General features: G+C 43.9%; 3 protein-coding genes across 7 annotated transcripts; 2 read left to right on the top strand and 1 right to left on the bottom strand.

Moving 5' to 3' along the window:
* Positions 1-8,636: 8,636 nt before the first annotated feature.
* RPS14 (ribosomal protein S14) lies at positions 8,637-17,318 on the top strand. Its single transcript, XM_063120859.1, has 5 exons — positions 8,637-8,741; positions 12,442-12,592; positions 13,706-13,867; positions 16,486-16,562; positions 17,210-17,318. Exons 2-5 carry the CDS (start codon positions 12,444-12,446, stop codon positions 17,275-17,277), a joined length of 456 nt encoding a protein of 151 aa, XP_062976929.1. The 5' UTR covers positions 8,637-8,741; positions 12,442-12,443; the 3' UTR covers positions 17,278-17,318.
* A 13,497-nt stretch (positions 17,319-30,815) lies between these two features.
* CD74 (CD74 molecule) lies at positions 30,816-48,355 on the top strand. 2 transcript variants are annotated; one of them, XM_063120880.1, is made up of 9 exons: positions 30,816-31,008; positions 34,521-34,696; positions 35,308-35,378; positions 37,810-37,872; positions 39,065-39,160; positions 40,403-40,472; positions 43,071-43,148; positions 44,038-44,109; positions 47,085-48,355. In XM_063120880.1, the coding sequence occupies exons 1-8, from the start codon at positions 30,962-30,964 to the stop codon at positions 44,094-44,096; spliced, it is 660 nt and encodes a 219-aa protein (XP_062976950.1). In that variant the 5' UTR covers positions 30,816-30,961; the 3' UTR covers positions 44,097-44,109; positions 47,085-48,355. The 2 variants fall into 2 exon arrangements, with proteins under 2 accessions (XP_062976950.1, XP_062976949.1); XM_063120879.1 differs by having other exon boundaries at positions 30,817-31,008; positions 43,071-43,259.
* A 1,630-nt stretch (positions 48,356-49,985) lies between these two features.
* TCOF1 (treacle ribosome biogenesis factor 1) lies at positions 49,986-122,105 on the bottom strand. 4 transcript variants are annotated; one of them, XM_063120866.1, is made up of 18 exons: positions 121,887-122,105; positions 113,923-113,978; positions 104,378-104,508; positions 100,870-100,967; positions 99,161-99,512; positions 98,099-98,181; positions 96,480-96,710; positions 96,085-96,327; positions 87,111-87,291; positions 84,219-84,364; positions 79,899-80,126; positions 77,584-77,872; positions 76,352-76,437; positions 66,467-66,686; positions 62,530-63,051; positions 55,733-55,800; positions 52,566-52,599; positions 49,986-50,582 (listed from the first exon to the last, which is right to left on the bottom strand). In XM_063120866.1, exons 1-17 carry the CDS (start codon positions 121,995-121,997, stop codon positions 52,570-52,572), a joined length of 3,075 nt encoding a protein of 1,024 aa, XP_062976936.1. In that variant the 5' UTR covers positions 121,998-122,105; the 3' UTR covers positions 49,986-50,582; positions 52,566-52,569. The 4 variants fall into 4 exon arrangements, with proteins under 4 accessions (XP_062976936.1, XP_062976932.1, XP_062976931.1 ...); XM_063120862.1 differs by lacking the exons at positions 49,986-50,582; positions 52,566-52,599 and adding an exon at positions 52,700-52,836 and having other exon boundaries at positions 76,352-76,434; XM_063120861.1 differs by lacking the exons at positions 49,986-50,582; positions 52,566-52,599 and adding an exon at positions 52,701-52,836.
* Positions 122,106-144,179: the final 22,074 nt, after the last annotated feature.

Below are 144,179 nucleotides of genomic sequence, written 5' to 3'. Positions count from 1 at the left end.
GGGCAAGGTCCTTGAGCGAGTGGTTGAGGGCCAGCTCCAGACACTCTTGGATGAGACTGATTATCTGGATCTATTCCAATCGGGTTTCAGACCTGGTTTTGGCACAGAAACAGCCTTGGTCGTCCTGCATGATGACTTATATTGGTTGATTCTCCTTGATATCTCAGTGGCTTTTGATACCATCGACCATGGTATCCTTCTGGGACAACTGGCTGATTTGGGAGTGGGAGGTACTGCATTGCAGTGGTTCCGCTCCTACTTGGTGGGTTGGCTCCAGAAAGTGGTGCTCGTCTCTGTGGATTCTCCAGTATGGGGTTCCGCAGGAGTCAGTCTTGTCTCCCATGCTGTTCAAATCTACCTGAAACCATTGGGTGCGGTCATCCAGAGTTTTGGAGTGAGTTGTCATCAGTATGCTGATGACACGCAGCCCTACTCCTTCATCAGATGAGGCTGTGGATGTGCTGAACTAATGCTTGGCTGCAACAATGGACTGGATGAGGGCTAATAAACTGAAGCTCAATCCAGACAAGACTGAGATGCATTAGTGGGTGGTTCTTTTGACCTGATAGAGGGTGTTCAACCTGTTCTGGATGGGGTTGCACTCCCCCTGAAGGAGCAAGTTCATAGCTTGGGGTTCTCGTTGAACCATCTCTGTCACTTGAGGCTCAGGTGGCCTTGGTGGCATGGAGAGCCTTCTACCAACTTTGGTTGGTGGCCCAGCTATGTCCCTATCTGGACAGGGATAACCTGGCTTCAGTTGTCTATGCTCTGGTAACCTCTAAGTTAGATTACTGCAATGCGCTCTACGTGGGGCTGCCTTTGAAGATGGTTCAGAAGCTGCAGTCTGTGCTGCAGCCAGATTGATAACAGGAACCAGAAGGTTCGAACATATAAGACTGATTCTGGCCCACTTGTATTGGCTGCCTGTATGTTTTCGAGCACGATTCAAGGTGCTGGTTTTAAACCATAAAGCGTTACATGGCTTGGGACCACAATACCTGACAGAACGCCTCTCCCGACGTGAACCTACCCGTACACAATGCTCAACTTCTAAGGTCCTCCTTCAGGTGCCTACTTCAAGGGAAGCTTGGATGTTGTCAACAAGGGAGAGGGCCTTTTCAGTGGTGCCGCCCCCAAATTATGGAACAATCTCCCTGATGAGGCTTGCCTGGTGCCAATATTGTTATCTTTTCGGTGCCAGGTCAATATTTTTCTCTTCTCCCAGGCATTTAACAGCATATGTTGAACTTTCTAACTGATCCCAGATTAATATCCATTTAAACAGATATTGTCTTTGTATATTATCTGTTTTATGTTTTTATGCTATTGAAATTTTGCATGTTTGTTTTCTTAAATGCTCTATGTCTTAATTTTTGTAAACCTCCCAGAGAGCTTTGGCTATGGGGCGGTATATAAATGCAATAAATAAGAATATGCAAATACACACCCCATCCTACCCCACCCTCATACACAAACACAGAGGCTGCCACACTAAATCAAACCATTAAAACAAGATTCCTGGCCGCATGTGGAAAAGACAGTTAACGTCTTGTGCCTCAAATTGCTTGCAAGGTTTTTTAAGTTTCTCATTTCTGTGGCACCTTTCTCTTGGGTGCTTTATTATCTTTATTTCCTTTATGATCCTTATCACATCCAAACATCCTGTACAGCAGCCACCTGCCCAAGGCCATCTCTTGAGATCATCACGTTGATCTGATGTTTGAATCCACATGTCCTCGGCCAAGCTCTATCTAACACACTTTAAGCTGCTAGATCAATCTCTTCTAGTTCTTACACTGCTGGCTGAAGATCTCACAGTATGAGACACATTCCTCCCTTAACTCATCATCTTAATTTTTGTCTGTTCCATGTGCCAGCAATATGAATAAAGAGTCAACCTTCCCAAACCTAGAGCTGTCCAGATGAATTGGACTACAACTCCCATAAACCCCCAGCCAGCATGGCCAACGACCAAACTGTTTGGCTGAAGTATGGGAACCATTTATTTTCATTTAATCCCAGTGAACTGAAATGGGGAGGGAGGGAGAAAGAAATAAAAACCAGCCTCTTTGCAGAGATTGTTCATAGTTGAGCAATAGAGCATGCTTTGCATGTATAAGATCCCACGTTAAATTCCTGGCATTTCCTGTTAAAAAGTCTTAAATTTCCTCTGGGACCTTAAAATATTCTATGAGCTGATAACGGCTATGCTTTTTCTTTCAGTCTTATGGTTGTTTACCAACATGACAAGAGGTACAGTTAAGGAGAAACCAAGCCATTAGAGTGAGAACTAAAGAATACACTCAAACAGCTGGGATGGGAAACGTGACCGTAGTACAAAACATGAAAATGAAACCATTGCCGCAATACTAAATGGAATGCAATTACTTTTTATAGCTGGAAAAACCACCCGCGAGCCCCGAGACACAGGGTCAAATTTGTTAACAAATTCCAGTTCTGTAGCTTCTCACTGCAACTGTCCCTTGATTATATTGTTACCATTAAGGAGATTTGTTGTTGTTGCTGCTGTTGTTGTCTTGTTTTCATCCAGCAATGTCTCACACTCCCTCTAGTGGGAGTAATGGGAACAGCACCATCCACCTACTGGTTTCTGATGCTGGGTTTTTAATTAATCGCTTAACCAGACAAAGTCAAAACATAGAGACGGAAGCCAACCATCTTAAGCATTGTCTTTGGCCCACTAAAGTCAATGGAATTACATGAAAATAGAATCTGTTCTATTCTTTGCCGAAGGATTCCAGAAAGTCCTAATCTCCCTCAGCTGCCACCAAAGCTCATCTTCTTCAGCACCGTCAAATGCTGGCCTTCCATCAACCCTCAACATCAGTCATCGGATTCATTAAAACCCAAAGGTTTTTCAGGCATGCAGTCTCCATATCCATACTTCCTTTTCCCAGAGACACCCAAGGGAATAGTCCTCCAGTTGTCTTAGTATAAAACCTGAAAAATCTAAGCTCTGTTGCATTAGAAGGAACCAAGAAATTTCCCTGTGGTGACTTGCTTAAGGAAGAAATAAAATGGCAGTCCCAGTTCTGTCATTCCTTCCACGAAGTCTACACCATTCACAGCCACAGCCTTATGTCTCTACAGAGAGTGATGTGGATTAAAATTGCCACCAATTAGATCCTTAAGAAAATGTTTCAGAGAATTATGACGTACATTAAAATCCCCACATACAGTTTCATTATTCTTGAAGACCCCTCTTATACGCAAGCATAGATAAATTTTCACAAAAAGGCTATAGCTGTGTTATGGGGTTGTCTCACAGGGCCTTCATTTGATATTAATTGCATTACATTCCTATCTTGTTTTTAATAGAAATCTCTTTAACACAAAGAGACATGCACCATTGGGAAAGGTTAACAGCAAAGACTGCTGCCTAGGAGACTTTTAACTGTGATAAGAACAGTACATGTTCTGCTAGGATTTAGTTTTAAAAGTATGACTTTCAGCACATGGCAAATGACATGTGCAGCTTTATGACAAAGCTGCCCACATCAAGGAATGCAGTGAAGCATCCATGTGCCAACTTCGATTGCCCACTGCACCAGGTCCCAAACATTTTTACTGGGGTCAAGGGCTTGACGTGGGGTGGGGTTGAGTGGGATGAAATCTCACTTCTCTTCAGTTGGACCTAAAATCATATCACTCCTTTTCAATGGATATAAAACCATCCTGGGATACTACTTGGAGCAAGATTACACCAATATTGTTTAGAATATTGGGTTTCACCTATTGTGAGACTTCAGGGGGAGCTATAGCCTGTGGCACCGACATTGACAGGGATGCTATAGAGTTAGCCTAGCCATGGGATGCCAGGCGCCTGAAAAGTCAGTTCTATCAGGCTTCCCACTAGTCTACAAGCCTGAGTGTGATGCAGGATACTAATACAGCCTATCTTCTATAGACAGGAGACCTGACCTTGACAGAGGTGTCTGCTTGTCAACCAGGGATGCCTTCCATGGGAACAAGGCAGCAGCAGGAGATCTCTGCAGGAGAGGGAATTTCAGGGGTGTCTCTTTCAGTGCATCATTAACAGGGCATTTCAGAGGCGTCTGGTGAGGCACAGCAACAGCCTGAGAGCCAGGTTTCCCTGCCAGGATCAAATGTCTGATACTGATCTTTAGTGGCCGCTCCCCTGCATTTAAACCAGAGCAACCAACAGTAATTTCTGCTGGGAGCAACACTTTGATAAACTAGAAAGCTCCCCTGTTTTCACAAGTACTCTGGACTATTTAGATTGATTCTGCATGCTGAGACCAGGGCTCTTTGGGTCTTCTGTTACGATGCTCATGAACTGATTTTGGTCAAAGACTTACACTGTGACCTGTTAACTGTAGATCTTTATTGGGACTGTAAAGGATTAAGCTAATTACTGAAATTACTACAATAAAACATTTTACTGTGAATTGTGCCTCGCCTCTAGGAAGTCAGATTCTGATTCTGCAGCACGGTTACACCAGTATTGTGACCCAGGCCAGAGCTGTTTGTGGATCTGGCAGCTTCCTTTTCTTCCAACCTCTGAAGCAATTCCAGCAAAGCTTATGACAGGCTTAGGCTTTGTACGAAGATGAAACCATCTATCCAAGTCCTTGACTGCATCTGCACTACCTGCCCGCTGCATTTTCCAGCTCCACAAACAGTTCTGGCTTGGGGAAGGATAAGATGGAAATATCACAGGCATAACTGAGTCTGACTTAAATTGAAATGAAACCATCCCGTTTCCTTTCCAACAGGTCAAGCACTGGGCTAGTCCCAAAAAAGGTACTGTTTGATTCTGGATTCTGAACAATTTCAGATGAACCAACATGGCTTAATTGTGTATCCTCAAGGTTTTGCGACTGAGGTTACTTATCTGTATAGGTCTCATTGAACACAATAAGAATTGCTGTTGTGTAAACATAAATATGATTGCCTACACACAAGCCAGTTAAAACACTTATTGCAAATACCAGTAACATCAATATTAGAACTAGCCTTGAACCAAGGGGAATATTCTATTGAAGAATGGTATAAAGAAGTATGGGATATAGCTATTAATGATAAATTGACAAGTAATATTAAATGGAGAAGAGGTATAGCTAAATCAAATGATTTTGAAGGAATTTGGAAACAGTTCCTAATATTTGTGTTTTCTAAAGGAAGTGGGAAACCACCAGCAGAAGAAAGTATGAGATTCTGGAATCAGGAATGAGATCCCGAGGTGGGGGGGTGCACTTCTATGTTAATTTTGATTATGTATTTAGATAAGATATTATGTATTCAACGTTTCAATATTATGTAGTATGTTGTTGTTTTTTCTTTATGAGAGGATGTAATGTGTATGTTTAAGTATTGTAGAAAAATAAAATTATTTTAAAAAAAGAACTAGCCTTGAACCACCTCAATGGGATCTAGCAATCCTCAGATGTTAAAGGTATCTGTTCCAATCCTTTGCAACGTTACAGCTGGAATTGGGATTAAACCTATCCAATAAAGAATCTTTTAGCTTGTCTTTATATTATTTAAATAAATAGGGGCTGGGGAGAATGATCCAATTCAACCAGGAACAAATCTGTAGCTACTCTTACTTTCCAAGAAGATCCAGCCCTATAAATGTACTAATATAGTTGTTGTTGTTGTTGTTATCCTGGCAGGTTTTGTCACACTGGGTTGGTTTTTCCCCCCAGCTCCCGAGTGCCAAATGAAATGATAATCAGGGTTTTAAAATTATTGCTTCTTAATCAACAGAGAAATAGGGGATGGAAGAGTGTCCATTCAATGATTCCTTATCGCAACATGGCTTCCCACTACCCTGCGTAAATCCAACCAGGATTGCCAAAGTGTGACAACCTGAACGAAGAAAATATCAGCCTCTCCCATGATATTTGAAAGGTCCGTTGAAACATTTGGCAAAACTCTTACAATTGATGAAAGCAAATTAAAATTTGTTCTAGAAGAATGAGAGATGGCAGAGCCATCCTGTTGAAATATCATCCAGCAAACCACCTTGAAAGATAAATGAGATGTAAAATGTTGCATGAGTTACTTTAAATGGAAAAAAAGTAATAATGGGATTGGAACTGATTGTAGATTTCTGCTGTGGCATGGTTACTTCTTGGCTAAGAGTCCTGGCTGTTTTGTTTCTTGTCCTTGGAGGATCTGAAACACCGTCAGATTCCATGAGAATATGAGGGATATGATTTTGAGGGGTAGTAGTGATGGATAGATTTCCCTGCTTGTCATCATGGTGCTGCTAAAGTGCATAATAAATTTTCCATTGACTTCAGTGGAATCGCAGATGACCTATACTTTCAACAAGGAATACTCAGGCTGCTCAGCGGTGATGCCTCATTCCTAGGTGTGGTGGAAGAGTGGGGCAGAGGCTTTATTTATTTATTTATTTATTTATTTATTTATTTATTTATTTATTTATTACATTTCTATACTGCCCAATAGCCGGAGCTCTCTGAGCAGTTCACAATATAATGCAATAAGGCTGCAATAAGGGTTATAAACACTTACTTGGGAGCAAATACCACTGAATTCAATAGGATTTTCTTCTGAGTAGAGATGACTAGGATTGCACTGTTAGTGCTCTGGTCTGCAAAATAGAGTCAGAATTAAATTAAATTCAAGCTTTCTCAAAGCCGACTTCTTAGAGTAGGGGTGCAGAATCTCAGATCTGGGGAGCAAATCTGGCCCTCAGGGTTCCCCACAGGCCATGCCCACTTCTGCTGGCCCCACTCCCTTCCCCCAACAACTGATTGTTTGATGGTTTCCCGGCTTTTGTGCAGTTTGGAGGTTGAAATGCCTCTCCTAAGGCTTAGTTACTGGCAGTAAGTTCTTTAAACAAAAATATGTCAGTTTTTTGGCTCTGCCCATTTTGTAGCCCCCAAGAGCTTCTCCGAAATGGAATTCAGCCTTTGGACAGAAAGAGGTTCCACAACTGTTTTAGAGAATATATTTTAAAATATTTATTGTGAATAATCAACTTAGCTGATGTCCTGAAGATCCTATGGCACCCCATGAAAAAAGATCAAATGTGCAGCAAGTCCAGAAAACTATCCAGGGCCCATCTAGAGGCATCCTCATGCTAAAATTATGGATTTCCTTTCTCCTGGTTCTTCATAAGTCTGAACATTTTTTGAAGTACCCCAAGCCCTTTATTTTGACTTGGTCAGGTTAACTTAAGCTGCTAGGTTAAGTGTTCAGTTTCTATATTAATCTGTTGCTATTATTTCCCTAAGCCTTTGCAAAAGAGTGGGACAAAATGTCAATTACTACAACTCTTCAGCTCTTTTGGGGAGACATATCAGTGACTTACAGCCTATATGTGGCATGTACTGATCTGAAACCCCCTAAACCTAGTACGTGTTGTTGCTGATGGTCAGCCCACATAGCAAACTAAGCTGTAACAGCCTCTCCAAGCCACTGGCACATAAATGTATCAAGATGCATGAAGAGGTGTAATGAGATAACTGCACCTCAAAGCAGAAGGAAAGGTGTTCCTTCTTTGGTGCTTGTTCCCTTTTATTTCATCATATTATTTAAACTGTAAGCCTGCAGAAATATACCTATGCAATTATATTTATGCCCAGCGCCTAGACAATTTTAGGGCACAATCCTAAACTGACTGGAGAATTGTAGGACTTTTTTCTGTCTAAGCATGCATAGGATTGCACTTTTAGGAACTTTTAAATGATGGCAGGATGGGGACACAGCACAGAGATGGTTTTCCCACTATCCTGGAAATCTATACTCTGGCTATTGTAGAAATGGATGTCCATGATCACTCTAATTAATGCAACTTTTAAAACATAATACATGCAACTGATCACGCAGACCAAACCTCGTTATATTACTGCAAAGTGAAAGTACTTCATTCACTGGACAGAAAACTGGCTTTTGCCATGGACACACATTTCAAGTTGCTTAGCCAGCAGGTTTTTCGGACTCAGAAAATAAGGCTGCCAAATCAAAAATGTCAAAAGCAAGACATACTTCTTTTTAAAATGAGGCAACCCCGTCAAGGTCTCCTCAAGATGGAGACATACAGACACTGAAGAGGTTTTCTGGCACCACCCCAGCAGACCCATTAGCTGGATATTTGCAAAACGAAAAACTAATTAACGATAATTCTGCCACACTCTCTGAAAACGTGCTTTTTTCAACTGCATTCACGTTTAAAAATTAACGTTTACGTCACGGACATCTTTAACTAGGGCAATGCACTAGTCGTTGTATCTCAGTCTCCATTTTTGTGACGGGCACTTGTACAAAGCTTGGATAGCGCCAACTTCGGTGAGCGCGTATGAGCGCGCTGACGTCCGAGCAGACGTCCGCCATCTTGATGAAAAGCTCTCGCTGAGCAAAACGAGAAGAGCAGACAAGTTTTCCCCTCACTTTGGCGAGCCCCCGCCATCTTTAGTAAGGGTTTCCCCGCTCCCTGCCGCCATCTTTCGATAGGATATATTCCTAGCTCTACATTTAAATATATATATTTATATTGCCCGCTCTCATTTATATCCAGCACCGCCTTCCCCTCAGCCGCATCAAACTCGGGTAAAATTTCAAATTATTTAAAACAGGCGAACGATAAAAGACAAGATGACCTTTTTCTGAGGAAGTGACCCTCCTTTCTCGGAGGTATCGTTTCCGGGTGATACGAAGTGACCTCTGTCCCCGTGACGTTGGCCTCTTCCTTTCCGGTGCTGGCTGCCGCCTGTTGAGACGCTCGAGTAAGTGGTCGGGGGGCATGTTGTATCCATCCCCATCCTCGCGAGTCCGGCTCTCCCCGGTTCTCTCTACTGTTTCGGTGGGCTCCCGTGCCCCGACTCTATGGAGGAGTCGAGGGAGGGGCGATGTGGAGCCCGGGTCTCTGCCGAAGGATCGGTGGGGAAGAGAGGGTCCTGTCCGCGCAGGGATGAGTCGCCCTTAGGGCTCGCCTCGTAGCGCCCTTTTTCGTCCTCGGTCTCTGAGAAGGCTTGCCTGTTGGTTTGCACCGTTTTCAGTGATGCAGGCCGCTGTAGCCTCGTTAAAAATAGAGGACTCGAGGTGGAAAGGTTTTCCCAAGGCCTCCTCGTAGACCTGTGGCTGAGTTTGCTGTCTAGTGGACAAGCTGGTCCTCAACTTTGTGAATAGGGGAGAGTTTGGAAAAGTTACAGTGATTCGGGTTTGTTTACTAGTTCGAAATTGTTTTGACTCTGTGGCTTCAGATACCGCATTTCTAATCCCTACAAGTTTTTTTTTCTACCCTCTGATTGGAGGTGGTCCGGTAAGTTTCTAGATTTCAGGCCACCCCTCTTGTATTTAAAAATCATCCACGTGTCTTAAAGCCTATGTTTGTAAAGCTGCAGTCCTGCACGGATTTGGACTGCTTAAATCTTTTAGAAGGCAAGGGGTTTAAGTAATATAATTCCACAGTTTTGTAGCTCTTATCTACCCACTTAAATTTACATCTCCTAAGTTCTTCACATTCTGCATCTGGAAATGCATTGTACTGTAGAGGCAAAACATGCATTTTCTCTCTCTCGATTGAAATAATTCAAAAATTGGCAAAATGTAGAGGTTGAAGTTATTCAGTATTTGTTGTATTTACTTAAAATTAATTGCAATGTATTCTTTGGAGAGTGGATTTTTTTTCAGTGTTAAGAGTAGAAAAAAGGGACAGTAAAGATGGAAAAGGTTCGAGCCAGGTACAGGCCTTTGATGGCAGAGAGGCATAAATGTATATCCTACTCTCCAGTCATGTGAATTTGTATTCAGACATGACTGCAACCATATGGACTAGGAATGTTGTTCAAAAATAATAATGCTGAAATTGTTGCATTTTACATGAGATGCCATATTCCAAGCTCTTTGCTCAACCACTTTCCATCGAGGGTTCCATACATTTGCAACAGGAGCATCCTTGTAAGTTCTTCATGCACACATAGCCTTAGTTTAGAAGTACTTATGTGGAGCGCCACCATCTCTGTGCCCATGCTCCATGTTTTTGGTGACTGCTAGCAGGGGTATGAACATTTGGCATTTGATGGCATGGCCCATATAAGTAATACTAAATGTAACACCAGAAGCTGTAAACTCACCCACTGGTGTGATGCTTTTAGTGGCATCCTCATCGCAAATGTAATGTGATGCAGCCCTAAGATTACTTATTGGGAAGTAGAGCGTTTCACCCTAAGAATGTGATTGTAAAAATGGTTCAGGCATAATGAGAAGCCATGATGTGTGAATTTTCCAGCAGGGCTTTTTGTTGTGTCCGTGGCCACTGTTTTGAATATTCAGCGGGTGCGCCATAGCTTGTTACGTGTGAAACCGGTGAGGGTGGGTTGTTGGGATGTTTAAAAAGCCATCCACAACCCTGAAACAGCCCATGATTTCTGTGTGGCTTGTCAGTCACCCAAATAACTCGCCCTTGCCAGGTTTGCACATAACAAGCTAAGCCCCCACGACCCTGCCATAGCTCAAATATTATAATGGAAGCCGCACTGAGAACCCCCCACGGAGAAATTTGCCCTGGGGCAGTTTCTTGTTATGTGAAAGTCAATGTGTGCTTAAATAGCATTCTTTTCTGTGCAACTGTGTGCCAACTCCATACAAGTGTATAGCATCATGTTAATATATGTGGTTTCCATATCCTATGCTTCATTAAGATAGGTCTCAAAATATTTTGAAGAAGGGTCAGTGCAATTTATCATAAACTATTGTGCTTGTTTGTTGGGTAGTCTGTTCCTGTTTGTATTAGCTAAATATATTGCATGTGTCTTAATCAAGATTAGGTCCTTACTAACACCGATTCTGGACCGCTTGCATTGGCTGCCTATACATTTCCAAGCCCCATTCAAGGTGCTGGTTTTAACCTATAAAGCCCTACATGGCTTGGGACCACAATACCTGATAGAACACCTCTCCTGACATGAACTTACCCGTACACTGTGCTCAGTGTCAAAGGTCCTCCTCCAAGCCTCCAAGGGAAGCTCAGAGGATGGCAACAAGGGAAGGGGGACTTTTCGGTGGTGGCCCCCCAACTGTGGAATGATCTCCCCGATGAGGCTCGCCTGGCGCCAACACTGTTATCTTTCAGGCGCCAGGTCAAGACTTTTCTCTTCTCCCAGGCATTTAACAACGCTAAGTTTGTTTTTTAACGGACCCCAGAACTGTTGTTTTTTGAAATGGATACTGTTGTTTTTATGTTTTTGATGGTTTTAAATTTTGTATACTTTTTTACTGTTTTTAACTTTTGTAAACAGCCCAGAGAGCTTCGGCTATGGGGCAGTATATAAGTGTAATAAATAAATAAATAAATGCTGGAAGTAAATGTCAGTCAGTATTTTTCCTCAGATGTATAAGAATGTATGTTATTCTATCTCTAGCAGTGGATGCTTCAGAGGAAGGACGAGGGAGTCTATTTGCACCCTTAGATTTCAGCCTTAAGGCAGCCTTAATTAAGTTCTGATCATGAGTTGTCATCCCATGACTGACGTGACAAATGTTTGTAGATTTTTATTGATCTGTGATCCATAAACGTTTCTTAGTCGTAAAATAGGGGACACAGCTCAGTGTGATAGAGCACATGCTTTTCATGCAGGAAGTCCCAGGTTCAATCCCTGGCTTTGCTAGGTAGGGTGAGGAAAGATTCCTGTCTGAAACCTTTGAGAGCTGCTGCCAGTCAGTGTTGACAGTACTGGGCTAAGATGGACCAGTTGTCTGACTTATTATAAGGCAGCTTCCTATGTTACTAATCCTTCTTTTTGAGTAGACATACAATGAAGAAGCAGAGCAAAAGCAAGCAACTTGCAGAGAATACAGCAGAATCGGTGGTGTTCAGTTATCAGAATCATGTGACTGCAGCTGGACAAAATCTTTCTAACTTGTGTACAGGCACCTCTCTGGCACTTCTAACAGCCAGTACAGGTGTCCTCAGTGTATGCCTTGCCTCATGCTCCTGATAAGCTGAAAGCCTCCATCATCAGTCATTCACCTTTTAAAGCATCCCCAGCTTGTCTCTGCCAGAGGAGCAAGAAAGTTTTCCTCTCTTCTTTCCATGTGAGGAAAAAGCAACTCTAACAAGAAAGGGATATAAAACAGCCAATGCAATGATTCCCTGGCAAGGAAAAGCTGGGTTGCTACAAGGGTGAATAAATGGGCTGCTGGGAATGTGAAGCAATGTAGGTGCTGGTTCGAAGAGGGCTCTCCAGCCATGAGTGCCTATATTGACTGTCAGAACTGGAAGTGAACCCCGGAGCACTAAATAGCTATGAACCAGCCTAATGTGGCAGTTTTTGACAGTGGCTTCCGTTTAGGAATTGGGCCTTGGGTGTTTACTTTCTTAGCCTGGTATCTTAATTTAATAGAAGATTATAAGTAGATCTGCTCCTACACAAAGTACTTTATGGTCTTCTGTTTCCTCCATAATTTGTTGTTTTTCTTATACAGAAATGGCACCTCGTAAGGGTAAGGAAAAGAAGGAAGAACAGGTTATCAGTTTGGGACCACAGGTTGCTGAAGGCGAGAATGTGTTTGGGGTCTGCCACATCTTTGCTTCCTTCAATGACACTTTTGTCCATGTAACCGACCTGTCCGGCAAGTGAGTAGCACATATTTGCAATTGGGTTGCTTGCATGTTTTAAAGACACGGAAACGGCATGTAGGAGGGGTTGGAATGCTCAAATGTAAGCATATCTAGATATCAGCATTCATTTCTGTGCTTATTCGACACATTGTAGATTTTCGTTCAGTTGTCCCAGGCTAATAAAATAAATATATTGGGGTTTCTGAGATTGTGTGCACAACAGATTTTCATGGCCTCCTCCCTTTGCCCACTAAGCAGAATGCATTCCACCAGCCATGCACAGCTCTCCCACAGGAGCTCATTAAATCTCCAGTTCCTGTTGCCTGTTTGAGTCTCCAAAAATGAAAATCATCTATCACCCAACAGACTGCAGTACAGGGCTGGTGATCTGCATTTTGTTTGGTGGATCACAGGTTGTGCTGTCCTGCACCACAGAGTTTCATAGAATCATAGAATAGTAAGAGTTGGAAGGGGCCTATAATGCCATCGAGTCCAACCCCCCGGTCAATGCAGGGATCCACCCTAAAGCATACCTGACAGATGGTTGTCCAGTTTGGTGAACATTGGCTCCTCAGACCGAAATCATGGATAGCTGGCCTGGTGCCCTCCATATGTTTTGGACTACCACTCTCAAAAGTCCCAGCCAGCATGGCCAGTGGTTATGGAGTTGTAGTCCAAAACATCTAGAGGTCACCAGTTTGCCTACCCCTATTCTAAACACACTGACGTGTGTGTGTAACGTTGCAATTGCCACATTGCTTATCATTGCATTGTTATTGCAGGCAGATTCTAGATCAAGAACAGGAGCCACAAACCTTGAAGTGGCATAGGAGGTTTTTCCTTGTTTAGAATCTTCTAAGTTGTTCAGCCACACTGGAGTGATCGAGAACTTACAGGACAGCTGAACTTTGTGTATGACTGTATCTTTTCTGCTAGGAATTGTAATGGTAGCTCCAATGGAGCAGGCAACAACATTTGGAATTTCTTTTATATTTTAGAAGCAATTTTGCAAAGAAGCTAAATGCACTTTCTGTTTTTAACCAATAACTTTTTGTGCTTTATGTCCTATGAAAGTAAGACTGGACACCCGTTCCTCCACTAATGTATTGGTTCCTTTTATTTCCTCAGGGAAACAATCTGCCGGGTAACTGGTGGCATGAAAGTAAAGGCCGACAGAGACGAGTCTTCTCCTTATGCTGCTATGCTGGCTGCCCAGGATGTCGCCCAGAGATGCAAGGAGCTGGGAATCACTGCCCTTCACATCAAGCTGCGGGCTACTGGTGGAAATAGGTATGTGCGGCAGTGAACTTCATTTCTTTCTCACGCTTACATTCATGCAACCTGGCAAGGAGCTGATCCGTAGCCTTAGAGGCACTTAAACATTTATCTTTTTGTAGACTGGAACTAAATTAAAAGCACTCAGAATCTACCTTTTTAACTCTCCACATCTTGTAGCAAACCATGTTGTACTGCTGTGAGAGACCTGAAATGGTGAATGTTCTAATAGCATTGCTCTATAGTACAAAGTTTGGGGATTTGTATGCAGGAGCAGAGAGAATGTTCTGTTACCACTAAATTATATATTTATAATGTGGTATTAATCTTTTTGATATTTCATAGTTTTCTCTCATACCTGAAGGAATTGAACTTTCAGACAGGCCATGATGTGATTTGGATTAATATGAGTTAATGAAAGATACCACCCTTACTACATTATAGTGGCCTGTTCAGACAACACGCTAAGCCATGGTTAGGCTGCTAACCCTTTTGCAGCAAATGGTTAGTGAGCATGTTTAAACCGTGGCTATGTAGCCACCATGGTTAGGAATGGTTCACACAACATGCTAAGCTATAACATTTAGCTCAAAATGTTTAACCACCATGATTTAGTGTGTCATCCGAACAAGGTCATTGAGTAGAAGCCAGTACAGATGCTACTAGTAGTGCTGCTTTTGAGTGGTTGCTTAGCAACAATTGCATGTATTTCACTCAGATGAAAATGGTCCATATGCCAAAGGGCTTGGAGCCAGAGACCGTAAAGAGGAAATCCTTCTGAGTAGCACAGTCTATAGAAGGGAAGATGACCAATGAGGAGGTCTAAAGCATTTGCATAGATGATCACTAGTATATGTTAGGGGTGACTCTTAAGGAATTGCAAACCCCCTTGACAAGAAAATCTAGCATAGCTTCATGAATCACAGCTACTGATCTGTCAAACAGATTACAGCAATTTCTTAGATAAAAGTTGAATGAAAAACCTGCGAGTAGTTAGCAGAAGATGCCTCCCCAAATTTCAAGCCCAGCAAGGAGAAGCTTGTGACGTTTGCTGGGAATGAGCATTTAAGAAGAGCCCTACTGCATCAGGCCAAAGGTGTATCTAGTCCAGGACCCCTGGCCAGTGGGCAAGATTGAAGCCAAGCTGTTCTTTCATCTTCTCCCCCAATCCTTCTGCACGCTACTCCCAGGCAGAACTCCTTGCTCTGACACAGAAGTAAAACAAACAAACCCCATCCTTATTTCCCCCAGTAGAGTAGGGGTGAGTGAGAAATTTGCAGGATTCACATTTGAATGAAGTCTAAACAAATTTGTGCTTCCTGAACCTGAATATGAACTGGAAGTCATATGTCAAAATCCATACTTTTCTGAAGTTTGTGTTCCAGTTTCCGCACAAAAATGCTTACTGAAAGGCATATGCCAAAAGGGTGCACAAAAATTTGAAATGGTGCATACAAAAATGCATATATTTGGGAAATGCGCAAAAAATCTTCCTTCCATAAAAAAAATTCCTTCCAAAAATGCATATAATTGAAAACATGCACATGCAAAAACATACATTTGTGTGTATGAACATTTGTGTGGTCTAAAACATAAGTACAGTCCAATGCGGAAACAGGACAGAGTGAACTTGGTAGTGGAAAAAATGGGCCTGGTCAGACAACACACTAAGCTATAATTAGGCTGTTACCATTTTGCAGCAAGTGGTTAGTGAATGTGTTTAAATTGTGATTTTTTAGCCACCATGGTTAGGAATACGAAGCCATAATGTTTAGCTCAAAACACTTAACCATCATGGTTTAGTGTGTTGTCCAGGGTGGATTTCATTTAAATCAATTTGATTTAAATCACTACTCAGAAAGTCTCAATTTAATCATGTGACTTCCCCCCCCCCTCAAAAAAAGTGCACTCCTCCTCAAGAGTTACCAAAAACTCATTCTTGCTGGTATAATCTTAATATTTACAACCAGTTGAAGGTTTCATTTTTAGAATAACAACTTTTCAGATCAGTTTTAATCTTAGCTTCTTGTGCAGATCTATTCCACTCCCAACAATCTATTCATTGAATTTTTTGAAACTTAGCACTTAAGAGATAAGGGGTTGATTCTGTGTACATAGATTTGCAAAGGAACAATGGAATTGTGATCTCTGCAGACACAAATTCACAGTTTTGAGAACCGTAAAACCAAGCATCTGTGATAATATCTTCTAAGAAAAATTGCCCAATAATCTTACAGAAACCTCTGGAAGAGCATGACATTATGAATGGATTAATGGACTTCATTTACCAAAAAAATTAAACATTACATAAATATACAGCCTCATGCTACATAATTAAAAACTAATCCTTATTTCATGATGAATAACCTTTGGACTACAATGTATCTTAAATAGAAAACTATCTTTAGATAGATTTTTCCTCAAAAAGCATTTTATTTTTTAAAAAAATCTGATTTTTTTTTTAATCGATTTTTATCCACCCTGGTTTGTCTGAAGAGGGCCAATGAGAACCTGAGCAAAATTGAACTTTTCTAGATGGCGTAGCACTTGCTCATAAAAAAGTAGGGTTGGTTTCTGAGATAATTAATAAATACATATCTGATCCATAGTTTTCTCTTTTTTTCTCTTTACAGAACAAAGACACCTGGACCTGGAGCCCAGTCAGCGCTACGGGCTCTGGCTCGATCTGGTATGAAGATTGGGCGCATTGGTGAGTTGTCTGTTGAAAATACGTTCTTCAAATGTATCTCCTATAAACCATGGGTGTTCCTTAGAATGTTTTGCAAGACTCCTCTTGTGGGGCATATATAAGGGTGTTAAGTATAAGACTAAGTATAGGAATATTACAAACTAGACAAGATGACTACGTAACATCAAGTAGCCATGGCCTTTAGGGAAAAAGAATTGACTCCTGTGTTAAGCTACATTTGGTGACACTGGTGATCTTCCTCTCCTTGAGAGCTGCATTACAAATTGTTTAGGTTTTCCTAGTAGTTGGGTCTTCTATTTCGATGAAGTGGAGAGAAAGTCCTAAAGTTTCTGCAGACTTGTCTTGTCTTTAACTTTCACATCCTCAATTTTAGAAGCCATAAAGGGGAAGTATATCATAGCATAGTAGAGAGGGTTCTACCCTTAAAGGCGATCTAAAAATCATTTTAAATAAATAGCAATCTGTCTCATGAACCTACGCTAAATCAGGTTCTTAATATTATATTCTGAACTTCTGTATTTAAAGTATTTTTTGTTTGGTAAAAGTTCAGTGGCTTCTGAGATCTTGTGGTTTATTTTGGGGGCTTGTATATGCATGAAACTGGAAACCATTTCACATTCAGAAATGGCATATTTCTGTCTCCACAGAGGATGTCACCCCCATTCCTTCAGACAGCACCCGCAGAAAGGGCGGTCGCCGTGGTCGTCGTCTGTAAACAATGGCTGTTATCTTTCATCATTAAAGCTTTCCAATAAACCTCTGTTCTCGTTTGTTCTGTTATATAATTTTATACACTGCTGGTGTCCTATGAAGTGTAACCTTCAGTCGCTGTTGGGCCTTTTTCCAATAATTAGTTATATGAAAAGCATTCTCTGCGGGGAATTTTTCTCTCTGTGTTAATAGCTCCCAGAGGCATTTCTGCTGTGTCATTTTTCCACTTTCAGTTACTTTTCTATGAAGCTACTCTATGCTACTTAGTCCAGCATAAAAAGATCTTGTTAGAAAATAAGAACAGTATCTCCTATATTGTGGCTTTGAAGGTAGAGAATAATGGTAGTAGCTAAAAGTAGAGATGGAAAACACTTACATTCCTTATGTGGATTAGACTGGATTCCATGGAGAGTTCCATCTCCCAAAGAGTTTTACAAAAGGATGTAATGGGCTGATATACAAAGCTGGCACTGTGCTCTTCTTGCCTAACAATTCTGGACTAGTCTTATTTGCCACTCACAAACTTGCAAACATCTAGTTAGCAAAGCTTTGAAATCCTGTACCCGAGGGATCCCAATTTAAAGCATGTCTGCTTTTTTCTTCTAATCTGCCCTTCTAAGACATGCTTGCCTTTTTTATCAGTTATAATGACAACCATTTACTATCACTTGAGGATGGTTGATACCTTTTGAGATATCTAATTTTGAAGAATACGCACTTACTGAAGTAAGTTTGGAGGATAGCTGTGGATTTGGATGGGGATATTAAGTAGTTGCCTCTACAGCAAAATCATCAGCATGTTTACTCATTGTTCAGTGAAATTTATTCCCATGTAAGTATGCATATTTAGATGTGGCACTGTTGTGCAAGAAGTGTTTACCCATGTAAGTGCTTCACACAGGGTTTGAAAGGTACTGGAATATACACCAGCTTGTATAAGGCCATAGCCACAGTTTGCTTGCTTGTTAGGGCTGTGCACTCCGCACCAAAAATCTGAGGGTCCAACAGAGCTCTGAACTTTCAATATGGTTAGGGGACGGTTTTAAAATTATCAGATACCCACGGTGCATAGTGAAGGTTGTTCCATTTTTGGATAACCGCTCCATTGTAGTCTGGCAATTAACAAAACACATCTGTCATTTTTAAAGATAAAGAGATGAAACTTGGCACCATGATAGCTCTTAAGTAGGGCTTTAGGCAAGTTTGAAACAGTTCCCTTCATCCCTTGATTTTTTTTTATAATCCCTCCCCCCCAAAACCATTCCCTCCTATCTATACACACATACACACCTGATCCTGCGTTAATTCACTCCTGTGCATTTATGGAGGGAGCTTTTATCCTTTGCTGATGCACAGTTGTGCATCTTCAGTTTATAAAAATAGAGATCGGCTGCGTTCCCTGACAGTTTGCTCTAACGGGGCAAAGTTGGGGTGAATTTTCTAACTTCTGAATGTGGAAGTTCCAGGAGCTCCAGAGATGATCTTAACAGGTGGGCATGTTTTTGTTGGAGTAGGCACTCTTTAAGATACTGTCATCCCAAGCCATCAGAAGGCTTTAAACTTAGAGAACCTTCAACCTTGTGTACTAAACTCAGTTTTGGAGAAGCTCTTAGATAGCTGCATTCCAGTGGTGAGTGGGGCTGAAGGCAAAGCTGGTGGAACAAAAATCCTACCATAGTGGAGTTTAAAGTTCTTTCTGCCTCTTAGGAGAGGCCTTTCAGTCTTTTGGGATGGTGAAAAACACATAAAAGCCAGGAAACCACCAATGATCAGTGGATGGAAGGGGGTTGGGCCAGGGAAAGGGGATGTGGCTCTTCAGGGACCCCAGGCCTGAGGTTTCCCATCCCTGCTTACTTCGGCATGTATCTGGTAACAAGCTATAAAAACGACTTGTATTTTTAAGTACTTCGGATTGTATCGAAACAGAAAACTACTGAGGACATCTTAAAATGGATAAGGGGTGTTCAATCTGTCAATGACAGTTGCTGCATTTTGGACTGTGTGAATTTTCTGAGAAGTCTTCAAAAACAGCTCCATAAGTTATAGAAGCTTCCTCTGGAAGTTAAAGCAGTGAATGGATGAGTGTCCAGATCTAGGAGTAGTTGCTGCTGGCTCACGAAGCTATGTTAGCACAAGACCCTTTGTGCTACAGATGCCACCTGGACCATCTAAAGCAAGAGCCTGAATTAACCAACCAACAGCCATGAACCTGTTCTGAAGGGGAAAGACATCCCCATCAATTAACACTTCCCATGTCAAACAAAATCACATTATCTGAATAGGATTGAGATTCGCTTTTTTCACTTTAACAGGCAGCCCATGAGGCTGCTTGAGCATTTGATAAGCCCATTTTAAGTTAAACATGAGTGGCTGTATGGAAACTGACCACATATATCTGAATATTAGTTCTTTGCATGCAGCAGTGTTCACATTGAGTTTTGATTCAAATCTAATTCTATCTCGGACATGTCAAAAAACATGAGCCCTCCTTGATTATCTCTTGTCTCCAACCAGTAACAAAGTAACCTTTTCTCCATAGCTGAAGCGAGTTGGTTTGTAAGAAGTGAAACAAATGGGTATTTTTGGATTGTACTTCAGACAATGGTTTTCATTTTAAATTATGGATTCTGCAATTCTGAATCTAGAGATATTCTCCTTTAAAAGAGTTTGTTGTTGCTATACTTCTGCAGTGCTGCTTTGGTTGTCTGCTAGTTTGTGGCTACATATTTGCCTTTATAAGTAGGATCTCCTTAACTTTTACAGAAATTATATATAAAATGTCACAAGAGCTTAACTGTAGCTTGCTTCTGTTTTTGTGTCTGGGTTTGATGAGAATATATAAGACGAGAAAGTTGTCCATAGGGGTGTTCTTCTTGTCTCTGGACTTGATGCTAGCTAGATTGGCTTTGAAATGTCTTCTGCTTTCATGATCCTCTTCTACTTTCCTTTCATGAATCATTTCGTGGAAAAGGCATTTTAAAATAAAAGGTTTCTTCCTCATTTTCTTCTGCGTTTTTATGTGGAAGTGAGTGGAGAACAAAGTCACGAAATTGCTGTGGTAGCAAGATGGGAAATGTTGGCCAGGTTCCAGCCAATGATAAGACCGCCGTATCATGATGTACATTGTTGCTAAGTAGAAAATCCTTTGTAAAAGGCCGAAGCTGTACTTCTCTCAGCATTTTTGAGAACATAGCAGGTTGTATTGCAGATACAGTGTAACAGTTGGATTCCAGCCTTTCCTATGGGTCCTTTTTGAGGACTTATTCCCTTATCATCTCCATTCCCATCAGAAGTAGCTGATTTAAGAGCATTTGCTAAGAAAAAGGTGTTGTATTTTTAAAAAGGAAAGTGTGTTGAGATTGATCTCATTAGGAGGGTGTTCCTTGTGCAATTACTGCTTTATTATAGGACAGCTCTTATATTTTCCTTTGATGTTAGAGCTTAATAAAATCACAATCTGAGGATCTGCTACCTGAATATTAACCTACACTCTATTTAGAGGTGTGTAATGAATGAGTGTGCACACTCTTACCTTCCTTCAAAGTAGAACAGGCTGCAACATTCTCGTCACGTTCTTTATTCTTGGGTAACTGCTACCACTTTCTCTTCAAAAACCCCTTAGGTCTGAGTGGGAGAACGATTCAGACTTGTGTTGCAGTCTTGTAGTATGGGAGCAGAGTGGGGAACTCTTAGTAACTCCCACCTTGCTTACAGGCAGCCACAGGAGTGTTTCTCTGTGTTATAGGCGATCAGTGAAAAGAGCATTCCACCATGTTAAGGCCGAAATTGGGGGTGGGTCATTCTGACATTCATAAAATGGAAAATGTTTCACCAATCTTTCTGAAATGGAGACCTGCCAGAAAGAAATGCTGGTTTTACATACCCTGCACATTTCAAGAAGATTGGTGAAATATTAAGGGCAGTATGGCAGTTCAAAGTACCAAAGTGGGAAAAACCTCTCTGGCTCAAAATGGCTCTTTTGTACTTCCTGGTGGCGGCAATTTTTTTGCACACTAAAAGCTCTGAATTGGGACCCTTACCCTTCAAACCAGTGGTGGGATCTTGTCCCCCTTTCCTTCTAGTTGGTGGAATGGCTTTTCTTTTTTCAAAATTCGCTTCCATTGATTTTTAATGAATATTTTTTTGCCCCATTAAAGTGAATACAGACTCATAACTCCTAAATGGAGCATGCTCACAAACGTTGCTCACTCCCCTCCCTCCTGTCTTAAATAGATTGGAATGTTGGAAATAAGATGGCTGCCTGGCTCATTTAGGAGCCATTTCCTTCTGCAGATAAGTCAAGGCCCTGTCTGGGCCCTCTCCTTCCCCACAGTGCTGTAGAGGCCAGGGAGGGAGAGAGAAACTATCTGCCTTGCTTGGAGGGAGGCCCTTCCCTGGCCTCCAAGGAAAAAGAAAACCTGGCTGGCTCAGGTAGGGGTTTGATGATAGAGGGACTGACTTTGTTGTGTGTCTGTGATTGTGAAGAGGGAGGTGTGTGTGTGTGTGTGTGTTTGAAGTGCTGGTGCATCCTTCCTAATTCAAAGTAAAGAATATGTGGCAAACTTTCCTTTGGGGTGGCAGTTCCTCGCCCAAGCCTCTTAAAGATTAAACTTTATGGAAAGAAATGTTTTGAGACTAGGAATGAGAGGAGGTTAACCCTGGCCTATCTGCCATGAGTTTAAACTTCTTCAGGTAGTGTGTGTTTCTTTAAAAGGTGCTGAACTACATTTTAAGCTTTCTTTCATAGATTTGTGTGTGTGTGTGTATTTTGAATTTGAACACAGATATAGGTCTCTTAAAAAAAATCTCTGGTGTGAAGGAAGGTTTTGGTGTGAAGGAAGGTGAATAGTTTTGTGAGGGAACTGGCTGTCATTTCCGGTTATGACCTTAATGAAGGCCGTGCTCTTTGCGCATGCCTGAAGTCCGAGGCAGACATTCCTACCGAACAGGTTTGAACAGGTTGTGCTATGCTGCCAAGTTGCGCACGCAATTCCTTTGTGTAAAAGTGTGTGCGTTGCCTTTGCATGAGGGGCGTGTATAAAAAGCCCCTCCTCCCAGTCCCCAGGGCAGCCGCCCGTGGACTCATCCTGTGCTGCTGTTTCGCTAGCGAATAAAGCTATCTGTTTGGACAAGAACTTTGGTGTGGACTCCAGTTTCTCCGTGTGGGCTCCAGTTTTTCCGTAACATTCCTGGCGCCCAACGTGGGGCCGCTTCCTTCAACAAGGAAACCTCAAGGAGTACTGGACAGCCTGCCAGGGAGATTTCCCCCACTCCAGCTTGCCTCCTCGCAGCTCCCCCCCAGGCGTCCGCCGACACTCATCGGGAGCGCGCCGTCAGCTTGCCTTCGGCTTCGCTGATGCCTGGTGATCTGGGGACGGACCGAACTGAGGGGGCAGCGTGGACGCAGCTGAACCTCTGTGGAAGTTTTGCTACAGATACCTTTCTAACCGGCGGCGGAGCTTCAGACAGGCGAGTAACAATGGGCTCTCTGTAATCTGTTTCTGTTCTGTTCAGCCAGCTCCCAGGAGCTGAAGGAGGGGCTGGATCAACCCCTCAGAAGCCGGAAGGTTTCTGTTTTCTGTTTCTCTGCTGGGCTGGATTTGGGGAGGAAGGGTGTTGTCTGTGTAATTGGTGTGTGAATGGCACCCTGATTCCCATTGTTGACCGTTGGATCCATCAGTCCTCTGGCGCCATTTTGTGCCTGGAAATTCCGGCAACGTGGGCTGGCAGCGTGTGATTGTGAACCTATTGTTTCACCAACTGACTCCCCCACTACCGATAGCCAGTTGGTTCCCCGTCTACCCACCTGATTTGTCTGTCTGTCTGGTGAGTTTAGAAAGTTAGGATGGGGGGAGGTTCTTCCACTCCATTAGATTCATGGTAGAGCTTTTTTGCAGAAGTTTTTTTTTTTACACTACCCAGTGTAATGTACAAAGGCGAAGAAAGATAAAAGAATCCAGCCCCACCGCCTGAGGCAGCTCACTTACAGTGCTTCAAAGGACAAACCAATCATACCTTGTCCTCAGGAAGAACTGCCGCCGCCTTATGTTTCGCCTACGGCGCCCCAGATGAGGCCCCCACCAACGGTGCCCACTGTTCAGTTCCGCTACTACAGAAAAGTTGGTGTTGTGTTAAAGTGAAAGAAAAAAAAATTGTCAGTTTATGTTTTCCACCCGGCCCAAGTGAAAAGAGAATGTTTTTTGTTTCCCTCCTACGCATCCCCCTTGCAGCCTCCTCCTCCCTAGTGTTTTTTTTGCTTCTCCTATGCTTAGCAGCTAGAGATAAGCAGTTTTGTTTCAGTGAAAGTTTTGTTCTCAGTGGAAGTAGTCCAAAGATTTTGAAGACTTTGTGTATTTTTTCTTTCACAAACCTCAGATAATTAGAAAATGTAGAACCCCATTTTCACGGAAGAAATGTCTTCCATAGCTTTGAAGATTCACTGCCTGAGTTAAAAAGCTCCTTGTAAGCACAAATAGTTTTGCCAACTGTTGTGCCAAGATGGGAGAAAGGAAAAGTATGTTGCTGAATGTCAGAAGTACGTAAAGTATGTGAATAGAAGAGGTGAAGAAGATAAGAAGTTGAAACATAGGGGAGGAAGAAAAAGAGAAGGAAAAAAAAAGAGGAAAGTGTTTGAAGGTTAGTGTACGTGGCATGGTTTTTGACCAGAAGGAGAAGGGGGGTAAAAGACCCCTGCCTTGAAAAAGTTAGTGAATGGACAATCTTGCGTCCTCTGCTGAAGAAGATTGGAAATACTGAATTGCTATATTTTTGTGTGTGTTTTGAACGTTGTGTTCTGAAAATTGCCCAGCCCTAAATGCAACTACAATTGAAGCCTAAAGCACCCCTGTGTTCTTGCATCAGTATCCTTTGAAATTAGAAGCCAGAAGAAGAATACAGCTATTGCTTTTTAAAAATGGACTTGTGAAATGATTAAAGCAATTAAAAACTCCAGCTTGCATTACTGTGTTTGCACTACCAGCCTCAAGTGTGCTGTGCCAAAAACGTGGCACAGACCAGTGGAGTACAGTAGAAGAAGCTGACACCTGAACCCTGCCTGCCAATCCAGATATGAGATCAACCTCCTTGTGGACCCAAGGCTTGCCTCATTGAATCCTGCCACGTTGATACCTGAACTACATAGAAGAAGTTCCAGAGCATGAATGCCTTGATGTCTTGCAACTTGACACCAAACCTCGTCCAGACCTATATGATGACCTCGAGTTGTTTACTGATGGATCCAGCTGCAATTGTACAACAAGCAGCTGAACTCGTAGTATGCACAGAAGCCCTGATGCTTGTTTCAGGCAAAAGACTATATTTACTGATTCAAAATATCACATGGACGGATTTGGAAAGAAAGAAGATTTGTGACTGCCCATGGAGCAGTGACCCATGGAGAATTAACAGTTGATCTGTTAGAAGCCCTAATGTTGCCAAAAGAATTGGCTAATTTGTCTACAAACAGCTGCCATAATTGGAGCTAGCCCATTTCTCAGTATTTGAATCCACCTTATGAAAAAGAAGACTTGGAATTAGCACAATAACTCAAAGTTTTCAAGAACCCAGAAAGATGGGATTTGTTACCCCTGATGTGCCAAGAATCATCATGACATCCCTGTTTAAAGATCAGGTGTTTAATGACTGAAAGACTTTTTGAGAACCATGATCAATAAATGCTCAGTGAATTGTTTTTACTGGCTTCATTTGTAAATGCATCAAAAGAAAAGCCCCTGCAGACATGGACTTGTTATCTTTTTTTTAAGAATCCAGAACACCATCGCCCTGCTCAGACATCTGGAGACTGCAGGTTACCGTGCTAATCAAGCCAAAGCCCAAATCTGCAAACAAGAAGTGACATATCTGGGCTTTATCATCAAGAAGAACACTCGACTTTTAGCTGCCAGCAGGGCCCAGGCAATCAATTGTATACCCCAGCCCCAGAACAAAAAGAATTACGAGTTTTCCTGGGCATGGCAGGGTACTGCCGGATCTGGATCCTGATCTACGCCGCCCTGACACAGTCCCTCTATGAACTCTTGAAACAGAAAGTCCCTGAATCCGGGACCCTAGACTGGACATCTGAAGCAAAAGAGAGCCTCCGGAATCTTAAATCAGCCCTTACCAGTCCACCCGCTCTAGGACTACCTGATATCAGCAAGCCCTTCCACCTCTATGTAGATGAAAGGAAGGGCACAGCCGTGGGCGTTCTGACCCAGAGAGTGGGTTCGTGGAATCGGCCTGTAGCATACCTAAGCAAGAATACTGATCCTGTGAGCAGAGGTTGGCCAGGATGTCTCCGATGTATCGCCGCCGCATGCCTGCTCTTAACTGAAGCCATTAAACTTACCTATGGGCAGCACATAGAAATCATTGCCTCGCACTCCATGAAAGCTCTGTTAGAAACCCACGGACCAAAGTGGATGACCAACTCCCGACTTGTCAAATACCGAGTGCTGCTGTGTGAGAACCCTAACGTGCAAGTGAATGACTGCGTAGCCCTGAACCCTGCGACTCTGATGCCCTTGCCTGAGCCAGTTATACATGATTGCCAAGAAATAATGGACACCGTCCATTCTAGCAGACCCGACCTAAAAGACAGTCCTGTGCCTGGCAGCATCGTCCTTTTCACTGATGGAAGCAGTTTTGTCCAGCACGGTGTCAGAAAGGCGGGTTTTGCCGTAGTGACAGAAGATGATGTCCTAATTGCTGAAGCTCTTCCACCTGGCACATCCGCTCAGAAAGCTGAACTCTTAGCTTTAATCGCTGCACTAGAATGGGGAAGAGAAAAGAAGATCACGGTCTATGCAGAGTTACAAAGAAAGCCTGTTAGGGAAGACGTGGGACGGGCCATACACCATTATACTGACTACGCCTACTGCTTTAAAGGTCCAAGGGAATTCCAGTTGGATTCATTGGAGCCGAGCAAAATTAGCCGCACCCGAGAGATGGCAGGCCACGAAAGCCACGGGCCTAAAGCTCACCCTGAGGAAACAGCCCTCACCGCTGGACGCGACGGGAGAAGACTCCTCAGGACCGGCAACCGAGGGAGCGAAATAACTGGGGGCGCTGCATCCCCTCTCAACCTGGAAAGAAGAGGTGGACACCGCCCGAAGCATGTTTTGCCTATTTTGCTCTTCCTGCTGACCCTGAGCATATCATCCCAGAAGTCAAAACTTGATCTCTGCTCCTCTTGTATACAAACAGTGAAACTGCATAACCAAATCAAACAGACTATTATATATCAGAGTAAATTGCAGTGTACTGAGACCAAAACGTCTTGCACTTTCCGTAATGTTTCTTTCTCAGCATGTTCTCTGAATGACAAAGTCACATGTTTTGATCCCAGAGAAAATCCTGTTAAATGGCACCTAGAGGTCAGAGATGCTAACCAGCAAGGTACACTATTGCAGAAAATACCCCTTAGAACCCCAAATTCTCCAGCTTCTGTGATCATAGACCCTTGTAAGATCTCCCACTGGCCAGATCAGTGTGGGGATCTCAGCTGGGAGAAGACATACATGCACGAAGACAAATATATATGCCCCTCCACAGACCCGATGCAGACTACCATCCCCAAACAAGCCAATTGCGATAACAGCTGTCCTTATTAGAACTGTGTATGGTGGGCCACTTATCCAACAACACCCCCCCTTTAGTAAAATCCACGCCTCTTTAACCAAAGTGCCAGTCCTCAGTAACTGCAAAGCACAACAGTGCAACTTAGTGAATTTTACCGTTTTTAACCCACAACAGTTCGTGACCACTTTTGGGAACCAATTTGGGCTCCGCATTCATGGACAGGGAGCAGATCCCCTGGGGCGGATTTATCTGAAGCTCACTCAGCTTGTAGAAACAGGCCACACCATACAAGAGCACTTCTTCCAAGACTTTTGGAAAGAAGTCGAACAGCCTTTTGAAGTGCCAGAGATAGCGCGCAACCTTTTTGTCACTTTTGCAGAAACTGTCGCTGCGACTCTGAATGTATCTAATTGTTATGTATGCGGAGGAACCAACCTAGGAGACCAATGGCCTTGGGAAGCCCAAGAATACAATGTCAGCCAGCCGTATAATGAGACCACTGACCCCAATCCCCATAGTCAGTGGATGCTGACAAACACCCTAATTGGAAGGTGGTGCATCCAAAGAATATCTTCCGGGGCCCCCAAGATCGGAGAAACCCCGTGTCAGACCATTACCACTCTGAACCAAACTATCTTGTCCTATTGACCAAATCAAACTGTCATACCTCCTAATCGCCCATGGCCAAGCTCACTTCAGGCCAGGGCTTAGGCTCATGGTTCAATTAGTTTGGTGGGCTAAAAGAGATGATCAGTATTGTTGTTATAAGAATTATGTTATGCTTGCTGTTACCCTGTCTTATGCCAATGATTATACAAAGTTTGAAGGACATGATAGAGCAAATTGCAGATAAACGTACTGCAGTGCATCTAATGGCCTTGCAGGATTACAGGCCAGTCCCTGTCAATGATGACAATCTGGGATAATGATAGCACTCTGTGTCTTCGCTAAGAGTGTATCAAAGGGGGGAATGTGAGGGAACTGGCTGTCATTTCCGGTTATGACCTTAATGAAGGCCGTGCTCTTTGCGCATGCCTGAAGTCCGAGGCAGACATTCCTACCGAACAGGTTTGAACAGGTTGTGCTATGCTGCCAAGATGTGCACGCAATTCCTTTGTGTAAAAGTGTGTGCGTTGCCTTTGCATGAGGGGCGTGTATAAAAAGCCCCTCCTCCCAGTCCCCAGGGCAGCCGCCCGTGGACTCATCCCATGCTGCTGTTTCGCTAGCGAATAAAGCTATCTGTTTGGACAAGAACTTTGGTGTGGACTCCAGTTTCTCCGTGTGGGCTCCAGTTTTTCCGTAACAGTTTTGCTTGTACATAGAAAATATTTTCCTTTGTGTACTTGCTTCTTATAACCTAAATCTGCTGCTTTATGCTTGTATGAAAGGAAAACATTTTCTAAAATGTACATCCATGACTCTTATACCCAAAACATTACTTCACACCAGAGAAATGGTTAAGGGACCTAGTTTTTGCTACAACCTGGCACCCTCCAGTTGCTGTAGACTTAGATTCACAGAATCATAGAATCCAATGCCCCTCAGTAGTTGCAGTAGTCCAAGGCTCTACAGTTTTCAACCAAACTCCAAAAAGGAGGGAAATTGGGAGTTCAAGGCTCACAGGCCTACAACGCCACATCCTCCCTAAGGAGGCAGAAAGTGCCAGTGAAATTCTCATTCTCCCAAAGCAGATATAAACCATGAGGATAGGATGGAGAATAGGATATGCAGAGGTAACTGTGGGGTTGTGGAAAACTGATGACGAACAACTTAGGGCAACCTACTTATCTTTTTTTGGTTATTTATTTATTCATTAATTACATTTCTGTACCGCCCAATAGTCGGAGCTCTCTGGGTGGTTTAGAGCAGCCCTTCCCCAACCTGGTGCCCTCCAAAGGTGTTGGACTACGACTCCTATCATTGCAAGTCAGTATGTCCCATGGAGAGGAATGCTGCGACTTGTACTCTCAAACATGTAGAGAGGTGACTGTGGGGTTCTGGAAAACTGATTGGGGAATGCTGTTCTAGAGCAAGGGCAGGCAAAATGTAGCTCTCTAGATGTTTTGGCATTCAACTCATAAAAGTCTCTGTCAGCATGGACAGTGATCAAGAATGCTGCGAATGCTGTGACCGCAGAGGATTTTTCTTATGTGTTCAGCAGTGTGAGATCAAAGGCAGAGCTACCACCTAATAGATTCATGTGTAAGGAAGGATTAGTTTAAAAACTATTGATGAAAATGATTTTTGTCCTCACCATAACATGGGAGTTGCAGCGCAGCACATCTGGAGAGCACCAGGCTGGAGAAGGATGGTTTATACTTGGATCCTATACATGTCTTCTCAGAAGCCAGTGCCACTGAGTTTACTAGGGCTTCCCCCCAAGTGGTATAGGATTGCAAACTAATCTCATCTGAAAGGAGTTCAAGACACCCAAACTAATTCTTCTCTGTTCCTCTGTCACTCTGATGAGATGATGTATTGTGGAGGGATTGTGGGGAGTGAACAGTATATATTGTATGAACACATTTTAAGAAAAAACATTGGTTCTTTGAAGGGCAGGGTATTTACCAAAAGCTGGAAGTGCCAGCTCTTGCTCTGGTTCTACATCTCCAACAAATAGTGCCCCTTCTGTTATCAGTCGTGCTGCTCTATGCGAGATGTGTGTGAGAAAAAAATATTGCGCAGCCCCTGTATTTGGGAAGGATATAGAACAGCGTTCCCTATCCTGCTGTCCCAGCTTTCCTGACCATGGGACATACTGACTTGCAATGATGGGAGTTGTAGTCCAACACCTTTGGAGGGCACCAGGTTGGGGAAGGTCTGCTCTAAACAAAAAAAGAGAAGTAGGTGGTCCTAAGTTGTTCGTCATCAGTTTTCCACAACCCCACAGTCACCTCTGCATATCCTATTCTCCATCCTGTCCTCATGGTTTATATCTGCTTTGGGAGAATGAGAATTTCACTGGCACTTTCTGCCTCCTTAGGGAAGATGTGGCATTATAGGCCTTTGAGCCTTAACTCCCAATTCCCTGCTTTTTGGAGTTTGGTTGAAAACTGTAGAGCCTTTAACGTTTTGTAAACCGTAGGTTTTTTGTTTATTGAATATATATATAAACTGATAACCAGACTGTTGTGTCTTCTTGCACAGGCAATAATTAGCTGAAGACAAGGCACCCCAATTTGAGAGCTCCTACATTCCGACCCAGGCCGCATTACTGGGGCTGGGTCCCATAAGGACTTCACCTTTAAGATTTATTCCCTTTGAGGGGATGGATTGTGAACAAGATACTGTATTACTGACAGTCACTGCTCTTGAGATCATCCTGGAACAATTCACAATTCCAATGTAACATTTTAAAACAACAACAATATTCCTCCACAGGAATCATATTGGAAAAGCACTTCCAGAAAGAGTAACAATGTTGGGGTAATGGTAGAGACAAAATGGCTCAACTAGAGAAGGCCACATCTAATGGAGCAAAGCTGTACACATTTTGCAGTGATTCTGAGCCCCAGTTCCCTATAACTGAGCACTGAAATCTATCCCATAGGTATTATTTGCTGAACAATAGGTTAAGAGGAATTGACATGCATCTGCTTAAGAAAAATATAGCAGTTTAGAATTCTCTCCAAACTGATTGAAATATCTGTTTCCTCTCCCCCCCCCCAAAAAAAAAAAAAAAGAAAGAAAGGAAAAGCAGACTTGGGGGAGAAACTTTGTTTGACTAACATACCAGTGCAATAAATCTCTGGGCTAGCTGCTGCTCTTTCAACACATCTATGTGCTGAAACAGAAACAGGCAGAGCTCTGCCTGCCAACTAGTGATGTAATTTGAGTACCCTATGAGATTTCTTCAAAAAACCAACCTGAAATAAAATAGCCCACTCCGACCTGTTTATGGTACTGGAGGGGGCGGAGGGAGGACGGGAGAGTTGGAAGGGGGTTTCCAATAAGTCTTGCAACTTTCACTTCCCACTTCTGTGTTTCAAGAAGCTTCTGAAGACCAGAACAGAGTCCATTGCATCAGCGCTGTTCCCAGGTAGAACACCACCACTTCCAGTCACCAACCACAGCAGCAGGGAGATAGGCTCCTGAGAAGACCCAACACCATGGAAGATGAGAGGAACAACCTTCTCCAGCCAGGACAGCAAGCACGGTATTTCTAAGTATTTTTCAGTGTTTTTACTCCCCTCTTTTTTTATCTTGCACTTTCAAATATTTGCATGGTGTAGCGCAAGGTGTAACCTATCTGCACCATAGAAAGGTACATGAGTTTGGAAACGGGCAGAGAGAAACACTGCAATTGCCTGGTCTTTCTGCACAGCATCCATCCTGACAGAAAAACCTGTGAATGGGACAGGCAGCACTGACACAGAGGGAGAGAAGCAGCAGGGATTAAAATCGACCCCAGCTAGGTGTGCAGAAGCATTTTAGGATGTGTTGCTTGGCTTCTAATCCCTCTGTAGGAAAGAAGTCTTATGGGATAGTTTTGCCTCTGAAATGGGAACTGAGGTAGCATGGCAAAAGATTTGGTGAAGTGAGAAAAATACTAAAGCTGTATACAACCTTGGAGGAAGTCCTTTTGTACGCAGCAGGACGTACATCCGAGTCAACACAGATAGAACTGTGCTGCGCAATTGATTCTTATCTTGCCTGCAGCTTGTCATGTCCATTGAAAACTAAGGGTGAGTCTGTCTGGGTTTTTTTTTGCCCCTTAATGTTTTCTTGCCCTAACAGCCTGGTTTTCACAGATCTTTTGGCTTCAGTTGTGTGATCATTCCATGGTGTGTGTCTCTATCTAGCTAGAAAAAATAAATAAATCATGCCATGGCGTTTGATGCTTTTTAAGCCAGTCAAGTTGGGCAAAGCTACTTTCTAGTTCTCTTCATGCTGAGTTTCAGATTTTGCATGCTCGGGCCCAAAAGCTATTGGCACATTTAGTTACGTACTAGAACTGGTTGAATATTTGGGTTGTCTTTCATCCCTGAAGGGCAAAATACTGTAAAAGTATTGGGTGCTTGTATGAAATTTATCTGGCAATATCCCTGTACGGTAGTTTAGGCTGAAAGCAACTTGTTCCAGACCACCTGGTAAGATTAATAGATGAACAGGGGTTTGAAACTGAGCTTCAAAACTCTCTAGCCTCTACACCGCAACCATATTTCTTACTGTGCCTCAGTTTTGTATTGTATGTTTTCAGGTTCTTGGGTTTCTAATTTTATATGGTGAATAATAATTTCTTCTTATCATTAGTGGTCATTTCGGGGAATCACGCGCCAGTGATGCTGGCGACTGGCCAAGCCAAACAGCCAGAGCCAATCAGAAAATAGAGACATGATGACATTGATGTTACCAGGGAGAAGGGTGCTCCAGCAGTTCACATCTATACTTCAGCATTATTTTCAAATTGTTTGCCTGCTGCTAAAGTACTAACATATACTGGAAATGGTGTTTTCAAAGCAACAAGCATTATGTTCGGCTTATGGACCAGATCCAGAACATTTTTAAAGATAATACCTTCAGCTTTTGAATTGAAGTCTTGAATTAATGTGAGAGTTGTTGGGGGATCAATAGTAAGACTTCAGTGTTTGTAGAATGAAAAACCCTTTGATATAATAAAAAGGTGGCCTGAAGAATTGGGGACTTGTTTTTAAGAGCTAATTATTTTTAATACAATTAGTTTTAAAACAATTATTATTATTTATTTATATAGCACCATCAATGTACATGGTGCTGTACAATGTGGTTCATAGGCACTAGATTTCCAGAGACATTTCTTGAAGTCTCTGATTGATTGATTGATTGATTGACGTATTTTTTAGCTACTTTTCAGGCTGTGCCTTCACAAAATAAAACACAGACAAGAACACTGTCAGGTACAAATATAATAGGTGCAATAGCAAGCAGACAGAATACTTTGCAAAGCTGCTTTGAACACACAAGCCAATTACAAATTCAGTTGAAGCAGATGAAAGGTTTAAAATGAAAAGTTTTTAGTGTTCTCCTGAATGCTCAGAAGAAGCTAGGTGCAAATCATGTGTCACACCTCAAATGGAGCCTGCTGCTGTGTAGCACATGCATGCATCATCTAAACAATGTTTCTTTATTTCAAAATGGTTGCTTTATTCATGTGCAAATTACTGCAGTTTTAATCAGTCAATTGAATAAAACTCATATGGTGGAACAACTAAGTTGTCTTAATCAGGTGACAGACCTAATAATTACACACAACAATTACTGATGTAACAGTGCTTCAGTTAGGCAATTTTAGGGCTAAACTACACAATACATTAAACACATAGCGTGTACCTGATCCTAGCATTTCTCACTTTAGGGTAAGCATGTGGGATCCTGATTGGGACCACCACAGACAGGTAGGGTGCGTGTGTTAAGCCTTCTCAATTAGCCAATTCACCGAGTAAATTCGCCCACCCACCCTGGCGCAGGGACTAAAGAAAGAAAGAAAACCTCTATTGGTGCCAATGTTTTCTTTCTTTAGACCCTATGCCAAGGCTGTGTGGGGTGGTGGGGTGGGAAACCGGGTGGGTGGGAAGATGTAATCCTCAGTCCCACATGTGGCGAATCCAATCTGCATTGAAGCCTCATGCGCTAACACTAAAGTTAAGGAAGAAGAAGTTAGGATCGGCTACAAGCTACACATTTATTGTGGACTTGTCATATGGGAAGGACCCCCTATTTCGACAGTAACTTCACTGGCTTCAGATTGTGGCCAGGCAGCCCGGCTGCATTTGGGGCCCTTCTGCTCATTCTGCCTAATGGTGTCCTGGACCTCTGCCCTGCGTCCTGTCCTGTCAGCACCACTGACTGCGCCAAACTACATGTTACAACAGACGTAGTAATGCATGGATGCTTCTCGGCCTCTTTTACATTTTTGTAAAAAGTAGCTGCGGTGTGGGGTGGGGTGGGGGCAGGCGGTAGGAACTGGATTTGGACAAGGGCACAAAGAGGGGGGGGTAACTCTTTCCCATTCCACCATTTTGTTCCAAATAAATCTTCCCCAGCTTTTATATTTACATTATTAGATGATGATGATGATGATGATGATGATGATGATGATGATGATAACAATGTGTTTTTATTAATAGGGCAAATAGCAGATTTTATTGGGGAACTGATGTGAGGGAAAAGTGTAAATGACCCACCTGCCTGGCTACAGAGATGGAGATACATTTGCCTACTTTTGTCTGATGTTCTCAGGGCTAAACCACACAGCATGCAAACTGAGAAAAGGTTGTTTATAGAATCATTATTGCAACCATACAGCTTTAACTGTTGGTTCTGGCTCTATAAGAAAAACAGGGAAGCCTGCATTTTTAAAAACCTATCAAGCAAACATTTCTTTGTGTCTCCTCTCACGTTCTCTCTACCTAGCAACATGTGACATTACCAGTAAAACATAATGGTTGGCTACACTTTGGGAATTTCCCCAAGGGCCTTTTCATTTGTTTGGTGTACATAACTCTGTCCTCCAACAGAGAGGAATGGCTGGGGAGTGGTTGCTGCTGACACCCCCCCCCCCCCCACACACACACATCTGCTGCCTGAGGTGGTTGCTTCACTCTCTTTAATGGTAGGGCCAGTCCTGGATGCAGAGAAGATGCTTGGATTGTGGGGTGAGCTCTGATATGCTTCTCTTGTATTTTGCAGGAGTTCTTGTGGGCGTGGAACTGTCTACAGTGCCTTTTCGGTCCTGATGGCTTTGCTGATTGCTGGCCAGGCAGTTACTGTCTACTTTGTATATCAGCACAACAACCAGATTACGAAGCTGACCATGAATACCAATGAACTGAAACTGGACTCGCTGGCCAAGAATCTCCCTCACAGTTAGTAGCTCTTTTTTCACTCCCATCTGAGGTTTTGCACAGGTTTTTGCAGGGGGATTTGTTGGTGGTTTGTAAGAGCAGTTTGTAATAGGGGATGGGGGAAAGTCTCCTATTCAAAGGAAACAAGCCCAAAGATCTACTGAACACATGTGCCCTGTGGGTGGGGTATTTCTCTAGACCACATCTAAATGTAAAATAATTTGTTTTCTTTTTTGTGTTCTCATGATCAGTGGGGGAAACAATTCAGCATAGGTTGTTTCCTCCCCCTGAGCTGTTCACCTGACTGGCATTACATAATTCCCCATACTGCATCGCATGATGTCCGAACAAAGCTTAGCAGGGGTACCTTCTCATCCAACCCACAATCCATCTAACAAGCCATGGGTTGTGGGATGGGTTAGAAGCCCTCCCCCCCTGCCGCACCACAGGTAATTAGGTAAATGCCGGACATGAGAATGGCACATGCGGGAGCAAGGGAAACAACCCATACTGTGTTTACTTGGCTGATCATGTGAACCCAGCCATTGACTCATCTGTGTAAGGGGAATGTCCCTGTGGAGATGATGTTTCGAACGTCCCTACGTGTTTTACACCACTTTTACCTTTCACAGAGTCCAAGTCGACTAACAACATGAAGATGGCCATGATGAATATGATGCCCCTTGCCCTGAGAGACTCTGAGGTAAATATGACAGGACGTGGAGACAGGAGGTGTCTTAATCTGTAGACAGGTGGTGTCATGTTTGAATACTGCCTTGTTGTAACCTCACTTCTTGATCCAAAAAACTTGCCTGCTACAACCCCAAGGTGGTACCAGACAAGTATGTATGAAGGGAAAGCATTCACTGTGTCTCCTGGATCTCCTTTCCCACCAGGTTGCTGGTACAAAAATAAGCTGTCCTGACACAGGCATGAGGTATCTGGCTCTAAGATCTTGTACTAGCCTTGGAAAGACATGTTAGGCCTTTGAGCAGCCTTCCAGATGTGTTGGACAGCAACTCCCATTAATATCCAAGCTGGCTGAGGATGATAGGAATTGCAGTCCAATGCATCTGCAGGGCACCAGGTTAGGGAAGGCTGCTCTTGAGGCTGACGAGTCTAGCCTCAAATTAAGCTCAGAGGACAGCTTGTTCCTGAAACAAAGGTTTCACAGGTACAAAGGAGTGAGTCGGCCCATGTAGGTCAACTGACATGAATGAAGCAGACAGCCCACTAGGCTTACTCTTCTCTTGGCATTTCTTTGGTCACTTTGCAAGCGCACAGGGAATTGTTTGCCAATACTTCTTGCAATTCTGGTCAAAGGATGATGGCAAAGTTCAGCAGATGGTTTATGGACATATGGGTGGAAGCCCTTAGGTAGAAGTTCTAATCAATGGTCTAGATCTAACTTAAGTTAGCTAAAATCAACAGAATTTAACTTAAATAATCATAAGAGCCAGTGTGGTGTAATGGTTAGAGTTTGGACTGGGAGTCAGGAGATCTGGGTTCTAGTCCCAGTCAGCCATAAAACTCACTGGCTGACTGTGGGCTAGTCACTAACTCTCAGCTTAACCTACCTCACAGGGTTGTTGGGAGGATAAAATGGAGAGGAGGAGGATCATATAAGCCACTTTGGGTTCCTCAGAGGAAAAAGAAGTGGGATATAAATGTTGCTGTTGTTGTTGTTGTTGTTGTTGTTATTAATAATAATAATAATAATAATAATAATAATAATAATAAAATCTTCAGAAACTTGGCCTACCAAAATACATCCACACCAAATACATCCACGCTCAATTGTCAGGGAATTCCTGAATCCGTAAAAGGCAGCATGACCTGGCAAAGCCCATCATGTCTGCCTAGAAAAATATATTATATAATAATATAATATATTTATATATTAATAATATATTGTATAATAATTATTATATAGAATATAACTGTTATTATGTTATATAGAATAATAATAATAATTCTATATGAAAATGCAGTAGCATAAGACTTATTACTTAAGATCTACCAGACTGATTTTGCTCGTTTTTGTTTTAAACTAAAGCTTGAGCACTGTACACTTGCAGCAATTTTTGAAAGTTTGAAGCAGTTCAAAGCTCAAGCTTTAGTAGTATGTGGAAGATAGGAGGAAACCATCTATAGACTGGGATTGGGCAAAAGATCCAAGGAAGAGGAGGGTCAGTGCCATCTTGGGGAGCCCATGAGCAAGGGAGCTTTACTGAGATCTCTTAGAGGGGCAGAGTGTGCAAACCGAGACTTCTCTAGCACTGCCTTCATCTTTCCTGGCGCTCTTCTGAAGTGGGAACGGTGCTGATGCTGAGCTCAGGGGCCCTTGTGTTGCCAGACATAGGGACCAAGAAAGTGCTCCGTGCCCAATCACACCTCCTCCTGGAGTTGTCCTTGAAAAGGTTTGGGATTTGGAAATTCAGTCAGAGGAGTTTATAGTTTTTGTGAACCGCCCAGAGAGCTTCGGCTATTGGGCGGTATAAAAATGTAATAAAATAAATACATAAATAATAAAATAGTGGAGTGGACTTTCAAAAGTGGGCAGCTTTTCATCAGCCTGTGACCACAAATGCTCTATTTGCTTTGGGCATTAGAGTGATCTTGCTTTAATACTGATTATCATAGCTAAGATGCAAAATAAAGGTGGTTTTTTTTTTTTTTAAAAAAAATACTTGTTCAATCTAAATGCAATCATTGGAGCTCTTGTCCTGAAGTGTACATGCTGGTATCTACTTTATACCCACCTATCATGGCTTCCTCTAAAGGATTTTAGGCTGCTGGCAATACTTAACTGGAGGTTGCTAGACCACGCTTTGCAAAACTACCTTTCCCAGGACTAATGGGGGAGAGAATTAATTTATGTTATGCTCTTAGGGCGCAGTCCTATGCACATTTAGACAACAAAGTAGTCCTACAACTCCCAGCATGCCCCAGCTATGTTTAGACGGAAAACATCCTATGCATGTTTTCTGTCTAAACATGCATAGGATTGTGCCCTTAACATCACTTTCCCCCCAAACTAGATGTATCTCTTCCAGACCATACTATAATAACTCAATGGAAATTGAAGCTCTCACCTTTCGATTTTAACTTCCTCATTTTTATCCCTTCTGCAGTCTTTGGAGGAGGAAGCCAAGCTGACCAACAGCACTGAAGACCAAGTCAAACGCGTGCTCATGGTAAGAGTCTCAACGTTTTTCTTTTCTTTTCGCCTGCATGACAATGTATCATATATAATGGTACTCAGTTTGAAGCCATGTATTCAAACTTCTGGAGGCAGGTCGAACTAGTTAGACCTGAGATTGGATACATCCAGGCAACTCTTCATTTTCATAAGAATTGCTAAGCAGCCCTTGCTTTCCAGCCATAAAATTGGATTGGTCAATGGGCATCATGACCCTTGGTTGTAGATGTAGCATATATGAAGGGGGCATCCAGAGTGGAGAAGCTTGAAGAAGGTGCCTGTGCACTGTTGCTTTTGGTGCACCGGTTTACACTGCAAAATTGAACACCGGCTTGATTCTTCAGCGTTGGGAATCTGCCACATCAGAAGCAACAGAACACCCTTGCAGCTGCGTGTCCACTTCCTCCACAGATGTGCATACAACTTCCTTGGATCCTGGCCAGAGGCTATAGTCTAAGTGCCATTGCAACAATCATTTAAATAAACTGGGCTGCTCTTTATGTGGGGCAACATTGAGCAAGATGGATTGAGATAATAAGGAATTTTAGATGACGAATGCTCAGACTCTGGGAGTTTTTTGGGCATGCTGTAAATGATTATTCTGAATAATTATTTCTGATCTTAGGGTCATGCTTTAAATGGAGGTTGTGACACTACAACCCTTGCAGTAGAATGTGGCTTGTGCCAAATCACTATAAAGTGGGGTGGGGTGTTGAACCCTTCCGCCTGTTCACGTCTTCTGTTCACTGCCAATATAACATGAGGTTTTTACCAATTAAAGCATTTTGGTCCAGCTGGTTTTCTCCTGTGAGGAGTTACCTCCAGACTTGGAATCCCACCGAGGCAGGGGAGCAGCAGGGGAGGTGGTTTTGTGGTAGGTAGAAAGCATGGGTGGAGCGCTGAATATTCAGCAATCCCTCCCACCTGTACCATTTGCATGTTAAATCAGCACCCTGTCTTAAAGAGTGTGATAGAAACCCAATTGTAAGGTATGATTCTGCCACTGTTGCATCTAGTGACTCTCATTGTTACTCCGCCTGATTGAATCGGTGAGACCAAACAGTCCTTTCTGTCCCATCCTTTGAACGCAGTCTTAGCTTTGCTTCAGTAATATCGGTCTACGCTAAGTGATCTCTTTTTAGGCTTCCTGCAATATTCATTCTTTGTTGATATATTTCTCCCTGAAGCGCGGAAACCCTACCCGAAAGTTTCCTGAATTGAAAAACAGCTTCCTAGAAAACATGAGTCAGCTGAGGAGACACCTGGGTTATGAGGACTGGATGGTAAGTGCTGCCATTGTTCCAGTGGCCTGTTGTGAAGCCTCCTCTTCCTCTCCTGTCTTAAAAAGTGTGGGGTATCGCAATGGAGAGCCCTTGTGTGGCAGAAGTTCTTAACGTTTCACAGCAACGTTTGCTCTCTGTCATCACATTGACTATTTCTGTAGGAGTTCTTCCCCTGGGAACCTTAGACTTCATAAAGGATCTCAGCCTCATTCTTCTCAAGCTTCGGAGGTGATGATACACTGTGAAGGCAATTAGGATGGCAATTAGACTGTCGCATGAGTGAAAAATGATAAGAACCCAGTAATTACGGGGGGTGGGGAACAAATAAGATGCCTTAGAGCATTTTAAAACAATTGGTTTCCCCCCTTCAGGCTTGTCACCCATGTGTTTTTTAAGCTCAATAGTATAAATGTAGAATATTACATTTCACAACATTAACAAGTGAGCAGTATCTATTTTCTTCTCTGAGTAGTAAATACGCAATACAACGTCAAAAGAGTTTAGGAGGTATTATGTGTATATCCATTGCAATATGCAATGCCTTCTAATTTATTTTTGGGTTGGATTGTCCATGTGTAGGATTTGAAGAGGCTAAACATCTGGGAATCTTAGAGCTGTGTTTGAAAACTGGCAGCAAAATCTTAGGTTTACTAGTGTAATTAAAACTGGCTGAACCATGTGGGATCCCTTCATACTTGCTATGCTGAGTGGTGTCTACACTGCCAATATAACATGAGGTTTTTACCAATTAAATAGTTGTAACTTTATGCTAGGCAGAGCAACCCTACTTACCTGGGGAGAGAATTCCATGGTTCAATGTCCACCACTTCCAAAGCCCTGCTGGCTCACAGCATCTTGGTTGGGCAGTAGAAACCAGTAAGAGGGAATTACCAGTGGCAGCTATGGGGCTGATGTCATTTCAGGGTCTTTTAGGGTAAGTGTTGGGGGAATAAGGGAGCCTGCAGATCCACATTCTTCCCCCAGAAGCGTTCAGTCGCTTTCATTCTGGTCCCCACTGCCCTCAGAATACTGGGAGTGGGTCAACCAGGGCAGTAGAGGTCTCTACCACTGCCCCAAGGAAGCCTCCCTCTCCCCTGACAGAAAGAGACCTCTGCAGTTCCTCACTGGGAGCCTAAGATTGCTCCCCTGGTATTTAAATGTTATAATGATTGAGACCTTAATTCCCCCCCTTAAAATAACATCTAGAGATGCCTTTTATTAACAATATCTGATGTCCTGCAGGCTTTTGAAAACTGGATGCACAAGTGGCTCCTCTTCCAGTTGGCCCAAAATGAGAAAGCTGAAGAAACTGGTATGTTAGAAGTGCATCACAAATTCTCTAAATCTAATGTTTTATTCCAGCCAGATCGTGACAAGGAGTTCTGTTTGTCGCAGTTTTATGCCATTCCTAAAGAGATGAAGGCTAGGTTCAGACAGTATGATAACCCACTCTCAACGATTGAGTCAGCATGGGTTGTCATTGAGCCATGGGTTATCATGTTGTCTCAACCCAGGCATGCTAACAGACCATGGTTTGTTAACCACAAACAACACATGAAGAGAATCCATGTGTTGGGTTCAGAAGATCACTGGAGGAAAAGAAGCCATGGTGGCTTCTTTTCCCTGTCCTGTGCATGCTGATCACATGCCCACCACTTCCCTAATTCCAAACCATCTTGCACCATATTCCAGGAAGCAAGAGCTCCAGGTGACTACTGAAGGTTGGTAGCAGAATGCGTGGCCTGTTCGGGTGCAATTAATTCATCAGCACAATTTTATTTTAAATACACAGGACAATGATCCCGCCACTTGAAAAGTCCTTTTGGTGTAAATGCAAACAAGACTTCATAATATGGGAACAACGTATTAGGGTTCTTTCGGGTCATCTCATCTGCCTTAGCTGCCCCGATTCTTCTGAGCCCTGTTCCCAATGTAGGTGACAATCATAGGTGGCCCTATGTTTGGGCAAAATGGGGCAGTGGCTGCCCTCCCCCCCCCCACTTCTGGCAGAGAGATCCCCCAGTGAACAGCTCCGACGTGCAGCTGATCCCCCATAATCTTCTGCTGTCCTCCACTGGCTCCACCAGCCTCAGTGGGCACCAGCTGCCACCAGTGATGACTTTTATATGGCCTTGGTACAGGGTGTAGCCACAGTAACATTTCCTCTCACGTTGGCATCTATGTCCTTTGGGATCTGCTGTGTGGAGTCCTTGCTCTGGGATTCTTTTCCCACCTAAACAGAGAATGTATGGGGTGAAGAATAAGATGCCCCAGTGGTGGCCCTGCAGCTGTAGTATTCATTACTCAAGAGAGGCCTCACGGTAACCTTTGCATCTTGAGTCTAAATACAGAATGTTTTTATATTTCTTTATTTCATTTCATTTTTATACCTCCTAATAGCTGAAGCTTTCTGGGCGGTTCACAAAAATAAGGTGATGTACAATTTTAAACAAATTGTACACCAACTTGGATGTCCTTTGGGGTCAAAAGGCTATTAATATGGAATTAAAATGAATGCCTTTTGTGGCAGAGAGTGCGGTGGGGGCGAGGGGAATCTGCTCATTATACGTGTTGCAATGTTGGTAATTCTGCTACTGTGCTGCTCTTGATGTTGGCAACAGCTTGAGCCCAAAGCACCTTGCTGTCTCTTCAAAGGAGGCACGGCTGCACAGGGTCACTTTGCCGATTTGAAAGTCAGCATTGGTAGGCTGATGAGCTCTTTGTGCTCCATGGAACCACTGACTTTTGAGTCTGTCTCCACTCATCACAACACAACAGAAGAGGAACATGGCCAGGGAAATCACCGGCCTGAACAGTGCACTCAAACTGATTGGTAGAGGGCAACGCCCTGGAAACTGCCATTATCTCAGCCAAAGGATGCCCCCACAAGGCGTCGTTGTTGTTTGAATTAAGGCCCACTTCCTAGATAGATAAATAGATACCCAATGAAACATCTTAAGACTTTCAACAGCTCCCCTGCACACAAGGACTTATTAAAGATCCTGAACTTGGACACCAACATGGCCAACAACTTCTCTGTACCAAATTTGGGCACAAACATAACATTTCAAAAGAATGATTCCTCCATCTGTGATTTCAATGGCTTCTGAAATAAAAGCCTGAAGCTGAAATTTTCATACCAATTAGCCACTCAGCAGTGGTCGGACACATCCCCATTAGCAGAATTTATATTAATACTGCCTCCATTAAGCAGTACTCATTAGCATTTGCTCTCATTAGGCTAAATGGGTTCCCTGGGAGCCATCCCAATAAAATAGCTGCCCTAATTAAACTGGCATATTGTTACAAAAAGCATTCTTTCCTTACCCCTCTCCTCTCCCACGGTGCAGCCACAATGGAACAGCCCATTTTTATATTATCTGTTCAGCCAAACCAGAAGGTAAAGCTTTCCCTGGACCCATCCATTTCAAACTGTTCAGGTGGGGAGCATGGGGGAGAAGACTGTGTGCTTGAATGCACCGTACCTCGTCTGAAATACTCTCTGCATGCAGAAAAATAGTCAGGGAGAATACTCTGTTGCCTGACATGCTAGTTGTCTATGTGCAAGGGAATATATTAGACACCATCTTGCTGCCTGAAGTCCTGCAGGGCAGGAAGAGTTTCCCCTATGGTTCTTAGTAGGACCATCTGTTTCATTCTAAGTCAGGTTTGGGGAATGTGAAGATGGAGCATCCTTGAAAATTGTCCATGTTGGCTGGGGCTGACGGGAGCTCAAATCCAAGAGCCCATGGATGGGCACAGGTTCCCCATGCCTGCACTACATGTACCCTCGTCCTACATTGCATTTGGGTAAGGGAGCTGTTGGTAGTTATTTACAAGTGTACTAAAGGACGCTGACAGTGACCAGCCATCAATTGTACACACTCAATTTCCTCATTCTTTTTTTAAGCAAAAACCAAGTGCCAGCAAGAAGAGTGTGCTCAGGGGGTCCACCCAGGAAGATTCTGTGCCCAGTGCGATGAAAATGGTGACTATCTGCCTAAGCAATGCCATACCAGCACTGGGTATTGCTGGTGTGTCTACCAAAATGGCACAGTGATTGAGGGCACTAAAAGCCGAGGACATCTGGAGTGCACTGGTAAAGAGCTTGTTTGTGCTGTCAAGGGGAAAGGGGTGAAGAGGCACGGAGATGTTCTTCACATTCATGGGCAAGCTGGTTGATCACTACTTAAGGAGCACTGGGTTGGATCCAACCAACACAAGAATGGAAGTCCATCGGTGTACTGGGACTTCCCTGTCCTCTCCTCTCCCTTGCAGCCCCCCTTATAGGTACTCCAAATCTGCTCCAGAGAGTCCCCCAACCCTCTGGTGCAGATTTGGGGGGCATGCAAGGGAAGGGGCTGCAAAGGTGAATGGGAAATCCACCCCACCAGCAGTTTCCTCCTGCTTGATGGAACAACGCAATTGGATACAACCCAATGTCTTCATGTCCTGCCCCATCATCGTCAGTTGTGTCGTTCTCATTATGCCAGTTACTATGTTGTCATCTCAAAAACAAAACAAGAAGTGGGTGCAATTAGCCGCTAAGTGCACACTTTTCAGCTGAATGGACCACAGATGTGACTCAGCAAGTGCCTGCTTGGCAGATTCCAAACGACTTTTCCATCTTCTAGTTTTGGAAAACATACCCCAATATTCATAAATTTGTGGATGACTGAAGGCTGCTGCATAGATTACCAATTAAAGTACAGCAAAAACAAGCAATTGCTGCTGAATATGAAACAGCACAAATGATAAGAGGAAATGTTCTAGAGGTGGTGAAAAGAGAGATAAGAGGAAATGTCCTAGAGTTGGTGAGAAGATCTCCTAGGACCTTGGAAAGCACTGACTCTCTCTCTCGCTCGCTCTCTGTGCAGGGAAGGGGGGAAATTTGGATCCTGAGAATGTGACTTCTTCAGGGCTGGAGCTCATCTAGCGGAATGCTCAAGGTAATGTATGAGACTTGCTGGATCAGACCAAAGGCCTATCTCAGGGGTAGGCAGTGCGATTCCTGTGGGTGCCACTGGCCCTGGAGACAGCTCACCTGTGCCTGCAAAGTGCCCGGCTCATGCCTGAGATTTATTTATTTTATGCAAGGCACTAGCCTCAAGTTGCCTGGCATCTTTATTCCCAGAATGCCTCTGGGCCTCACATGGTACAAGAGACATTCTTAGGAAATAAAGATGGCAGGAAGTAAAACGGCCAGTGCTTTGCTTTGAGGTGCCATCAGCCACCTGGAGAAAAATAAATGGACTGGCTCCATTGCCACTATCTGGTGGGGGGCAGGAAACGTGGGGACGGCAGCGGGAGCAGGAAGCAAGGAGACCAGCACTGGTGGGGGAAGGCTGTAGAGGACAATGGGGCAGGTTACAGAGATCTGTGCGGTGACCTGATGAGGGGAGAAAGTGTGTGTGTGTGTGTGTGTGTGTGTGTGTGTGTGTGTACAGGACTGTGTGTGTGAGAGAGTGTGATTGAACCTGAAAAAAGAGTAATGAGTGACTGGGATGAATGGATCTTGTGTGCTGGGAATGTGGTGTTTTGGGGAGTGGGGGTTGATACTGAATGAGAGAGAGAACTGTGGGTTCAAAGGAATGGATTTATTTTGGGACTGTCTCTACTTCTGCCACACATTCAGGATCTTGGGCATGTTTATAGTCTTTTAAATAGGGTGACCATATGGAAAGGAGAGCAGGGCTCCTGTATCATTAACAGTTGTATTGAAAAGGGAATTTCAGCAGGTGACATTCATATGCATGCGGCTTCGGCTATTGGGCGGTATAAAAATGTAATAAAATAAATAAATAAATTCTTTCTGCATCACAACAATAAAAAATGCAGGAGCTATGCTAGAGTGATCAGATACAAAAGAGAGCAGGGCTCCTGCAGCTTTAACTGCTGTGTAGATGAAGAGGGAATTATTTATTTACTTATTTATTACATTTCTATACCTCCCAATAGCTGGAGCTCTCTGGGCGGTTCACAAAAATTAAAACCATTCAAAATATAAAACAACAGTATAAAACCATAATATAAAATACAATATAAAAGCTCAACCAGATAAAAACAGCAGCAATGCAAAATTACAAATTTAAAACCATGTTATTTAAAATTTATAGATTGTTAAAATGTTGGGAGAATAAAAAGGTCTTCACCTGGCGTCTAAAAGCATATAATGTAGGTACCAAGCGAACCTCCTTAGGGAATTCACCAGGTGCTATATGCATACAAATGACACCTGCTGAAATTCCCTTTTCAATACAACTGTTAAAGTTACAGGAGCCCTGCCCTCCCTTCCATATGATCACCCTAGACATCACTAGTTTGCCTTTCTGTAAAATAGGAGTTTATAACTGGCAGTAGCCATCATGGCAGCCATTTTATGAATGGGCCCTCCACCCATTGGCAGCCGTTTTGCAATGGCTGCCATGTACACTTTTTCCAAATGTGTCCACTGGCCCAAAAGTTTTAGAGGCCTATCTAGACCAATATCCTATTTCCCACCGTTGTCAAGCAGTTGTGTGTAGAAAATCCACACACAGGACAAAAAAGCTCTTTCCTGCTGCTGTTTCCTAGCAACCGGTATTCAGTGTCCGGCTGTTTCTCATCTTGGAGGTAGCATATGCGCATCATGACCCATAGCCATTGATTGGCTTACCATCCATGAAAGGAGCTGGGTTAGGTCAGTATGGCCTAGGAATGCATCTTGAAGGCACCTTTTAGTTCAGTGCTGGTGCTGTCAGCTAAATATACAAAGACAAGTAATATATCTTGTGAAATTCAGCTGGCCGTTTCCAGTTTCAGAAATGTAATTCATCTACATAGATAGCATGGAACTCATGGATCCTGTACTTAGTTAGCAGGCAAGCACTGGCTGAGGCATGAAATTATAGGTGCAGGTGGACTCTAGGCTGTATGTGCCCAGGAGGGGACACCCATATTCTTTCAAAGCTGGCATGCAGAAGTTCTTTGGGTATCAAAGGTGCAGTGTGCAGGGAACAGAAGGACGAAGGCTATAAAAGCTGAACGGGATACATCCCCACCATGACTTGTGCTTATTTTATCACACCTGCTAAAACTGCTCTATGTATTCTCAATCTGAATATTATAGTTTTTGCATATATCTGCAAAGACTGTAATATTCAGATTTAGAATAAATAGTGCAATTTTATGGTTAGAAAAGCACCATTAGCTGGCAGGGGAAAGGTAAGGCGATGTTTTAGTTATATGGATGGGTGAACTTTACCAGAGTAATCCATAGGGCAAGTGTGCAGAACTGTTTGGGGTGCACCACTCATGGGCCATATCATGTCGGGCACAACACCCCCTTTTTTCCCTTGGGTGATGAAAGACCACCTCCGTGTGGCGAAAAAGAGGCCAGGCCACCCTGCAGCAGGGATGTGGGCCAGCCTGACCATAGGACTCATCCACTTGAGGAAAGGCCACCACCGTCCCAGGCAAGTCCTGCTGCCCTTGCTCCCACTGCTATCTCTGACTCACCCACGCCAGGCTGAGTGACCGCTGTTCCCTGTGTGGGCGAGTCCTGCTATCTCTCATCCCCGCTGCCATCCCCAATCTGAGATCGAGATCTCTCATCCTTGCTGAGATTGGAGACGGCAGCATGGATGCCCTCCAAGGGGATTCCTCCAGGGAGTGGGGCTAAAGTCTAAGCCCTGCCCCATGGAGGAACAACAAGAGCTGCACAAGCCAAATTGGAATGCTGCCCTCCCAAGTTTTGCACCCCCGCCATAGGATATTACTCTGGCATATAAAATCAGTTTGTGATGGTTCCCATCTTTTTAAAAAAGGGACATTGCTAACCTTGTATGGCACTGTGAAAAATGAAGTGTTTTGTTTAACTTTCCCTTGACAGGAAACATTTCTGGGTCAACTCTGGCTATCATTCACCTTTCTTTCCTCTCTTTAGGAAATGTCCAACCCAGAAGGTTGCACAGCCACAGCAGCCCAAGAAGCTCAGCTGATCTTCTTCTGCTTGCATTAGTTTCTGCCATACTTCTGTATTGATTTCTTGAATTAGGTTAGCAGCAACCACTTCTAAATTCCTAGGCTTAAGCATTATCTGTAATGGAAGGGTTGATTAAATATCATTGCCTGCTGAGCTCAGTCCTGAATTACCTTTTCAAAGGAGCAGCCCTTGTCTGACCAAGGTTTGACAGCAAAAGGTTCTGAGCCGGAAAAGTTGATGTTTTCTTTAATATTCCGCTCATGGAGAGAGGATCGTTTTGGCCGACTAAAGCCCGCAATAGCATTTGTAACACACAGCTTTCATGAGTAGTAAAGCATTCACTGCTGCCTTTCCACAACAATGGCATTGCTAGTACAACATCTTCTGTAATGCAAGTTGTTTCCCTTCCAACAGAGCATGAAGAAATATATACTCTCACTTTTAAACCAGCCCTACAAGACACAGGAGGGGCCCCAATTCTTATCAAATGTTTCATTAAGGTTGCAATCCTATTTGTGTTTAAACAGAAAAGGCCTACAATTCCCAGCATTCCTCAGCCATGCTGGGTGAGGAAAGCTGGGAGGTGTAGGACTTTTGTGTATTACTTATTGACCCTGTTTAGATAACATGCTAAGCCACACTGGTTAAGCATATTGAGCTAAACATTATGGCTTAGCGTGTCGTGTGAACCATTCCCAAATATGGTTGTTACATAACCAGTTTTTAAACACGCTCACTAACCATTTACTGCAAGAATTAATGCCTAACCATGGCTCAGTATGTCATCTGAACAGGCCCTATGTAAGATTTAAATATGGTACTGAAAGATTCTATATTTATGTGAATCTAGAACACCCAGTTCTGTATCCTGTGGAGTTGGTCGTGTACCCATGACAGTTCCCGCTTAGCCTAGGACCTACTTTAAAGACATTTCTTATATAAGAATAGTAAGGCTATAGGTAAGGCTATCACCATTACAGGCTTCTTCTTTCTCACACAAAGCAATAATATGTTTCTTCAGTTATGTAAGCATGCAGTGTGCTTGTTTTTTTATATACTACTAGAAAAAGATAGGGAATTTGATGTTCTTATACCAAATTGTAGCTGGTGACATGCTAATTATGTATTTTCTAGGTATGTATGTTGAATATATATAAGGATTGTTAACAAACTCACCAAGATGATGATTTTAATTAGAAGCTTTTGAAAAATAAAAATAACCCACTAATGAAGTGCACTTCTCCATTGAGATGGGTTGATTGACCCTTTATCACTCCAGCGGCATCCCAGAACATACTTTGCAAAATTACCAGTTGCTTAAAGCAAATGTTCCCATAAGTTCATTCATTTGTTCCACTCAATGACACAGGAGTACAACTATTAATCACTACCATAAGCACAATGGTACTATTAAAAAAATAATTTGTCCCAAGGGGAAGAAACTTAATTTTTAAAATGTAAAAGTGTTTTTAGGGCACCTTTAAAGGTACAATCCTCTAGCCCACTGTGATCAATTTGTGTGACACTTTGCAGATAAAAACGATTATATCCAGGACAGTTTGGATGCCAAAATTGACACAAGTCTGGTGGATGTAACTTTGGTCCCTGATTGTCCAGTTACAATGGATACTTTTCAATTTGTACAGCCCAAGGATGTGGAAAGGCATACACCTGTGCTGGACCCTTGCCTTTCCTGCCTTATAAAAGCAGCCGTGGGGGGGGGGGGAGGGGGAAGCAATGGTGAACACATGGCAAAGTGTGATTCCATCTTGCGTAAAAGAAGTGGTGGTAAGACCTTTGTTAAAGGAAACCTCTCTGAATCCCACTGTATTGGATAATTTCCAGCCAGTTTCTAATATTCCATTCTTGCGCAAGGGGCTGGAGTGTGTGGTGGCTTTTGAGCTCCAGGGATTTCTGGATGAGGCAGATTATCTAGATCCATTTCAATGTGTCTTCATGCCTGGTGATAGGGTTTAATGGCACCAGCATGCTGACAACATCCAACTCTATCTTTCCTTTCCATCCAAATCCAAGCAAACTGTTCTAGTTCTAAACTAGTATCTGATGTCAGTAACAGAATGGGTGAGGGAAAACAAATTGAAGGTTAATCCGGACAAGACAGAAGTGCTGTTGGTTAGTCAAAAGGCTGTTCAGGGAATAGGGACTCAGGCTCACGGTTTGGATGTACTCCTGGACTGCATACCCAGATCTCTTAAGGTGGCCAGAAATGAGTTTGTATAGCTGAGGCTAGCATGCCAACTACCCCCTTCCTAGAGATGTCTGATCACGCATGTGTTTGTTACATCCTGTTTGGACTACGGCAACGTGCTCTATATGAGGCTGCCCCCGAAAACATCAGCTGGTCTAGAATGTTGGGGCCAGCAGTGTCACTGGCTACTTGTCTGTTTCCAGGCAAAATTCAACGTGCTGGTTATGATCTATGAAGCCCGTTACGGGTTGGGACCAAGCTCCTTGAAAGACCACCTTCTCCCATACTTTGGGGGAGAGTGTGGGTGGCGAGGAATTCTGGAGCTGTTGCTTGCCCAGTGGCACATGGCGGGTGCTCCAGAGAGCCCCACTGGCTCTGCTTTCCAGCAACAGCAAATCCTGCAGCAGCCGCCCGTCCTCTGGCCTGCCCTGAGACATGTCTCCATAAACTTCTCCTTCAAATCACAAGGCCTGGAAACTTGCTTCTCTTTAAAAATGAAAAACAACAACAACCAAGAACACACACACACAATAAAAACCACAACCAGGTTCAATACAAAATCACAGGTGTGTGTAGTTAGCCAAATTCCTCAGGTACATTCAGCTATAGCAGAGAGATCTGTTCATTTTTCGTTTCCAAAGATATGCACACTCTTTTTCCCCCCAGTCAATCTTTTATTGTGTTCTATTTTTTAAAAAAGAGAGAGACAAAAGATAAGACAAAAAGCCAACCTTGGGACAACAAAGCTTTGTACATACTGAGCAGAGATATTGGAAAGAACATGGGTTCACATTGAAAGAGGAGGTCCATGGGTTCAAAATTCAAAATAGAAATTAACTGGAAATTCAGTAGGGTGAAGAGAAGGAGGGTGATGTTTTCCTTTCAAAAATATAACTCCTAAGGGTTGAGGGGTCAGTAAAATGGAAAGGTCAATAAAAGAAAATGCTGCATTAAGAACTGAGCAATGAAAGTCAGCTTCATGCTCTTTCATATTACATTTCCATAGTGACAGGATCGACATCATCTCTCTTGGCAATGCAATCAGTGCGCCTCCCTTTCCCAACCCCTGATCCAGGTCAATTGCAAGCAACGCTTAGCTCTAAAGTCACTGTTAAAAAATAGTTATAAATTAAGATTTTAATTGAAATCTTTCACATTCAGGTCCTCTTTTATTTAAAAAAGTTAAAACGGTTCCTTTCTGTTGAATGCTCCCAGGATATTTCCATTCTTCACATCATGCTATGAAGCCACTGCAAGAAAAACAGTTGGGAAGAAAAATATATTAAAAAAGTTCTATGCTACAAGGAGAGAGATCCTGTCAGTAAGTGGTGGGCCTAGCAATGAGTAGGGAAAACACAGTCTGCAACTGTATTATTTTATTTTATTACTAGCTGATATGCCCAGTGTTGCTCAAGTCTGTTAATAATGTTTTAAACATTTATTTGATAAATAAGAAATTTCTCTGAGACTTACTCATCTTTAGGGTGGTTGTTGTTGTTTTTTAATTTGGTTGAGTTAATAAATTGTCTTCTTAGAATAAATGGAAAATTGTGTTAGTAAGAACTGTATTTTAAATTAGAGCTTTGTGATAAACCACATTTTTTTGTTTTACCTGAAATGCCTTGGCCAGAGCAGCAGTCTAAACTTAAAAATAATAATAATAACACCTTTTCTACTAGCCAAAAATGATACAAACCTAAAAAATATGTTTTCAAAATATACCTGGCATTGCCCAGATATCTGAATAGCATATAGTAGCGAAGCGGATCTTAGTGGACATGGGGAACTGTTGTATGCATGTGCTCCAAAGCTATTATTATGAAAAAAGGAAAGCAGCCAGAACACAGAATACTTTATTGGCATAATTTACTGTATAAAATCTACATTTAACAGGTTTTGGCAGAGAGCCAGGATGGTCAAGGCCACTGGTGACTTGGGCCTTTTTTCTGACATACCTGTGCTCTGAAGACACACCATGACACTTTTTATTTTTATTTTTTTTAGTTAAATGAACTCGTGTATAAATTAACCATCTGTACTACAGTACAGCATATCCAAGGCATGCTGGGAGTTGTAGGCATAAGTCTCTGTTTTTTATTAAATTCTTTAAAAATACTTTAAATCGAAAATTTCATGTTTTTAGATTTTTCTGGTACATTGTACAGCCATACCTATCAGTGTGCCAAATTTCAAGTTTCTACCCAGCATTGCTCAGGCCCCCTAAGATATACGTCTGCCAGTGCTAGGCCTGTGAGTTAACCTTTAAACAAATTAAATTCATTTCTTTTTTTCCTCTCTCACCCTCATGACGACTCTGCAAAGTAGGCCAGTCCTAGGCCTTTGAGGTAACTTTAAAACAAATTAAATTATTTCTTCACTCTCTCTCACCACCCTTAACGCATGGCCAGGGCCGCCTTGAAGCTGTCGTCATGATTTTCCTTGTCCCCACAGAAAAGAAAAACTACAACTCCCGGTATGCCTTTTCCTGCAGTGCCTGACTTGGCCAATGGGAGTCCTGCTGCTGAAGCTCACGCGAAGTGAAGTCTGGCTGAGCCAGTCCACACTGCACTGTGCAATCAGTGCCCATAGGTAGGCCCTGAGGATGTTGTGGAAAAGATACGTGTTTGCCTATCTTCTAACCAGTGAAAGTAGACAAGCAGAAACCTCAGTCAGATTCTAGCACTAGAAGGGAAAAACTTTCCCCATTCACCCCCAATATCCTTTTCCACCTCTAAGTTTAGATATTTATTTTTTATTAAAGGAATGAGACTGAAAACATTGGCTGGATCTTTCTGAAAACACAAGCATATTATTTATTTTTATATTGTTTACACTGTTGCACTCTTATTTCTTTACTTGTATCTTGTTCACTGCCATGGATGGATGTGGTCCAGAAAGGCAGCTTATTAATGTTTAAAAATAAAATATAAATATGCATTGCCCTCTACCAGCCTGAGTCCCTCCAGATGTTGAACTGCAGCGCACATCAGCTTCAGACAGCATTGGCCAATGATCAGGGATTATGGGAGATGTAATCCAGCAACATCTGGAGGGACCCAGATGGGTCAGGCTGCTTTAAAATTAAGTGTTCATAGAAGGAAAGGAAAGCCCAACTTCCTTGAATGGGTGTGTTTCCTAAGCAAAGGATTCTAGCCAGAAAATGAGAGAGACATAAATTTAAAATCTGACATGTTAACACAAAGTAAATCAGTAGAGCACTTAATGTTACTTACATGCTCACGCCGTTCCCTCAAGGACACCGGTTTTCTGAAAGAAATCCAAAATAAGATATTTAGATTTGTGTGGGGTTTTGTTTTTAAAAACACACACGCGCAGAGCAAGAACGGGTGCTGCCTTGGAAGTCCTTGGCTCATTTCACGGCACAGCGAACACAGACCCAGATTCAGGTGTTGAAATAGGACCTTCCAGTTTTTCCTAGGCTCAGCCACCCATGCATGCACCTACCCTCTCTCCTGCCTCCATCTCACATACTGGCCAAGTGCCCTGTTGAAGAAATACCACGAACATTAGGAAAGGGCACACACAATGACATTTCATGCTCCAGTGCAAAATGTAGTTCTGGAAAAGGTCACTGTTTGGTCTTTCATTTGGGCTGAAGGACGTCAAACTCCCCAGGGGTGGGGATCATGTCAGGTTCGGGCAAGTGTATCAGCTCATGGCTGCATTTTGGAGATTCTGGAAGACCTCAAAAGCAAAAGAACACCCCTGTTATCCTAGTGAAGAATACAAGAAGAGCTAGGTGCCGAACAAGGAGCTGTACATGGACAGTCTTCCCAAACCAGTTTATCCTTCAGGCCACCTTCTAGTACATCCATGTTCAGGAAAACTATCACTACCACTCTTTCTGTTTTTTAAAAGATTGCCTTCTAGGCTAAATACATATCTCAAACCCATGCGGCCTAAAAGTGATGAAGTTTAGGAGGGTCAGATGTTCCCTGTATTAAAAGGATTATACCAGTTTTATCATGCACCATCACAGTATTCAGACTAAAAAGAGTCCCACAGTTTATTATTATTATTATTATTATTTATTTATATAGCACCATCAATGTACATGGTGCTGTACAGAGTAAAACAGTAAATAGCAAGACCCTGCCGCATAGGCTTACATTCTAATAAAGTCATAGTAAAGCAATAAGGAGGGGGAGAGAATGCAAATAGGCACTGGGTAGGGTAAACAGGCACAGGGTAGGGAAAAACTAACAGTATAACTAACAGTCTAAAGTCCGAGTAACATCAAGTTTTAAAAGCTTTAGGGAAAAGAAAAGTTTTTAGATGAGCTTTAAAAGCTGAGATTGAACTTGTAGATCTCAGATGTTCTGGGAGAGCGTTCCAGGCGTAAGGGGCAGCAGAAGAGAATGGACGAAGCCGAGCAAGGGAAGTAGAGACCCTTGGGCAGGTGAGAAACATGGCACCAGAGGAGTGAAGAGCACAAGTGGGGCAATAGTGTGAGATGAGAGAGGAGAGATAGGGCGGAGCTAGACCATGAAAAGCTTTGAAGGTCAACAGGAGAAGTTTATATTGGATTCTGAAGTGAATAGGAAGCCAATGGAGAGATTTCAGAAGTGGAGTAACATGGTCAGAGCGGCGAGCCAAGAAGATGATCTTAGCGGCAGCGTGGCGGACAGAAACCAACGGACTGATGTGAGAAGAAGGAAGGCCAGAGAGAAGAAGGTTGCAGTAGTCCAACCGAGAAATAATCAGTGCATGAACAAGCGTCTTGGCAGAAGAGACAGACAGAAATGGTCGAATCCTGGCAATATTATACAGGAAAAAGCGACAGGATTTAGCTACTGCCTCAACATGAGGACTAAAGGAGAGCGAGGAATCAAATATAAAGCCAAGACTACGAGCTTCCTTGACCGGAGTAAGCGTAACATCATTGACAGTAAGAGAGAATGAGAGGTGAGGAGAAGGTTTAGGAGGAAAAACAAGCAATTCAGTCTTAGCCATATTAAGTTTCAAACGACGATGAAGCAGCCAGGCTGAGATATCTGAAAGACATGCCGAGATACGATCGTGAACATCAGGAGAAAGTTCCGGAGATGAGAGAGATAATTGTGTATCATCGGCATACAGATGATATTGGAGGCCATGAGATTGAATAAGCTTACCCAAGCTTATTGAGAGTTTAGTATGACTCAGCGAAGTTAAACATCTCATGGGTTTATTCAGTAGCAGTTTTCCATTGCACTGCACATACAAATAGACTGAAATGAGTTGAGCAGTTCTGAAAGTGGTGTCAGTCCAGGTGCTGACGTGCAGGTGGTGCCTATGCTAACTCTACTCTGTTGAAAATTCCCAGGTGGCCAGAGTTAAAGCTCATCCAGGGAACAGGATGCAGTTCTTCTGGCATTGTACTGCCTCAGATCTGTGAGGGGTGAGGGGAAACATACAGTACATATGTCTGAATGTGACATTCACTACACGTGCAAAGCTAGCATGGCGGGGTGGGTAGGGTGGAAGTGAGCTGGAAGCCTCACCTCTCCTTCCACCTGACATGGTGCCTCTTAGTAGACAGTTCTCACACTGGACGCTGCATCTGAGCAAGTCTTCCCACCCAACATGGGTACAAGAGAATGGGTGGCCTTTTTTCATGGTAAAGAAAACCCATCCCCTAAAAATATAGCTTAAGAAGGAAAGAAAACCCGCACCCCTCTTCATAGGCTATGTTTTCAAAGAAGTGACAAACTGAGGAGGAGTGGAACCATGGGCCTTAGGATTGGGAGCCCACTGGGACAGAATTATTAACATCAGGCTGTGCAAGAGACCATTTTCTGGTCTTGATGAGGTCAGGTCCTTGCGTAGGCCCCAGGAAAGACCCTGGTGGGTACATGTTCACCCACATATGTCATGTTGGAACCCCCCTGCTCTAAATTCTACCAGATTGCACTACACCTCATTTTGGAAGAAAAAAAAGAGTGTCCTAGAGCACCTTAAAGGCAAACCACATTATTCTGAAAGTGCAACACTATACACACTTACCTAGGAATGTGTCCCATTGAACTCAATGGTGTTTGTTTAAGCATGTATAGGATTGCACTGCTAGAGAGCACACTCAAAGGCCCGTCCAACTGACTCCCCTGGGTCTTGTTCCCTGGCACATCTGTTTAGGACTGCAGCCTAAGATTGTGCCTTCAGCTTTTGCAGAGCAAGATCCCACTTTGTAAGACCTGGGTTTTGGCTCACTGTTAAGTGCCACCAAGTTACCTTCAGCTAAGCTTTGCTTGGAGTCAAGACACATTCAAGGTGTTATTGCCTTCACACAAACAGAAGGATTGGTCCCACCCAACACCTTTCTAAGAAATTTGACTATTTTTGCATATGCAAGACAGGTTTACATTAGAGGATCAAGTAAGCTGCTGTAATGGCCTCTTACCTTCTTTTTCTTCTTTTTCTTCTGTGATTCATCTTCAGTAAGGGATGCCAGCTTTTTGCTCTTTTTCTCTACAAAACATTTAGGTGGGGAGGGGGGAGTCACATTACGGTTTTTCAAAAAGCAATGCTATAGTCAGTCACAAAACACACACCCAACCTTTAAGGATTTTAAACGCAGGAACTTTTACACCTGATTTCCCAATTGCTCCAGAACCCATTTTCTGATGTGAAGATACAGTTGCAGTATCTTCGCATCAGAAAATGGGTCTTCTGGAGCAATTGAACAAGGTAATTACTAGTATTACTACCACTATAAGTCATCCTGATAAAGAACCAAACTTTATGGGCGTCTTTTCTGGAAAAATCCAACACTGAGTCAGCTGCTTCCCCACTAACATTCAGTTTCGCATCAAAGGGATGTGTATTGCAGAAAGAAGTCCTGGAATATTAATATTGGTGTAAATGAATGAAAACTGTCTAGCCGTTTTGTGTTTGTGTTTAGTTATTAAATGATTGTTTTCTTGCCAAGGGGGTTCAAAGGATGCAAGAGATCAGTCAGAAAAAAGAAACCTAATTACTATTGGAACCAGAAACTTACCAAATTTCTACAGTCTTTCTTTCTCATTGGCCAAGAGGTTGAGTAGGGGGAGTTATAAGAGTGTATTTAAATAAAGATGGCGAGCAGAAGGCAAGAAAAGAGCCAGAAAGCAGAAGAAGCCAAGACAGAAAATCTTGCAGAGGATCTAGCCTCCAGGGAAGGCTGAGTTGAAAGCAAAGTTTAGATCGGGGTGGGCAACATGCATGCAGCTTCCTCCGGGCTGTTTGCCGTCAAAACTTTTGAGGCATGGTGGCAAAAGAGGGACAATTTTGCTTGAAAACAAGGCATGTGGGGAGCATGCGCCTTCTTTCAAGCATAGTTGGACTCCTGGGCAGATTCTGGGAGCGTGATTTACTTGAAAGCAATGTGCAGGCTAACCACATGTCTGGAAGGACAGTGTGCCCTCCAACCACCAGATAGATGCATTATTTTATATTACTTTCATATCCTAATTGCTCTTATGGATAACTGTTAAAACACTGTTTAGTGATATCTTGGGCAGGGAACAGACATTTGTGTTTAACCTTAGTTCGATGCCTTGATTCTCACTCCATGTTTTATTGCCTCATGAGGAAAAATGCAGGAGATAAAAGAGTTGTTTTAATGAAGGCAGTCAGGAAAACTAAAGACAATCATATGGTGACAAGAGACAAGGACCAGCACAGGGGCGAAGTTAGCTGGCTTGCTCCTGTGCCCTCCCTCTCAAAATGCAGGCTAAAACCCATACAAACAAGATTGTACAAGTCTGAATGTGGAAAGGGACTTGTTGAAACTTGGAAACAGAATCCTGAGGTCACGGATTATTAACTAGAGTAATTGACGTCTGCTTGGCTGCCTATAAAAAGTAAAGGGAGGCTAAGGCAGAACAAGCTATTCAGTCACCTGCAGGGCTCTTTTCCTAGATTAAGGAAATATCTACATTTAGATCACTCAACAAAGGAGGTGGTGTTTCCTCTGAGTACCTAGGGCTAGTATTATCAGACTACAATTTATCTTGGGCTTTATTTTCATTTATCTGAGCTTACTGTGGATTGCTCTCATTCATGTTTGTGTTTTATTAAACCTTATTGATGTCGAAGTTGTTGGTCTGAAGTCCCCGTGTGGTGACAGGGACCCCAGCTTGGTACAGTTTACCATGAATAAAAGTCATAATCTCTTCACCCCCCTTCCAGGCAGGCTGCTAAGCGAGGTGCTGCAGATAATGTCTGGATATATGCACTCCCCACTGGAGCACAAGAGAGAGATTTCATTGAAATCTCCAAGAGAGATTTCACCAAGAGAGGCAGCAAATGAAAATGGGAAAAGGCACAGATATATAAGCAAGAAGTCTCTTTCCAAGGGGTGCACATGGGAGGGAAGGTGACCTGGAGAGGCAGAGATAGTCATTCCTCCCTAGGTTTCCACCTCCTAAAGATTGTGGAGATGTTTATGCCTGGTCAGCTTCTTTGGAGAATTCATTCTTGAGATCACCAGGACTGCTGCTGCTTTCCCTGCAAAGGCTCTTGAAAGAGGAGTAGTTTGGGTTTGGATAGAGGAGCACAAAAGGGCAAGAGGAAAACTCAAAAGCAGCCCCGGTGTCAGCTCCTGATCTTAAGATGCCGGCTACTAAGAAGTGCCATAGACAAGCAGGGGAGCGCTGATGCTGTCTGAGTGGATAACCAAGAGGGAACCACAAGCTTAATGCTTAAATATCCTAGCTGCTCAACATGGTGTAGCAAGAGAGTGTGAGAAGCAAGTCCTGAGCTGGACTGACCTGACAAGCTTTAAACAGAATCATGTTAAGAACCAACAGGACCCCACGAGGCTTCTTTTACCCTTGCCAGGGGATCCAACATTTACAGGGTAAAATCAAAGATGGGAAGGTTCGGTTGCTCTGATGGATGTTGCTGATGGAAACATGGGACCTTGTAGCCAAAAGAGACATCCCTCTCTCCCTTAGAAGGTTAAGAAATACGTGTCCATAAATGCAATGTTTGGAGGGCCCATGCTCAGTGGTGGGGCACCTGCTTGGCATGCAGAAAGTCCAATGTTCAATCCCTGGCATCTCCAGGTAGGACTGGGAAAGAATCCTGCCTGAAAACCTTACTGAGCTGCTGCTGCCAGTCAGTGTCAATGATACTGGGTTAGATGGACCAAAGGTCTGATTCAATATAAGGTTCTTCCTGTGTTCTTAATGCAGGAGCCAAGAGGGAGCTGTGGATGGCCTAGATCTAGACCAGCTTTCCCCCTCCAGGTGTACTGCGTTGGCACCCTCTCTGTTGTCCTTCCTCCCACAGGCAAAGGCCTGTTTATTCAAGCAGGCCTTTGGCATATAAGCAGGTGTTGTGCTTTAACGTATTTGTCTTATTACTCTTTTAATCAAGTTTTTATCTATGGTTTTAAGCTAACTTGATGCCATTTTCTTGATAGAAAGCTGGGGATACAAAGCAAAGAAATACTATCCATCATCTCCAGCCAGGGGGTTGATGTCTAATACATCTGAAGGGCACCATGTGGCTAAAGGCTAGTCTAGGGGGGAATAGCTAGAAACACATCCCCACAGTTTTGAGAGGCAATTATCTCCAGCAGAGAAAGGCCACCCTTTACCAATGGATCCTCTTTTGTAAGGGAAGGTCCAGAGATAGGGGATGCTCCGGAAGCAGGTTCTGTCCTGCTGGGACATAGGCTGAATGGATGCAGTATGGTGTTTGAGATCACTCAAATATGGCAGGGAGCACATCATCTCCAATTATCCAGGCTAGCAAAACAGGGTTCTCAGAACTTGTGGCTCAGTGGGGCCTTAATCACTAACATCTCACCAAGCCAGGTTGGTCAAGGGGCTCCTGAAGTGGTCTTCTATTACTCCAGTACTTTGAGAGCTCCACTGGCTGCAAGTAGCTGCTAGGGTGCACTTACTGTCTATAAAGCTCTGCACCGCTTAAGCCTTGGTTATTTGAGTGCCCGCCTCACCCCAGTGTCCCACTACCGGCAGACACATTCACAGGAACAGGGTGCCCTGATGGTCCCCTGCTACAAATTAGAATGTGCAGGGGGGGGGGCAGGACTTTTTCGGTTGCTGCCCCCCGGCTACAGAATGATCTGCCAGTGAAGTTAGACAGGCCCCCACCGTGCACCGTTTTAAATGTCTAGTCTATGTAAAGCGTTTTTATTTACACAAGAGTTTGGGGGAGTGGCGGCTTGAGTTTTAATGTGGCTTCCGAGTGCTCTAAATGGCAAGCTGCCTTGTGTTTAAACTGCAAAACTGTTTAAACTGTTTCATGTGTTTTTATTGTAAAGCGCCACGATGCCGGAAATGGTGAGGTGCCGCTATAAAAATGTTTTAAATAAATGTATAAATAAGAGAGAAATGGGGGGAAAGGCGGTGGTTGCAGCGGTTGGGGAGGAAGGTGGAATGCAGAATATAGTGGACACCCGAAAATTAAAGAGAAAGCACTTGCAGGGTCTTCGTATGTGACAACCTACAGGTTGTTTCTTAGACCAGTGCACGTGTGTGAAGCAGACCTAAGAAAAGCAGTGAAGGGAAGGACCATGGATGCAGACTGTTCCTTACAGCAAAGCCACTGAAACGGTGTTAATGTGAGAAATTTTCAGAAGAGTTGGAGAATGGGGTTTTTTGAGGCTCAGAATTTTGCTGCCCTCACTAATTAGGGGGTCTGTAAATGTCAGCCTTGAGGAATGCACAGCAGAATCCAAAGTAGGCCAGGGAACATTCCAGTCATTCCATGCAAGAGGCATTCAAACAGCTCAGGTCCATCGAGGGACCAGCCTGAAGGCTTGCCTTGCCTGGCTGATTACGAACAGGCTTCAGCGCAGACACAGGACACCCCAATTCCGTTTTACATTCATGATTTGCTCCCCCAGTTTGTGGATCAATGTCACCCCCATCTACGCAGACACCAATCAAGGGAAGCAAATCAAGAAAGCTGTGTGCAAATAACTTTTTCAAAAGGGCGGGGAGGTGTTACGTTACACCTGCCAGAATCTCTACCCCACAAATGTGCCCTGCAAGGGTTAGTCAGCTCCATCAGAAACCCTCCCGTGGCTCTCTTTTCCACCCATTCCATTTCCCTTTCACATCCTTTGCTAGAGGAGGGCTGCAACTGCCTCTCCTGTAGGAGCCAGCAGAGCGAACGAAAAATACAAGGAAGAGCAACATACAGAAACTACCCATAGGCCTGAGCTGCCCTTTCAACAGAATGATGAAGAGCAAATCAGTAACTCCCTCTTTCTCTGTGAGAACAGCAGAAGCTCTCAGCGTTTAAATGCAGGCTTAATGTTGTTGAGTCATCTGCACAGATATTCATGACTTACCCAATTACTGTTTTGTGCAACAAAAGGACCCCAGCCGCCCTTGGAGCTGAAGCATGCGTTTTTGCGCTGTCTGTGAAGACCACAAGCATATATGCCTGGAGCTGGGAAAGCAGCCTCCATTTCAGCTTTAAAGGCAGAACTCTTTCCCCCATAATAGCGAAGGATGCCATTTCCTGCCTCTCCGGCTATGCAAATGCCCTGCCACTTAAAGTAGTCCAGCGGTCTCCTCCTCCCTGCTGTGTCTCCCTGCTGTGTCTGCCTTGCTATGTGGAGCGGGTGGGCGTGCGTTCAGAGAAGCAGGTCAGTGCTGAGAGTGCATGCAGACATCCCACATGTGCAGATGCACCCTGGACGTGAGGGTGGTGCTTCTTATGGGGCACGATGCCCATATGTGGCATTTGTCCCCAGATACTCAGAGGTACAGTAGAGAATGAGGTTTTGTGCAGTGGCACAGTTTTAACAGGAAAGATTTTGCTGCTCAAAACACTGGCAGTGAACCAACCCCAAACCTGCATCCTGGGGAAGGCAACAGGTAACAAGAGGAGGCCAATATGATGGGGATAAAGTGTTAGAGTGGATTAGGCTTGTTTGTTTTTGCTTTTGAGTTGTATTTCTATGCTGCTTTCCCATTAAAACCCCACAGCCAAAGCAGCGCGCAATAAAAAGAAATGCGGCACCACCAAAACACAAACAATGTAACTTGGACAGTATGTAGCATAGTCCCATGAGTTAAAGGGACATACTAAACAGGAGTAGCCAAAGCAATACTGGGTCTACAGTGTTCTCGGTGGCTGCTCCAAGGCTCTGGAACTCCCTTCCCAGGGAGGCTGGGCTGGCTCCCTCTGTGCTACACTTTCGGAGGCAGGCAAAAACTTTTTTGTTCCAGCAGGCTTTTGGAACTATACCGGACCTGCGGTAATGTATTGGATCCCCCTCTTTTAACCTGCTACAGTTTTTAAATTTTTTAACATGTTTTAATTTTACTGTAGGTTTACTTCTATTTTAACTTTTGTAATTTATATTTATACGTTTTAATTGTACATGTTTTAATCTTGTACACCGCCTTGAGTCCCAGTACTGGGAAAAAGGCGGGATACTAGTTCTACTACTACTACTACTACTACTAATCATCATAATCATAATCCAGCTTGGGAGGAAGAGAAAGGAAGGAGTCCCTGATGCCTGGGTTTGGACCATGTTACTGGAGACAGCCTGACCACAGCTCAGCCTGGGATTAGGGCAGAGAAGGGCAGGTAGTCACAGCAGAGTAAGTCCGGCCGTGAGGGAAGGGAAGAGAAGGAAGAGGCTGAGAAGAACTGGAGGCACAAGACTGGTTAGAATGGAGTCAGGCCTTTGAGTCGGGAAAAAGGACTGCAGGAGGAGCAGAAGAAAGGAGAGTAGGCTCCTGCTGAGCACAAGTGGAGGAGACCACCGCCTGGCCTCTTCCCCTTAACTCTCTTTGGGGTCTAAAGCTGGAAGCAGAAGTGGAACCAAGGGGTACATATGGATGGACTCTGAAGCCCAAGGGGAATGGGGTGGGCTTCATTTGCTGCACGGTTCCTCTTACTGCCAGCTGTTTCAAGCGCCAAATACTGTTCCCAGCACCACCGTTAAGTCCTGGGAAGCCCAAAGCCACCTTTGGGCTTGGGTGAGGCTGCCAAGGCGGCACCTGCTTAATAGACCCTCCTCTATAGAGTCGTCTGCCTGAAATGCTGAGGACTCCCCTCCGGTGACTAGCTCAAGGGCAGATTAAGCTTTGTTGCTGGCAAGCAATACCCCATGAGCCCACCTGGGGGCAGCAGAGTGTGCTGAGCAGAGGAAACCCAAGAAAGACTGGGAACATCAATGAGCCCGGAGTTCAGATACGCGCACGCAGGAGGTGCTCTTACTCTTTTTGGATTTCTTTTCTTTCCCATCCTTCTCCTTGGGCGTTTTGGCGCTGCTCGGGGACTTGGATTTCTTCTTCGACTTCTTCTTCTTCTTCGCCAGCTTCTGTGGGTCACTCTGGAGTTTAAGTTTCTTCGTTTTGGTTTCCCCAGCGCCAGCCTCCCCAGTTGCGGGTTTTCGTTTCTTGGACGGCTTCTCTTTCGCTCCAGCCTTAGTAGGCTTTGCTGTTTTTGGTGTCTTCGGCGCTACAACAGGGGTGACTTCTGGGGCTCCTGCCCCAGGAACGTGGGGGGCAGCCTCTTGTTCGCTGTCGGAGCTGCTATCCGCAGGGCCAGCTTTGGCCGACGGGGGCAGCGTCAATTGCATTGCAGCCGTTCCTTTAGCTTTCCCGTTGCTCTGAGCCTTTGCTTTCTTGATTGCAGGGGCTTTGGCCTTTACGCCTGGTCCTCTTTTCCCTGCCACGGCCCCCTTACTCGTCTTGGCCGCAGCCACTTCCTTTCCAGAGGAGGGCAAGGAGCTCATCCCTGTGGAAACAAATGGAAACAAACGGTGACAAGTGCTCTTTACCGTCTGTCTCAGTAGCCACAGAGAAGCTGACGCCGGCTGAATGCCTCCCAACTCATCAACAGTGCAGCTCCACAGGTAAATTGTGCCGTGCCCCAAATTAGTAACTAAGCTTAGGATGAAATGTTACAAGGAGAAAAGGAAAAGGCTAGACTTATGCATACACAACCTGCAAGAGAGATCTGTCCACTACGATGAAGGGAGTGGTCCTGGGTGCATACTTCCCATGCTGAAGCCCATGGTCACATATAGAGTCAGGAGCATGGCTATTTGTGAGTTGCTCCAGGAAACCACCAATGGCCGGACTGCTTTTTGGTGGCATAATAGCTTTAAAGCAAGTCACCCAAACAGGTATTTCAGTTGTACACTTCTATGGATGGCATAGAAGATCATTGGAATTTAGCATGTCCAAAATGGACCTGAAGCTTTCCCCAAAGAGTTTATTTTTTATTTATTTATTGCATTTTTATACTGCCCGATAGCTGAAGCTCTCTGGGCGGTTCACACAAATTATGATGGGGGTGCTGCTCCACACATCCCATCATGCACTCTGCTCTTCTGCCCCTGATTTCCCAAAGGCATCGGCCTGCCAGGTGTCTGAAAACTGATGAGCCACTCTGCCCTTTACAGAATCACTGGTCTGGAGGCACATGATACAGCCGCTTTTCTGAAGTGAAGTGGGGCTGGATCTGGTGGGACAACACCTGGGATACCCATGTAGGTGACCTTGAGCTTCATAATGGAAAGGAGGCACGATATAGGTGTACAAGGATCTATGCCAGCCTTCTCCAACCTGGTGCCTTCCAGACGTTTTGGATTTCCAACTCCCATCAGTCCCAGCCAGCATGGCCAATGTGCAGGAATGCTGGGAATTGTGCTCCAAAACACCTGGAGGGCGCTGGGTTAGAGAAATCTGGTCTATGTGGTAAAACATCCTATGTTATTCAGTTATTACTAACATTTCAAAGAGGTGGGATTCATTAACTTTTCAGTTTATTAGTAAAATGAATGGCACCAGAACCAAGGTAGAGCCTCTGAAACTTCATGTTGCCTCAGCATTAACAGGGCAGCCATGCAGCCAACAGGGGACCCAACCCAAAGGCCATTTTCTGCAGCCCATTTTTCTCCAGCTCTTAGCAAGACATAAAGTTCCCCTTTGCTATTTTCTTCGCCGAGGCTTCCTAGTTTGTTCCTTTAGCGAGCTGTAGAACAATTTCAGCAGGCGGCAGGAAAAGGGAGGGATGTTCGACACAAAGCTATGCCAAACCCTCCCTTGGCTGGTACACTCGGGACAAATCTGCAAAGCCAACACCGATCAGTTATTCCCTTCAGGCAACCTGCCCAAGGGGGGCATCAGAGCAGCACTCGAGGTAAAAATAGACAACCGTGTTTCTGGAATTGTCCAACAGGTGGCAGCAGAAGACTGACTGGTGGGCCTGTCAAAATGAGGCGGCCCTTATTTTAAGCATTCGTCTTGATCACAGAAGCTGAAGATATAATCCTAGGACATAAATGGGTGGGTAAGGACAGCCTTGTATTCCAGACACCCAAGCTCCAAAGTGCTAACCTTTGTATAGTTTTCTTCAGGCAACCATAATCTGGAAAAGCTGAGCTAAGTGCACGGGACTACCTGCTTTTAAAAGCAGCTTGTTGGTGAAAAATCGAGACGATGCATTAAATCAGGGATAAGGAACCTGCAGCCCTCCAAATGCTGTTGGATTGCAACGCTTAAAGTCTTTGACCATTTGCCATGCTGGCTTTCAGACTCACAGTGGCTTGAAATCTCCCCTGAGATCTGACACATGGAGAGGGAGGGAGGGGTGTGTGTGTGTGTGTGTGTGTGTGTGTGTGTGTGTGTGAGAGAGAGAGAGAGAGAGAGAGAGAGAGAGAGAGAGAGAGAGAGAGAGAGAGAGAGAGAGAGAGAGAGATTGACTAATTGATTTCTGGATCCCTGATAGGAGTTGGAGGACAACATCAGAACGGATACAAGTTTGCCCACTACTGCATTCAAACATCTAAGTCCTGTATGAGACGGCTAGCAACAGGAAACCAGATTCTGGCTGGATATCAGGAAACACTTCCTGACTGTTAGAGCAGTACGACAATGGAGCCAATGACCTAGGGAGGTTGTGGGCTCTCCGACACTAGAGGCCTTCAAGAAGCAGCTGGACAGCCATCTGTCAGGGATGCTTTAATGCATGGATTCCTGCATTGAGCAGGGGATTGGACTCAATGGCCTATAGGCCCCTTCCAACTCTATTGTATGATCTATGATTCTATGATACTATGTCCCATGCAATGCTGATCCCTGTTTTAAAAAAACAAGCATCACTTTTCCATACTTTCAAATGAAAAGCTGAATAACTGCTGTATTAGCAGAAGGGAGCCAGCTAATTTCCTACGACTTCAGCTGCTTCTCTGAAGAAAAAACAACTACTAGGCCGCAATATGGCATCAGAACGTAAAGTGCTATCTTAAAAGCGAAGAGGCAGCTCTGGTGCTATAAGGCAAGAGAAGAAGTATGCGGCGGCATTCAGTGGTTTGGTCCAAGCTGAGGACCTGGACCTAAAAGTACCCAACACATGAAAATCAGTAATTCTCCTCTAGATCAACCCTATTTATACGCAGGGAACCATGGCTGCGTAAATCAGCTTGTGGCATAGGGCCAAACCCAGCAAGGCAGTCTGTCTGCATGGTACTCAAGGTGGACAATTTCACTAGACAGAAGGTCTAATACCAGTGACTCAGAGCTGATCTACGTACACCAGTTCCTTTTGTGATGGTAGACCCTTTTTGAAACTGAGAGCACAGTAAGAATTTTATAAGGGAAAAACTACAACCCCCCCCTTTTGTAAAAATGTTACCTCAAGATTTCATTAAGAATGCAAAACAGGCATAACACGCTAATTTGAAAAATGGAAAAGCCCATTGACCTGTATACATCATGATAGCTGTTCTGCTCTAGTCTCAAAATTTCTTAACATTGTCCAAGAAGGCAGCCTTACTTTGGAAAACACTCACCATCCATAGATTCATTTGTAGTGAGTCACTGAGCCCATTACAGGACATGCCCATACAAGGGTCCACAAATCTGTGGCTCTCTCTGTCCCTCACACTCACGTGTACGTTCTCTCCATGTGACAGCTCTCAGGGGAGTTTTCAAGCCATTGTGAACTTTGGAGCAGGCAAAAGCAGCAGGAGATGCTTGTTGTGTTGAGAGCCCCGCTCCCCAGAGTCGAAAAGGGGTGAGAACAGGAGCTCTCAGAAGGCATTTGCTTCTGGCAAGTGCTTTGCGGAGGCTTATGCCCACATCATATAGTTACAGAAATATTTGAGTGTTCCTCTGTCTGCAAGGATTCCTCTTCCAAGACTAACCTGCCTTCGTGCCGACTGTTTCCTCAGCATCTGTGTCTGAACCACTGCTATCACTTGATGAGCTGTCAGCAGGGGACGCTTTCCCAGAAAGCTTTGCCAGGGCACTGATGACAGGAATACCAGCTTTTCCAGAGCCCTGTTTGGATAGCACAGGGGCGGCACCCTTCGCCACAGTGGATGTTGGGACCTTCAAATGACCTGAGAAACCTTTTAAGAGGGACTGCAGAGAGAAAGAGTGCACAGACAAGGGTTAGGAAGGGTAGCGGCTCAGCACACTTCAAAGTAGCCTTTCCAAAGGAATCCATCAGGTGGCCAAGGAACCCAACATCTATCGTCAGCAGTGCTAAGACACAAAGCCCAGGGATAGGGTTTTCCAACCTGCTACGCTGAACTTTAACGAGATATGGAGTATTGGTGGAAAACGGGAGGGGCACGAGCAAGGAGTGGACAGGTTGCTAATTCCTACAAGATAAAGGAAGCCAACTGTGGTGTGAATGGGCAAGAACGTGTGGATGACGCGTGTGCACACACACACGGTGCTAGTGGAGGGGAAACCCCTTAGAGGAAGTTACAACCAGCCTTCATTCCATTGTGATTCAAATTCTCTTGCATCTTTACAGCAAAATGTGCCTCCAAAAAGTTAACTGTCTCCTGCCCCCTTCTCCAAGCATCCTGGATACCGAATCAGTTTCACTGTCATGACTTATTAGTTCCATGATGTGTTTCAATGACCTATATGTATTCTCCAACATACTTAATACAGGTAATCACCTGAAAAACATGAATTACGACTTTGAAACTGCCAAGCTGGCCCATTGTTGCATTTGCGATTGGCACTCATTGATTGCTACTAATGAACGTATGAAATTGAAAATTTTCTGTAGAAAAATAAAGCACTGGGGAGGAAAAATCAATTTTGGAATTTTTTCTGCCCCACATCACTGCCATCATTACAGCAATGGGGCTGGTCCCAACATGTCATTGCTCAACGAATGTAGCAGGACATTTGGGTTTCTCAACTGGGCAGGAGGAGGATCTGAAAGTGGGAGATGTAACATCTAGCTCCTTGTCATGGTCAGATCACTTCCTACTGAGATTTAGAAGCGAGTTGTGGTTGAAAAGCTGACATACAGCTTTATGACTAAGCTGCGCCTTCCATCAATTAAGCCCATGTAAGCTCCTCTACAGCTCTGCTTTCTGCCTCCTTGAAGGCAACCCCATGGCTTTCCATTGTGTGGGCTGAAGGATGGAAGCAGCCTGTAGGCTGGGATTAGAGTCGCTGGGGAAAGGCACAACGAAAGAAGAAGAAGAAAAATGCTCTCAAACACTTCCATTTTTCATTTGGGGAGGGGAGGGAGTGTTTAGGCGAGTGTTTTATGGGTTTATGACATATACAGTAAATTTGCTTCTCTGTTCTCTCCCTGTTAAGCATGCATAGGGGAGGTGGCTGCCCATTAGCACACTCCCAAGCTTGCATGCAAGCCTAATGCGTCACAGATGTACGGCACATACTATATATTGCTCATAAAAGCACATTTTATAGCTTAGACATGGGTTAAATTACGAATAAAAATTGCTGCTGTATGCATAACACGGCGCCCCTTGTTCAACCATTTCGTTGCCCTGCAGTTTTCAGCCTGGACCTGCCCTTTCAGTCATGCCCAGCCGATTATCAGAAGGTCAGAAAAGCGCCATTGGCAAGCTTGCGATGGGGAGGTTCTCCCATCCTGTGGCCCCGCAATTCAGCAGGTGCATTTAGGCGGATAAGAACGTAAGTACGGCCAGGCTGGATCAGACCAAGGGTCCATCTAGTCCAGGACTCTGTTCACACAGTGGCCAACCAGCCATCGGCCAGGGATGAACAAGCAGGTCATGGTGCAACAGCACCCTCCCACCCATGTTTCCCAGCAACTGGTGCACACAGGCTTACTGCCTCAAATACTGGAGATAGCACACAACCATCAGGGCTAGTAGCCCTTGATAGCCTTTGCCTCCAGGAATTTATCCAATCCCCTTTTAAAGCCATCCAAATTGGTGGCCATCACTACATCCTGTGGTAGTGAGTTCCATAATTTAACTACGGATATCCTCTGTGAATAGATTTCTATACTTAATCCGACTATTAATGCGTATATCCAGTTTAAATATAAAATGTGCATTAAAGACCCAATCTGTTTTATTCTTAACTCATTTAGTCTTGCTACACATTTTGTATTTTGGTTTCCCCCTAACCCTTGCCATTTCTTACTCCATTTATTCTCTTACAATGAAGAGCCAGGTGTGTGTGTGTGTGTGTGTGTGTGTTTTTAAAAAAGACACTGGCCATGTTCTCACATAAAAGTAAGCCAGGATTCCTGCCTTATCCTGGTGTACTGTGAAAAAGTGGTGTGGTTGTGCATGCAACCTGTTTACTCTTGCTTTGCTTCTCCCTTCACATGAGCAGGTAAAACTAACCAGAAATGGATGTCTGAACCCAGGATCCCAATTTGTTTCTCACAAACCTATTAGAAGCAAGCAACAAGCCAGGATCCCAAGTCACAATAAGCCATCTGTTTCTGGTTAGCTTTACTAGCTCATGCAAAAAGAGGTAGGGAAGGGCCTGCATGAACTAGCTTGATGCTCATTCTCAGGGATAAACCTGGAACCCTGCCTTATTGTTATGTGCAAATAAGGCCAAACCTGGTCAGTTAGAATGAGGGAGAGAAACAAATACAGCAACTCCAAAGTTTTAGGGGTCCAGATGTCCCCATCAATAGCCTTAAAGAAATGTTAAACATTCAGCTGTGTGCATGTGAGTTTTAATTCAAACTTCCACATGCTTTTAAATTTAAAAAGCAGCAAACCATTAAGATATCATGGTCTGCGACATCCCATAGGGATTCATAGTGGGAGTCACCACAGACCCCAAATTCTACTCCGGAATCGCTTTCCCTGCATACAAGGAATAATCAATGCAATTTTTATATTTTTACATTAAACTGGAGTAACTGACAATCATAGAATCATAGAATAGTAGAGTTGGAAGGGGCCTGTAAGGCCATCAAGTCCAACTCCCTGCTCAATGCAGGAATCCACCTCAAAGCATCCCTGACAGATGGTTGTCAATGTTTAATTATCACTTCATTGGTCATGTGACTTCAAAAACAGATCAATAAAAGTATCTTGAGTGGCGAACATACGACATGCCCAAGGCAATGCAGTCAACTTTACCGACTGACCCTGCGTTCCCACTGCCTGAATCCAGCACTTCACATCATGCTGCCCCACCCCTTCCCCAAGCCGCCGCCTTTAGATTCTAGCCCGAAGGGAAGCAGGGCCACATCTTGTATTACAATTGGTAAGTGAACGGGCGGCACTCACTTTCAAAAGCAACCACAGACTCGTTAGTCTGACAGTTTGAAAAAAGGATTAAATGAGACCCTCCTTCCCCAAGTCTCAGTGGGCAGCCGTAAGCACTCTTTATTGACAAGAACAGGTTGCTTACCTGTAACCATGGTTCTTCGAGTGGTCATCTGTGCAGTCACACTATGGGCTCTGCGCTTGCGCCGAGCCTGTACCTCGGAAAGGTTTGTAGCTGAGAAAAAACGTTATTTAGGCGGGAACCCCTCCCCCACCATCCATTGCGCATGTCCCGCGCGTTCCCGCCTTACCCTCAGTTCCTTTGCGACATGTTATGAACCGAGAGAAAGGCAGGCCTCTTCTGCATCAGAGACACCGAAGAGGGGATGGTGGGTGGGTTGTGTGACTGCACAGATGACCACTCGAAGAACCATGGTTACAGGTAAGCAACCTGTTCTTCTTCTTCGTGGTCTCTGTGCATCACACTATGGGCGAGTACCAAGCTATGACTTACCGGTGGAGGGTCGGTGTCATTGTAGAACTGCTGAGAGGACTGCTCTGCCGAAAGAAGAGTCATTGCGAGACCTGGTATCAACGTTGTAGTGTCTGGCAAAAGTCAGTGGTCGTGACCACGTAGCAGCCTTGCAGATGTCGATTAGAGGGATTCCCTTGGCGAATGCTGTGGATGTGGCTAGGCTTCGAGTGGAATGAGCTTTGACCCCATGTGGGAGCTCGAGCTTAGATAATTGGTATGCAAGTTTGATGGTATGTGTTATCCAAGCTGAGAAGCGTTGTATGGAGACATTTTGACCTTTCTCTTTTCCACCATAACAAATAAAGAGTCTCTGTGATTTTCTAAATTGTTGTGTCCTTTCTTTGTAAAATGCTAGGGCGCGACGTACGTCTAGACAGTGAAGTCTCCTTTCTAAATCCGAAGATGGAGAAGGAAAAAAGGTGGGTAACACTATAGGCTGATTAATGTGGAAATCAGTAACCACCTTGGGAAGGAAGGTTAGATCTGGTCGGAGAACCACTTTATCTTTGTGAAAGATAGTGAAGGGAGGGTCGATGCGCAAAGCACAGAGTTCGCTAGCCCTTCTTCCAGATGATATTGCTGTTAGAAAGGCTGTTTTCCATGTTAAGAGATGTAAAGGAGCTGTTGCAAGAGGTTCGAAAGGTTTTGCAGTGAGTATGTTGAGGACTACAGAGAGGCTCCAACTTGGAGTTATTGGTTTGATGGGCGGAATGAGGTTCTTTAGCCCCTTCATGAACCGTTTTATTATGGGTGTAGAGAAAAGAGTCCTGTTGTTAATTTCTCCTCTGAATGTGGAGAGAGCCGCTAGGTATACTCTGATAGAAGTATATTTTAGACCTTTGTCATATAGGTGATGTAAGAAGCCTAGGATGTGTTGAATAGAGCAGGTGTTTGGTTGAAAAGAGTTGCGTTGTGCGAATTGGGTAAAGTAGTCCCATTTTCTTTGGTATGACTTTGTGGTTGATGGCTTTATGGCTGCAGATAGGATGGTCCTTATTTGTGGTGAAAAATTTGTTGAGGATATAGTAGTCTCTAAGGGTGGATTCTCCATGCTGTTAGATGGAGGGTCTGTATATCCGGGTGATGGATGAGGCCTCTGTTGCATGACAGCAGGTCTGTTGTTGGTGGTAGAGGGTAGAATATTCCCCTCGCTGCTTTGAGGAGAGGAGAGAACCAGGCTTGTCTGGGCCAACGAGGGGCGATGAGGATGCAGTCTGTGTTGTCTAGGATGATCTTGGTGACTACTTTGTGGAGTAGTGGAAATGGCGGAAATATATAGAAGAGGGTGCCTTGCCAGGTGTGGAGAAAGGCGTCTCCCATAGAATTGGTACCTATTCCTGCTCTGGAGCAGTATGCAGGGCATACGCTGTTTTCCTCTGAGGCAAAGAGGTCGATGGAAGGTTGGCCCCAGGTGCGAAAGAGGGTGTTTAATACAGGTTGTGCGAGATTCCATTCGTGTTGGAGATGGAACTGACGGCTTAATGTGTCTGCCAGGTCGTTGTTTGATCCTGCGATATGAAGAGCGGTAAGGCGAATACCTCGAGGGATCGTCCATTCGAGGAGGCGGAGAGTGAGGTTGACGAGGTTGGGAGAGCGAGTGCCTCCTTCCTTGTTGATATGCCAGAGAACTGTAGTGTTGTCTGTAACAATCTGAACATGTTGGTGAGATAGATGGTTCTCGAAGGCCAGTAAGGCCTTTTTTGACGGCTTGAAGTTCGAGGAAATTGATGTGTTGTTTTGAGTCTTGTGAGGACCAGCGGCCTTGGATTTGAAGATTGCCGCAGTGGGCTCCCCAACCTATGGTGGAGGCATCGGTTGTGAGGACTCTCGAAGGCGGTGGCTGCTGGAAAGGAATGCCCTTTAGGAGGTGGTTTATGATGGTCCACCAGCGTAGGGAGCGAACGATGTCGTGAGGGACAGTGAGAAATACACGTCTTGCATCGCAGTCTTTGTTGTAGTGAAGAATGAACCATAGTTGTAGTGGTCTCATATGGAATCTGGCCCATTCGACTACGGCTACAGTGGAAGCCATGTGGCCTAAAAGTTGTTGAATGGCATGGGCAGAGGAGCGTGGAGCGGACATCACGTGAAGTGCTTTGTGCGTGAGGAGGCGCGCTCGGTCTCGAGGGAGATATGCTCTGGCCGTAGGTGCGTGGAGATAGGCTCCTATGAACTGTACCGATTGGGTTGGTTGTAGAACCGACTTTTCTTGGTTGATACAGAGACCCAGGTTGTTGAGGAGGGTGAGAGTGTATGATATGCTGTTGTGGAGGTCGGTTTTGGAGTCCGATACGATCAACCAATCGTCGAGGTAAGGGTATACCTCGATGCCTTGTAGACGGAGGTGTGCACATACTACGGCCATGCATTTGGTAAAAACTCTCGGGGCTGTCGATAGGCCGAACGGGAGCACCCGAAATTGGTAGACGTTGTCTCCTATGCTGAAACGTAGAAAGTGGCGGAAGGATTTGTTGATGGCAATATGAAAGTATGCATCTTTGAGGTCTATTACTGCAAACCAAGCGGTTTTTCTTAGAAGTGGGAGGATGGATTGCAGGGTGATCATTTTGAATTTCTTGGGACGAATGAATTTGTTGATGCCTCTTAAATCCAAAATGGGTCGAAGACCCCCATCCCTTTTGGGTACTGTGAAGTACCGAGAGAAGAATCCGTTTGCGCGAAGGTGGTGAGGGACTTTTTCGATTGCACCTTTGTGTAGTAGAGTGCGGGTCTCTTCTAACAGTGGTTGTGATGGAGTGGTGCGTTTTACGATGCCGATTGGTGGGATGGAGTCGAATTCTATGCGGTATCCTGTAAGGATGATGTTTAAGACCCATGAATCTGAAGTAATGTTTTCCCATGTATGGAAGTAAGAGGCAAGGCGATCTTGGAAGTTGTGAGATTGGGGAGGCATGGCGTCAAAGGCGACGTTTGGTGAAGGTATCCGTTTTCTTTTGGGTACGGAATTTGGATGATGAGTTGGCTGGTTTCTTTTGAAACTGTTGAGAAGGTTGAGACCTTGGTAGTCTGTCAAAGGTAGGTCTTTGGGTGTATTGTTGTTGAGGTCGAAGCCAGCGTCTTGGTCTTTGAGGCTGGTGTTGCTGTTGAGAAGGGGTTAAGCCCATTCTTTTTGCGGTGTTACGTGCTTTTTGAACAGTATCGAGTTGTTCATCGGTTTTGGAGTTGAAGAGTCCCTCGGCATCGAAGGGGAGATCTTCGATGCGGGAGCGAGTCTCTGGAGTAAGAGTGGCTGAACGAAGCCATGCGTGGCGGCGTAAAGCAATAGAGCCAGTCATTAGTTTAGAGTAACAGTCTGCCTGGTGTCGAGTGGAGTTGGTCTGGAGTTTAGATAATCGGGACGCTTGGGCATGGAATGCGCGGGCGAGTTCTCGTTGGTCTTCAGGTAAGTAATCGCAAAGCGATCCGATTTTATCCCACAAGAATAGTTGATAGCGGGACATCAATGCTTGGTAGTTGGTAACTCTGAGACCAAGAGCTGCTGCTGAGTAAGCGCGACGTCCCATGAAGTCTAAGCGTCGTCCCTCCTTGTCTACTGGGGCAGTATGTGTCTTTTGGGATCTAGAGTGGGAGGATTCCACAATGATAGAGTTTGGTTTTGGATGGGAGAATAAAAATTCCACATCTTTGGTTTGGACTTTATACATAGACTCTAACTTACGTGATGTAGGAGTCATTGTTGAAGGCGAGGTCCAGGTTTGCTTTATTGTTTGAAGTAAGATGGGTGAGAAAGGAATCTCCACTGGGGTTGCTGATTCCGGGTATATTGCATCGAAAAATGGGTCCTGAATTTGTTCTTGCTGCTGTTGAGCGTCGACTCCTAATGCTGTAGCCATGTGGAGGATTTGTTCAGCGAAAGACCCCATTTCTTCTGATGGAGATGGGTGGTCTTTGGTTCCCACTGCGTCGTCTGGTGATGGCATCGACGGGGGGGAAGTGGATGCTGAGGAGGCATCGGAGTCATAGTCCTCAATAGGAGGTTGAAGTATGGGTCTTGGTGTTGTAGTCGCCGGAAGCAGAGGAAGCCGTTGGGAGGAAACCAATAGCGAGGTTGAGCGTGGCGGAACAGGGGGAAGTTGTGCCTCCTGTTCTACTTCTTGAACGTAGCGTTGTTGATGGTGTGTATCCGGGTATGGATCACGGTATCTTTCTCTCCTATAGTGGGGAGAGTAGTCCCGGTGTGTGTAGTAGTAATCGGAGTATCTATCCCAATCGTGAGGGGATCTGGATCGGCTGCGGTGCGATGCACGGTAGTACCGGTTGTAATGCTCCCTGTAATGTGGCGGGGAGTGTTGGTGAGATGTCGATCTAGGAGAGTATCGATCATGATAGTACCAGTCATGGTTCCGCTGTACGGGTACGAGGTCATCTGAGCGAGGTGGTTCTCTGTTAGAGGGATGTCGAGTTGGTGAACGTTGGTGCCCATGGTGTCGAGAAGGCGGTATTGCCTCTGCTCGAGTGTCCTGTTGAAAGACAGGAGATGGCGGAGAGGGTTCTGCCGGGGACAGAGGTTCCCTTATCTCGCCTTCAGACGTGGTAGAGAGAAGTTCAATGGTCGGGCGTTTGGCCAGGTTTGAACTCTCTGCCGTTGGTGGTAATTGAGACACGGCTACCAGTCTGCGTGATTGTGATGATTTCTTTTGTTTCTTTGGGTGAGGCTCTGGCGGGGATTTGGCTTTCTTTGCTTTCTTGGAGAGTTTCTTTGCTGTCGATACCGTAAGAGTTCGCGAAGTCGAAGGTGGCGGTGGAATTGTTGTCGGTATCGATGTGACGGTCGATGTCGAAGCTTTCGGTATCGAGGTCGTAGGGGACGCCATGTTTACGGGTTGGAGAGTTTGTTTCCAAAGTTGTGCTTTTAAGCGGTCTGAGCGGTGGCGTCTAGTTTGCTTAGAAAAAGCCTGGCAGTGGTGGCAAGTTTCTACTATGTGCGTTTCTCCAAGACAAAGGAGACAAAGAGAGTGCCCGTCTGCTGCTGGTAGCTTACTGCTACAACGGACGCATTTTCGAAAAGGGGCCTTAAGGGCCATACAAAGTAGAAGTTAGTAGTAGGATAGAAAAGAGAATAACTTTTTTTTTTTTTTTTTTTTTTTTTAGGAGGAAAAAAGGGTGCGAGGAGATTGGAGAAGAATTAAGTAAGAAAGAAAAGAGAATGGAAGAAAAAAACTCAGCTACTGCAAGAAGAAGCGAGGAGGAACCTTTCGACGAGGCGCTAGGTAAGGCGGTCGCAAAGGAACTGAGGGTAAGGCGGGAACGCGCGGGACATGCGCAATGGATGGTGGGGGAGGGGTTCCCGCCTAAATAACGTTTTTTCTCAGCTACAAACCTTTCCGAGGTACAGGCTCGGCGCAAGCGCAGAGCCCATAGTGTGATGCACAGAGACCACGAAGAAGAATCACCTTTACTAGAGCCCAAACACTTCATGACGAACTCCATAGCAGCCTCCTCTTAGGGAGCTCAGACAGAGCTATGGCGCCTCCAGTCAGGATTCACGGTTGACCTGTGAACTGACCCCCAGCTCCAAGTCTAACATACTAACCAGGCAAAAGACCCAGGCTCTATGTAGGAACCCTGTGGCTCTTGGACTAATTAAAAAAGCCATTTGCGAGCAATCACTTCACTTCGCTGGCAATAGTGATCTGTCCTTCCACAAGCAACCTGCTGGGTGGGGAGGAGGAGGAGAGAGTAGAGCTGGCCCTGCCCACTCCTGGCAAGTGGCCCCTGACAGAAGCCTTCTGAGGGAACGTGGTCCTCAACAGAAATAAGAGGTTCCCCACCCCTGTTCTATGCTGTTAACAGCAGGCCAAATAAGTAGCCAGCATTATTTCTGTAGAGACAGCATTGTGCTACTACCATCCACCTTAAAAAGAATCTTGGTGCAAACAAATAGTATTGAGGAAAGGACAAACAGCCAAGGCAGGGTAAAGGAACCCGTGCCAACGCTTTGCAGCTCTCTTCTCTTCTCAGCACCTGGAATGTAAATAAGGAAGCCGTACCTGAGAGGTCTCCTGGTCTTCATCACTGGACTCTTCAGATGAGCTCTCTGGTTCTTTTATCACTCCTGATTTCTGTGTTGTGCCTGCTAAGAGAGAGAAAAGACGTCCCCTGGGATCCTTTTTATCTATTGCAAAGCTGCTATGGCATAAAGAGAAAGCGAACTGGGAAAATCGAGTAAAACCAAGGGCCACGGTGAACTCTTCATACACCATGCCCCCCTCCCCTTGTCAAACCTTGCCAAGTTACTAGTCAAGAAGGGCTCGCGGCTTTCTAATTTGATGGCAACTGCAAAGGTTGCGATTGCTGTGTTATATAATTCTATCACTTTCTTTTTTTTGCAAAGCAGGGAAGGACAAGGAGGGAACCCTTGGGGCAACAGCTGTTGTCCCAAGGAGTAATGAAGAAGCAGACTACAGTCAAGACCTCCTGAAATCACCACAGGCAGCCACATGGCCCCAGAAGTGTTCTGATTGTCCCAATCAGTGGTTATAGCTAAATTCTAGTGCCCACAGCCATAGGAATGATGCCAAATTCTGCAGATCTTACAAGTCTAGATCTAGCCCCTAAATAAGTTTTAGCACATTGAAGTTTCCTCTGAAGGCAACATTGCACCCATTTTAAAAACAAGAAAACCTTGTTGTGAGACGTGGGGGAAGAAGAGTGAGTTAGTCATGAAGTTCTTCTCTGGTGCCCTCATAACACCTCCCTCACAAGGCAAAACGAAGGTACAACCAAGGAATTTCTTTCACTGAGATGCTGTATATCAAGAGTGCATTTAACAAGCAACAGCCACCAGGGGCAGTGCGGAATTAAAGAGGTTAACCTGAGCCAAGTTTCTACCCTATCACCTGTTTTCAATGCCAGTGCTCCCGACTTAGGAATCATGAAGTGTGCACCTACGCATGTACAGAATGCCTATCCCTCCCTGCCTACACCTAAATATCCAAGACTGGGAGCGGGGTGGGGTGGGGAGAGGCACTTTCAGGGAACACCATCTGGCTCTGAGAAGACTTGAGCCTCAGCAACCTGCTTTTGAGAAGGTAAATAGCTTCTGCAACATGCCGTGAGCGAGCCACAGCCCTTCTCCACTTCAGAAAGCAGCTCTGGTTGTGCGGGTAGCGTCACCTTGTGAACACATCAAGCTGCAGTTTTAATACACGCTTTGCACTGGGCTTGCCAGGTTGCAAATATTACTGAAAAGTTCCCCAAGGCCAACCCTCGTCTCTCTTACCAGGCTGTGGAATCTGTTTGGCTACTGTCAACGCTGCTGCCTTCTCCTCCTCGCTGTCTGATGAACTGCTGCTTCCCGAATCCTCCTTCTGTGTGAAAATCCCAGTGGGTTTAGCCGGCAGGGCGTGGGCCTGGCTTAGCCTGGCCTTTTTGGAGGGGCTCGGCTCCACTTTCCCTGCAGCAGGACCTTGGCACTTGTTGGAAATGGAGTCTGCCGAACCAGAGCTGGCCTTTCCGGAAGAAATGGCTCCTTTACCTGCCATCTGCTTAAAAAAGGGGTGAATAGGGGGCTGTGGGAGAAGAGTAAGAAAGTAGAGGGGCACATTAAAGCAGCGGAGGAAAGTCTCACAGCCAACCATTCTTAGAAATAACAGATGTTCTTCTGGCTAAGGAAACAGTATCAAAAGTGCACGTATACACAACGCGAATCCTCAATGCGCCTCAGTTCCCCATCGCCACCTGTTTCCCAGGAACTCAATAAAGAAACTCAGCTGGTTTAAATAATTATTAAATAATAATTATATAATCCAGCTGAGTTTCCTACAGAGTTCCTGTCCTCATTAGGAGGTATATAACATCTTTACTAAGGGCCTGTTGCAGCAAATGGTTAGTGAGTGTGTTTAAACCGTGGTTATGTAGTCGCCATGGTTAGGAATGGTTCATACTGGTGCTTACTGTCAAAGCCCCCAACCTGGGTTTGGAGGTGGGTCAACCAGTTCTGGATGGGGTTACACTCCCCCTGTGTTCGCAGCTTGGGGGTGCTCCTGGATCCGTTGCTCCAAATGACAGCTCAGATAGATGCGACGGCCAGGAGTGCCTACTATCAGCTTCGGCTGATACGCCAGCTGAGCCCCTTCCTAAAGTCGGAAGACCTAAAAACTTCGAGGCTCGACTTCTTCAATGCGCTCTACATAAGGCTACCTCTGTGCCTAGTCCAGAAACTTCAACTAGTGCAAAATATGGCAGCCAGGTTGGTCACCAGTACATCTAGGGGTGACCATATTACACCAGCTTTAAAACCACTACACTGGCTGCCATTAGTTTCTAGGCGAAGTATAAAGTGTTGGTTATTACCTTTAAAGCCCTACATGGTTTGGGTCCAGGTTACATACAGGATCGCCTTCTCCTGTACAATCGGCCCTGCACACTCAGAAGAACTTACTTCAGTCAGCAAAAACTAGATTAACAACTGTTACCCAGAGGACCTTTTCTTCTGCTACTCCCAGATTGTGGAATAGCCTGCCGGGAGAGATTCGTCAACTTAAGAGTCTTCTGGAATTTAAGAAAGCCATAAAGACTGATCTCTTCTGGCAGGCCTACCCAGTTGAATTTTAAGATGCCTTTTAATAATGTGCTGCTTTTAAATAATTTTATATGTTTTTAATTAATTATATGTATTTTATGGTGTTTTGGATTTGTGTTGTACCCCACCTCGATCCAGAGGGAAAGGTGGGTAAGAAAACAACAACAACCATTATAATAATTCGACACGTCAAGTCAGGTTGGTTTTTTAACTGTTTGCAATCTGCTCAGAGAACATTTGTTATTGGGTGGATTAAAAGTAAATAAATAAAGGAGCAATCCTATGGTCAGACAGTTCTTAGGGCTCCATAGGATACTTCAGATTCCTGGATCCGAGGTTGGAGGCAGCACCTTGACTCTGGATCCAGGCATCTGCACTCTGACCCCTTTCAGCTGGCGCAGGAAGAACTGTGCTGGCTGCCTCTCCGAAGCTGGGAACTCGGCCTTGGAGAGGGGGTAAAAGGGATGTTCCAGTGGGAGGGGAGGGAACTGGGGAGGCCAGGATGCGGACTATTCCCAGGCCTCTCCAGCTTCCTTCTCTTCCCCCTCTGGAACGCTCCATCCAGTTGGGGGGGGGGAAACCCCATCTAACGCTCCATCCAGTTTGGGGGAAAAAAACCCCATCTAGCAAAAACGCAGAGCGGGAGGAACGGTGGAGATGGAGATCCCCTCTGCCGCTCTTCCCGCTCTACACGGGATGCCCATTAGCTTCCATGTTTGGAGGCTTACGAGCATTGAGGGTGAAAGATACAGGATTGCGCCCTAAGTTTGGGAAATCAAGGGGGCAGGGAATGAGTATATATGACACCTGTACTGTCTGCGCCAGGCAAGACTACAGCTGCTAAGCACCATGTAGACTGGTGGGGCCATGTCAATATCGTCACTCCTCCAAGACTCGAAAAAGAAGCCGCTGGCCCAGATGGCTCCACATTTTGAAATTTAAGCCACTGTTAGAATGGCCTGGCAATGATCTTGCCCTCTGCTTCTGTGCTACTGAACCGGCCCTCCTTGTACCTGCTTCGCTGTCTTCCCAGGACCCTCTCCCTCCGAAGAATCAGAGCTGTCCGTCTCCGAGCTCTCCGAGGCCTTCCGAACAGAAGCAGCGGCTGACTTTGCCGGGCTCACTGTCCCTTTTCCTGCCGACGGAGTGCTGCCTGCTCTGCCTGACGTGGCACCGGTACTCTTTGCCATCGGGGTTTTCACGGGGGCGGGCGCAGGTTTCTGTGTCACCTGAGCTGGTTTCTAGGAAAGGAAGATTATTACATCGTGATAAGAATAGAGGCTCTAATGCATAGAAAAACACAAGAGGAGAAGAAGACAACAAGCACTCTTCTGATTCAAGGAAATTAAATCAGCAATGCAAATTGAAGGAATCTTTACTACCACATCCATCGCTAGTTGCATATTCACAACTAGTTCTAATACTAGCATACAAAGCCCTAAACAACTTGGGACCAGGATACCCGAGAGAGCACCTTCTCCCCTATCAACCTGCCTGGCCACTAAGGTCATCTGAGGGCATGTTCCTTGTGGTTCCACATGGACCTACAGTCTGAATGGAGCCCCTTAGGAGAAGAGCCTTCAGTGTGGTGGCCCCCTTCCTTAGGCGGTCAGGCAGGCGCCAATGTTGTATCGTTTACGGTGCCTCCTGAAAGCATTATTAGTCCAAGAAGCTTTCCCTGAATGATGGCTGTGGTTTTATCTGAGCCTTTTTCCTTAAAATGTACTTTGTTTCTTAAAAGGGGCTCTTCCCATCTTAGCTCACCTAGTGACAGCCAGGAGGGGAGTTGCTATGGGGGATGAAGGTGGCCTTTCTTGGCTTATGGCCCTGTCTTGGCCTCTGTCTGTGGAGCTGTTTAAGGTGACATGGGGCTAGGGTTGGGATCCCACTAAGAGAAAGTGGAGTCTCATCCAGTACAAGAGTGGGGTTTTTAATTGGGCAGTTTGAGTTTTGTGTAAAGGCAAGGCTGGTAGTGACCAGAAAGGAAGAACCTCAGTGGTGGTACCCCATGTTGGGAATTCTGTCCTCAAGAAAGTCTACCTGGCAACAACATTTTCGGTGCCAGGCAAATATATTCTTTTTCTTCCATCTTTAGCCATGTTTGGCTGGAGGCAGCTGCCGGTCAGGGTGGTTCAGTTTTGAAAGCTTTTTCCCTTTGTCTTTTGCTGCTAGTTTGATTTGGATTGCACCACATGAGAGCAAAAAACTGGTACTGAGAACAGAATACAGTACTCGGAGGAATTCTCAGCTGTCACTTTTTCCCCTTTAAAAAAAGCAAGTTTCACTCCCCTATGACTGTAAAGATAGGCTTCTAAGAGAGAGAGAGAGAGAGTGGGGGGGGGGGGAGAAAAAATGAGGACATGCACAAAGAAATATACGATGTGTCTGGAGGAATCTCAGCATCTGCGCAGAGCTGCTCCGCTCCAAGATCAATTGAGGAAAGAGAAGAACCCAAACAGGATTTCCAGGTAACCAAAAGGTGGGAGTTGAGTGCCTAAATCTATGCATGCTAGATTCAGCTGTTTCTGGAACCAGAGCAGACACAGCCCCACACAAATGTTTCTGGCTCTCCACATCTCTTCTTCCTTGCTGAAGCATTCCAAATTCAGAGATTAAAATCCTCCAATCAGAATTATGGAAGCTAAAATTTAGCTAAATTTATGTAGCTAAAAGTGGGCTAGATGGAACAACTATTAGGTGGATTCACAGTTGGCTACAGAATCAGACTCAAAGAGTACTTATCAATGGAACCTTCTCAATCTGGGGAGAGGCAACGAGTGGGGTACCGCAGGGCTCAGTCCTGGGCCCAGTGCTCTTCAAGATTTTTATTAATGAATTGGACGAGGAGGTGCAGGGAACGCTTATCAAATTTGCAGATGACACAAAATTGGGTGGGATAGCTAATACCCTGGAAGACAGAAACAAACTTCAAAGTGATCTTGATAGGCTGGAGTGCTGGGCTGAAAACAACAGAATGAAATTTAATAGGGATAAATGCCAAGTTCTACATTTAGGAAATAGAAACCAAAGGCACAGTTACAAGATGGGGGATACTTGGCTCAGCAATACTACAAACAAGAAGGATCTTGGAATTGTTGTAGATCGCAAGCTGAATATGAGCCAACAGTGTGATATGGCTGCAAGAAAGGCAAATGTTATTTTGGGCTGCATTAATAGAAGTATAGCTTCCAAATCACGTGAGGTACTGGTTCCTCTCTATTCGGCCCTGGTTAGGCCTCATCTAGAGTATTGCATCCAGTTCTGGGCTCCACAATTCAAGAAGGATGCAGACAAGCTGGAGCGTGTTCAGAGGAGGGCAACCAGGATGATCAGGGGTCTGGAAACAAAGCCCTATGAAGAGAGACTGAAAGAACTGGGCATGTTTAGCCTGGAGAAGAGAAAATTGAGGGGAGACATGGTAGCACTCTTCAAATACTTAAAAGGTTGTCACTCAGAGGGCCAGGATCTCTTCTCGATCCTCCCAGAGTGCAGGACAAGGAATAATGGGCTCAAGTTAAAGGAAGCCAGATTCCAGCTGGACATCAGGAAAAACTTCCTGACAGAGCAGTATGGCAATGGAATCAGTTGCCTGGTGAGGTTGTGGGCTCTCCCACAATAGAGGCCTTCAAGAGGCAGCTGGACAACCATCTGTCAGGGATACTTTAGGGTGGATTCCAGCATTGAGCAGGGGGTTGGACTCGATGGCCTTGTAGGCCCCTTCCAACTCTGCTATTCTATGATTCTATGAAGTAAATTTATGTGGAGGGACATGATTCACATAATATGTTTCAGGCAGATAATTTTCTGCTCTGAGAGAGAGAGAGAGAGCGAGAGCGAGAGCGAGGAGTCTCTCAAGCTTCAATTGTGTACCTACTTACCTGGGGGTAAGTCCCACTGAACCCAGTGGCACTTACTTCTGAGTAGGTATGTATAGGGTTGCATCATCACTCATACATCTCACCCTTTAAAGAGTGTTCAGAATCAGTAACATTTAATCAGTACCTCCACTGACAAGACCAACTGACCAACTACTTCCCCCAAATGGCAGAATGGTGTGTGTGTGAGGGGGGGGGGGAGGGGGAGGAAAGTGGAGGCACTTTCACTTGAAGTCCAATACCCACTTACCTGTGGATAAGTCCCACTGAACTCAGTGGGGCTTACTTCAGAGAAGGCATGCAGAGGATTGCACTGTAAAAAGAATACTGTCTTGAACAGATGCTATGGAGGAAAAGGGTTTTCTGGTAATCCTGCATGTAAGATTCAAGCCCTCCTATTTTTTTAGTTTTAGACAAGCTATCTGCTTCTCCTGCCCTGCACCACAGCCTGGAGGAGTTTTTTTGGTGGTCTCTCATATGTTTTTCATATACTTACATCTGGCAAAATAATATAAAGTACATTTTATGTATGCACACATACATATGTGTATGTATAATTCAGCTGTAGTTTATAAGCTGTGTTTATATTAACAAAAACGATCTTTTCTAAAAAGATTTCTAATGAAGTCTGAGTTTCAAATTTGACAGCTACACAAAACAAAAAGTACTGAGTTATCCACCATACGGAACTGTCCGGGCAACTCCAGCATTGGTTCTATCGGATCTCTTTCTCTTTGAGACTTGCGAGGAGCAGCATGTCTGAGCAAGGATGCAGCTGAAAAACCATGCTGGGAAGCACATCCGTCAATTCTAGAATCTCAGCTGTGGACTAGGGATGGCAGGCAGGGAGGAAGAGAAGGGAGAATGAGGCTACTCAACGAAGCCGTCCAACCACCTGTGAGCACTAGGTAGAGGTCCTTGTGATTTCAATGCCACACAGGTATTTGTGACCCATCACAGCCTCCACTGACATACTCATTATTCATCTGGGCTGATCAGCACAGCAATTAATTTTGTCAACGCCACAAATTCTCCAATGGGCCTGTTGAGAAGACACATTAAACCCTGCTGGTTAAGGCTTTTTGTTAAGCGCCAGGGTTTAAGGTGTCTTGTGCAATGCATTTTGCTAAACCCTGCTCATTCATTAACCACAGCTGGACCATCTGCAGCAGGGTTAGAGGCTCTAACCATGGCTTAAAGTGTTGTGTGTGACAGCACGTTTTGAGGTTAGTGCTAACCCCGGAGAACCACAGTTTCACTAACCACAGAGCCTGAAGTGTCGTCTGAACAGGCCCAATATGTAAAAAAAAAAAAAAAAAAAGGTTCAGCATGCATGTTCTCAACCACATGCTTTGAGCTTTGTAAAAGTGGGTTACTGTGGACTTAGGATCAACGTGCTGAGCACATCTACAGTTGTACGGATACATCTTCCCACCCTGTGGTTCTCTCCTCAGTTACCTGAGTGAACACCTTGTCTTCCTCCGAGTCAGACTCTTCGCTAGAATCCTGGCTGCTGTCTTCGCTTGCCTGGGCCTTTGGAAGTGATCCTGCTGGGGGCTGGAGCTTTGTGGCATGTGCTGGCTGAGCTACAACATTTGCCTTGGCTGCAGAAGGAAATTGTGAGAGGCAAGACAACAAGTCAATAGACTAAAACTACTCATATGCTCAGCACCCATGGCCCTAGCCATGTCTTCCTATCTTTGCAGTCCTTCAGAAGAGCCCCAGAGACACATTTATCCTCAGTGGTCTTCTCCTAGTTTTATAGGACTGCTTAATGGAAATTGTTTTAGAGCATTATTGGTTTTAATGTTCACATTTGACTTGTTTTAGACCCACTGTTTGTTTTTTATTAGCTATTAAGTTGCTGATTGGAAGTGTGTGTGAGGGTGGGCGGGCGCATGTGCTTATTGATATTTTGTAAGCTGGCTGGTGTGGGTTATTTTTTTCATCCTATAGGTGGCCTATACTATAAATAAGAGTAAGTATCTCAAAAAGGAAAACGGGTGGGCTGTGTGTGTCTGCACAGGCAGGCAAGACCCCCCACATGTCTCAGGAGCAGCCACTGTTCTCTTCAAGGATGGTCTGGTCAATACTTGCCTGCAATTTCCTGGTACTGGTTGAAGAAAAACAGGAAGGAAGGAAGCCATAATTAGCGGTTCCTCAGTCATGCTAGAATAACTGGACCCTGAACTGAGGAACAACTTTCCCTCAAACTTCAGAATGAATAAGCAAGACGTCAGTTGGAATCCAGTTTACAGCAGTGAAGTCTAGACCTTATTAGCAACTACCTGCTGATGACAGACAAACTGATGGCTGATATTTTCCTCACAATGAAGTCTGCCAAACCTACAACAGGGAAGACCTTGTGAGTTGCAAGCCTTTAAATAAGCGAATCCACTACACTGGGGTTATGAAGAGAATTCACTGCAGGAAGATTCCTCTTGGTTTAGCACTAGCCTAACCTATGGATAAAATGGAGAGGAGGAGGAAGGATCATGTATGCTGCCTTGGGCTCCTTGGAGGAAAGGCGGAAATAAACATAATGAATAAATAGTCATACATCTCTCTCTCCACTCTCCCCACATTCTAACCTCACTCTCTCTGCCTCTGTAAAGAAAATTGGGTTACCCTCAAAGTATACCACCCTGAGCTCTGTGGCACAATTTTATTTTATTAATTTATTAAATTTGTATCCTGCCTTTCCATCAAATATTGGTATAAGGCCAACCAGTAAGCAGGCCCTAATCATGGTCATTTATCACAATTCAGAGTCTATAGGAACACAAGAAGCTCCCTTATACCGAGTCAGACCTTTGGTCCAGCTGGCCCACTATTGTTGACAGTGACTGGCAGCAGCTTTCCAGGTTTTAGGAAGGAATTTTTTCAGCCTTATCTGAAGATGCCAGGGATTGAATCTGGGACCGGTTGATGTGACATGACTATAATACCAACAGTAGTATTATAAGATGCAACAAAAACAGCAGAAGGAAATTCCACCACAGAATAGCTGGAACAAAAGACCTACATTTACTATGTTAGCAGAAGTTCAATGGCTCGTCTAGATACTGGATTTAAAATGGGGGCGCGGTCACTTAGCCTTGCCCCCAAAATGTAGGACAGGGAATCAGAGCAGAGTGAGCCCTGACAGGAGCAAGGCAAGCCAGTTTTGCTGGTGGTCAGCACCTTACAGCCCTCAGCTGGGATAATGATAAGGACATTCAAAACACAGGAAGTATGGAAGATTCCAGTTAAAAATTGGAATCTGCCATTCTTGAAGAGCCAGTGGGTGTAGTGGTTAGAATGTTGGACTAGGAGTTGGGAGATCCGGCTTCTAATCCCCACTCGGCCATGGAAGCTCCCTGAGTAACTCTGGGGCAATCAAAGACTCACAGCCCAATCCACCTCACAGGGTTGTTGTTGCTGTGAGGATAAAATGGAGAGGAGGAGGAGGATTATGTACGCTGCCTTGGGCTCCTTGGAGGAAAAAAAGGCAGGATGTAAATGCAATAAATTAATATATAAAAACTAAAAGCCTTAACCTAACAACAGCAAAATGCAAGTCCTTTGGAGAGGGCACAGTATTTGTCAGTTAACATACTGACAAATGAAGAGGCAGCCCAACTTGGCTGGGACTTGCAGGAGCCAACACCTACAAGCCCCAGCTGAGTCCCTTTCTCTTCACAGCGAAAGGCATGGAGCTCCGTGCCTCCCTCTGCATGGAGATTAAAAAGTCAGCAGGGCAGATGACAACATGTGAAGGAGGGCTTTGGGGGTGAGGCCCCTCCCTTTGACGTCATCCAGGTCAGTCTGCCCGGCTAATCTGGCCCCTGGACCAAAAATAGTTATCCTCCCTTGAATCAGAGGGATTCATATAAAATCCGCCCATTTCACAGAACACGGCACAGCACATTCCAGACCACGTTTAACCCTGTTAACAATGAGTTAACAGGTTCAGTAAGTAGAAAGCAGTTTGTTATGTTTGTTTTCCTCAGCCTCCAAAAGAGCTCATTGCTTAGAAGCGGGCCTGGGCTCAGCAATACTACAAGGAATTGGAAACAGAGAGCACCCCGTTCCCCCCTTGAAAGAACAGTTCCGTAGCCAATTTGGAAGGATGTTCTGACACAAAACAGAATACAGAATCACAAACACTGACAAGTCTCTCACGTCGGTTGTGGAGTAATTGGCATCCGCCTCCATGTTTTGGCATTTGAGTGCGCTTTGTGGGCATCCTCGGGGAGTTTGTTTGTAAGTCATGGGTCCCTGCCGCTGCAGGCTGCTCAAGCGAAGACACTCACAGGGAAGCTGAAAACAAAAGGCCTGAGCACCAATGAAACCCCGGAGGCGTCTTACCGGATGGAGGGGGCAGTTTGGGTGCTGCTGGAACAGGTTCATCCTCACTGTCAGATGAGCTGCTGCTCTCGCTCGCTGCTTCCTTCCCTTTCAAAGCACTTGACGCAGCTTTCACGACGGCTCCTGGTTTGTCAGCCCAATTCTGTTTAGCTCCAGGGGGAGGCTGAGGGCTTTGCAAGTTCTGCGCCACAGGAAAAAACAACAACGCACCACCAGTCAATGATCTGTTGTCATCGTTGAAGGCTCCAGTTGAGCCTCCCCGGTTCCTTATGCACTTCCCACCCCACACCTGTCATTCCTGACAGGATTTTTTTTTTAAAAAAAAAAAAGCACATTCCCAGCACAAGAAAGAATGTCAAGACTGAGCACCATGGCGTTTAAGTGGGATTGACATGAGGTGGCCATTTGCATTCCTTGAAACTAAGAATTTAGGATGGGATGTGAAGAAATATTCTTTTAGGCCAACACTTTGTATGAGGATGGCTGGGTGGGGGGGAAGCAGGCAGAGAAGAAGACTTTTTTTTTTAATGTAGTTTTTAAAAGACATTTACAGCAGTTGTCTCAAGAAATCATTGTTTTAAACCTCTGGTTTATGTTCCATTCACCTCCCACTTTAACATGTTCTATTTCTTCTCCTGCCATTTCCCCATTCTATCCTCACAAAAAGCATGTATTTGGGCTGAGAGTACAGGACTAAGCCATGGTCACCTATGGAGCTTCACGGAAGCAGCTCACGAAGGTCTTAGACTGGAACCTTCCCCACTCCTGTCTGGAGATGCCAGGGATTGAACCTGGAACCTTCTGCATGCAGAACATGGGCTCTAAGAACACTGTTGTAACCAGGATAAATTTAACAGCAAGTGCTTGGGCACCGCCCCCACCCCAGGAAGCAGCCTTCTTCTCACACCAAAAAGTAAACTGTGATTTGCCATAAGAACCAGGTTGAGTTATGACTGGGTTACTGTTCAGTTATCAGCACACAACTATGAAATTAGTTGGCCAAGCTATTTATATGAACCCCGCAGAACAGCCTTTCCTAGCCTGGAGCTCTCAAGATGTACTGGACTTCAGCTCCCATAATTCCAAACCCCCAAGCTAGAAGATGGCTGGTTGGGGACATCTGCCTTAGAACATGGCTTTGAGTAGTCACTCTGCATCCCAGAATGCTGTGCATTTGCTGATAAGCACAAGACATTTTCACTAATTTTTTTTATTTAGTTGTAGGTTTCATTGGTTTGAAACAGGATTCTGGCCAGCCCTCTTCTACACCTTCATTCTTCTGGAGTTTTTGAGTCTGGCAAGGGGAGAGAGAGGAGTATTTTCTCATATACTTTGGCTAGCCGCAAAACAGGAGAGATGGGAGACATGTGATACTACAGAAGACTCCCAGGTTTCCATCTCCTGGTATTCTGAAATGGTCATGACACCAACAGTTGTTTAGGTAGAGCAGCTAAGAACATAAGAAGAGTCATGCTAGATCAGACCAAGGGTCCATCTCATCCAGCATTCCACACTAAACAACCTGACCTTCCCTCAAAGGGAATTGTTAAAGCCTCTTGATAATATAGAGCCTATATACACCAGTTGCTGGTGAACATGGGTGGGTTCCTGGTTGACAGCTGGCTGGCCACTGTGTGAACACAGTGCTGGACTAGATGGACCCTTGGTCTGATCCAGCAGGGCTGTTATGTTCTTACCTTTCTGCACTTTTCCCAGCTTTTTTTTTTTTAGGTGTCGTGACCAGAACTGTACACAGTATTCGAAGTATGGCCACACCATAGGTCTGTATAAAGGCAGTATGATACTGGCATTTTTATTCTCTGTTCCTTTTCTAAAGATGCCTAATATGGAGCCACACACTAGGTTGACATTTTCATTGAGTTGTCCACCACAACCCCAAGATCTTTTTCTTGGTTGGACACCAGGTTACACTTGAAGTTGGGATTTTTTTGCCTCAACGTGCATCACTTACACTTGTTTACACTGAACTGCATTTGCTCTGTGGTAATACTGCATGGTACTGGACATCATGGCCTATCTTTATTCTGCTTAAACTAACTGACCGTGGATTAGGCCATAATCCTTCCTGCTCCATAATCCTTCCTATTACCTGTTTATTGAAGGTGAGCTCCTGGACCTTTCAGCACTCCTCTTACCTTACACTACAAGCTTTCTAACCTTGACATGCCCCTGAATGGAGTTAGCTTGCAGGTTTCTAGCCTCCCTTCATTGCAGAGCTTTCTACAGCTGCTGCACCCCCAGGATGAAAGGGTTCCATCAAACCAGACACCAGAGCATCCTACTATGTGAACAGCCATTGCTGCAGATAAGTCAAACAACAGTGCCAAAGTGTGTATCCATTCTAAAACTGCCGTTACAGACAATCCGTCACTTGTATTAAAGGATATTAAGGCTTAAACCCCATATAGTAGAACTATCTATGAAAATGAAACCCCCATGAACTTTTTTAAAAATTTAAATTCAAGAGAGAGATTCACAAGAGCGCAATTCTTTGGCAAACTGAAGCATGATTTGAAGCAGATGCATAGGCTTCATCTGAACTGAAGAGGCACCAGGCTCCCCGCCTTTAAGAGTTTGAACGCCAACTCTTCCGTAATGTTCAAGTTAATCTCTCCCACTAATTCAATTGCTTCTCGAATGGCACAAGACAAATATCTGCAGATTCAAAATGTTTTTTCTTTGACAGCACTTAGAAGGAGGGGCTGTGCAGCTATGCAAAATCCAGCCATGTGTGGAGGTACAGAGAAAAGAGCTCATTTTGGAAAGGGGAGGTGGTAGAAAAGGGAAGGAGCAGTATTTAAAAAAAAAAAAAATACAGCCAGCCATTCAATTGCCCTAGAAGGAAGCCACGCAGTGAGCAATACAAGACATAGTTGGCTGAATTACACCATAGTTCAAAGGCCCCCAAAGGAAGGAAAATCAAAGCAGCCTTTTCAGAAAGCCTAGCATCTGGTCTGCTGCATTTTTAAGAGCTCTGGGGAGCAGAACAAGGCGGGGAGGGGGAACAAAAAAAATGACAGTAGTTTTGGGAGCAGCTTTTATCTATTAACCAAGCCAATACCTGGGCTGGTGGGCCTGCAGCAGCAGGACTTCTTTCTTAAAGGTCTCCTCCCGCCCCGTGTAGCAAGAATGGAGTACAATAACATGGAGTAGAAATCCGTGCAACATAGCTCTGACCGTTAGTTGCCAGAAGAGGCACATTCTGTGATCAGAATTATTCAAATAAAAGAAAAGTGGGAGGAAGGGAGGCAGTGCACTTTTGAGAGAGCTGGAAGGAGAAACACGGGGTTCTGGAATACCGGACCAGGGCTAACAAAGAGCACAGAATTGTACCATATCACAAAATCTAAGTCCTTTAACCACGATCTGAAAAGTACCAACCAGATTCTGCTGTCTTTTGGGGGTGGGGGTGGGGAGGAAGACTTTTTTTAACAGTTACCGCCTGCATATTTTAAAGCTTTCTCCTAAGTCCCTAGAGATTAGATTTAATTATTTATTATTATTTATTACATTTATATACTGCCCATAGCCGAAGCTCTGTGGGTGGTTTACAAAGATTAAAAGCAGAGTAGACAGTGGGGTGGGGGAGGTTGAAGGGCTAAAAAAAGGACATCTAGCCCATTCCCTTGCAGTGGGAGTACAATATTCTATGCCTAAAACATACACATAAGAATAGGTCCCACCAGCTAGATTACAGTCTCCTCTGTGCCTATGGCATGAGCACAAATGCATGCCAAATTTCCAGATCTGCCTGTAGGACATGGAATAAAGTTTGCTCGTAAAACTAATCCAGATGGTTCATGCAAACAGTCTGTGGCACAGGCTGCATTTGGAAGGGAAGGTGGGGGGAAGAGGGGGAAATTTTAGTGTTGCTAGCCAAAATCAGTCGTGATGCGGAATCTTTTGTTCATCCTAAAACGGAGAATTAGGTGGAAACCTCAACATGAAAAACCAAGCTAAGTCTGCCAAACCATCCTAGAAAGAGTTCCATTTAGTCTTCTTGTGGAAATCAGGTTTTAAGATGCAATCCTATGCAGGCTTAGACAGATAAATGTCCTACAATGTCCAGCATTCCCCAGCCAGCATGTAGGACTTTTTTTTCTGATTAAACATGCATAGGATTGTGCCTTTATTCAGTTTTCCCTATTTCCAGCTGAGGACATCACCAATTCTTCAGAGGAAGTTAGTAAAACCCTCAGAGATTTGAGGCTGAAGGGCTTAATCCAACCCTATTTGGCCATAAATGAAGCATTCCATTCAAAGTAAAAGCCAAAGAGGCCTAAATGTTCCATGTTCGGAAACATTTGCATTTACCCTCCAAGATCACCGGAGCAGCCATTTGGGATTGGGGTGGAGGATAGAATCCAAGTGATCCTTAAACAAACGAACAATGCAGCCAATTATTTAGCATGAATTGCTTATTCACTGAAGGGTGATTGCCATTAAATGAATTGTTCCTCATAATTGCCTGGATCGGAAGTGTAGGTTAGATGCATTCAATTGCTAAAATGGCGACCGAAATTTAACACTGCAGTGTTAAGTGTAATGTAACACTCTTTCAAGCAGTATGTTGCTAATACCGTATTTCTTCGATTGTAAGACGCCATCAATTGTAAGATGCACACTAATTTCAGTACCACCAACAGAAAAAAAACACCTAAGACACACCTGCGATTCTAAGACGCACCCCCATTTTTAGAGTTTATATGGGGAAAAAAGTGCCTCTTAGAATCGAAAAATAGGGTATTTCAACCCTGAAAAAAATATAGCTGGAAAAGCATTTTATAGCTAATTAAAAAACATTTTCTAAATCAATGGGATTATAAAACCAGGGTGATAGTAAATGTGTGCTGAGTTGTGATGGTTTTGCTTGCCTGATATGCCACTGCCTAAGTAAAAACTATCCTTTTACAAAGGGACAGAAGAAGAGTGCCAAAGGAGCTTGCGGAGGTCAGTTTTTTTGCAGTAATTCAAAAAGACAGAAGAAATGGATAATGACATCTAGTGGTAAAAAGCGAGTCAACGAGGCATGGCAACTCTACACTGAACACCAACAGAAAGCAAGGCCATTATCAATAGCATGATCAGAGCTATTTAACTTTTTAGATCCTGAAACAGGACACAATTTTGTGCGGAAGTGAAAAAGTCGAGGAAAGGACCAAAGGCAAAGTTTTATACCTCTACACTGAAAGCCTGTTGGCCTCTCTGCTGTCCTAGACGGGTCAAAGAAAAATGAACCAAATCTCATTGCGAGAAGAAGATCCTTCGGTTAGGTCCTGAACGACGAAGCCTCAGTTTCTCTGAAGTTTTAACCATTGGGATTTAACGCACCCCCTCTTCCCCTGCACCCACCACGGTCCATATAAAATGTAACCATCTTCAAAAGTTTAGATTATTTTGGATGCCCCACTCAAAACTACCAGGTCTGCGCTGTTTTGTGGCTTAGGCAGGGTAACGGTTTTGAGCTGTGTTCTGAAGTCAGTGGCTCTCTGATTCCCATCACATAAAGCAGCAGTGTCTGCTAGAAGCAGCCGCATGCAAAGATGTAGTCCAGGGTAGTGCCGGGAATGTCTGATGAGAAGTACAAGCCGAAAGCGCGTTCAAGGTCATGCTTGTTTGCTTCCCTATCTCAGAGGAAATATGCAAACACCTTGCCAGCTGAATAAATATTCAAAATCTTAAAAATTCAATAAAGACATGATGCTCATTTTAATTGTGCCTATTCACTTCCCCCACCCCCAACCCCGCCCGGAATGAAACCATTGCCAGTTTTCTGTGTTTGTTTGGATCTTGTTTACAGAAGTAGAGAGTTAACCACTGATCCCAGAAGTACATCCTCACCTTCACCTGCCCATAAATTAAAAAAATCCACGAAGGAAGAGTGGGTTGTGGATTCAAACAAACATTGCAATGTGAACAGAAGCATTATTTCTTTTGCATTTCAATTAATGGACTACGAATATCATTTTTTAACGAACCAATAAAAACCGATGTAAGCAGCAGGAACAGGACGATATAACAAACTGTTTTAGTGCCTAAAGATCTCGGTCTGAACCTCTGAGAAGGCAGAGCAAACCAAAACAAACTGAAGAACAAGAATGGGATGGTGTCTGGCTTTTCAATGGCAATTGATCTCAATCTTGCCTTCTTGCTGTTTGATTTACCAAGTCATTGAACTCTGATCTATTAGCACAGAAAGCTTCTGTTGCTGCCAAAATCTCAATAACTCAGCTACCAAAAGATTCCCAAACGGAATTACAAGGAAGCTGTAGTTCTTAAGAAGTAATGTGGGAGGTTTGTAGAAACTGACATTTCGAATGAAGTTGTCTAGACAAGCAAGTATGAAGAATAACGGTTTTAAAAGTCCATTAAAACTTGATTTGGAAAAACCTGTTAGGCCTTAATTTAACTCTGTCCAAATTTTGGACAGAACCCAACAGGGCGCTCACGCCTCCACCGATTCTCTTATGTCCCATCAATTCCATTACACTGCTTGCACCATGGCAATTTAGTGCTTCCAGGGCAATCCAAAACAAGCAGGAACACTTGTTTCTGGAAGGACTCGGGTAGACAGAGCTCATATACGGGAGGTCTACCAACCTGCCACCTTCCAGAAACCAGTATTTCCGATGGTTGCCAGGCTTCCCTTAGGAAGCACTACATCTCTTTTGCATGAGGGGTGAGTCCTGGATCCCCCCAGTTCCATTAAGCAATCAGGACCCACCACTTCTGGAAGGGAATCATTAGGACAGAAAGGAACTGGCTGGGGCATAAGTGTCCCACTGGATTCTGCCCATAAGTGTGTATATAATACCTGCATATATTTTTCAGTACCTGCATTTATTACTTTACAGCCAATTAATACTTTGTTTGGCTTTGAAATTGGTGGAGGTTTGAAGCAAAACAATAATCTAACAAAGTATTCATTGGCCATGAAATCATAAATGTTATACATGTTTTGTAATGCACCCAGAGAACATTGCTTGCGGGGTAGTTTAAATATATATATTGAAAGAGAGCAATCCTATGCCCCCTGGGAGAATGTCCCAGGGACCATAGGATTGCTAGGAAAAATTCTTCCAAGGTCGGAGACAGCACTACGACCTCCGAGGGGGGAAATTGGAGATCTGGTTCCCTGATCTCTGGCAGCTGGAAAAGAACACACCGGCTGCCCTCTGAGGAGGAGGAGGAAAGGAGGTGTTCTGGTCGGCAGGGAAGGGAGGAGACCGGAGAGGCCAGGAAGCAAGATACCATGAGCCTTCTCCTACTATTGCGAAGCGCCCTTGGCTAGACGGGCTCAAAAACCCATCTAGCGAAAATCACCAAAGACAGAGGACAGGGAGGTGAAAATCACTTTCCCCACACCTCTTGCCCTGCTGGCTTCTGAGCAACGAGGGTGCAATCAATTAGACTGAACAATACAATATAACCTACGGTCCAAAATCTTGACATCTAAAAAAAAGTAAGATGACAATATGAAATTTGATTGACCTCTAGTAGAATTACTAGCACAAATCTCCTCCTGGTCAAATATTTGAGTGTGACCAATATCTGGCTCCAAAAAGACATTACCATAATGCTGAGACAAACAGTTATAACAGAAATAACAAATGTATCAGCCCTCCCCACCTGTATGTGTGACAGAGTCGTTTGCAAAGATATTTGCCCAGAACAGCACGTTGACTTCTTTTGCTTTACAGCACAACCCACAATTGGCTCCTTAGATTGTGCAACGTAACATTCAAAACTGGACTGCTGAGTTGGTTTAGGTGATCAACAACTCAGCAATTAACCCATGGTTTATTGCTGGGTTAACTGCTGAGTTGTTTAGACCCTTAACAACCTAATGGTCAGGTTTGCACATCACACTGTACAACCTACTGAAGAGCCAATTGAGGATTATACTGTAACGTGGAAGAGACAGGCACGGTGCAGGCAGGGTGCCTACGTGTCCTTCAAAACCTATCAGTTTTTAAACCAATGGGTTGTCATTACGTGTAAATAGTCCCTGTAGGGACTAAGGAAAATGACTAAGATCAATATATCAACAGAGACCAATATTGATAAGCAAGTGCCATGGAAGATGCTAGATTTAACCCAAGGAAGAAATAGGTGGGTCAGGGAACTGAGGTGTAAGACAAAACAGGAAGACATGATCATAAAGGAATGACAGGGCACTTTCAAGGGGACAGATGTATTACTTTGTTTCTGAGACACAAACAGCAAGGGTTACAAATGTATTTCAAGTTTTGTAAGGGAAAAACAAAAGCTCTAACATGAGGCCAGCATCTGGGAAGGACTTATAACATTGAATGACCCAGTTCACACAATTAAACACCTGTTCCCACTTTACTAAACAGCCCAGGAACTCCTGTTTCTGTGTTGTTCATTGTAATTTCCAAACCTGGAACCCTGGGTTGTTGAGTGAGAAACAACCCAGAGTTTTAACCCAATAACAAACCATGGGTAAAAACTCTGGGTTGATTTTCACTCAATAACCCAAAGTTCTGGGTTTAGACGTCAGTGAAAACAACCATTCCTGAGTTGTTTAGCAAAATGGAAGCAGACAAGCAGTCGGGAAACTGGTGCATTTCATGCTCCGAAACAACCACGGGTTAATTGTCCGAATCGTGTCAATGTCTGCATTTCTAATTTTAAGCAAAACTGTTTTCCTTTATCAACTACTGTCTTTTCTTGGTGTTAAAATACAAGCTTTAGAAAAGCAAGCTAATATAATAATAACATAACTTTATATGGTTGATCTGGTCATCCACTGATTGGCCACATGCTGAAGGAGATTCTAAATAGGCGAGATAAAGGATAAGGGATAGGGAGAAGTAACCATGTTCTGCAAAGGTGGGATTTTACACACAAAAGATCCTGAAAATTTTAGCCTACATGGAAAGCAGGACAGCCAGTCCCATTATACCACAGAAGGGCAATAATGTCTAACCTTCTGGCTCACCGGAATCGGGGGAGCCTCATCCTCACTCTCAGACGATGACTCGCTGCTCTCTGAGCTCTCAGCTGCCTTTGCACTCCCAACAGCCTTTGCTGGTTTTGCCAAAGTTGTCACAGATGGCTTTGGTGTTTGTTTCAATGGAGTTGGAGGCAAGACTGCCTTGTTTGATGGTAGCCTTGATGGGGCATTTTTCACCGATGCTATGATGGCCTGAGATTTTCCAGTTGGCTGTGTCTGTTGTTAAGATCCAAAGAATGGTGTTGATAAAAACTAATTCAAGTACTCAAGAGTTTCAAATGTTAAACCTTTTAATAAATTCCACAACTAGGATCCCTTGTACCTCGTGACTCTAGACCTTAGGCACAACTGTCCCCAGCGCATCTCACCTGTGCTACTGAGAGGGGTCCCTCATCCTCGCTGTCAGATGAGTCACTCGTCTCCGAGCCGTCTGTTGGCTTTGTGCTTCTAGCTGCATCTCCAGATGCTGCCCTGGTTTGTTTTGCAGTTGCTTTTGCTGGAGACACTTTTGCTGCATTTCCTTTAGAAGGTACAGGAGTGGCTGGTAAACTTTTGGCCAACGTCGTATTGACCTGTGCACTTTGAACAGCAGGTTTTACCTAGAAGGGAGGGTACAGAATAGGCAGCATCAGCACATGGTAGCTAGGAGAGCTGGGAAGTCCTCAAGCTGAAGGTGCCTTTCATTAGAAAGCCTTACAGGATTGAGGTCCTCTAAGAAACTAAACTGCAAGCTGGGTCCAATTCCTGAGCAGCTTTGGAGACTTGCAGTTATTCTGCCAAACTTGAAAATGGGTGTTTGGCCATTCAGAAGTTTGCCTTGCCATGAAGATCCCTTCTTTTTGGTTGGCAGAAGAACAGGAAGGATAGCATTAACTGCTCCTCTGATCCAGAAGGCAGGGCCAACCAAATTTTAACATCCCATTCCAGAGAGGAGTGCCACCCCATTTTTTAACATAAGAACCATGATGAAGAGTCAATTTAGTCCAGCATTCTATTTACATAGCGGCCAACTAGATGTTGATCAGAAGCCTGCAAGCAGGACACGAGTGTAATAGCACCCTCCTACCCATGTTCCCCAGCAACTGGTGCACACAGGCTTACTGTCTCTACTACTGGAAGTACCTCATAGCCATCAGGACCAGTAGCCATTGATAGTCTTCTCCTCCAGGAATTTATCTAACCCCATTTTAAAGCCATCCAAGTTGGTGACCATCACTACACCTTGTGGTAGCAAGTTCCATAGTTTAACTGTATATAATAACTTAAATTAAAGAAGACAAATTGAACAAAAAAATCCTAACATATCCCTGTTGGCTCTCCCACCAACTGAACATAAAGGACTGTCACAATGTCCAAAGCTTTCTCATTCTCACCCAGTGGCAGGAGAGAACAGGCGAAATATGGGTGCTCCAATGCAATTCCACATCCTTGAGCGTAAGACAGGCCCTCAGACAGATCTACAGAGAACCTGATGAAGCACCCATCTCCCGAAGGAAGCTGCAGCCCGCAGCATCCAGAACATGCTCCTGCCATCTGAGAACGGCCAGGTGGAGCGGAAGCACGAGATGCTGCTGCACAAAGGTGCTCCTCATGCCTTTGGATAGTGTGCACTTTTGACATTTCCCTCAGGAAAGGCAGATGAGGATAAGCATTGGATGCTACTTCCTCAAGGTGCTTTCTCTGCCTCCATGCCTGCCAGTTATTTGGATCTCCAGCCAACCTGGCTGGTGCAGACACAAGCCTTAACCATCCCCCTATAGCTGAGAGCTGACTCTGAGCTGCAGGTGTATGGTGGAGGCAAGATACAGAAGGGGAGGGCACAGAGAGAGAGAGAGGGGGGGAGGCATTTTTGGTTCTTGCCCTGCCCCCCATCAGGTGCCGCCCCCCCAATTGATTTCTCTCATTGGGCAATGGCCTTCCATACTAAAAAAAATATCTAAAAGAAGTTACCCACCCCTGCATTAAAGGAGCCTTTAGAAACCGTTACCTGGACTGTTGCTGCATTTGTTTCTTCTTCAGAGTCAGAATCATCACTTGAGTCCTCACTGCTACTCTCTGCTTTCTGTGGAGCTAAAATATGGAGTAACGCCATTCACACTGAATTCGTTTAACATAAGAGACCATTAAATGCAGCATTAAGGTTACCACGGTCAAAAAGTTGGAAGCCCTATGATTATTTTTGTTAGAGCTCCCATAACTCCACCTATCACATTTCAAGGTACTGACTCCTCCCCACAATCGACTAATCTGAGTTATCTAAAGTATTTGCAGTTTAACAGGTATGGCCTGGCCGCATGTTACTCACTCCTAGAGATGAGAGAGAAGCTCATACCACAAATCCATGATTCCATTTACATGTCTTTTGCCACTGATTCCATTTACATGTCTTTAGGCCACAGTTAGCATGTCGAAAACATGTGAGTCACATGCTTGAGATTATACGTGCTTGAGATTATACTCACGGCATTCAAAATATTAGGATATTTTTCCTCTGTGAAAGATATCCTAAGATGCATGTCATAAGAATGTTTATAATTCAGAGAATAATCAGGTCATAACTTTTCAGTTTTGTGTTCTGAGTTGATAGTAGCAACTGGAACCAAACTGTCAAACCCTTTACATGTTCCAGTCCGAATATTGAAAAACGATTTTTTTAAAGCACTACCTTTAGAAAGAAAGACTAAGGGACACAACATCTGGATTGCCATCAAAATGGAAACTGAAAGCCTGAGAAATGCACATTTCAGACAGCTCAGTAGAATGGGTATGACCGAAGCTACTGAGCTGCCTGCTCACGCATATATATTTAACTACGGTTTGTGGCCTTCAGACCCTTTAGGGATTTTTAAAAATCTGTTTGGAAGTGATGTGTTTCACAGTGGTGGAAGTTTAATGTCCTCCTCTATTATACATGCACAAAAAGAGCTGAAACTAGCCAGTTTACAGACAGATCTCACTGCAAGCCAAGGGCAAAGATGCAAGTCTGAGAGCCAGAACAGTTTGGGTGCAGTGCCTTGCAACAGACACCTCAAACCAACTAGCTTCTTACCTAGCTTTGGAAGTGGAGTTTTCACCACTGTCGGTGTTTCTTCTTCCTCGCTCTCAGATGAGCTGCTGCTACTTTCAGAGTTCACTGCCTTCTTTGGAGTAGGTGCCTGGGTTGTGTTCCGTCCTGCTACAGCAGGAGGCTGTGAAGCCGGGCGTTGTTTACCTGAAAGGGCTTTATTTTGCCCTGCTTTTGCCACAGTTTGAGGAGGAGGAGGCTTACTTGGAGTTGCTTTATTCTGTTGCCCTTTTGCCTGGACAGCAGCTGTAGCCACCCCTTTACCTGGGAAGGAATTTGTTTTTTGAGCAGCAAGTTGTAGAAAGTCAGCTTTGTTTATTGTCACAGGATTTTTCACCTAAGAAAGGGGGGATTTGGGAGTGGGGGAGAACAAATGAAGAAATTACATTAGATTTCCCAAATCATTTTTATGAAATACTGCTGAGTGTATCTTATACATGGCCTGTATCTCCCTGACCTGAGTTCTGCTCCAGAGACCGCAGGTACATGCAAAAGCTTCAGTAAGCCCATGACAACTGGCACCTCTGGATTGGCTGCCCGTTCAAAATAGGTTAATAGATGATGTTCAGGACCGGCCCTACCATTAGACAGCATGAGATGGACATCTCAAGCATCAAGTGCTGCTGGGTGAGGAGTAGCAGTAAATTGTTTGGAGGACAGAGCCCGCCTTGAGTTCCCTAAACTACCCGACTGCCCTCAGGGGGATTGGAGGATGCTTTCTTGTTAGAACTGCCAGTCCAGTTGGCTTCTGTACATGGAATTGGGGAACCAGGACACCATCTTGTCCTTCGCCACAGGCAGAAAAATGTCTTGGGTCAGCCCTGGATATAAAGAACTCTGAACCAGCACTTTACTGAACTGCTGAGTAAGATTTTAATTTAAAGATATGCTCTTTAGAAACCCTTAGAAATTTTTTGAAATTTTTTAGTCTTCTCACCATTAAGTTTTTTTTAGAATTGTGAGTTATGTGTTTCTACGTTCTTGTACCAAGAAAATATTGTTTAAAAAATTCTAAGTTATAGGAATTTTATAGAATCCTTTTCTCAAGGTATTTTTAAAAATTGAAAATATTTAATGTCAGTACAAAACGTGTATTTTTTTAAAATGAGGAAGTCTCATCTTGGTTAACACAAGCAACACAGTTTGCATAGCAAATGGAGTGCAAGAACTTATCGATTAGAACCATCTGTAGCAGTAAAGCATATGGACTCTGTCTTCCTAGAAATTCAAATTCTCTCTTATCCCCTACCTGAGAAAGTATTTTTTTTCAAATAGCATCAAAAGCATGATGACCTGATTTGCATATAACCACAACCCAGAGTATGAGTTATCAGTGAACTGTGGGTTGCTGCTGAATCAAGAATTGTCATTATATGCAACTCTTGTGCTATGGTTTAATTATGGACTGTTAAACCACAAATAACCCAAAAAGAGAACCCATGGCTGTTGTGGTGTTGTGAACTCTCGATTGTTTGTGGTTAACAAGCCATATTTAAACTATAGTGCAGGGCTCGCATGTAACAACCCATGATTCAACAATAACCTGTACTCTGGTTGTTGTTACATATGAATCAGATCACTAAATGTATGAAAAAAGTGTGAAGCCAGTTTTCGTACCCATAATCAACTTTTCTAGTTACACATACATAAACACATCCTTCCAGCACAAGTAAAAACAATCAATGCTTCCTTACTGTCTTTCCAGCAACTGCTTCCTCTTCAGAAGATGAATCTTCATCCTCACTGCTACTCTCTGCTTTAGCCATCGAGCTGTTATTCACAGGCAGGTTAGCTGCAACAAAGGTGAGGGGGGAGGCATAATGTGTAGAAATTTGCAGACTTTAGTTTCCCTCTACCTGGAGACATTGAAGTTGCATAAAACGTCTCTCTCTTCAAAGACAGAGGCTGTGTTCGGATAACACAATAGTCAACAGTGGAGTAATAATCAACTCGACAGTTGTTTATCTAGGGGGTACTCCTCACACAACATGATAACAATCAACTGTGGTGTGGATTAGGATCAGCACTGAGTTGACTATTAGTCCATGCTGAGTTGACTCACTCATCCACCCTCGTCCTCCTGCTAGTATCCCATCAGCCATTGCTGCCCAAAAACTATCCTGATGGCTGGACTACAGCAGCAGCAGCCACCGCTTTCACCACTCTTGCCTTGCAGATCTGTGGCTGATGAAAAAACCAACAGTGGCAGAGGAAACAACCAACAGTGCTCTCCATACAACATGATAACCGACGGCGATTCAAATACTCTGCACAGCGTTGGTTATTTTGGCCAATAACCAACCGTTGATTAAAAAACTCCCTCCATACAACACGATAACCCACAGTGGGTTGAATAACTAACCATCGACTAACACCATTGGTTATCGTGTTGTCTGAACCCAGTCAGAGTGTGACAGAAGTCTAAGAAGTATCAAATATAGTCTCCCAGTGCCCTATGGAGCAAACACCCTCCATAAGCATCCGCCCACTCCAAGAACAGCGACAACGCGCTCCCTAGTTTGCATTAGCTCTTTTCAAACAGCATCTAAGGCTCAAAAAATACATTAAAAAACAGTGTTGCAGTGAGGTGCTTGAGAATGGAACTATATACGTGTCATTCATACTCTTCAGTTGGAAAGGTTCCCAGACTTACATATCTATAAAAACAAGACAGCCCTTGAACTCTGGATTGCAATCTAAAAAGGGATGACACAAATGGAAAAATGGAAATGAAAATAAGAAAATGAAAATAAGGCACCGATGCTTAAGGCTATAAGGTTCTTATAATAACCAGATGAAATACATCTAGTTGGTCTTTGTATCATGACGAGCTGCAATGGAGATAGCTCAAGGAGAGAAGGAGCCCAAAATGGCTGCTATCTCAGCTGAGCTGATGTTAGCCCTTCTTCCTATTTCTCCCTCCTCTACAGCTGGATAGAGCAACTGCTGAAATGGATGACAGTTGGGGGAAGAGCAAAGTCCGAAGAAACTGGCTGGTGGTAGCCCTGCTTCCTACATGGGAAAGCAATTTGTGTAGTGGCTCCCTACATGACTGAAGTTATTTCAACCACACCAGCACAACTTATTTTGGTGGTATGCAAGCGCAGATGAACTCCCTTATGGCTGAGGATCTCAACACAAATTGTTTTACTCATGAGCTGCGCCCAATGATTTAGTTTTCAGGTGGATTACTACTCCCTACTAGGTAATGTATAAAACCGGCTTTAGAGTTGTCTTGCCAGCTGTTGGACTCAGCCCGAGGTACTCATGTTAAATTCCTGCAGGCAGGAGAGGTAAGATAGGACATGCACCAAAAAAGAAAGGGGAAAAACCCCATGCACTTGGCAAATGACTTTCCACTCCCGAATTCTCAGGTTTTCTGCTTCTGATACAGGCAGTTGTGGGTGATCTAGGATATCAATAAAGGTTGCAGGAATCCAGAAATCATGTCCAGGCTCAGTAGGCAATTTTTTTTAATAGCCAGCAAGAATAGAGTAAAAGTGCCTCTGAACACATGCAGAGTGCCTTTCCCTTTCTACCCAGCAAGTGGCAGCCTGGCCCTCCTACAGAATTAAGGGCTAAGTGCTCAGATGACCCCTTCAGGCGTCATTATGAAAATTAAACACTGTCCCTACTTCCCTTGTAAGCCTAGCAAGCATCTGTTTTCAAAGCAAGGGTCAAAAACGGCTAGGATGCACTGGCTTTCTCTCCCACCCAAGAAGTCCACTCCAGAGTTTTCTTCCTTCCCTGCAGTATCTCCCTTTCACAACCCAGTCTTTTGTTGTTTTTGTGTCCTATTGCAATCAGGCCCCAGAGAACAACACAAAGGAAGTTGTTAATGTTTTCTTCTCATTCTGGTGTGGAAACAGGGAGAGTAGCAGGTTGCAGTTGAGGAAAGGCTGCAGAGGCAGGTATACAGAACAAAGCAATCACTAACAACTGAAGGAAATAAAAGAGAAATTTTAAATTGTCCACTGCCATCTCTTATCCAGTCAGTCAATCAATTTACAAAGCAAACCTTCCCATTTTTCATTAAAACAAAAATCTACATGTAATTGGAATGAAGCGGCAGGAGCTTGTTGGGAGGTATTTGGAAGAAATAAAATACCGAGGCTGAGGGATGGAGGCTGGGACTACAAAGGTGCTTTAGCAGCAGCAGCAGTAGCAGCAGCGTTCCAGGAGGAGGATAGTGCTGGGAGAGGGAACCAAAAGAGACCAGATGGGGAAAGCAGCTTTGCACATGGACAGGAAGAGAAACTAAAATACAATACCAAGCAGCAGCACAGAGAGAATTGAGGTGACACTGCCAGCACACACACATGCTTCAGACCGCCGGTCAGGTCTACAATACTCCCTTGCCAATGCCATTCAGAACAGACTCTCTCCCCAAAAGCTATTCCAGAATTGCAACCGCCCTCGCTGAGCATTCACATTACTCAAGTTAGAAGACTTTCTCAAACTAGACTGCTGGTGATTGGGTTTCTTGAAAGCTGCAAGTTTGAAAGTCGGCGTCTGCAAAAGCCTCAAGGAAGAAAAGAGGAACTCTGGACAAGCACTACAGGAGTAGGATTAGGGGAATATAGTACTTCAATTGCTGAACTTTGTAACTAAGAATCTAGTGCCAGAGTTTGCAATTTTTCATCTGCCCTCACAATTCCATTTCTGTTGTGCCTTTCAGACTGTAAGCCTGCAGGCACGGACTGTTTTATTTCAGATCTTTTTAAGCCACTCTGGGAGACTTTCTGGCTAAAACGCGGGGTAAAAATGCTTATGATATCCAGCCCCTGTGCCCAGCCCTTAAGAACGTAAGAACATACGAAGTGCCCTGCTGGATCAGACTGAGAGTCCATCTAGTCCAGCACTCTGTTCACACAGTGGCCAAGACAAGGGACCAACAAAGCAGGACATGGTGCAACAGCACCCTCCCACCTATGTTCCCCAGCAACTGGTGCACACAGGCTTACTGCCTGGGATACTGGAGGCAGCCCTTCCTACTTTCTTTTCTCTCTGCCCCCTGCTAAAGTATTGCACTGTGAAAAAATGACAACCAGCAGTTTTTACCATGTAGACGTTTCAAACCCGGTTTCTTGCAGCAACACTGGTGCCGCTGCTATCACTGCCCATTCGACACAAGCAGCTTTCCTCTCAAAAGTGCATTGGCGGCATGCCTCATTCAACCGCTCGAGCAAGACTGGCTCTTACTTTTTATGACGTTCACCTCTTCCTCCTCCTCCGAGCTCTCCGAGCTGCTCTTGGGGTCAGGAACTCTGATCTTTGCCGGAACGCCCCTGCTGATATCCTCTGCCTTTCGTTTCGGTGCTTGTGAGGAAGCTCTGTTGGACAGATTGTACAAATGTGTTGAGCTGGTGTGAATAAGGGCAGCCATCTTAAAAAGGGAAAAAAAGTGTTTAACGGTATTGAGCCTCATGCCTGTTTTGGATAGGAACCACAGCTGCCCTTTGTTTGCCACGATAAGGAAGAAAAAGGTTAGTACTTCTTTGTCGTACACAAAAAGTGGGACTCAAGTTGTTCTTGTTTAGGCAAACTCCCACACAAGATGTTAGGGCTAATAAAACTTCAAAATTAACTTACTAGTGATAGGAATAAAGCTGCACTGATCATAGTCAACACCGTGAAATTGGGATGCAGAACTTAATTAAGCCTAGTAATAGTTTCATCCTATGTGCATGGCTAATTTGAACCTGGAGTTTTTCCAAGACTGTAATACCGATTCTCTACCAGTCCAGTAAAAGTATTTGAGTCTCAAACAATATCCAGGAGTAAAAAAATAAAATAAAAAAAAGACAAAAGGGCTCAACTAAATGGACCGCTCACCCTCACAATAGGGTAGACAGGTCAAAGTAAAAAGAGGAGTGTAAAAGGAGAAACAACCTGACATGCAAGGGTGGTTACCATATTCATGGTTCTCAGGGCTAAATCGAGGAGGGTAGTGCGAGGGACAGAATATGCAGGGGACCCCCTCCCCTCCAAAAAAACACCTGACTCAGCAGTCACCATCATACAACAGCACAGTTAGTTCTGCCTAGCAGTTTCCTGCAGGAAGACTCACACAGCAACTGCGGAGGCAGTGAATTTAACCAGGGTACACTGCTCAGGGAGACAGGATCACAGAAGAAAGCACTTCATTTTAGAAAATGTTCTCTATTATAGAGTACAACCTTCCCGAACCTGACTGTTCAGGCTGCTGGGGGTGATGTCCACTGTAGTCCAAAATATCTGGAAGGCACCAGGTTCGGAAAGGCTGATATACTACTCCTTCATTAAGCAGATTCTCTTTTATCTTCATAGATAGAATAAAAGTATGAGAGACTTAAGGAGCGCACAGGAAGCTGCTTTGGGCTCTTTTGAATGGAAAACCAGAGGACAGATGTTAAAATTAAATGAGAAATGAAATGAAAAACTGAAAAAGTCAAAGTTGTGACCATCAGAACCAAGTACCTTATGCACAAAGTTTCTTTTATATGAGCCTGATAATTTATAGACAAAACCATACTGCTTCCCACCCCGCAGCCGGTCCACTTCATAATCTCAATTAGACATCACAAAGAACACACCAAGAGGCCAAGAAGAGGACAAGGATCAATGAGGGAGAGGGAATGAGTGCGGCAGGGTCTTGCTATTTACTGTTTTACTCTGTACAGCACCATGTACATTGATGGTGCTATATAAATAATAATAATAATAATAATAATAATAATAATAATAATAATAATAATAATGTATTCATCTAGTTGTTTCCCTCATATGGTTTTTGTTTCAGTAAAAGAAATAGGGGTATAATATAGCACATTTTGGGCGTGTTCAGATGACACAGTAGCCAACCCTGCCCTTATAGTCCACTCCACGGATCAGTAGTAGCGTGTCGTGCTTGGGCGATATGCTAATAATATGCGCTTTTTATACTGTATTTCGTAATTGTGTTTTAACCTGTTGGGTGTTTTACTGTGGTTTTAATTTTTGTGAACCGCCCAGAGAGCTTCGGCTATTGGGCGGTATAAAAATGTAATAAATAAATAAAAATAAATAAATAAACTCATCCGTAAAGTAGGCTATAAGGACAGGGTTGGCTATTGCTCTCTCCCCCGCTCCGCCCTCTGGGGCTGGTTCCCCTTTACCTTATCAACGCGCCACCATTCCATGGGGGGGGGGGAGGAGAGACACTGCCCGCCTCCTTCCTGCTGTCAAAGCAGCCGATTCATCTGCCAATTCCTGCGGCGGTAGCCACAGCATGGAGGGACGTGCTGTGGCTACCACAAGAACCTCACTTATCAGGGGAGATCCGTATGTCAGGGCCATAGAAACAAGCAAGGGAGTGGCTCTAGCAATGGTTGCTAGAACCCCCCTTGTTTCTGTGGCCCCGGCAGCAACCTAGAGCGATGTCATCTCGCTCTGTGCCACCTCCGCCTTCCCCATCAGTTTCGAGGCTGAGGGCGGGGAGAGCTGCCTCTACCCTCAGTCTCAAAACTAATGGACGCAGGAGGACAGGGGACGCTACAAACTCCTGCTGGTCTCAAGTAGAGACAGGAGTTGCTAGCATCCCCTGCCCGCAATTGCCAGTACTTTCCCTGTGTGGCAGGTGCCGGTGGACGTCTCTGGGAACATGTGGGGTGCTGCGATTTGCCTGCCCAGGAAGCGCATGGGGGCTGTGGATCGTGGCGCCCCACCAAGGAACAGCACGATAGGCTGCTTTCCAAGCACTTCCTGAATGAGATTCTTTTCCCTGCCTTTAGAGCCCTGCTGGGTAAGAGCAGCAAGGGTTTCTGTCGCTCTTGCCTCACGACTCTGCAGGCAGGGGAAATAATCCACGGAGCCCACCACACCACACAATAAATAACGGTTGTGCAGATAATCAATTCTGTACACCATTGGTTATTTGCACTGGTTATTTCAAGAAATAACCTACCGTGGTATGGTGTTCCCCCGCTAGACGACACAATAGTCAACAGAGGACTATTTAACCAACCGTTGACTATTTTGTCGTTCGAACCCAGTCTCTAAGTCCTGAGCAAAAGAGTTTTCCCCACTTTTTTCTTGTCCCAGAGGTGCTATGTAACCTTTGTACAAAGTAGGGGTGTGATCCGCTCCGTTACGGATCCCCGGATCTGGAGCAGGCCGATCCAGACCTCCAAAGCCTGGTTCCGGAGCGGATCGGGGGAGGTCTGGATTGGCCCGAAGCGGTTCAGACCAGTCCGTGCAGTGACAGCAGCAGAGCCAGGTAAGTGGGGAAGGGGGCTTACCTGGCTCTGCCACTGCAGTCCTTGCGGCGACAGCAGTGGAGCCAGGTAAGGGGGGAGGAGGGCTTATTCAGCCTCCATTTTGTCCCCACTTACCTGCCTCTGCCGCGGAGGCAAGTAAGTGGGGAAGAGGGGGCAAAATGGGGGCCGAATATTGATTCGGACCTCCGGATCTCGCTCTGGTTCCAGAGTGGATCGGGGGAGGTCCGGATCAGGATCTGAAGCAGTTCGGGGAGGGGGTGCACAGCCCTAGTACAAAGGAAGCTCAAGGAGAAGGAAAAGGAGAGCCATTAAGTGTTTTGGGTTCGTTATCCACTATCAGTCTATCCATCATGCTGTATCTGAATGTACGAAGAGGGCATGGGACCAGGCGGGCTAGCCCTGCTCCTGCATATTTGAGAAAGACCGTGCAGAGCTCCTCCGCACAAGGAAGGCTCCCGATCCATCCAGGATCCTGCCCCCTTTGCGGGGAGGAGCTCTACAGGCACATGTTGGTATGTGTGTAGAGCCCCTTCTTATGCATGCCGAATGCACAGCCCTCAGTTCAAGCAAGCACAGCCACACACATTCAAAGAACGCCCGAGAGAGATTGACCCAATGGCCCAAACGAGAAATGCCCAATGGGGGTGTGCAACAGGAAAAGAGGTGTTTCATTTTTGTTTTTTATTTACTCCAGTGAAAGCCAGTCTGTTTGCTGCCTGTGACTTAGCCATTTCCCAGGCAAATGGCATGAAATTGGCCTTCTGTTACCCCTGCCAAATTCAGACAGGTTGGACAAAGGGTCCTCTCAACTTAAAGGTGACTAAAAAGGTGCTTAGACAGAACAGGACTGCTACTAAACTAACAGAGCTTTCCACTCAGTTCCATTGCTCTGCCTTCCCTCCATCCCGTGACCGATCCATGAACTCTACACTGTGCCCAGACGAAACATCAGATACAGACAAGTGCCTCCAATGCATGTTTAAAAAATATTTTATTTTACTTTGAAATCAAAAAATAAAGGCAATAAAAAGATGCTCCCCAAAGCTGTGTTTTGGGAGTCCATGGTTCTGGTTCAGAGGAAGTAGAGAGTGAAGCTTCCTATCTCTCAGTGGAAGACATACAAGTTTCCTTGCTACGGGCAGCGGAAATTTGAAAGCCATTGCATTTTTTGTCCAACCTGGTGAGCTCCAGATGTGTTAAACCAGCCTTTCTCAACCTGGGGCACTCCAGATGTATTGGACTGCATCTCCCAGAATGCCCCAGCCAGCTGGCTGGGGCATTCTGGGAGTTGTAGTCCAACACATCTGGAGCGCCCCAGGTTGAGAAAGGCTGTGTTAAACTAAACACCCATTTTCCCCAGCCAGCACGGCCACAGTGCTCCAGAGTCTCTTTTTCTTGTGGAAAAGGATACTCCAGACACAAGTAGCTTCAAAGAGGTTAAAACAATTACTTTCAGAAAAAAACCCACAATGGCACATATTTACAAACTGATCCAAGTAATCATCCCAATGATCAGTGGCAATTGAAAGGCATTTTCAGTGGCAATTGAAAGGCAATTTGGTAATTATTATAAAAAAGAGCAAATTATGAAAGAATTGAGATTTAAGAATCAGATATAATATAAAGGCAAACCAGTGCAAATTTACAATGATCTTTCTCAACGTACATTAAATTGGAGACGTAGTCTTAAACCAATAACGGAAACATTAATGAAGAATAAAATTCCTTATGCATGGGGTTACCCGGTTTTTTTAAGATTTACATATGGGAGGAGGGAACATAGAGTAACCTCATTGGATCAAGGTAAAGATTTGCTGAAGAGGCTGGGGCTGGATGGGGAAGCAGATGGGGCTGGAGTGGGTGGGGGAGGGAATGAGGCTGGGACATCTGGAGAGTAAGAGAATTGTTAATTATGTTTGGAGATAATTGCAAATAAAAATGCTAATATAGAAACCTGCCGGCCAGGCACAGCACTGCCTCCCCCCTCCCCCTTTAAAGTAGATGGCTGGAGTACTAGACTCACGGGGATATGGGGGGGGATTAGAGTGGGGGGGTGGGGAGGGGGGGAAGGTAGGGGAGGAGGGATTGGGGTAGGAGGGTGGGGGTTTTATGTATGGAGTTTGTGTTTTTATGTAAGCAAGTTTGAACTGCTGAGCACAAGGGATCGGAAGAGATTTCAAAAGGGTGATTATGGATAAAAAGATAAAGGTATCAACACTCAATGTTAAAGGTTTAGGGGCAGTTGTGAAAAGGAAGAGAATAGAACAAATGCTTAATAAAGAGGGATCAGATATTATAATGATCCAAGAGACACACCAAGGCTCCGAGAATTCGAATATGATAAAATTAAAGTGGCTAGCCTATTATGAAAAGTCATTAGGGACATCAAAAAAAAATGGAGTGGCCACTTTGATTTCAAAAAAAAGTGGGTTTACATTAGAAGAGGTAAAAAAGGATGATAAGGGTAGATATCTTATGTTAAAAGGTAAAATTGAGGGAAAGGTCTATACTTTGATTAATGTTTATGCCCCAAATGAGAGGCATAGAGAGTTTTTTATAAAGTTGTTTAAAGAAATAGAAGAATTTAAGGAGGGGTATGCTATATTAGCTGGGGATTTTAATATGGTTATGGATAATAAAAGAGACAGGTCAAATCCCACTAATGCTGAAAAGAGGAACAATATGACTATATTGAATAAATTAGTAAAAGAAAATGATTATTTAGATTCGTGGCGCTTACTTAACGGGAATAGGCCTGGATTCTCATACTTTTCCCCAGTTCATCATACATACTCCAGGATAGATCATATATTTGTTTCAAAAGACTTTGCAACGAGGATTTGTAAAATGGAAATGGGGGTAATAAAAGTAACTGATCATGCCTTGTTAAGTTTAGAATTTACAGTTAAGAAAGATTATAAAGAGGCATATAGATGGAAGTTGAACACAAAGATATTGAAATACAATAAAATAGTAGATAAAATTCGGAAGGAACTGTCGGAGTCATGGGAAATTAATGAAAAAGGAAGAACAGCTGGGTCAGTCATTTGGGACACCATGAAGGCTGTAGCAAGAGGAATCTGTATTAGAGAAACATGTAGTTTAAAAAGACAACAACGTGCAGAACAGGAAAAGTTAGAGATAGAAATTAAAAACTTGGAGGAAAGATATTGGCGAAGTAAAGATAAATATAAATTAGTGGAAATACAAGCTAAGAAGAAACAATTAGAAAATTTAAATATAGAAGAGATTCAAAAGAATTTAATGTATATGAAAAGGGAATATTTTGAAAACAGTGATAAGAACTCGAGGTTGCTTGCCAAGCTCACACAAAAAGAAAAAGGGAGGAATGGGATAGAAACGTTGAAAGATAGCCGAGGGAATTATTGTTATGCAATGAAAGCTAAAATAAAAAATTTTCAGGAATTTTATCAGGAATTGTACAAGGGTAAAGAAATTCAACAAGAAAAGGTGGAGGAGTATATTGGAAGGTTTATAAAGAAGGAAATAAAATCAGAATATAAGGAGTTAATGGAGTCAGTAATAACTCAAAGAGAAGTTGAAGAGGTTATTGATAAGTTAAAAGTGGGTAAATCACCAGGAGCAGATGGTTTGGGTCCAGAATATTATAAGGTCTTCAAAGATTGTTTAGTTCCAAAATTAATGGAACTTTATAATAGGATATTATCAGGAGAGAAGATACCCGAATCATGGGAACATTCAGTGATAATTCTGATCCCAAAACCAGATAAAGATTTGACTAATCCCGATTCTTATAGACCTATTTCTTTAATAAATCAGGATGCTAAAATTTTTACATCTATTATGGCCAAACGACTAAATAAATTTTTGGCAGAATATATAGGAGCAGATCAATGTGGGTTTGTGGTAGGAAGGCATATGCATAATTTAGTGGGTAGAGTTTTAAATGTAATAAATGTAATAAAAAAAGCAAATATTAAGGCAGGTATTATGGCATTAGATATTTTTAAAGCTTTTGATTGTGTGAGCTGGCAGGCACTAAAGAGTATTATAGATAAATTGGGATTTGGAAATAAATTTAAAAATGTAATAGAACAGCTATATTCCCAAAATACGGCGGTAGTGGTGGTAAATGACGGACTTACTGAAAAGATACGACTAGCCAGAGGAACAAGACAAGGATGTCCGCTCTCGCCGGTCCTTTTTGTAATGGTTATGGAAGTTTTGGCGAAGGCACTAAGGGAGGATAAAGAATTAGAAGGAATTGGAGAGGTAAGGGAAATAAAGCTAAACATGTTTGCGGATGATACTTTATTGACCATTAAGAATCCATTAAGAAAATTAGAAAGAATTAAATATCAGTTGAGGGAATTTGAGGAAATTACAGGGTTAAAAATAAATTGGTCTAAATCAGAGATGATGTTGTTTAACTATACTAAGAAGGAAGAAAAGGATTGGGAATTTAAGGGAATGGAATTGAAAGTTAAGAACGAGATTAAATATTTGGGAATTAAAATTACAAAAAATCTAGAGAATTTAGAAAGGGAAAATTTAACGAGGTTAAAGAAGGAGGTACTAGAGAAATTGGAAAAATATAAAAGATTAAATTTATCTTGGTTTGGGAGAATAGCTTTGATAAAAATGAAGATATTAGCTAAAATTAATTTTGTATTTAGGATGTTACCTATAAAAATATCAGAAACCGAGATAAAAAGTTGGCAAAATATTATTAATAAATATTGTAATGGAGAAAAGAGAGCAAGAGTGAATAAAAATAATTGGTACCTAAGCCAAAAAAAGGGGGGAATGGGTCTCCCAAACATAAAATTATACTACGTAGCAAATAGATTAAGACATGTTGTAGAAGCAATTATGGGAGTAGGAGATTTATATTGGATGGAAGAAAAAATCATAAGTAAGGTAGAGATGAATCTGGAGAATGTTTTTTTTAAAGATGGAGGAAGAAAGTGGGTTGGAAGTATAGATAATCCACTCCTGAGGACTCAATGGGAAATTTGGAGTAAATTTAAAGGGAAGCTGCTTCCGAGCAACTCTCCCTTAGCACCGATAATAATGTTAAAGAATTTCCCAGAGGATCTAAAGGGTAGATTATGTAAAATATTAAAAGAGAAAAATAAAATAAAATTAAAGGATTGGGTAAGAGATATTAAAACAAGAGAAGATATGGAAAATTTGTTAAAGGAGAAGAAGCTATCTTGGCTAGAATATGGTCAATTAGAACAATGGAATAAAAAGTGGATTAAAGATAATAGAATGTGCAGAAAGATGACGAGGTTTGAAGAATTAGTAGTAAGTAAGGAGAAAGGAAAAGGAAGTAGTATAGTTTCAAAAGGATTAATGAGTGAAATATATAAAATATTGTTAGAGAAGGAGTTTAGAGAGAATACAGAGAAAATGATTTGGGAATCAGATTTGAAGATACAAATAGGGCGACAGAGCTGGGAGGGACTATGGAAACAAAGAGTGTTGAGAAGTTTATCAGTAAGAATAAAGGAGAATTATTTTAAAATTTTATGGAGGTGGTACCTAACCCCGGTTAGATTGAATAAGATAAGTGATCAACATTCAGCAAATTGTTGGAGAGGATGTGGGGAAAAAGGAACGTATTTACATATGTGGTGGCAATGCAAATATGTACAAAGATTATGGAAGATGGTGTTTTCAGAAATTGAAGAAATAGTGGGAATGAAAATAGAACAAACACCAAAAATAGCATTGCTGTCACTATTTGAAGATATAAAGTGTGGAAAAGGAACTATAGAGCTGATATCGAGTTTGTTGGTTGCAGCACGATTGATGATAGCTAGGAACTGGAAGATCCAAGGGGAATATTCTATTGAGGAATGGTATAAAGTAGTATGGGACATAGCCATTAATGATAAACTGACATGCAATATTAAGTGGAGAAAAGGCGTAACTAAAATAAATGAGTTCGAAGGAATCTGGAAACAGTTCCTAGTGTTCGTGTTTACTAAGGGAAGTGGGAAACCACCAGCAGAAGAAATGATTAGATTTTGGACTCAAGAATGATCCCGAGGTGGGGGGTGCACATTTATGTTAAGAATGAAGATGTTGTAGTGTGATAAGGCATATGTAATAGTTTTTGATATTTGTACTCAACAATTATTCAATATGTATGCAGCAGATATTTGATGTATTTTTTTTCTTATTGTGTTTGTTTTAGTTATATTTTGGAAATGTTTATCTATGTTTATATAGTGTTGAAAATGAATAAAAATTATTATTTAAAAAAAAAGAAAGGCATTTTCAAAATATGCGGTTAACACTAACAATAAAAAATTGACCAGACCCTTTCCCCTATTATAGTGCATTCCAAAACTTGGCAAGAACACTTTATTCAGGCTAAATTGTTATGTTGGCCCTGTGGTAATATTTCCAAATGGAACTGGGAAAGTTAAAAGAAAATCCATAACTTAAGAAAACTGGGGCTATTAAGCAAGAGGAGACAAAAACTCTTAACTAATAATAGTTCATAAACAAACTTACTTCTTCCATTGAATGAAGATATCCCTGAGAGAGACGGAGGATGATGGAAGGTTTTTCTGTAAAAGAAAAACAAATTCTGTAATCTTCTGTTAGCTGCTTTGACCCAAAGCTGTGGACAACATGGGGTTATTCCTTAGTTAGCAGCTTGGCCATTGGATTCCAGGGGAAAAGTAACACAAAAAAGACAGCTGAGGTCTTGTTCATATACAGAGAAAAAGGTATTCCTACTGCTGCACTCTAGAAGCTCACACAAACCAGTGGAATTGTACATCCAAGCAAATATGTTAGGAGTCACACAATGGCTGCGTTCAAACAACACAATAGTCAACATGGGGTAATAATCAACTTGATAGTTGTTTATCTAGGGGGTACTCCCCACACAACATGATATCAACCATGGTATGGATTAGTATCAGCGTTGAGTTGACTATTAGTCCATTCTGAATTGACTCACTCACCCCCTGCCTTCTCCCCGCAGTCCTCCTGCTAGTATCCCATCCGAAAATCTATCCTGCTGGCTGGACTAGAGTGGCAGCCACTGCTTTGGCCGTTCTTGCCTTGAAACTCTAGAGCTGCCAAAATAACCAACAGTGACCGAGGAAATAACTAAAGGTGCCCTGTAGTCCTCCACACAACACGAAAACCAACACTGGTTCAAATAGCCAAATAATCAACCGTTGGTTAAAAAAATCCCAGCACACAACATGATAACTCACAGCAGGTTAAATAACTAGTGGGTTAAATAACCAACTGTCAACTATTTAAACCACCATTGGTTATTGTGTTGTCTGAACTCAAGTCAATGGAGTTCAATGGGACTTACTCTCAGGAAAGTGTGTATAGTATTGCAGCTTAAATTTGTAATCCTAAACACATTTTTTAAAATAAATGAAGTCCAGCTGATTTTCATGGAATATTGTTCTATGCAGATGCCTTTCACGCAGTAGAAAACAATGCCTTTTCTCTATATTTATTCAAATAAAAAAAAATGCAATAGTTTCATGATATAGTCAATTCTAAAGCACTAGTATGTCTGACTAGAGCAGGTGTGAACAATGTTCAAACTGTACTATTCAAACTAAAGTAACTATAATTCAAAATAAAGAACTGAAAAACTCAGCATTCAATAAGGCATTTGAATTTCTAGCCCTGAGGATTGCAGAGAAGCACCCACAAAAGACACATCTACAAGACAATTTGAGCCAGAACTCAACAGTGACATCAGCCATACAACTCACTTTGAGCAGGCCTGGGCCTTGGAACACTAGAAGTATAAAATAATGGCCTTTTAGCATCCATTGCCAACACATACTTCAGATTAAAGGGAGGTGGAGGGGGGTCCCACGTAGAGATTGTGACTTTCAAGTACGGTTGGGCATTTCATCAGTCAAAAATAGATTTGGTCAACTGACCGGTCAATTAAAAAACGTGATTAGAACAATATTCAATTTATCAACAGATTTCATATGCATGCTAATTACAACTTTAACAAATTGTTAGAACTTTTAACTATGTTAGAAAGGTTTCTCTAAAATGTGAACACTTCACTGAACAATTAAGAACATTAGAGGAGCCCTGCTGGATCAAACCATGGGTCCATCTAATCCAACATTCTTTTCACACAGTGGCCAATGAGCCAACCACAGGAAACCCACAACTAGGACATATGTGTAATAGTACTTTTCCACCCATGTTCCCCAGCAACTGGTACACTGCCTCTGATAATATATAGCCAGTATCAGTGTATACTTCCTTTTACCTGTCCTGATTCTCCCTCCAACCAACTTTATGGGATGACACCAGGTTCTACTATTATGTGAGAGGGAGAAAAATGTCTTCCTATCCACATTCTCCACACCATGCATAATTTTGTACACCTTTATCACATCTCTTCTCACTCACCTTCTGTCTAAGGCACAGTAATCTTTACTGCTCCATCCCTTTGATCATTTTAACTGCCTTTTTCTGCACTTTTCTCAACTATACAATATTGTTTTTTTGACGTTCTCTTTTGCTTTTAAATCATGATCAGCTACTGCTACATTTTTTTTAAAAAAAGAAATAGAAATAAAGCCAAACAGCAATTTTCAAAAACCCAGTTTATGACATTTACAGAGCAATCCTATGTATGTTTATTCAGACATTTCAGCTAAATATAGTCCACTTCCTTCTTTGAGTCTTGGTTAGAGTACAATTCTCACCCAATCATTCAGATTTTTCTTCATTGAGGCTTTGGTACCTTCAACAGGACTTCTTCAGCTCCTGCCCCACCACCTTCTAACCTTGTTATTCTCTAGCAAGGCAGGGCAGCAAGTGGCTTATTTCTCAGTCTGGAGCAAGGTGTCCGCATCACAGTTTGATGGGAGAGGTGAAAAGATCAACCACAAGGACCAGGCCAAAAGGACAGCAAAGGCAAAACATGTCCTTCTCTAGTATCTCCAAAGTAGATCAAACACCATGAGAAAAAGACAAGCAGCAATCAAGGCTCTATATGCTCCTTTCAAGAAGATGGCAGCACCCTCTGGATGCAGAAATGCTGCTTGGATTTGTGTTGTCTAGGGGCCTTGCTAGACGTGCCGGATAAGCTGGCAGGGAGGAGGGGTGACGGCGCGCTAGAGCTAGCGCGCGCCGTCGCCAGCTTCTACATGCACGATGCGACGGGGCAACGGGAAGCCCCATAGTGTCGGCCATTTTTTTTGTTAAAGGAGCCATGTGCGCCGGAGCCCAGGCAGAGAAGGTAAGCGGGTTTTTTTACAAAAATAAAGCCCCCCCCCGCTCTCCCTGCCCCTGATTCTCCCCTTCCTGCTCGCTCGCTCGTCCTCCCCCCATCCGCCAGGCCTGATCCCGTCCCTGACCTTCTCCCCCCCTTGCCAGGCCCGATCCCATCCCCGATCTTCTCCCCCCCCCCACCAGGCCCGATCCCATCCCCGTCCCCGATCTTCTCCCCCCCCCCCCTTGCCAGGCCCAATGTCCGGCTTCTCCCCCCCTCTCCTGGCGGGTCCGGCCTTCCCCCTGCCTCTCCCCCCCTTGGGATCCCCCCCCCAGCCCAGTCCGTGGCTTTTCCCGGCTACTCACAAGTAAGCGAGTAGCCGCAAAAAGCCACGGACCTTGCTAGACGTTCTGCAGCCCCGGCCTCAGGCCGGGGCTGCGGAAAAGCCGGGCCATAAGCGAATTTGCTTATGCCGGCTTAAGGCAGGCTTCAGCGTGGCCTGACCCCGGATTCCCCTGTGCATCATCTGGACGCACAGGAGGGAAACCGGGCCTCACACCGCGCTAAGACCTGGTCTAGCAAGGCCCTAGGTCTCTCTATAGCAGCCTTGATATCCAACCCATGCTCTCCAAATACGTCGGGACTACAACTGCCATGATCTCCAGCCAGCACAGACAATTATCCTGCTAGTTGAGGATGATGGAAATTGTGACCCCAACACATCTAGAGGGCATAAGTTGGGCAAGGCTGCTCTGCAGAATACACAGGAATTATTCTTTAATGCTGTTGATCTTCTCACGTTAAGCATATTCATATTATATTCAATAATAGCTGATGACTACCGCCGAGGTCATTGAAGAAATAAGCACATACAAATTGCCGACTGCAAACTACAGCCATAACTAAAAGAAAATTACAGGTATCCAGTAATATCCGTGTTGTACTCCTATTGTATTCTTTCTCACGTGTGACTTGATAAGCAGTCAACATACCCATCATTGGCTCCAAATCCAAGCTTTCTCTCAAGCCTGCAATCTCTAAAAGGGGAAGGGGTCATATTAAAATAATACCCAAGAGGATAACGGGGCCCATGTGGACTATTCCAGCCTGAACGGCAGACGCAGATGCCAACCATGTATCCCACCTGTTGAGTATTTGGTGTACATGAGCATAGGTGCTATGCACATTCCAATGTATGCATGTACAGCTCCTCCATGCAGATGGGATTCTGCTTGGCCCTGAAATTCTGCCCATGTGTAGGAGCCCTATTGCTACAGAACCAATGTAGGAGGCAGCAGTTGACAAAGTCAAACAATTAAGTAATGCACAAGACACACAACCACTAAACTGATAATAATAATAATAATAATAATAATAATAATAATAATATACAATACTGGGATAAGAGAATCTTTTAGCACATATAATTTTTTATCATCTATAACAATTAGTTATTTGAGTTCCATACATATAACATCATCGCTGAGACTGAGATAACATTACTGATGCCACTGAATAAGAAGTGTTTGAACAACAATTAAACAGTCAATGACGATAACTACCATCCTTCCAATGCCCATGTTCGCTGGGCATGATGGAAGTTGTAGTCCAACACACCAGAATGGTACTAGGTTGGGGAAAGCTGCCTTAAAGCTTTCAGTAGAACATACAAGAAATGAGGAAGAGAGGCTACAGAATTGCCATTCAAACTGAAAAATGCTACTGCAGGTGCATAGGAGCTCAGGACAGAAATAATATACAGTTCACAACTTGCATTAAGGTTTTCCACACATACAACCCCCACATAACAACCATGGTAAAATATTCAGTTTTTTTTTTAAAAAAAGTGTTTTGCAGTACCACATCCCATGCTGTTTTCAGGTATATAAATTATTTTAACATCTCCTGGGGAAAAAAGACCCTTGCACCACCAGTAACATTGGTTTTTGGTGTGTCCTGAGTTCACATTCTGCACACCCACTCCCCATTCCTAAACCAACAGCAAGTTGGTGGTTTCTGGGTTGGGGCCTAAACCATCCTAATTATAAACAAGCTTTAGGATGGGCCACCAAGTCCTAATGAGAACAAGTGGTTTGCTCAGGTGTGCAACAGAGTCAATATTAAAATTGTTTAAAATCCTTGTTCCTTGAGGCTATAGTCAAACACCATGCTAACCCCTTTGCTTCCTCTACTGCTTGTATTTTTAATATATTCAATATTTAGCAATGATATACATCCATCAAGTTTACAGTTAATGTAAAACTCACATACTTCATCAGGAACTGCCTTCAGGTTCGTAAACACATGGCAAGCCACAAATCTGCTTTAATTGGAACCCTTGCATTTTCCACTTAGGGCAAATTTACAGGTGTGTCTGCAAGCCTGTATCCATGAACCAGCCTCCATGATTAGACAGAGCCTCTAAGTCACTAAGCTGGTTCAGACATCATGATGGCAATTCCTGGGTTGTTTAACCCAGGAATCGCTGGGGATAAGCGCATGTAAACTTCAAAGTGATCCTGATAGGCTGGAGTGCCGGGCTGAAAACAACAGAATGAAATTTAATAGGGATAAATGCCAAGCTCTACATCTAAGAAATAGAAACCAAATGCAGTTACAAGATGGGGGATACTTGGCTCAGCAATACTACAAACGAGAAGGATCTTGGAATTGTTGTAGATCGCAAGCTGAATATGAGCCAACAGTGCGATATGGCTGCAAGAAAGGCAAATGCTATTTTGGGCTGCATTAATAGTATAGCTTCCAAATCACATGAGGTACTGGGTCCTCTCTATTCGGCCCTGGTTAGCCCTCATCTAGAGTATTGCGTCCAGTTCTGGGCTCAACAATTCAAGAAGGACGCAGACAAGCTGGAGCGTGTTCAGAGGAGGGCAACCAGGATGATCAGGGGTCTGGAAACAAAGCCCTATGAAGAGAGGCTGAAAGAACTGGGCATGTTTAGCCTGGAGAAGAGAAGATTGAGGGGAGACATAATAGCACTCTTCAAATACTTAAAAGGTTGTCACACAGAGGAGGGCCAGGATCTCTTCTTGATCCTCCCAGAGTACAGGACACGGAATAACGGGCTCAAGTTAAAGGAAGCCAGATTCCAGCTGGCATCAGGAAAAATTTCCTGACTGTTAGAGCAGTACGACAATGGAATCAGTTACCTAGGGAGGTTGTGGGCTCTCCCACTCTAGAGGCATTCAAGAGGCAGCTGGACAAGCATCTGTCAGGAATGCTTTAGGGTGGATTCCTGCATTGAGCATGGGGTTAGACTCGATGGCCTTGTCGGCCCCTTCCAACTCTGCTATTCTATGATTCTATGTGAACCACTTCCAATTTTAATCAGCAACCCAGGAATGCCCTGTACCTGGGTTGTTTCATGACATCCAAACCCAGAAATTCACTGTGACATGAAAACTAGGTCAATGAGTCATGCATCTACATGTGTGAATCGACTCTTACTTTGGCCTAATAGCACCACACTCACCCACAGTGCTAAAGAACCCAATTAGCAGGTTCAAGGGTATGAATAAAAGTTGTATAAGATGGCAGCCTTTGTTTGATGTGGGAATCATCCTGCATGTTGGGATGTCAACTCTGTCCACTGAGAACCTGAACACAATACCAGCCTTCCCCACCCTGGTGACATCCAGATATTTTGGGCTGCAACTGACCATCGGCCATACTGGTTTGGGCTGATGGAAGCTGAAGTCCAAAACATCTGGAGGGCACCAGGTTGGGGAAGGCTTACATACACATTAAAACTTTAATCTTGAGTAGTTAATCTATATCAATTCTGATTGCAACCACACAGTCTAGAAGGGGTAGAAAAAATAACTTATTACCATTCATAGCTTCCGCGTCAACTGCAAAAACAGTTAATCTGGATTTATAGGTGATACTCTCCAAAGAAATGCAACTCCAAGATTACTTATGAATTATGATACATGTCGAAGCAGCACCTTATCCAATCACTGCTGCCTCTTTATATATTAAAACCGGTGAAACCAAATTGCAAATAGGAGGAAGGGGCACCTGAAGCAAAGTGATACAACTGGTACAGGGATAGATGTGGTACAGTTACTCTTTTGCGTTCATGCCCATCCTGCTAGAAACCAATTTCCTGTTTTCAACTAGCAATGAGTTCCCATGCGGTTTATAGGTACATACTTTGCATACAGAAAGTCCCAGGTTCAATCTCCAGCTTCTCTAGGTAGGACTAGAAAAAAATCCTGCTGCCAGTCAGTGTTGACAAAACTGGGCTAAGGGTCTGACCCAGTATAAGGCAGCTTCTTATGTTCCTGATCAGTGCATTTCTAAAGCCTTCTTCATGGAAGGTCCATTGAACGCAGACCAAAAAGAGGCAAAATTAAAGTCAACGCCTGGCCAGTGTCCCTTATTTAAGAAGTGGTCCCTTATTCCATAACACCAACGCATAATGAAACATACTATACAACTCCATAGGACTGCTTAATCACATAAACATGCCTAGCACTTATGGAACATGGTCTAAGAGCCACAGTGGTGTAGTGGCTAAAGTGTTGGACTGGGAGTTGGGAGATCCGGGTTCTAGTCCCCACTCAGCCATAGAAACCCACTGGGTAACTTTGGGCCAGTCACACACTTCAGCCCAACCCACCTCACAGGGTTGTTGTTGCGAGGATAAAATTGAGAGGAGGAGGATTATGTACGCCGCCTTGTGTTCCTTGGAGGAAGAAATAAATGCAATAATAAAATAAATAAAATATACATTATCCCAGTAATCCCAAAATATGCATTGTTTTATATGTTTTGATAGCTGCCTTAGGGGCCATGGAAGGTACAGAAGGACTGGGTAGAACTGTGCTTTTAATAACTAAGCAGAATCCTTTTAAACAGCCCTGCAAAGCAGGCCAGAACTATTATTACAAGGATAGAATACTGGCACCACAGATCAAAATAAATACAGAACATATGATTTAAGAAGTAAATGCACCCGCAGTGCAAATTCTTCCTTACTGCAGGACTATCTGCTTCCATGGGGTGGGGGTGGGGGTTAGTAAGGGAAACACAGCAATAGCATTCAACTACAATATTCCTGTCCTCCAGGCAAGTACAGCCCCGTCAGATCAGAAAGGAAGGCTTTGCAGGAGAGCAGTTTAATTTTCCACGTGGCTGGCACTACTGAGTCTCGGGAAGGATTACGATAGTAGGGCAGCAATGCCCCAGTCCCCGACTTCTCAACCCACGTGGGAGATGGTGCAGTTACCTGGCCGCTCTGCTCCAACAACTCCTTCGCTACTTTCTCATAGCCAGTCTGGACCAAGTGCTGGTGAATCAGAGCCAGCAGCTCTTTCTGCTCGCTGCCTGTTGCCGCCATGCTTTTCCTCTGTGGAATTTAGGGCAGGCAGCCCTTAGCCCGCCTGCGTTAGGATCATCAGCGCAGGCCCTGCGCCCCAAGCAGGCGGCTCACAAGCCATATGCCCCTAACCTCCTGATCCTCTCCCCTTTGACCATGCATCTGCTGCGCACACTTCACTTCCTGTTCGCCGAGGCTTCTGGGAAACGTAGTCTGAAATCAAGCCTCCCATTGCTTTAAAGCCATTGAGTATCGGCCTCGTTTCTTAATATTGTGGCTGTGTTGCACTTGAGAAACAAAGGTGAATTTAAGACCAAGCTAAAAGGATCTGGCTCAAGTTAGGAGATTGTGTTTTGGTGTTGTTGCTGTTTTTGCAGCAGTGCTTTTATTTGAGATGGCTATTCTGAAGTTCCAGGAAATATAATTTAAATAACAACGCTGGAGGCTGGGTCTTCTCTATAGGCAGCGGCAAAAGGTGGAAGGATAGGCTGCACCTCAGGCTATAAATCAGAGATAATACTTGTGAATGTTCCCCTGCATTTTAAAATAAACCACCCTACGCATGGAGAACTAACACGTCAGGTTGTAACCCAGACCTTTCCCTCCTGTGTTATTTTTCTGTCTGCAGGCAGGGCAAGGATGGACAATTTATGGTCCTGCAGATGTTTTGGCCTACCACTCTCATCAGCCCTAGCCAACATAAGTAATGATGAGAAATCATGGGGATTGTAGGCCAAAATATCTGGAGGGCCACAAATTGCCGACCCTTGAGATTGGATAGGAGAACATTCAAAAGCAATATCTCTTTCCTACATTCTGAGATGGAGCAGTCCATTTTATCAGCTCACTAGCTGATATACTGTTTGTTGCTCCGGCCCTCTAAGATATATGTCTGCAAAGTAATCACCTTAAACTAGTAGGCCAGTGCTAGGCCTGTGAGTTAACCTTTAAACAAATTAAATTCATTTCTTTTTTTCCTCTCTCACCCTCATGACAGTCCTAGGCCTGTGAGGTAACTTTAAAACAGATTAAATTAGTTTCTTTTCTCTCTCAACCCCAATCCAGGCCAGGGCTACCTTAAAGCTGCAGCTCTGCATGGCTCATTTGTCCATCTTCTGTTCGGGGCTCTTGGAAGGGGCTAGGATGGCAAGCTACTTCCAGATGATGGCTACCAAAACCTGATTAAATCTTCCCTCCCACCCAAGGCATGCTGGGGGTTGTAGGTGCAAGCCAAGCTCCCTCGATAACATGTTCATCTTTGAACACCATCTAAGGTGCGGTGAAAGACAACCTGAGAGTGGGCCTTCTTAGTTGTGGCACCCTGCTTATGGATTTTTTCCCAGGCAGACTTGCCTAGTCAGTGCCTATGACTTCCACCCCCCAAGGCCTTTTAACTCGATAAGATTTTTATGCTGCATCCATCCACCTACCCACCCGTTATAACTAAACCACAACATTCCAAGACGGATGCAGGAATTACTGAAGAAAGTTGATGATTTTTGTGCAAAAGCCTGACTATACCATTGAAACAGAAAAAATGAATGGAGGAATGACTGATAGCTGAGGCTAGAATGGAATGGTGGGCGGGGTGAGTGGCAGTTGGGGGAAAGTAGTACAAAGGCAGTGAGAGGTCAGGGAAGTGGGAGCTGAGTTAGGATTGAGAGATAGTGACCTGGTTTGCTAACCCATTTAAAATCAGCTACTCTAGATGCCACTACTACACCTCCCAGCATACCTTTGGCAGCCCGCAGGTGCCCACATCCTCTGAGTCATCCTCTTGTTGATGATGATGCTCCTCAATAGAGCATCGAGGAGTAGCATTGCCAAGGAGGGGAGGTAAGTGGCTGTCATTCGACGTGCCCAACTCTGGCCAATCCTACTGGTAACTGCCTTGGCCTGCGCTTCTCACAACAGAAACAGGAGGAGGACCTTAGAAGTAAGCCTAGGGTTGCAGAGCACTTCTTTCCAGTTTGCTGTTTTAGACTTTAAAAAAAAAAGCTTCTGCGTGACCACACTATTAAAAGTCAGTTCTATATGTTTTTACTCAGAAGTAAATCTCTCTTGGCTCAATGAGGTTTACTCAAAGGTAAGCATGTATCTGATTTTAGTATGACTTGGATGTAAATGTAGTTGAAATCAATGGGATTTACTCTTGGGTAAGGGAACCAGCAGATCTCTATTTTATGAAACTGGAGATGCACAACTTCCCATGATCAAAGGAAAGGAAGATTGATCCTTCACACTTGTGGACTACTAGGAAAATGGGTTTAATGGGGAGGAAATTAAAAAAATCATTAAAAAATCAAGGGATGACCCAACCTGATTCAAATTTGGGGTGGCTAAAGCCCTCCTTAAGCACTATCACTGTGCCAAATTTGATCTCTTTATCGTTAAAACTTATGCAGATGTAAGCATTTTGGTTACTTTGGAGCAAAGGAGGGGACCTGACTACCTTTACAAAAGAAATTAGTTAAAATGATTGTTCATCTGCCCACCCTTTGAAATGAGCAAAACAAACCTTTGCTCCTCCTCTCCTGTAAACCTTTCCCAAGCCAAGGAGCAGCAACTGTCTCAGCTATTGCACTCCCTCCTGCTTCCTACAAATGGCCTCCCTTGGAGTTCGTTTAATATGATCTTAGGGGAAAGTATAGTGTGTTGTTTTACCATAATTGTGCAGTTTCAGGCTGCTGTACTATTGTATTTGGCAGAAATTAAGAAATATTTTTTTAAAAAATAAGCAACTGCAGGGAAAAGGAGAACTTAGGGGGTGGGTCGGGACATTTCGCTGGCATAGCAATGCTCCAGATGAAAAGATACATGAGCTGAAAGAGCGCAACAATGCCCAGCACTTGACTCACTAAGGGAATGGAGGGGGAAACTGCGGATGAAAACCAGATAAAAAAGTAGGTGTGATGGATTCACCACCCCACGGACATCAAAGCCATAAGCCTCCACTGGTACAGGGTATTTATTGGACTTAGATATTCCTCTTCTGCATCCAAGATTATATAAAGTATAAATTTGACATTTGCTCACTTAGAGGAAACAAGTGTTGTTTTTAATACATCAGCTGAAACATATACAGGCTTTTGCATACATCAGTGGTGCTTGAAAATCTTCCTAACCTAATTACCATTGGGTACACAATTGGGAAACCGCTCATCTGCAAGTAACCCCATTGGCCTCTTGGAAATTGCAATATAACTCAATATATAGCTTTCTAATTTCTGTTATTTGAAAATAGTCTTTATCCAAGTATAGATTACACCCCATATTTAGCTTTTATGTAAATATTGCTCTATGTAAATGGCATTTCCGTTTATCTAAATACTTGGTTATATCTGAAATGCTGGACACCTACCAGGCCATCTGGATAAATGAAGTTGTTTTTGAAGGCAGGTAGTTTTAGAGGTTTTTTGTTGTTGTTTTTAAATCAAATAGGTGTTCTGCTGCTCTGGGAAGTTGCTCTCGTTTAGTCTGTGTTGTCACAAATATACAAAGCTATACATAGGTGCAGAGCAGTTAGATGAGGTGAGTAGTCACCGTAACTCTCAGCATTGATACTTTTGGCAAAGAGAGTTGCCTCTATTTTCAGAGAGGCCAGGGGAGGCTTTTCGGGCTGTTGAAATCCAGGGCCCAAATTTGTGTTATTGAGGATTAAGAAGAAAGTTAGCCCTGCTTCAGGAGGTTCCATAGATTTTTTTTAAAAAAATCATAATCCAAAACTGTATATAAAGCCATTGTTGAATTACAGTATCTGTCCATGTCATTTTATACACAGAGAGGCCATGGTTCAGACTATAGAAGACCCAAAAGATCATAGGTTCCAGTCCCTAGCACCTCCAGTTAAAAGGATCCAAGCCATGCTTGGATCCTTTTAATTGGAGTGCATCCAACTGCGTCTGCACCAGTGCATCCAAGCCATTCATTAAACAAAAAACCTACAGTTTACAAAACAACGTTAAGGCTCTACAGTTTTCAACCAAGCACCAAAAAGCAGGGAAATTGGGAGTTAAGGCTCACCAGCCTTAATGCCACATCCTCCCTAAAGTGGCAGAAAGTGCAAGTGAAATTCTCATTCTCCCAAAGCAGATAAACCATGAGGACAGGATGGAGGCATTCAAGAAGCAGCTGGACAACCATCTGTCGGGGATGCTTTAAGGTGGATTCCTGCACTGAGTAGGGGGTTGGACTCGATGGCCTTATAGGCCCCTTCCAACTCAACTATTCTATGATATGATATGCAGAGGTGACTGTGGGGTTGTGAAAAACTGATGACAAACAACTTAGGGCCACCTACTTCTCATTATTTGCTTAGAGCAGCTCTTCCACAACCTGGTGCCCTCCTTTGTGCTCTAGTAGGGAATGTGGAGAAATGTAACAAAATCTACAGGGCAATAAAAAAGTATGATATTTTGAAGGACAAAAAGCATGTACTGCCTTATCCTTCAAATGTGTTCATTGATGTTTGGCAACTAGAGCGAGGGTGAAAAGCAGGTAACAACAGCTGCATGGTTGCTGTAGGCCAGCCTTCTTCAACTTGGCACCCTCCAACTGGCTATGCTGGCTGGGGATAATGGGAGTTGTACTCCTTTGGAGGGCACCAGGTTGGGTAATGCTGTTCTAGGCTTTGATTAGAAAGACAAGAACTGAACAGCTCCTTCCTCCATATGCTGTTTCCTGAGGTTTTTTTGCTCATTGCGTCCTGCCACCTTTTCAACCTGCCCCATGGAAGGGGTCTTCTGAGAGGGAGAAGCAGGAGGAGGATAGAAGAAGCAAAAGAGAGGTGCCGGCTTTCTGTATGGAGCTAACCCAAGTGGTTGATTGTCTTCTGATAGCGGCAGCAATGCAAGATTCCCAGTGCTTGTGCCATTCCTGTGGTGAGGAGAAACCTGCCCCACAGTCTAAAAACCTAGGAGACATAGGGTGTTCCTGTGGTTGGTTACTGGATTACAGTACAGACTTTTAAATATAATGTAATGCTTTCACATTGTCACTAGATGGTAATATAGTGCTGTTTTCATAAGTGGAGTATGAAACAAAAGGGAGACCATCCATGGAAAATAGCCCATCTTTCACTTAGTCTCTATGATAGGAGTCAGGAACCTCCTCACAAGTGTTGTAAATAGAGCAGGATTTGGTTTTCAAAATCTTCTGCTGTCATACATGTGGGTCAACTTTTTTTTAAATTCCAATATACCCATGATGGAAAGTGAGAGAGTACTAGGTAGATAGATGCACAGAAGACATCCAGATTGGGTTTCTGCCATCCAGAGTGGGCTACTGTCAAGGTACAAAATGCTGAGCCACAGTTTGGTGTTACAAAAACCTCAGGCTCCTGCACTCTTACTCCTGCGAAGAGAAGCTCAGACGATTTTGCTTCCATTTTAGAGTAACCACAGTTTGCTGTGTCCTCTAAACCAGACAAAATGTGATTAATCTTAACCATGGTTTGTTGAATCAAGCCAACTCTAAACCACCATTTAGGAAGCTAGCTCATTTCAACAATCCATAGTTAAGTTTAACCACAGTTTAGGATTTAGACCTAACGCTAAACTGTGGCTAATTTAAAACATAAGTGGAAGGTTCCAATCTCCTCCTTGTGGCTCTGCTGAGGTGGGCAGGGGCGGGGAGTGCCAAACCATGGTTTAGCATGCTGTGTGAATCAGCTGTTGCATTTCAAAATTGTGACCATCTTCATGAAGACTGCTGTAAAATGAATGCTTGTTTTCTACGGAGCCTCATGTTAAAGAATTGTCAGTTTGTGGGTCTGCTGTACTTCAAGGTCATTTAAGTCCAAAACCTCACAAGCTTCATTCATGAATAGCCAAACTGTGGCGTTCCGGCAACAGAACCTACTTAAATTGATGCATCTGAGAATTTTCTTGTCCCATAGTTACAGGCACAGAAGGCATCTGAGTGCTTTAGTAAACATGGCAAATAATAAATAGAGCTATTCAGTTAAGCAAACATTTGCATCATTATAAATAGGAAAAAGCTGCCATGACCAAGCTCTGGCACGGAAGGAACAACACCAAGCAATTATTAAGAAGGTGAGGTTTTAATTCATGTCGTTTCAACTATTTTGCCCCACTCTGTATTTTTAGGAAGGTAAAATGTCCCTGCTGGATTTCGAGAAGCCAGTCTGTTAGGTATGTGATTTCAGTGCCAAGAGAATCCTGACTTATGAAGGGAATTGCAGGAAGCTGTTTTACAACTAGGTCAGGCAGGTAGAGTTGTAGTAATTTTGGATCCAGTTTTTTTTAAAAAAACCCACACACACTAATATTCACTGTCCTTTCAGAGTATCTGGAGCCTTAGGGGTGTTTCTCTGTGTTAGGGACCACTGAGAAACTATCATTTTTATTTGTCTAACTTTTTGGTGTGAAAAACATTTTTCAGTCCTCATTATGATGTGAAGCATTATTACATGTTGGGGATCTGACACTATTGCCTTGCCCAAAGCTAAGCAGGGATCCACTTGATAAGCAGAGATTCTAATCTTGTCCCTCCACCTTGTCGAAAACTGCTAGAGTAGGAGTTCTCAAACTTTTGTTTTTGAGATGCAAAAGGCAAGTTTCTCTTTCCATATTGGGCATAGAGACTCAGCACTCAGTCCTGATGTTTTCTATTCAGTCAGTTTTCTATACTGTCCAATAGCCAAAGCTCTCTGGACGGTTCACAAAAATTACAACCCCCAAAATACATCACAATAAAAACATAATATGAAACCTTAAACATACAAAATTTTAAAACAATTTAAAACAGAATAAAATACTGGGACCTGATAAAAACAACTGACAGTAAAAAAAACCCCCACCATCATATGCCCTTAAATGCCTGAGATCAAAGCAAGTCTTACCCTGGTGCCAAAAATATGACAATGTTGGTACCAGGTAGACGTCAGTTCCCCAATTGGGGGCCATCACTGAGAATGCCCTCTCCTTTTTTGCCATCTTACAAGTCTCCCTTGGAAGAGACACTTGGAAGAAGACTCTGATGTTGATTGCAGACTCTGTGTAGGCTCATATTGGAAGAGGTGCCCCATCAGGTATTGTGGTCCCCAACCATTCATCTGAACATGCACCTTTTAACACACAGGCAGAGTAACCCATAAATTAGATACGCACAACCTTGTAACCACCTGCCTACACGTATTCCATAGACATCTTCTGTACAAACATATATCCTTTCACCTAGTGGCAGAGCAAGAAACTATATATACATTGCTGAGTATATAGAGCTTCAGATGAGCATTTTATCATACGCTCGTGACTGGCCACTCACGGATCTTTGAGGGTCAGTTGGATGATGCAGTGCTCCTCCTGCGTGTCTCCCGTTCCATTTCCTGGTCTTAGTGATTTTTTAAAAGGCTCAGAAAAACTGACTCTTCTGATATACGTCGCTATTTCCTGCTGTATGCTAGAGGGTGCTAAACAGCATTGAGGCTGTACAAGCCACATGGTCGCTTCTCTTCCTGCTCTCTCCCTTTGTGTAATCAGAGCTTGTTACAGAAGTGGAAGAGATGCAGCTTCAGAGCCAATGGTAAGGGAACATGATCCCCACCCTCTGTTTGAAGGAGCTCATTATCATCGCCATCAGTTGGCCAAGCAGCAGTAACAGTATCCTTTTCCATATGGCTCAACCAAAGTCCTGTTGTGTGTGTTTTATTGATTTGTTCTTGTTGCTCAGAAGCAGGAAATTATAATCCCAATTCTAGGAGTTCGCACACACATACTCCCATTCCGAAACAGTGGACTTCAAAGTGGCTGATGTGATTGGTAGACATCCTCGAGATGTCTGATCTGGCCACGGTCAAGCATGCCTTAATTACATGCCATTTGGACTACTGTAACACCCTCTACATGGGGCTACCTTTGAAAAGTGTTCAGAAACTTCAGGTGGTCCAGAATGCTGCAGCCACACTGTTGACCGGGGCTGGTTACAGGGAGTACGCAACTCCCTTGTTACAAGAGCTTCACTGGCTGCCGGCCTGTTTCTGGGCAGAATTCAAAGCACTAGTTATGACCTATAAAGCCATATACAACTTGGGACCAGGCTATCTGAAAGGCCGCCTTCTCCCATAGGAGCCTGCCCAGGTTCTAAAAACTTTTGGGGAGGCCCTTCTCTTGGTTGCACTGCCACTGAAGGCACGTTTGGTGGGGACGACAGAGAGAGGGCTTTCTTGGCAGCTGCTCCCAGATTGTGGAACTCCCTGCTGAAGGAGGTGTGGTTGTGTCCCTGTTTTCTTTCTGCTGGTAGGCAAAGATGTTTTTACTGAAGCAGACATTTGGGATGTAAGCTGGTCTTTTACTGGAATTAATTTTAATTGGTAGGTTTAATTCTTTTATTGTGTGTTTTTAATTGTGCGTTGTTGTTTTAAAAAATTGTTATGTTTCAATGAAGATTTTGTTTTTAATATAATTTTTGGCAGAAAGCCAGTTTTTAAATAAAATAGATAAATAAGATCTCTCCCCCTCCCAAGTTGCTATTTGTCCTGGGCAGGAAGTTTCCACTGATGCCAAAGGGAGCCTCCCTTCTGGGGCTAACACCAACTTGCAGGGGGGGGGGATCATCAGAGCTGTGGTATGAAAGGTTAATTCCCCCCTTCCATGGTCCCAGTTCTAATTCAAAGGGGGCAGAGGCTATTTCCACTTTTTAAAAGATTCATGGAACTTCAAGTGATGCTTTTAGACTTATGTGCAGGATGACCTTTAGCAACTTGGGCCATAGCTAGACTTAAGATTTATCCCTGGATCGTCCAGGGGTCAAACCTGTTCATCTAGGTGACACACAGGGGATCCAGTGCTCAGGCAGGGGCGAACCCTGGATGATCCCAGGATAAACATTAGGTCTAGCTGTGGCCTAGGTATCTTGACTCCAGCAGTAAGTTGCTCTGACTCAGGAGCCAGGACTAAACTGAGACTGTATAAGGTCAGATGAACCTATTGGCTTCCCTGACAGCTGGAGCTGTGGCCTGCAACATCAGCCAGACTCTGAAAACAGGTCAGTCAGTCACTCCCTCTTTTGGCAAGCTGACGTTGCGCCCAGAGGAAGGTGACTGGGGCAGGATCTACACTACTGCTTTAAAACAGTTTATAACAGGAGAGACAACTGTTGAGGCCCAGGACACACTCCATATACAGTTTTCAAAACGTTTTCAAAGTGTCATATCCTGCTTGGTGTAGATCTGCCCTGGGTATCTTGTCTTTAAGAGTAACTGAGAACTAGTCAAGAGCCAGGCACAGTAGCCCTCAATAGCTTGAGTGCCAATATGAACAAGTATCTTTATTCAACTCACTGGAAAACAGTGGTTGAGGTAGCTGGTATGAAATTATAATTCCTCGTCTTAGACAGGATACCTGTAATTAGACCTCTTTTCCTCATCTGCAAAAACCTGCTGTGGGATCTTTCCTGACCAGAAGTAGCCAGGGCTTCAGTGCTGCCTTTCATCTGACGCGTGATGACCTCATCGGTGTCTTCATTTTGTGCAGGGATTGCCACAGTGACTCAGAATGGAAGGATACTGCTAAATGACCCATCAAAACCACTTCTGAAGCAGAGCTCCTTCTCAGGGAAATACTTTGGAAATTCCAGTGCTCCAACTCACCCATTGATGCAGAGTGCCATGTCTGCAAGCAGATGAAAAACAAACAGCTGCCTTGCAATACTACACTGAGGGCTGATGGGTACACATGTGTACTTCTGTCGATTTCTCATAACTGGATCACACAGCGATGACTTGGAGCTGGATTTATGAACTGACTCCATGGAAAAGCACAAGATGACAAGAGCCGATATGAAAGTTCAGCCTGTGGTGTATGATTTGTGCCAGTAGCTCACCCAAACATATCAATATGTCTGGCAGTCATCAAATTCTGATTATTCATATGAGAACCAGTCTTATTTCTTATTTATTGTATTTGTACCCTTCCTTTCTACTAAAAAATGGCAGCTTGAAATTCATACTTCTACCCACAGCACATAATGCTGCTGCTTCCCCTTACTACACTCTGTGTATTCCAGGCAGGGAACGATCCAGTCTAAAACAGTATCCCCGTGTTAGTCTGCTGTAGCAAAACCAACTCATGCTTCAAAGTGAATGAATGTGTATTATGGCATGACACAAGACACTTTAACACTGCAGTGGAACTATGCAGATGAACATTCACATACAAAAACTAGCCTGCATGTTATGGGCTTCTGTTCCTAGAGGTGGTGGTGTACCTGCCAATCCTGGCATTTAAATGAGTAACCCCTTTTCTTGCCAAAGGTACACCTGGATTCCTGCTATTGCTCCTACCTGAGTCCCTGCAAAAGCCTGCTTGTCCCCCTTTTTACATGAAATTGTGACTGCATCTAATACTGGAAGTGCCTGTGGATGCTGGAGGACTGGATCCACACTGTAAAATTCTGTGAAAGAGCCGGTCTGACTGCAGGATAGGGACCTCATCTGGAAGCAGGCTAAGGGGCACCAGCCATTGGAGGACGATAACAAGCTAGTGAGGCAGTGTGGACCTTAGGTGGAGATGACCAAAGAGCAGGTGAGTATGATGAAATGCAAAAGAATGTAATCAAAAACAAATCCAGGAAGTGAAGCATACACTGATAGAGGCATGTAGAGGAAAGCCCCAGGCATGACATACGCAGGAGCGAGAAAGGCAAGGTGTAACTACTCGATCATAGACATGCCCATCCTTTGATGAGATTCTGGTAGCTTGAAAAAGAAATAAAATGGAAAGCTGCATAGCTAGATTTCATCATTGACCATTGCATAGAACTAAATCCTAATTCCTTTGCATAACAAGGGAAGAAGAACAGGCAAAGAGAAGGTGGGAACATTAAAAAAAGGGAAGTGATAAATAGGAAGAAGGGAATAGTGGTTGAAAATCCATCATGAAGATAAAAAGAGAGTTGTGATACAAAAGGAGAGGTTTTGAAGTTTCTAGATGAAAGCAGGGTGGAAAAATGACATTGTATGTAGAAGACAGAAGCATAACAATATATATATCACACCTTAAGATGAAGAAGTGAAAATACAGGGAGAGCAAAACAGAAAGGAATAAAAACAACACAATTCTTAGAAACATGGTTTGTAATGTATATTAATTCAGATTTGCTAGCATTCCCCTAGCAGATGTCCCCCAAACTGGTGTGCTTGAGGGAAAATGGAATGTACTGTTGTTGCTGTGGAGATTTGAGTTTTTCTGTTCTTTAATATAGCTGCAGAAGTGCGGAGGCTGTATTTATTTAAATAACATGCCTAGGTATGTGTTGCTAAAAGTGGACTTCTGTGAGAAGTTGGGTTGACTGATCAGCAGGCAGGAGTGCTGTCTTTCTAGGTCAAGCAAGGGTGATTTTAATTCTAAAAATGCATCATTTTGGACTGCAATATTGCTGGGGGTTTCTCCCCCACTCTTTTGTCTGTGAATATGCAACAGATGGGAGGAAATGCCATTTTGAAATGTCAGAGCACCACGATGAAAAGCACTAGGATATTGATAAAATACTCTGAATCATTTCTCCATTTAGTACACAGAGGATCACATTTTCATTCTAGCTCTCCTTAGGTATTCATTTTTTTTGCATATGAGACTTTGCAATAACAATGAAGAGCCTCAATGCAATAAATCTGCAGTCTCTGGGAAGATAAATTAGTGGGACTGCTTCAGAAATAAATGGTTCTGAGGCCTGCTAGATGTCAACTGGTTACTTGCGAATGCAGCAAGGTCTCGGCACTCCTGTTTGTATCCATGTTTACTTAGAATTCCCAAACTATTCAGTGGCTCTTACTCCCAAGTGGGTTTACACAGCTGGCTTGCGCTGGTATCCCTCTGCTTCCTCAGCAGCAAAACAAAAAGCATAATAATGGCATTGCAGGAGGTGGAGTGAGGAAGCAAATGTAGCAACAGTCATAGCCTCTAAGATTTATTGGTTCTATGGCCTAGACAGGGCGAAATCCCGGGGCAATCCCCGGAATTGTCCCTGTGCATCCACATGATGCACAGGGGATCCCGGGATCAGGGAGGGATGATCCTTCCTTTGCCCTGGGATCTCACCCTCCACTTTAGGCCTGGTTTTTCCGCATTCTCGGGCTGAGTTCAATGCAAGGAAATAACTGACTTCCCACCCGTTACTGAGGGTCACTGCCGTAGGCTTTGGCCCTGGGAGTGTTAAAAGGGCCGCTTGGTTGCCAAGGTAAATGTGCGGTTAGCAACTCTCAATTGAAACTGTGAAGAACAGTACCCGAGATTGGGTGCTCCCAGGGATTTGGTGAGTGAGTAATTGAAAGAGAGTACCATCACTGAGGGGCTTTTTTTCTCATTCTGCATGCCTCAACCCAGCTCTCCAGCCAACTAGGTAGTTTGGTAGCCCCTCCTGCGGCCTACAACTTTCATCGGGTTGAGGGGAGGTCATGCCATTAAGCTAACACTAATGTTTCTTGTGGAGGATGCTGCATTGGAACTCTGCCTGCAGGCGTTGTATCACTCTGGGTCTGATCCTTCAAGGAATAAGGAGTTAGGGGTTTGAAAAAAGGGGTCTCTATATGATGACACCTTGGAAGGCCATCAGATCAAAAGCCCAAGAGCATGGGCTATCCAGATGGAAAAGCCCGCCTGCTGCCCTGTGTTCCCACACTTTCCCATCCCAACAAATGACAGCCTCTCTCTCCAGACTGGAGCTTTTTGCAATGCCCACAGATAACTCGGAGCAAATGAAAAAGTCACAGTAAGTCAGTGGCTTTTTAACTGCATAGTTTCGGAGGGGGGGGGGAAGCCTGTGGTGGGTGCGAGTTGGCAGCTGTGTCATAGAAACGATGCAGCCACCATGGGGTAAACAGGGCGTACAGGCAGCCCTCTAGAAAACTAATGGGCGGAGGAGGAGGGTTTGGAATTGGTCAACACAGTTGGCTGTGTCCACATTGATTTCCCCAATGCATGGTGGGAGTACACATCAGTTTGGGGGGTTGTGTTCAACAGGTGTCGCCTTTTATGCAAACTGCATACTTACCTGTGCCCTCTGTGTGGGAGACAATGCTATCTATTGAGTAAGACAGGGGTGCAGAACCTCAGGCCTGGGGCCCGAATCCAGCCCCCATGGATGATCCCAAGAACCGCAGATGGTGTGGGCGCCTGTCCTGGCTTCTTCCCTACTCCCTGCAAGTTGCAGGGGTTGGCAGAGGGAAGGAGCCAGGCCGGGGGAGTCCAGGGACATCAAGGGGGGAGCGGGGTCAGGGCCTTGTTGTTTTTCACCTACTTTTCATTGGTGTGCAAGTGCACTCCGGCATTATATATATATATATGGCAGCCATGATGGGCATGACATCCCTCTTCCCTTTCAGGACGTCACAGTTCTGTTTAGATGCCCAGGGACGATCCTAGAAGCAGGTAAGTCCAGGATTGTCCCCCCTCAGTCCCTGAAAGCCCTTAGGTATAGAAAGGGCCTAAGATTGGATCCCCTGAATGTATTTTGTTCTGTTTTTTTTCTCTCTCTGCCTTTTTAAATGTTCTAGGTGGTTCTAGCATTTTAAATGCTCTAGGTGGTGCTGTGGTATAGTGGAATTCCACAAATATACTAGGGTTTCATGCTGCCATTCCCAGATATACTAGACTTTTCTTGAGAGAGAGAGAAAAACACCCTCCCATGCTTTGCTAAAATGGTTGCAAAGCATGGGAGAGGCCCTGGAGGAGGATGGCATTATGTAAAGCACTTATAAATTACCATGAGTGAGGAATCACAGAGCCCACAATAAATACCTCGTGCAGAAAGACTCTTAGTAAAAGAGATTTAGGTAATTTTATAAGATCTGATGTAGAGCCAATACCAAGCTCTCATCAATTTGCTGGAATAGAAAGACAAGGCATTTTTAAACATCTGGTTTGTAATGATTCTGTATATATGCGTGCATGATAAATGAATTGTATATATTAAATTCCACTGTTGTATTACTTTGGTTTCCTCATTAGGTAAAAGAATTTGATTTTGACAAGCCATCAGATTCCAATCAAACAACTGCTGAGGGCTTGATGTTAACACCATTCAAAATCTTTGCCCAATTCTAGTTCAACATCAGTGCTGGAGTTCTGTTGCTGTGCCTTCCCATTCTCTCTCCCTCTCTGTCGTTTTGTTTTGTTTGAGATAGCTCTTGTATACCAAATTCAAAGCAGCCCGTGTGACTTCCAAATTAAGGGTGTGCCTGACATCATCAGTTTGTTTCATGAAAATAATGAAATTTTGCTTACTCGAAGGACCCATAACAGTGATAGCTTGTTGTTGCAGTATCATAGGGCATGTCTACTTAGGGTGACCATATTTGGGAAACCAAAAAAGAGGACACCTAGTGTGTGTGTGGGGAAGCAGCTTTCTGAGTCCTGCAGAAAGTACGTTATTCCCCCGCCACCTTAAAGAACCCGATTGGAGTGGAGGAGGGGAAAGGATTTCATTCTGCACCACCACCATCCACTCCAATTGGGGCCTTTTCTATAATGTCCACGAATGACCCACTTTCCCCTTTAAGACCTAAATTGGAGCTCGGGGTGGGGGAATGATGTGCCTCAAGAAAGTATGTCATTCCCTCCTGCCATGCTAATGGCAGCCTTAAAGGGGAAGGTGTGTCATTCCAGGACATTATTGAAAATTATAGAAAATCCCCCCTGACACCATGGAAAGAACAAAAACCAGGACAAATCCGGGGAAATCCTGACAGTTGGTCACCCTATGTCTACTACACCATAGGATGTAGAGGGAGGGAGGGGGGAGGATCATGGACTTATTGGCTTCCGCAATACTCCCCCAGCATCTAGACAGCTGCACAACATCCTGGAAGGATGTTGTGGCTGCCATTTTAAAAAAACCCAGTAACAATGGAGAGGGGCGCACTTGCACTCCAATGCAAAAGTAAGTTTTTAAAAAACAAGAACAGCAACCCCGCTCCCCACCCCTGATGGGTACCGACTGCCGCCGTGCAGCTCCGTGCCCATTTCAAGTGCCTCTCTACTCCTGGGGAGGATGGGACCACCTGGGAGCAGCGCCCACACTCCACGGGATGGTCCTGGGACCATGGAAAAGTCAGTTTTTCCGCAGTTCCTTATATCCCGGAGGAAGTCCTTGTTCATCCTGGGTTGCCCCCGGGATCCCCTGTGCGTCATGTGGACGCACAGGGACAATCCAACAACTACCCCGGGATAAATGGCTGATGTAGACATGCCCATAGGCACAACTACTCCATATTCCATTACTAAAACGTAATTTGATCCAATATTTTTTAGCTGGGATGAAAATCTACCTCTAGAGCCTCTAAACCATAAAATATGCTTTTATTGTAATGGCTGGAAAAACAGTTTTGGAGAATTCAACAAAGCAATGATATTAGTATAAAAAAGCCCTGCTCTAACTGCTATATTTCCATCGGTATTAAAAACATATCTCCATCTGTATATGCAGTGCCTTCTTGCCCCCATGTCAGTTACTTTATGCTGGCATTCCAAGTTTAGGTGCAACTGGTCATTTAATTTTTCATTATTTTAAAATAGGCTGCTTCTCTGCTGCTCTGGCTACAGGCTTATTACTATTAATTGCCCTTACCAAAGCTTTACCTTGGGGCTAGGTTTGTAAGTATTTCCTCATTAAAAGACTTGGCAGCCTTGCTCACTCTTGCAGGCCAACATCAATAGTTACAACAGCACTTGTGTGTTTATACAGATTTCTGCCGTTCCACAGTTATGAAGTTTAAAAGTTTGACATAAGGGATCTGTGTTTATATTTGAGAAGTGCATTTTTGTAGTGCTTACTTTGTGGAGTTAAATTATGTCAAATACCATATGACAGAAAAGGGGAGGAGGGTTAGAAAGAAAACAGGCAAATTACATTGCAGTCTGGGGAAAATGAGAGTTTAGCGCAAGTTTGTGGGACTATATTGTATGTGACAGTTAACACCAAAAAGTTGACTCTTGAGGACCAATGGTGACCACTCTTGGGAACCCTGAAGCACATAGAAACCTCCTCACAGCTAGAGTTTAGAGGGGGTGCACTGCATAGGCACATGCACTCCCCACCCCCTGAGAACTGTCTCTGGACCAAAGTTCATGTTAAACACGAAGAGTTGTATCCGAGCCTGACTGTCCACCAGTGGAACCCTCTGTGGGGACTCTCCAGAGCTGATTTTGAAGGCACACAAAGAGAAGTGGAGCAAGGCAATGTCCCAGTGCTGAATTTAACACAAATGTATATAATTGAAGGCTGGTGGCCATATTTGTTGTTCTAAAAGCCACTTCAGGTTGGTTCTATTGACAGCAGAACTCTGAGCGAGAGGCTGAACACTTAAGTCACCCCCTCTGCCCCTCCTAGGGCAACCTAGAGGAATCTGGGGGCCCAGGCAGTGAAATTTTTGAGGGGTGCGCGCATCACATGCACATACACATACAAAATGCTTGTCGGGACCCCCTCTGGGCAGGCCTGAGCCCCCCCCCACCTGATTCTTTGATCCAAGTTACGTTCCCCATGCTGCCACCCAGTAGATTTCAAATGCCTGTTGTCAAGGGCAACACATTTCATGGGAGGAGGAAGTAGCTTGGAGCAGAGAAATGGCAACTTAGGGCAACACAATGAAGGAGGGAAGCCACCCTGGAGTGTTTTGGAGTGGGAATGCAGAGAAGGGGGAAGAGAACTTTCCCACTGCTGCTTCTCCCCTATCAATGGCAGCCTCCCAAAGTGGTAATTAAATCAACAAAGTCCTCAGCTTACAGCTCTATATATTTGCATATACCTTGAATAACCCATTACCAGCTTGAATGGGAGATGTTGTTCTTTACTTTTTTATCTTGGGTTGCAACTATCTTCTCCATACTCTTTAAGTGTCATCAGACGAGTGTTTTATAGCACGCTTGTTACTGGCCACTCACGAGTCCTTTTGATGACGCCGTGTTCCTCCTGTGTATCTCCCGCTGGCCTCCCACTCCTTCTGCCATTTTGTCATGGTAAAATAATCCACAAAAATGTGACTCTTCTGATTTATTGTGAAATTCGTCGCCATTTGCTGCTGTGTGCAGAGAAGTTTCGCTATGAAACGCCTACTAGAGGGCGCTGTCCCACTACATTGAATGGGCCACGTGGTTGCTGCTTATTTCCCCTTTTCCCCTGCGTGATTCTTGTTGTCTATATTGTGGAAGAGAACCAGAAAGCAAGAGTGACAGTAAGGAAACACGATTTCCCCTTGTCTGAGAGCTTCATCCCACGTACCTGTTTCCCTCGAATTATCCCCATAGCATAAAGATGTTGTTGTTGTTGTTAACTAAATCACACCCTGGGCGGTGGTGCTCCTAAGATCTTTTGCATACCAGGAAAAGGGTTTAAGGGGGGGGATGTAAAAACTCATAAAAAACCAATTGATGACCCAATCTGATTCAAATTTGGTATGCTGAAAGCCCTCCTTAATATCTATTACTATGCGAATTTTGATGTCTTTATCTTTAAAACTTACGCAGATGTAAGCATTTGTTTAATTTGCAGTTTAAAAAAATCAAATCCTCCTCCTACGCCCCCAGTGGCCGCTCGGAGAACAACAAAAGATTTGCTCTTAAAGGGGTACAAAATACGACACTTCTTTTGGCTAAGAAGCACAATTAAAGCAGGATGCATGGGGGTGCTTCACAGTAAAAGCAGATTATAAGCTGGAAAACTTCAGAGTCCTTTGCATGCAAATTGCAATGATTGCACAGTATAACGCTGGCGTGATGAAGCTTTGAAAGAGCTCTATATCCCTACTGAGGTATTCAGTGTTAGGGCATAAAAACACATGTTTGGGAGAATGGTGATGAGCATGTTAGTTCCATTCCTAATCCGTTGCCATCTTCATTGCCTTCCATGTATTGAGGGTGAACTTCTGCATGTAGGTTCCCACGCAATTTAAAATCCTTATCTTTTAGGGTTCTAAATCACATGGGGAGACTACAGCAGCCATCCCCAACCTGGTGCCCTCCAGCTGTGTTGGACTACAACTCCCAGCATCCACCTACCAGTTTGCATGGATACAAAAGGCTGCCTGCCATGTGTTCTATGAATGCTAAGGCTGAACACCTAAACAGGACTAGGCATATATGTGCATTACATAAGTAAACTGTTTTAACTGCCATTTTGGATCCTTTAGGGAGGAAGCAGTTTCAGAGGCACAAAACCAAATTTGTTCAAGAAGTTGCATCTTGCATCTTGCCTCTGAACTTGTTTGCATTGGCGACAAAGGAATTCTGGGGAGTAAGGAGAGGGCTTTTACAGAAGGGTCTGCATGCTTGCTCCTAACTAATTTTGAGCATCATCACATGGGGGGAAATCGTGTTTCCTTACTGTTGCTTCTCCGCCCGCCTGTTTTCCCTCATTGCTTCCTCATTCTTCCTGGAGGGGAAAGAGGAAGTAAACAAAGACCACATGGCCCATTTGGGGCCGTTTGTATCAGGCCGCTTTTCCTGCACACAGCAGGAAATCGCAGCACATTCTGTGCTTTTTTTTTTTTAAGTTGGATTAAAAAGTTTAATTTGCGATGGAAAAACGAGCGGGAGGGGCGCAGGAGGCAAATGTCATAGTCTAAAGGATGTGTGCACATCTGTAAGTCGGCAGTAGCGAGCGTGCAATAAAATGCTCGTCTGATGAACCTCTTTAACTCCTTTCTTAGCAGTTGTTCACCCAAAAGTAAGTCATTGCTGTTTGAATGGAAAATTCAGGGCATGATAGTGATGGATGCATAGCCAAAGGATTGGCTGATGCCACCCCACATTTATGATTCCAAGTTTATTCCCACCTTTCTTCCATGGAACTCAAGGAGGTAGACTTTAGTTCCTAGGGAGTCTCCCATTCAGGCACTCATCACATCCAGACCAGCAGTTTCAGCAAGTCTATTTTAATTTTCAGTTCATTGTGAGACATATGGAAAACCTTATATCATGGGCTGAAAATGATTTGGTCCTCAGTGAGAACTGGGATACAAACATGTCAAGATTTGCCAAACCGAATAATGTTTCATGTGAATGTGGCCTCGGTCTGTTTTCTGCAGCCTGTTGATTTTTGTTTTTGTTTTGTTTAACCATGGTAGCAGTTTCATCTGTCTGGTTTACCTTTTGCCACCTTTAAAATCAACATCTGAAGCTGATCTTTTGTCCTTTGGGAGAAGAATCAATTCTTTGGGTTAATTTTAAGTCAGTTTTCTGAAACACACAGCTCACATTGACAATTGTCCTTTAATGGGTTGAATCCAGCATCAGCACTGCAGAAGCAGAAGGATGCAACTTGTAGAAGTCGACTTCTATGTCCTTTCCTCCCCACATCCTCTGAATCTGCTTCAGGGGATTGGGGGATCCTCCAGAAGAGATTTGGAGGGCATGTGGATGGCTGTGGGGCAGGGGAGAGGAAAGGATGCCATAGGGCATGTCTACATGGGACATGCTATAGGTCGTCCCTGTGCATCCACATGATACACGGGATACCGGGGGCAACCAGGGTCATCCATTTTCCTGGGATAACTGGTTCCCCAGTTAACTAAATTTTCCTCATGGTCCCAGCAAACTCTCACTGAATTATAGCTTCCTACCCTATTTACTCCTAGCTAATTAACACAATATCAGAGAAGTGAAGCTAAATAACTTTCATCAGAGAAGCGAACTAACACAGCATCAGAGAAGCTAATTAACACAGCATCAGAGAAGCAAAGTAGACAATAATAAGGAAGTGCCTAATTACGGCTCTCAATAGAACGGGAAAAGGAGCGGTGGTAGTGGGAGCCCCGCCCTTGACCACGTCACAGCCAGGCCACAGGCATGCCCAGGATTTAACGTGGAGGAACGGGGCACATTGCAGAACAAGCGCACGGGAGAATGCTAAAAAGAACGCAGTAAAGCGATACTGCGACTTCACGAGGCAGAAGCGGCTGGTTAGGTGTGCGCTGGCTGCAATGTCATCTGCCACAAAGGACCTGACAGTGAACCCAAGCTGCAGGAAAACCCCCACCAAGACAGCCCCATGAATGTAATTAAAACGGCTTCCCCTTATTCATCCATATCAGAACAGACTTGGAGGTCATTTCTTATGTTCACCATCTCCATAGTGGAGCCGTATCTTGAGGTAGAACAATCCCCATTATGTTACTTCTAAACCCAACGTATCAAATTGTTACAACAACCCTGAGTTAGATTTGACTGAAAGACAGTGGCCTGGTTCAGATGTAACACTAAGCCAAAGTTCAGCATCATGTGAATGAGCCTGCTCAAGCCTGAGGCTTGTGTGCTTCCCCTCCCCATCTCCTGGAGATTGGATGCATCCACTTCCAGTTTAACACAAACTACAGTTTATTGTTATGAATAAAAATAAATTATTAATAGTTTAAACTATGGTTTATTGAAATAAGCCAGGATCAAACCATGGTTTATAGTATATACTAACCACAATTTGTTTTCTTTTGGAATGTAATCATAAACTGTGGTTAGTGTTAAACTGAAAGTTGAAGCTTCCAGTCTCCTGCTTGCACCTGCAACAGGGACGTGGGGATCATGCTAACCCAATGCTCAGCTGGCTCATTCACATAACACTAAAGTATGATTTAGTGTTATATCCGGCCAGGCCACTATCTCTTAATCAAACGTATCCTAGGCTTGTTGTAATTATTTTTTTTTAAATGGGCTAACCACATGTAAGGCTGTTTCTACACCTGCCTTTTCCCCCAGGATCATCCTGGGATCATCCCTGTGCATGAAAACGCCACACGGGATCCCGGGAGCAGGCGGGGACGATCCCTCCATTTTCCTGGGATAATCCTTAGGTGTAGAAAGGGCCTAAGTCACTCTGAACACTTTGGAAGAAAAGCAGGATACAAATGTGATTATAATGATTAGAAGCAACAATATGGTTTAGCTTTTTGCACAAAAATAAAGCAAAGAATAGTGGGGAATTCTTTAAAATTTCTTCAAAAGCCTGTTGGGAGAACAGGGAGAAGTAAGATTTTATGGATTAAGTATGGAGAAAGAATTTGATGTTTGCTGTCCATGTATTGGAATAGCTGTGCATTCCACATTACTATTAGTTTCTTCTCTTCTGGTCTGTTCCTGTTTCCTTGCCTCTCTCTCTACCTTGCTGGCAAATTTGGCCAAAAATGTTGACACCTGTCTCCACTGGGACTGGGGTATATTTTATTATTTTGCTGGACTGTTTTTATTTGGAGCAGAAATCTAATTTCCTCCAGCTGTAAGTTATCTTACTTTTTACAGATCTGGCTTGGCAGACTAAGCCAGAATACGAAGGACAGAAGTATCCAGAAGAATATGGGTCCATTTGTAACGGCTGCACTGTGGGTGGGGAAATGTGAAAACAGGGAGGATAAAGCACAAGAAAGACAAATTAAAGGGAAGCATGAAGCGAGTAGATAGTGATGGAATGAAAATAGGGGGATCTTGGTAGAAGAGACACAAACAACATGGAGAAATGCTGTTGGAAAGCAGAGAAAGTGTACTAATGCTTTACCTTTTGGATATCCAACTCACATGAATAGGAACATTCAAGTGGCATGTGCTTAATGGAAAGTTGAACAGAGAGCTTTATCACACCAGCGTTATACTGTGCAATCACTGCGAATTGCATGCAAAGGACTCAGAAGTTTTCCACCTTATAATTTGATTATGAAGTACTCCCATGCATCCTGCCTTAATTGTGCAATAAAGCAAAACGATTCGCTGTATTTAGCCCCTACTTTTTGAGCGTATGTTTCTTGCCGCCGCTGGGGCGCAGGAGCAGGATTTAAAGAAATACTTACATCTGCGTAAGCTTTAAAGATAAAGACACCAAAATTGGCACAGTAATAGATATTAGGGAGAGCTTTAAGCATACCAAATTTGAATTGAATTGGGTTATCCGTTGATTTTTTATGAGTTTTTACATTTCCCCCCTTCAACTCACTTCCTGGTATGCAAAGGATCGTTGTCACCCCATAGCAAAAAACAACAACTGCAAAAGCTTAGCGCTAAGGGGATAATCCGAGGGGATTATCTGTGAATGAGGCAGGGCGAATGCAGGCTAAAAGCCTCATCTGGACACAAGCTTCATTTTTGCAAGAGGATAGGCAATCAAACCATGCTGGCTACAGACGATCCAAACAGGCCCTTTTCTAACTCAGTCACTCCCAGTGGACACTCCTATGGGAAATTTAAATGGTGGCCAATTCCCAGATCC

Source organism: Elgaria multicarinata, chromosome 3 (assembly GCF_023053635.1).
Source record: "Elgaria multicarinata webbii isolate HBS135686 ecotype San Diego chromosome 3, rElgMul1.1.pri, whole genome shotgun sequence".
NCBI classification, from domain to species: Eukaryota; Metazoa; Chordata; class Lepidosauria; order Squamata; family Anguidae; genus Elgaria; species Elgaria multicarinata.
Note: the sequence above shows the minus strand (reverse complement) of the source record. Positions and strands in the feature narration are given on the sequence as shown.

Excerpts from the sequence above, each read along its gene's own strand:
- TCOF1 (XM_063120861.1), bottom strand. The coding sequence starts at position 121,997 with ATGGCGGCAACAGGCAGCGAGCAGAAAGAGCTGCTGGCTCTGATTCAC. Across the intron at positions 113,979-121,886 it reads TGTTGGAGCAGAGCGGCCAG|AAAAACCTTCCATCATCCTC; the intron begins GTAACTGCACCA and ends TTTCTTTTACAG. Across the intron at positions 76,438-77,583 it reads CAAACAGATTCCACAGCCTG|CAGGCACAACACAGAAATCA; the intron begins GTAAGAGAGACG and ends TCTCTCTCTTAG.
- RPS14 (XM_063120859.1), top strand. The coding sequence starts at position 12,444 with ATGGCACCTCGTAAGGGTAAGGAAAAGAAGGAAGAACAGGTTATCAGT. Across the intron at positions 13,868-16,485 it reads CGGGCTACTGGTGGAAATAG|AACAAAGACACCTGGACCTG; the intron begins GTATGTGCGGCA and ends TTCTCTTTACAG. Across the intron at positions 16,563-17,209 it reads TATGAAGATTGGGCGCATTG|AGGATGTCACCCCCATTCCT; the intron begins GTGAGTTGTCTG and ends CTGTCTCCACAG.
- CD74 (XM_063120879.1), top strand. The coding sequence starts at position 30,962 with ATGGAAGATGAGAGGAACAACCTTCTCCAGCCAGGACAGCAAGCACG. Across the intron at positions 37,873-39,064 it reads AAGTCAAACGCGTGCTCATG|CGCGGAAACCCTACCCGAAA; the intron begins GTAAGAGTCTCA and ends TTCTCCCTGAAG. Across the intron at positions 40,473-43,070 it reads TGAGAAAGCTGAAGAAACTG|CAAAAACCAAGTGCCAGCAA; the intron begins GTATGTTAGAAG and ends TCTTTTTTTAAG.